Source organism: Pollachius pollachius (genome assembly GCF_949987615.1).
Source record: "Pollachius pollachius genome assembly, chromosome: 5".
Classification (NCBI taxonomy): domain Eukaryota; kingdom Metazoa; phylum Chordata; class Actinopteri; order Gadiformes; family Gadidae; genus Pollachius; species Pollachius pollachius.
The window spans coordinates 19,842,335-19,986,513 of record NC_136938.1 but is presented as its reverse complement, the minus strand read 5'-3'; the positions used below and the strand labels follow the sequence as shown (position 1 = coordinate 19,986,513).

Genomic DNA, 144,179 nt, shown 5'->3' with positions numbered 1-144,179 from the left:
GAGAGCTATGGCTACAGGGCAACCTAACTTTGTCTATTCAAAGACACGTTTTCTCTTGACTAGAAAGGTTTTCTAGTCTGATTAAAAATTTTTCTCAATTGCAATGGAGCTCGATTGAACTGATATCAAAGGTAAGCTACGAATGGAAGATTTCATGAAATGTTTTGGTGATGTGTTTGTGTGCCTGTACAGGTTCGGAAGTGGATCATTGACTGGAACCTCAACACAGAGAAGAAGCACACACTCCTCAGGCTGGTGTATGAGGCATTGGTGGACTGTAAAAAAGGGTAAGTGTCGAATGATATCCGCCTGGCCCTGTGGGTGCATGTGCTCAAGAGGAGCCATTGATTGGCCCAGTTTTACATGACTGGTCTGGTTTGTGTTGTGTAACAGTGAGTCGGCAGCTAAGGTGATGGTGGAGTTGCTGGGAAGTTACACAGAAGACAATGCTTCACAAGCTCGTGTTGATGCCCACAGGTAAGGAGAAGGGCATTGCTTTTTTCCCCTCAATGCTCATCGAGAATCCTATGAATTACATGTTCATAAACGCATATCTACTTCTGCTTTCTCTTTCTATGACTATCCTTTTAGATGTATTGTCCGTGCTCTGAAAGACCCCAACACTTTCCTGTTCGACCATCTGCTGGCCCTTAAACCAGTCCGCTTTCTGGAGGGCGAGCTTATCCACGATGTGAGTATCAACATGGTAGCACTAGTTCTGCAATATATATTGCTTTAGTAGCTGTAAAATAAAAGTATCTATGTTTATTATTGATTTCTGTTGTTAGCTCTATTGTTTTCTGGTCTTGTACTCGATTTATGCATGCAATTCATAATTTAAGTCAAACTATAATTTAGATTGTAGCCCTCTTTAAAAATGAATTTGTTGAATGGTGATTCATTTGTTATACATTTTTGAAAATCTCTCCCATCTTCTTTCCTAGCTTTTAACCATCTTTGTGAGTGCAAAGCTTGCGGCATACGTTAAGTTTTATCAGAGCAACAAAGACTTCATTGACTCCCTTGGTGAGTAGCCTTGGCATAAGATAACAGATGCATGAATTCCTCATTCAAAGCCCATGCCTTTTATGAGTCTTTAATGACAGATTGAGGCTACTTTGAAATAATGCATTGCCTGACCGTTTGATTAGTTGCTAGTTCTGTATTACTTTTGTCAATAACACAGGACAAATGTAACTTCACAAACACTATTTGTGAACAGGTGCATTTCCAATAAAAAAAAATTGACTGCGGGCCTGGTGGATATAGCTGTTTATATCAGATTAGTATAGGAAATCTACATTTAGTGTTATGTGCAGTCCGAAATGTACTTGTAACTGGGAAAGTTTATACTTCGAATGATTGAGATGGTTTATGAACTGCTGCTTGGTGCTTCTTTTTTTTTTAAAGATTAGTCAACAGAATATATATATATAATTTTATCAGGATACATGTTCCATCACTCCTATTGTTGACAACATTTCTTTTCGACCAATGGCACAACATAATGATATTATGTAGCTCCACATGATAATAACAACATACTGAGACCATGAGATCCAACATGCACTGTTTACAGAGTAGGAATGCGTCTTGTCAGCAGCACAGTCTTTGTGTCCCAACGCTGCAGGCTGAGGGGTAATTACTGAAGTGTGTAGGGTGCCCACTAAAAACAGACGATGTGATGTAGTGTTTGTATTAATGAGTAGATTCCCTGACTGCGTGCTCCTGAATGGAGATCCAATTAACACAGGGGAAACTCCCAGAGTAAAGTGTAATTGAGCGTATCTGTGTTGTGGTTAATGATCCTTGTGTGTTGCTCCGCAGGCCTGTCCCACGAGCAGAACATGGCCAAGATGCGTCTGCTGACGTTCATGGGCATGGCGGTGGAATTCAAGGAGATCTCCTTTGACACCCTGCAGCAGGAGCTCCAGACGGACGCTGAGGATGTCGAGGCCTTCGTTATCGATGGTATTGGTCAATGCTACTTGTACTTATTGTTCTTCTGTGGTTCAATGCAACCGTAGAGCACAGACAATGTCAAGAAAAATAATTGACTTTGACATCTTCCCTGCCTTCTTCACAATATGTTGTATACTTTTGGGGTGATACTTAATCGTTGGCTTGAATGCTTCCTTGAATTCTTTAACCAGCCCTTCTCTGTCCATTTTCTTCCGACTCTGCAGCTGTCCGGACCAAGATGGTGTACTGCAAAATTGATCAGACCCAGCGAAAAGTTGTTGTGAGGTAAACCGAAGTCCAAGATTTGTTGTTTAGCTTGATAGTTTGGCTCCAGATTCAAAGCAACTGTAGTTCATTCAAAAATGGGTGTACTATATTTCCTCATAAACGTGTGCCATGGTTCTCGTGGCTGCTTTGTTGTTCAGAGTTATTTTCATCTGTATTCCCTCTCTGGTTTCCACCTCATCAGCCACAGCACTCATCGTACCTTTGGCAAGCAGCAATGGCAGCAGCTTCACGACAACCTGACCTCCTGGAAGGCTAACCTAGCCACCGTAAAGACCAGCCTGCAGACTCTCTCACCATCCGCTTGATTCACATCCCTTCACACAACTGCCCAGGTTACCATCTCGGCCTGCTATTCCCATTTATTCCTGAACTCTCAGGCGAATCTGATCACCATTTGTTTTATATTGACCCAAAAAATAAAAAATGATGGAGATCCCCTTTGGTTGCATTTCAATCATTTTATCTTGAACATGGTTGCGTATAGTTATAAAATAGCTTTGTTTTTTTAAATAAGTTATTTAGGTTGCGTTAGGAATGATTTTATCCTATACAAGTTACTGGATTTCCTGAATTAGTATTAAAATGTATATTTGTAAAAATTTGAACTAGTTATAAAGTATATTCTCAAATATAACTGAGAATTATATTTATTTCTCAAAGTTAGGTATAACTTTTCTCACGTCCGGAGGTATCTTTATGAAGTGCTGTTAGAGATATTTCAGGAGAGGTGGTCAGGGTTATGGCAGCTCCAGGGACACGCCCTTACGATGACCCCCTGTGAACTGAAGTTGCGATTGACGTTACCGTTGGTGTCATCATCCCCGGCGGATTCAGTGTCTCTCGAATGAGGACACGCCAAGTGGGTTGCGGTTGAGCTTCTTTTACTGTGAATCACCATGACTCAATCTTGTGACCTCCTTTTCATGACTGGCTGTGGTTAATATCCTAAACTCGTTTTAACCAGGAAGTGAAGTGTTGCATATCCCTTTAAAGTTTCCCTTAAACCTGGCCCCTGTCCAGAGGGATATCTGGTGATATATATGAACAGCATTAAGTGCTAGAGGAGTGTGGGAGAGGCTCGCTGGGCCTGGAAGTAAATCAGCACGGACCGACATAGCACTCAAGCATCGTTTCAGCAGGCTCGTACAATAAAAAAGACCAAACATTTGTTAGGGAATATTACTAAAAAGTATTAGTTTCCCTTTATTCAGGAGTACCAATAGGCCATAAAGCCATACTTTAAAATTTCTGTGGGAGTCAGACCATGGAAATAGGACAAAACTAAAAGGAATACTTGCTGTTATAATCAAGGCATCGAATGTACATTATTTTTTGCTGTGTGCACCTCAGGAAGAGGGGCACGAGTTTATACTTAAATTAGACTTTCTGAACAGAAGGTTATACAAGTCGAATGATAATTACATAACTCGGCCCAACCGTATCTGCTTGATTTCAATTTAGACAACTAATCTCCCAATTTTACAGGCACGGAAAAAAAGGGTTTTCCCCCCCAACACCCCCAAACAACTCCACTAGGCCATCTCCAGCCAGCCGAGTTGTTTGGTGATGTCATTACTCCCCCCCCCCCCCCCCCCCCCCCCCCCTCCCACTGAGTCTGCAGAATCTCAATGCTCACTCTTGTGCAGTAGGTCCACGAGGGAGCAGCATCTTATCAGGAAGAATAAATCACACAACACGTTCACCGGAGCACCACCTCATCACCAGCACCCGCCAGGTGGTGGAGCACCCGAAGGAGAAAACCGCCACGTCAAACACAAAGCCTTGCATTGAGAGGGGTCTCAATGTGTTTGATTGTCTATTCTTCTTCCGAACTTTTTTTTTTTTGCTATTTTGTGTCTTCCTTTTTTTGGTCACAGCAGAAGCATACTTGATGTGAGATCTGCCAGATGTGGCTGGTTTTATCTCTTCCTTATCAAAGTTGGATACAACTGGTTCCAAGTTGTTCTGTTGTGTAAAATATAATGTAATTGCGATTAAAATTCCAGGGGTGAGGCTAGATTTTCAACTGACCACTTACGCACAAACAGCTCAGATGATCCCACATCGACTGATTATGTTCACAAATGAATACCCAATCTTAGTAGTTTGGGCATTTTACTGCTTCAAAAATAATTTCACACAACATATCTTGCAGTAGTTTTGTAAATTCAATTTACCCTGCTTCTTTCCACCAACATTCTTCATGTTAAATCTGAGACAGACAATATCCAGACACTCAGCCACTGAGACAAGAGAGGGACTTCAGTGCATTTTAATGAATGCCGTAGACGTGATGCTTGAATGCATCTTATCCCTCCTCTCCATAAACACTGGCCCCAAACCTTAAACACAGATAAGTGTTTCAACATAGCCATCCAGCATTTCCAGATTTGTTTACTTTCATTTGATGTTGCATTGATCACGTTGGGTTATGAATTTAGGTGTGGATGTATAATGGATCGTTGGTCCAACTATTAACAGTGACAAACATTCAGGAATATATAATATTGTCTGTTCACTTTATTCATATTATAGCCCAGGCTGAATTCATATTATAGTGGATGTCTTTAAATGTAACTTATAAGAGGCGACAAATGTCCTTTTTACTGTTTGATTATATATAAATAATGGGAAAAATAACCTAATCCCATGGATGAAAAGGATAATTATTCATGTACGTTTATGGACAAATGAAACATTTAAAAACACCCCACCTCACCCTTTCACGTCAACTCAGCTGTTTTAGTTTAGATGGTGTCAAGTGCCACCTAGTGTCCATTTGCTTGTCATACAAAATTATAATCAGCGAAGTGTTACCTCGAAGCTCGATTAGTTTGGTCTGCGCAGGTAGTTTTTGAGCAGGTGACGTCAGAGTAATTTGGAGTAAACAGAAAGTTGTAGTGCGAAGGATCAGCAAGTAGTAATGGTTTGCTTCTTTGGCACTGTATAGCTGAAGTACAGAAAATGTAAAGATATCCACTTTTAAATAGTTTTTTTTTCCAATAACAGCTGTTTTGGTCGCTCGCTGAAGGTAGATATATTTTCTCATTCAACAAGCGTCGAAGTCAGGAGACCACTCAAGATCGGAGTTGTGATAAATAACAATACGGCTCAGGCCTCGACTCAGTGGGAAACAAATATAATTTCAACGCTGCAATTTTTCCTTATAGGCTATATTGAAAAGTATAAAGTAGGGGAGTCTACGAGATAATAATTATCAGATTAAACCCCTCGCCTGGTCGGTACAGGTGGATACCTTTTTGGCAATGGCCGCTTTTCTCTTTCTGTGTACACTTTTTCAAATACTGGCATTTGGAGAGTTTGCTTGTACTAGACATTTGATGTCAATAGATGGAGGACCAGAGGACAAGTTGAAGGAAGGTAACTTATTTTCTCGATGGATGACACAATTTGAATCTAATTTGCCTACATGGTGACACCGTTTTTCTCTCTGGTTTATGTGACTGAAGTTTTCGTAGAAGAGGAGGAGGCAAATCGGTTCTTGGGGCGCCATCTACTGTTCAACAGGTTTGACTTTGAGATCTTCACTCCGGGAAATTTGGAAAGAGAGTGTTATGAGGAAGTGTGTAACTACGAGGAGGCACGGGAGGTCTTCGAGAATGACATAAATACAGTTAAGTGGTTAAAGCGCGAGTTCAATACGATTCAAATAGCAGCAGAAGCTTTTCATCACAGCACATGTAACTGATTATTGTACTTTATTTTTTAGGGTGTTTTTTGGCAAAAGTATAAAGAAGGTAAGACACAAGTCCTGATGAGAATTTTTGATTATTTCCTTCTTTCTTCCCTTGGAGTCAGACACCTTTGACAATGGTATTATGTTTATGCTTGTATACTTTATGTAAAAAAGTACAGAATTCAAATAGTTACCATGCTCTTAATTTTACAATTTCTGTGTGTGGCTGTCCAGATGAAGGGAAGCGACCAGGACAACGGCTAGATGTTACATCTCTCCTGGTGGGGTTGATTTCGGCTGGGGTGTCCGTGGTTGTCATAGGCCTTCTCTCCTGGTACTTATGTCATGGCAGGTGTAAAGAAGGCTCGTCGCGTACCAGGTAGCCCAGTTCTATTTGTATTTGTAGCTCAAAATCTGATGCCTCAATAAGCCATTGACTATTAAAGGGGAATGACTACATCTGTTGGTGTGCAATTAAAAGTAAAAATCAACTTTTTGTTATTAGCTCAGTCAGGGTGCGTCGCCGGCGCAGCAACGCATCTGTGATCATACGGCGGCTGGAGGAGGTCGCCCTACAGCCCATGCCAACATTAGACAATCCTCCGCTAGAGGGCATCCCCCTCCCAGACCTGCCCACCTATGAGCAGGCCATAGCAAAGGCTGGGCCTCACGATGCCCCACCACCTCCTTATCCTGGGTACTTGTATTTGCCTGCTTGTTGTTTATTCTTAAAGGCGCTGTAAGCGATGTTGTCTTTTTGGCTAACTTCCTGTCTGTTTTTTAAGTTAGCCCTCCCCTCCCTTCACCCCAGCTCTCGCATGAGTCCTGGCTCTTTTTCCTGGCAGCTTTCTTTTCTCCAGACTTTTTTTCTCGCTTCGCCTGTTTGGTTGTGTAAGAGACCTTGAATTGGTAACAGAAAAGGCACTGAATTTCTGCTGCCTGTATGTCAAGGCGCAGCGAGGAACGCCTCTTTGGGGGGTTCTCTCTCCTGATTTGATAAAAAAGGAATGGGATACCAATAAAATTAAATCTGTATACTGCGGAGCGAAGGCAATGGGAGGCCCATTTAACAGGCCAAACACTCACTATCCATCTAGCCATCACTCTCAGTGATGGCAATCGGATTATTAAGCTATTCAACACTTATTCTATCACTCGATTACAGCGCCTTTAATCAAATACTAACCCTAATACTAACACATGATCCACCAAGATGATAACAACTGTATTCTGTCAATGATAATCTTCTCTTTTCTTTTTTTTTTTTTTACAAATGTTGTATCCTGTCAGCTCAAGACCTGGGAGTATTCGGCGATAGTGTTTTGGAGGCAAAATACTTCACCTGACAACATTAAGCACAACTTACTACACTACAGTTTTCATTTATATTTATCTGTGCCCCTGACATGGAATTACCTTTTGTCAGACATTGTCATCGAGGCCAGTCGTGGTTTTGATTAGTTTTTTTTAATCATAAGATTTGCTGCTTATTACACTGGTCTGTTCAAGCACTGTTCATGTAGTTTAGTTATACAAATAGAAATTAAGTGAAGTAGATCTGAAGGCTGAGAAATGTAGAGCTGAACTGCAATCAAGATTATGATTGTTCTGTTTTACAATACAAGTATTAACGTAAATGAAGGGATGAATATTAGCTTGTGAGTGAACTCCAGAGAAGGAAAAGCAATGTATTAATATAATTACATTCCTTAATATACCTTTTTAAATTGAGATGAGATTTTCTTATCAAATTGTCTAAAGGATTTTTTTGCTGTGGGTTATACATGAAGCTGTTCTTGGGCACATTTTACCATTAGGTAACATTATTCCACTGCAAACAAAAACCGTGTGTAGGCCAAAGCTCACAAAACTACATACTTTGATTAATTGGATACTGATATTTTGGGGGGAAAGGCTCTGATAAGTTTGCTGTAATTTATAACAATGTCATTTTAAATCATACCCACCCATTACTTTGCAATATGAAAAATGTCTGATGTTAGTTCTGATGGTTTCCAAAGGTTGTTGGAACTTTTGCCTAATAAAAGTGAGGAATTGAAAATGTTATTTTGATATCCATCTAGTGTAAAGATGGAACATTGTTGAAGATTTTCTTGTTTCAAAGGTGGTCTCTGCAACTTTGGAAACCAAGGTTAACTGCATCACCCATGATCAGAGAAAGCTACATTTGTTATTCTCCACCCAGGTGATTGCAAGTTTTCAATACATTTTTAAGTTATATCGTTTTCTTAACAGAGACACAGGGAATGCATGTTGTGCAATAGTTGATATTGAGTCAGCGAGGAAACGCCTGTTGAACTCTTAAGAGGTGCTTATCAAATTCTTTGTGTATATTGCAGGGAAGATAAGATTGAAATTTGTCTGTAAGTGAAATGTTATGAAATGCCATTCAAACAAGGATGCTCAATCATTTGTGGGTATTCTCTTAATTGAACATGTCGACTGAATACACTTGACGTGAAAGCAATTTTGTACTGTATCTGCTAATAGTTCTTTATTAGTACCTTAATATTTGGCTTTAATCCTGTCTGCCCTTTCTTAACTAAACACAATATTATACCACTTTATTAAGGAATGGATACAATCCAGTTTTCATGAATAGAAATGTTGGGTTAAATATAAATTTGTATGTTAGTGTAGTCTTATGGGAGGTAAAGTTATATTTTAATATTTGACATACTTAATTGCATAATGTTCAGGTGAGAGCAGAAGTAACTTTCAACCTATGCTTGCAACCAGCTTTCGACTAGGGTTTGCGGTGCATCCTGGGAAAATAACCAACATGGGGTCTTGAAACCATGCAGTGCCTACACGGTTCTCGAAGGGACATGAACAATAACTAACAAATTAGCCGAGAACGACTGCTTTCCCTGGGATATCGTAATTCAACACGGAGGTGTATGGGCTGTGCATCCCTACAATGTGACTGTCTGGTTTGTCTGCTACAATGTGTGCCTGCTGCTCTAAAAAGCTCCATCGGGGAAGGGAAGCTTTCACCGGATGATGGACAGGAATTATCCGACGTCAAGCTTTGTGGACCCGCTGGTTCCACCAGCACAGACCGTGGCTTCTTGGGCCTATGAACGCAGCACATCGAGTATCAAGTCAAGGTAAAAGATGAAGGAGAGGGCGCGTCACCTTCTAAAGAAAATGTCGGTGTTAGGCGGCCTAGCAACGAGCGAAGAAAGGGTTTCATTATTAGGACAATATTCGGCTACGGTTATCAGGAATTTAAAGTTAAAATTAATAAACGAATGGATGTGTCTGTTCTTTATGAAAACTGGACACATCGGTAATCACCTTTCTATGGCTACCTTTCCCAGACGTTAGCTCATGTGGCTAGCGTACTGCTAATACGCGTAAAGTTAGTAAAGCTAAAATCAACGGAGACTAAACGTCCATTAACCACTTTGTAAACAAGTTGGGGCTATACTTGGCAGTTGCACGGGTACAATATCGCCCCGGTATGTTCGGTGCATCTTGTTAAATATGTTTCGCTCCCTGGTAGTTTGGCAGATTGATGCAGTTATTTTTATACATCTAATGGACATATAGGCGTTTTGGTCATCTATATTTAGACGCATTTTTATAGTGTAGTTTCTTTATTGCATACCAGTGGAGGCTGTCGGGTTACACTATTTTTACATTGAAACACACTTATAGTTTGCGAGTATTTGAAGCACACCAACTTTGTTTTACTGTGTGGTTCACCAGATCTATTTTGTGGCCTAATGTTATTTTGGTTTTATTCACGTAACCTGTTTCGTTCTGCAAAATTTTAATTATTTCTGTTAAGTCTACAATACGAGATTCCTTACATCACTAGCAAAACAACACATGTTAAATGGCAATATGGAGTTAAGCCCACATGTCAATTTGTGTGAGTGTGTTTGTGTTTGTGTTGATTTAGGGGACAAATTTAATGCAGATAACTCAAGCATTTCAGCGGATGCCTCCTGGCATGAAGGGCACACCGTTTTATTTATTTGTTGCCTTCTGAAGCCACATCTTGAGGAATGCAGTACACATATTAGGAGGAAAATAGGCCATCAAGTACATTTGTATACCTTTTAGCTTGTTTCAAACTTACATGGTCCGTTACATTGTAGTTGTAATCAGCAACATTGCACTATGACAGATGTTTACCGTCTTGGGTACTTTAACAGCATCCCATTCCTTTAATGCAACATTCTTAATATTAGGCTTCAATATTTATAGATATTTTCGACCTAATAAGATGTACATTTGTTCATAAAAGTAACTCAAATTGCGGCAGATTTATCTCAGCCTAGCCTATCTCAGCTGGGGCTGATTCATTATAACTTTTTTTTGGTGACGAACATAAAATGAAGATATTAATTTGTAGTAGTACAGTTTTGCTGATGCATCAAACATAGTCAAATGTTTTTTTCAAGCAGCATAGAATCAGCAACTCTCTTTCTATCATTGGAGAGAGATACCGAACTCTTACTTTATATTTGCAAGTCTATATTGATTGAGACATGGTTGATATTATTATCTTAACCTTTTTGATATTCTGTATTTTTCTATTTTTAGTTCCGGTTATGGGGCAGCACACCTTGACACAGATCTCCTCCAGCGACCAAGCTATGTCTCCTCCCACCAGCTCCCCACGTACACCACATCGCCCCACCCCACAGGTCCAACATCTCCTCCATCCTCTTCACAGTAGCAACAGTTCCTCCATCCTTTTCATAGTAGCGACAGCTCCCCCATCCTGTTCATAGTAGCAACATCCCCTCCATCCTGTTTATAGTAGCAATGTCTTCTCTATTGGGTTTATAGTAGTAACAGCTTTTTGCTTTAATGGTAATATTTATATCAATGAATGTTGTGCGCATCACAGTAATGACTTATTCGTTTATTTCTGTTTAGGTCTCCCTGGAGTATTTGACTCAAGTGGTCATACCTCTGAAACTTCTATCATGAGCTTCCTGTCCGCAATGGAGTCCAGAAGCCTTCAGGCTGGTCCTGTTAGTGCCTCACTGCTCCCCCCCTTCAGGACACCTTCATGGCCCGCCGGTGAACAAAGGAGACTGATGAATCAAATTAGTCTATGAATATCTGATAACATATCGCACAAGGAATTTTGTGTTGTTTGATCCCTATTTATAGCAATGACCATCGTTTAATTTGCACTTGGCTACTATTTGTGAGTCTGCAACGTAAATCCTTGCAGAATAAAACCATTATTTTCTATGGCTTACTTGAGCTTAGTTGCACTTTCCAGGCCTCATCCAGTCTTTGTTTCCTTTTCTTTCATACAGGCACCAACTCTTCGACAACAGAGCTGTACTTGACCGGTGCCCTGCCTTCAACAGCCACTTTCCCCTCGCCTGCCACCCTCTCTTATCAGCACACTGGTGCCTTCCCTTCGAGGAGCTATGCTTCCACCCCGTCTCTGGCCCTCCAGGATCCGGCCTCCTTCAGCACTTCCACCAACGGCCTCTTCTCTCACCACGATCCCCTCCTCCACCTTAAATCCAGCCAGACCGTCCTCCCCACGGCCCTGGCCTTCAACCATCTCTCTTCTCCCACGCTAGGCACTGCTCTGCCCATTCAGTCCTCCACCTATCGTTCTGCCCAGGAATCCGCCCCCCATCTTCTACAGCCCCAGTTTAGCCTACTGTCCTCTCCCCTGCCAGTGTCCCACACCACCTCTCAACCGTATGCGGCCCCAGTCTTCTCAGGCTCTATCGAGAGAGCACTTCAGCGAGAATGTAGTGTGATCAAACACCTCCAGAGGCCTTCCAGTAGCCACACGGTTGCAGACCAACTCACTAGCTCTCAGCACTCGTTAGAGGGGTATTTGGGCGCAGCCAGTGGAACGGAGATGTCCTACCAACAGGACCCCTCTCATCATACTACAGTCTCCTGCAGCCCCCCCACGGTAGAAGACTCTTCCCAGGGTGCCAACGGTGCCCAGCAGAGCAAAGCAGAGTCAGGAACACAAGCCTATTCAGCCTCTTTGGCAGCCAAGGCAAAAGACTGTTCTTCCAAGCATCCTCCTGCAGGCAGAGAGGGACATGGACACACCCAGAGCCTGCCAGGAAGATCTCCCGAGACCTATTCCTCCCCTGGGCACAAGCAGAACTCTGTCATAGCAAACCAACAGCCGGGGGATCTGCCCAGCCTCCTCTCCACCACTCTCCCTCAATCCTATGTTACATCCCGCAGCCAGCCCCAAACCGTTTCATCCAACTCAGACAAGCTGCCTTCCCTTTACACAACTCTTCCTACATTCTCCAGCCATTCTGCCTCTATAAATCAGACACTTCTCTACTCCTCCAGTCCTGGGCTCAGCCAGGAGCAAGTGGTTCAGTATGGAACCCACGTCCATGCCTTGTGTCAGGGCAATCTGTCGGAGAGCTACTCCTCCTCCCACGCCCAGGGGGCTCCTAGCGTAACATACTCGTCTCAGTCGCAGGGGCAAGTTTCCCTCCCTCAGTCGCAGAGTTATGTCCCGGGACAGTCTTTGAACTCCCCGTACCCGTCCACGGTTACCCACAGTCTGCCCACGTCTAATTCTACGCAGGGCTACACCCTGATGCAGTCACCAGCGGGAGGGAAAACTGATGACAATCAGCCTCAACCCCAAACCCAGTCCCAGAAATACCTGATGTCTGCTCCGTTGGCCAGTTACTCTGCAGCGGCTCATTCACAGTCCTTACAGAACAATATCAGGCCCTCAGTACAGGAACTAAAGGTCATCTATGGCAAGCACAAATTAGAAGAGCTTCCCATACAGGACTTGCAGGTTTCCATGGAGACCAATTCTCACAGCAATATGTCGGCCCACAACAATGTTGTTTATGTTGTGTCAAAAATGGAGGATCGCTACAAAACGCAGAGTGTCATCCGGAGCAATTCGCGTGAGGATCATCTCATGGGACTGGAGCCTACCAACATGGTCCAGGTGAAGGAAGAAAGGCTTGACTCTTACCACCAACAGCATATCCAGTTAGGCAGTAGCCAAGGATCGACTGACCCCAAAACGACACACTCGACTATTATCTCTTCACATTTGGGCCTAAACGCAGAGCAGCTCAAACAACATTCTGTCCTCCTCAAATCTCCAGAAACACATCAGCAAAACCACCAGAACCAGGGTCTGGACCAGGGCCAGAACCCTGAACCCCAGACCCAGTTCATCAGAGTTCCTAACTCTCAGGTTACCCTTGAACACAACCAGATGATTATGCTGCAGCAGCCCCTGGTCCACCACACTCAGAACCCCTCAAAGGTAGTTTCGCCACACATGCAATCCACCCAGGCATCAGGCCCCGTTCAAGTACAGTACCCCCACATGGACGGAGAAATGCTAAACCCCGGCATCACCGATGCCCAGAGTCGGCAGGGTGCCGTGCTGTCAGAACAGGGCCCGGGGGGCACAGACTCGTCTAAACTCATCCAGCCATCGAAAGATCACTACAGCCAGGCTGTGAATCACCAGTCGCACGATGCCAAAAACCAATTCACCCTGAACTCCATTTGCTTCCCTGACTCCATGCTGATGGTGGACGACCGGAACATTCTGTCCAATGTCGACGACATTTTGGCAGCCACAGTGGTGGCCTGTGGTGTCACACCGCAGGACTTTGTCAAAGCTACGTCCGCCATGGAAAGGGAAATGGCAGTGATGGCAAACCCAATAGACTCTAAGGGTCACTTCCAGACGCTGGATGTGAGGCATATGTCCCCGAGCTTCTCTACAGCACAGCAGCCTATCATGGCCAACACTAACTCCCAGACCATGGCCATGACACTAAACGGAGGTCACTCGACCACAGACTGCCAGGGGCATTCCGTTCACACCAACAGCGGTTGTGACCTGAACCCCAACGTCGACCGAGGTATATCGGAGAGCGATTACCATCTGGCAAGCCAGGTCTTTGACCCCTCCGGCCTCCAAAACAGTGGCCCGGGTAAAGGTATCAAAAGGGAGGACGGCCTGATCGAGTGTCATGGCCCGGACGGCTTGCCCAAAAAGAAGGCCCGCAGCAAGTCCACGGCCCCAGAGGAGGAGAGCGGGCCGTGCCGGTTGGTGAAGCGTGGCGGGCCCGCCAAGCGGCAGAACTCTCGCGGCAGCGACACCGGCTCGTCGTCCTCCTCCACGCCAAGCGTGCCGTACGACGGCTATCAGCAGCAGGAGCGCATCCGGCAGAAGATCCGGGAGGTGGAGGAGAAGCAGCCCGAGGTCAAAACGGGCTTCATCGGCTCCTTCCTGGACTTCCTGAAATCGGGCCCAAAGCAGCAGTACTCGCCCAGCCCCGCGCGGACAATCAGTCGCCCCAGGAAGCCCTCCAGCTCCTCCAAGCCGCCTGCCTGCCCCCTGCCCCCGCTGAGCAGCAGGCCCCAGCTTCCCCCGGGGGGGCCCCTGATGTCCCCCGAGGGCCTCGGCGGGAGCGGTCACCACAAACGCCTGGACGAGGACCTCCACCAGAACCTGGAGACCCTGCCGTCGTTCAGCTCGGACGAAGAGGACAGCACGGGGAAGAACCAAGCCCTGCGGAACAGCATCAGCTCGGCTCTGTCGGCCCTGGACGAGGTGTCCGAGCGGAGACCCAGGCCAGGTAGTAAACACTGTGGCTGAACACTGCCTTGAGAACAGAACGTTTGTTATTAAGTATTGTAACCTGTAGATCGGAACCCTGTTCAAAAAAAATGAGCAAAATGATTTTAAATTGAAGGGATTAAGTCATCGTTTGAAACGTTGAACTTATGTGCACAGGTTCGACTCTAACAGAACATTGGTTACAGAAGGGCATTTTTTAATCATTTTGCGTCAAATTAAGGCCTTCACGACATAAAGCATCCTCAAACAAACAGCTGTGGTGCATTTAGTCAAGGTGCAACTGCATTGCTGTGCTATAATGTGCGAATCCGCCCGGTCCTTTATTTGCCAGGAGACGGCAGAAACATTAACTAGTCCAAACTTGTCCTTCTTCAGACATCCGAGCCCCTTGTTCCATGATGAAACAAGACCAAGCTCACAGCATGCCGCAGGCCATCTCCGAGAGCCGCGTGGTGCGTCCGACTGCTCCTCCCAAAGCCGTCACGACCACCAACGCCTCGTCGGGGGGGAAGCGCTCTCCGGTGTCGGAGGGCTTGAAGGACTCCCTCCCGGGCCAGCTGGCCCTCCAGTTATCCGGCGTGGCCATCGAGGGGCTAACGGACGAGGAGCTCTCCGACAGCGGGGGAGAGGGGATGTATCGGGAGAGGGACGAGTTTGTGGTCCGCAACGAGGATATAGAGAACCTGAAGGTAAGACGAGGGAAATGTTGTTTTGTAGTTGCTTGCACACAAGGACACACGATGCGCAAATTTATTTTGCAATAGCATTCTTTGTAGTTATTTTTCTGACCAGAATGCAAACAATTAAAGGGTATGGTGCTCAATGCAAGCCTGAATCAATGGGAGGGCGAGGCGAACCAATAAAAATATCGGAAACTGAATTTTCGAAGCTCACTGAGGTGAATTGATCGATGAGACATGAGGCTATGTATATCCCGTAAATACAGGTTGGTGTGTGTGTGTGTGTGTGTGTGTGTGTGTGTGTGTGTGTGTGTGTGTGTGTGTGTGTGTGTGTGTGTGCCCTTGTGTATGCAGTTGACCATGAGAGCCGGCCGGGAGCCTCCGTCCATCTGGAAGGTTCAGAAGGCGTTGCTGCAGAAGTTTGTACCGGAGTTGAGAGACCGGAAGCGGGTGTTCTCCGCCACCAACAGTGTAGGTTCAAACCCACGCACACATCTCCCTCCGTGCCGAGGTGACCATTTCGCTCACAGTTGAGAGAAGGACTTTGTGGTTTGCGAGTATTTTGCACTTTAATATTTTGTGTATTTAGATTCATTCATTTAATCATATATTTTTAAGTTTTTTTGCATACATTTCTTATTGTTTCATAAAATGTATATTTAAAGCCAGGGTAGGCCTTCAGAGAGATCTTTTTGAAAGTATTCCACCACCCCTTCAGGCCTCCTTCTAAAGCCACTCCCCCAACACTTAACCTGCTCGCTAGCTTTAGTAATAGGTCTGCCTAGCCTGCAGGCAGGTAGGCCATCCATTTTATTCTGGCCGACCGAAATAACTGGAGAGGCTTGTTTCAAGCCTACGACAGCCACAGATACCAGCCTTGTTTGGGCAGAGGTTTTGATTTATTGACCGCCGTTTCGTATGAAAATAATTTCTACAAATATGACCTAAAAATAAATTGCCCACCACGGCTTTAAATGAAGATGGTTAAATTGAGTCGTTATCGACCTCCTCTCCAACGGTCTGTCGATCATTTCTTTGCTTGCAGTACCTTGGATATTTCGGTGACGCGAAGACCATGTACCAGCGGGTGTACGTGAAGTTCCTCGACACGGTCAACAAGCGGGAGTATGTGCGGGTGTGCAGCCGCAAGCCACGCTGCAAGCCCATGAGCTCCCTACGGTAACCTGCGCACAGAGAGCTACATCCCTGTGTTCTAGCGTCCGCCGTCGCCCAAGGTATAAGGCCCTAGAGCTGGTTTCATCCTCTTCTGTTCTGCCGCCCAGGGGTGCCCAGGTGAAGACCCTGCTGGGCCTGTCGATAGCGCCGTGCGCCGTGGCCCTGGGCCAGAAGCCGCGGGCCAAGCAGCCCAGGCCCAGGGCGGAGCCCCCGCCCAAGAAGAGGAGGAAGTGGAAGGAGTTTTCCTCCACCCTCTCTGGCTCCTCTGCTGAAGACGGCGGGGACGACGATGGTGGGGAAACGCTTCAACCTCTTGGTTTTATTTTAGAGTCGATGTAAACCTAGCGAGATTGATAGATGGTTCCCCTTTGGGGGATGCTTTTGTCCAAAGCCTCTTGGCATTGGGAATCAAACCCCTAACCTTGGCAGCGTTGACGTGAGACACACTGCTAACCCTTCCCTGGGTAACGACGAATGAGTTAATTTGTTATAAAACATTACTTTAATGTCGACTTTGTACATGATTTGGGCGTTGTGCCCTAGTAAAGACTAAGCACAAAAACATACATTAACCTTTACTTCATATTTAGTTTCCGTTCCACTTTGAGGCCACTTAAGATAGACCGGACTGCGATGACTACTGCTTGGCATTACGATGACCTATCTCCCCCCCCCACACACACACACACACACACACACACACACACACACACACACACACACACACACACACACACACACACACACACACACACACACACACACACACACACAGAGTTCACGCCCCCGCTGCCCTTCTCCTCGAGGATCCTCAACACGCGGACCATGAAGGAGACGTTCCGGAGCTTCGTGGAGCTGCTGGTCGGCGTGGCGATGGACGAAGACGTGCTGGCGGCGCTGGAGAGGGAGAACGGTCAGTCCACACGCAGTGTGTCCTAGCGGCGACCCCCTGTGTCTGTCGTGTGATTCGAAGGCAGTCGGTGAAGGGTGTGATGGTGACTGATGAATGCTTTCAGATGAGCTGCTGCTGCCCCACATGAAGCGGGTGGACGGGATGATCACGGACAACCGGAAGCACCTGCTCCACAAGCTGCACATCGGACAACTGCTCAAGGTGACCGCCTCTGCCTCCGTCTACTGGCTGTGCTCGCATGACTTTCAGCGCCTCAATTGTGCCGTCACTTTCCTGGACAGGTGCTTAATGCTGGAGGGGGGAAGGCAATAGGTGAAGAAATGCATTCCCACATTATTTTTGACTAAACCCTCACAAGGTTCTTAATCAAATTAGAAGTTGAGGTGGCAAAGTATAAGCAGTCCAATGAGTGTAAATGACTCGTCCGCATCTGTCCACCTTAACCCTTGTTGAGAATGTATGCAACTTGGCCCTCTTGTTGTGAACCTGCAAGGTGCTTTGCATAACAAATGCCTTGTGCACTGCATTATTGTACTAGGGATCTCATAAACGTGATCCTACGTTATCAACTTTGTTTGTATGGGGGGAAAAAAGAAAGGTTAACATGTGAAGAATCTTAATTCTATAATGTAGGCTTGGCTTCCATTGACCCAACTTGGCTATGACGGATCATCCCGGTTCCATAGCCTAGCACAGCAGCTAACTCCTGTGCTGCGTTTCCACAGACGGCCCTGGACAGCTTCCCTGAGATCTCAGTGGTTACTGAGCTAAAGAAGGACGGGGAAACGCCAGCGTTCAAGGTGCGCCTCAGCGGGAAGGCCTACAACAGGAAGACCATGAAACCCTATAAGATGCCCAACAAAGTTCCCCTGGTGAGCCACAAAGGACCACTATATATGTATATATATATATATATATATATATATATATATATATGGTTTTTGCATTGTTCAATGTTTAAAAGAATACAGGGCAGTGATGTACATTCAATGCGCGTCCACTAGGTGGCTCAACAGAGTGAATAGTGTGGCCGCTCAAAGCAGACTTGTAACGCCGTGCTCTTGTGTCTAGGAATACACGGTGGACCAGCAGAAGACCCAGTGGTTCTCCCTCTACCACTCGTTGCAGCATTACAAGTACCACACTTACCTCATGTGTAAAGATGAGGTAAGAGGTTCATGCACTCATCCACTCCATGCTAACCTATTCATTCGTCCATACTTAGTTCATTCTCTCAGCCATAGGCTTGATATTTCTGTTGTTGGTTGTACAAATGTGCATTTCTTAAGTGTTGTCGTAGCAAACAGTAGCAAGAAGTGACATGCAACCTGTTCTCCTTATTCATCTGGTGTGCCCCTGTGTTTTTGCGCCCCCCTGCAGATAGCAGCTCTGGGGGTGCAGGCAGGCCCGATGGGCCAGGATGAGACGGTGCAGAAGTGTCTCCAGAACGGAGCCTGGCTGGAGGGGCTGTTTGAGCGCTTCGGGGAACTGCTCAACCAAGTGCAGCAGGTCTGCCGATAGCCACAGAGAAACGGTGTCAAGAAACGGATAAGTTCACCTCGCCCCCTATTCTAGGATGGATTTCCCCCAACCTCCCCGGCCAGTGTGTAATGCATGAAGGGTGGCTTGGGGCTGTGATCTCGCCCTGCATTCAGGGAGGGACTGCGGGCCTGTGTTCTCACATGGATGGGACGTCATTACAGGTGTGCAAGCCTGTACGGCGGGGGAAACCAGGCAGTCGGCACCCCGGCCTGTGTCCTTTTAGGGAAAGCAACTGGACTCCTGGAGGACAGGAAGTGTTTTTTTGCGTCTGTGTTGTTTTTCTGTAGTAGCAAGCCAACAGAGAAATGGACATTTTGATAGATTTACATATGTTTAGTATTTTTAAACGGTCAGTTTTTTGTATAAAAACAAATATTAGAAAAATGTTGCTAGAATTTAACCAACAAGCATGCACTAGATGAATAGAGCAGTTACCCTAGGCCTAGGTAGGAGTGTTTTTTTTCTTTTGGTAAAAAAAATGTATGTATAATCATAGATTTATATATAAACTATGTAAAACAACCATTTTTGTAATGGTGTGCCAAACTCTATAAACTATATATTCTGTACATTTTGTAAAGAAAGAAAGGGGTGTGTTAGGAGTGGTTTGCATAGCAAATCTTTGAAGAAAGATTTGCTCAACTATAGTATAGAAAAAAACCTTTTTGTCTTTCAAAAAAAACCTTTACTTGTAACACGATTTTTGATTCTGATGGATTCAGTGCAATTCCAATTCTACTTTTTATGAACATTTTAGTAATGTTACTACCTTGTTTTATCTCTGGGCAAAAGGAAAACAAAACAAGATTATTCTTTATATAACTATCTTTACAGGTGTAGTCTACATTTTATCCAAAAAAAATAGAATTATTTTTCACAGAAGCACATATTGTTATACCAGTGGCTTGTTCATTACGTTTTGTAAGAGGCTTTTGCATTGTTATCCAGAGAGATCTTCCTACTTGGGCTCTTCATAGTTTACATGAGTTGCAACTATGATGCCGTATCTAAAGCGTTGTGTTCTAAAGATGCCGTTTGTAGGTTGCATGAAAGGTTTAGTCGACGCCAGGAAGGTTTCACCTCTCCTCCCTCACATTGTTTAACGTTTATCAATGCACACAATGTGTTTTTATGGTGTTTGTATTTCAATAGCATATCGTAAAGCTTCGGTCCGTCATGATATGGGCGAAACGATTCAGTTTCGACAAGGATGTCCATCATAAATGTAATTGTAAAGAACTTTTAGTGCCTACAAACTTACAAACTGCATCTTTACCACGTTAATCATGTAACTGCATTCAAAAAGTGATCTTCTTTTCAAGTGTAGGTACACTGCAGATATTTTCTGATGTGAAAATAAATTTCCTAATTAACATGAGTGGTAATATTTGTTTCGTATCAAGTGAATTATTACGTGTGCCGCTGACCGAATGTTTCTCCAGCAGGTATGTTATAATAGGTGTGTTTAACCACAAGTTCATTGGCTCTGTGCCATACCCTAATAACAGGACTTCATTCCTTGATCTTAATATTTTATAAGTATTCCTTCCTGTTTATCAGAACTTTCATTAGGGGAAAATTAGATGCCTTCCCTTATACCTTTACAGTGTATAATTTATTGTGGTTATCATAAAATTGCAGATTTTTCTCAGTCAACGCTTTCAGCCACTACATAGAATCGGATCATGCTATATTATTGATCTGGAAGCAGCGGAATACAGAAACTGGAACTTTGGAGGAAATTATTTATGGGGTTTGTCATCAAGTGGAAACCCAAAATTGATTTTCTAACGTTTAAGGGAAACAACTGCTAGCTATAAATCCACAGAAAAATGATGATCCAATTGTGTGATTTATCTAGTCCCTCCCCTTTGTCATTTTTTATCACAATGATGCACATTAGGATGAGCATGGTTTCACCATCACCTGCTCTTTGTTGATGTGTGAGTTTCTAGCATTGGATTTGGGGGGACGGGGCTGGAGAGTGTGGGGATTAAGTGGCGGGAAAAACCTATCCATGCGCTCATGACCAAACTATTCCCTGGAAAAACGGGTGGCCCGGCCGCCAGTGTGTATCGAGTCAAGGGGTCCCTGGGCCCTGTTCAACGAGTCAATGAATAAAATATGATTGTGCGGCCACTCTTTCACAATGCCGTATTATCATGCACCGCGCAAGACAAGTGCGGCAGTGTGCTCTGTCGGCTGCTCTGTGAAGAGGCGCCACTGTCCCCCCGTCATTTAGTGGCGTTAGTGGCCCAACGGCGGGGGTGGCTCAGCCCCACCAGACTCTGGGATTCCGACCCGGACCACTGCCAGGGAAAGTTTTTGAACGTCTGCTGTCTGGGGGGTTGGGGAGGACGGGAAGGGGGGTTATGAATTTTAATGTGTGCTGCATTGCTCTGCATGTGGGAGATAAACAGAGGGCAGTGTGAGAAGACAATCGGAACACAGTCCTTTCGATTGTTGTTGTTTTGGAGATTACAGACGGGACTACCGGACTCCGGCTGGGGAATTCTGCAAGGGCTCGTGGTTGGTTAACTCGGACATTGGGGCTCGAACCCCGATGTCTGCAGTGTACCTGTAGGCAACCCAGAGCAAGATGCCACTACCCCAACCTGCTCCGTTAATTTATGTAACTAAATTCACTGCAAGCCTCATTGGATGAAAGTATCTGGGACTTTTATCCAAAGCAACTTTTTCCTTATACTTTTCAGTTTAAACGGTGACATCATGCTCTTAGAAGACTGTGGCAACTTGTTTTTAACATCAGTCTTCTGGCGGATTGGAGACAAAGTGTTGATTGCATAAGTCCGGGAAGAGGGAAGAAGTTTAGGCGTACGGCTGTTTATGGAGACTGGGGAATCAGGGATGAACAGCATAACAGATGCTGCCAAAAGTTTTGGTCGAAGATCCAAAAACAGCAAATTCATGAAAAGTGATTATACTGCGCTGTTTCTGTAGTTGAATCTAGAGGGACAGTTTGAGTTCACTCAATGTTTTGGACGTAATCACCTGAAGAAAATGGCCCACAGTACTTTCAATATTTATGGTTATATATGAGACCATCTTCAATAAAACAGAATGTACCTTAATGTCTGAAAGTGAGAGTTTGATTTCAGTAAATAATTTGCAGGCTTTGTAAAGGCTTTAATAACTTTGCTTTGACCTTGTTGAATGTTGACAAGTTTACTGATTACATTCAGAAGGTTCCCTCACTCCTCCTCTAGCTCTCTCTCACTTGCTCTATATCCATTTCCCTCTCTATTCCCTCTCGCTCTCTCACACTCTCTCTCTTGCTCTTTATTCACCTTCATGTCCCTCTCTTTCACACACACACACACACACACACACACACACACACACACACACACACACACACAGCCACACACACACACACACACACACACACACACAGCTTCACACACAATATTCCCATGATCTTGCTTGGTCTCACTCAACCCTTGGCGACTTACCTTGTGTACTTCCCCCTTTCATATGTCATGTATGTTTCAGCAGTGGACAAAACACCATCACAAGCCTATTCCCCCAGAGCAGTGGAACCTGTTTCCTGCTGTAGCTACAACATTCCCTTGATGCCTGTCGTTCCCCTAAACCAAAACGTTTACAGCATGTCATTACATGACCTCTGCAAACTAACGTCTATGGTGAAAATGTGAAGTTCACGCTGTTATTAGTAAAGCCAAGGCTTCCTGGTGGGATACTGAATGATGCAACAACTATAAAGATTAACTTCTTATCATTAAAAAATGGTTAACAGTAGTAGCAAGAAACCTGCTACCCTCTTAATTTAAACCTAAATGATCCATTTAGAATAACTACTCAACTCAGACCAAGTCAGGCATAGAAACGTGTGAAAGAAATCCTCAGCAGATTTTCTAAGGCTAGTGATCCAACCAGTTTGCCAATGTGTGTGTGTGTGTGTGTGTGTGTGTGTGTGTGTGTGTGTGTGTGTGTGTGTGTGTGTGTGTGTGTGTGTGTGTGTGTGTGTGTGTGTGTGTGTGTGTGTGTGTGTCTGTGTGTGTCTGACACTGTTTCTGTTTCCTGGACCTTATTTCTGGCTCTCAGCATGTTCAGTGAGAGGCAGTGACACTGACACACGGAACACCTTGAGTTCAGAGTGTCATCTTACCCTCTTCCCTCGTCACATTACACCCATAGGACTCGAATACAACATCCATTGCCCAATCTCTTCAGTCATTTCTGACTATTTTTAAACAGCAGGAAATACCTCTGAGACATGTCAGTCAACAGAAAACACTGACATATTTTCACTCAGCAAATGCTTTGCTGTGTATGTGTGTGTTTTAAACTTGCTTCTAGTTCAACTTCCTTTTTGTCGCTTTTCTATTCTCACATTATTCATTTTTACTTTCTTGTCGGGCCCTTTGTAACAACTGTCATCGCTATTATCATTGTGATGTAGCTTTCCTTCGGTGGATATTTACTGTAAAAGGTGTGTCCCTGAAAGGACCGGTGGTATTCAGTGCTTTTTCTGTTCAGTGTTTTATTCCCATAAAGTTCATGAAGGGATGAGCATGTAGGCCTACTGCATGCTTAAAAGTTTTGCAGCTCAATGACAAATGTCAATACGATTTAAATGGAATACCTTTGTATACTCTTGGTAAATTTGAAGGGAAATATTCTGCACTTGTTTCCCATGTTAAGTAAGGAGAGAGAGAGAGAGAGAGAGAGAGAGAGAGAGAGAGAGAGAGAGAGAGAGAGAGAGAAAGAGAGAGAAAAGGGGGCGAGAGAGAGAGAGAAAAGGGGGCGAGAGAAAGAGAAAGACAGACCTCATTACCATATTAATGAGCATGTTCGAGGCGTTATTGGTATGAATGAATAATGAATTGCGATGGGAGGAGACGGTTTCGGTGTCGACACTGTAGTGAGTGTGCGTCACTGTTCAGAGGACTGGACAGTGTGGAGATATGAGGACCCTTGGCAGTAATTGAATGGCCACATTAAGGTGCTGGGAATCGAACCGGGAATGCACCGACCACCAGGTATTGTGACATTGAATTCGTTAAAAGTATGTGGTATTATAGATGAATAGACAGTCGCCTATTTACAGAGTTACTTTAGCCTTTATCTTCCTGTTTTTAAGTAGCCTATGGTTTTGTAGTCTCCCAATTAGAATAGTGCATTGTAGTGTAGTAATAAGCTATAATTCCGCCTATTCAATTGGGCTATCTTAAAATCATTACAAATAATTCAATCCAAATAGTCGACAAATAAAAAAAGAGCATCGTATGGCAATCTATATGACAGTTTAATAAACTTTAGTTCAGAGTGGTATAGTCGGCCTCGCGTGTTTCTGATCGAGGGAAATCCAACTCATTAGAAGTTATGTACTGGGTTTACTTTGTTGATCCTGTGGGTTTGCAAAAATGCTGCTGGTGGAGGTTATACACAATTGTATTAGGGTTTATAGCTCAGGCTATCAATTTTTGGTATGTGACTTTAATAACATCCCAGCGGCCTCAAATGTTCCCCTGCAGACTAACTGCAGCGTGTTGTCATATCTAAAATCGTATTGTTAAGACAATAATACCTTAGATACGGTTATTAGCCTACGCGTCGAGAGCTGCTCCCTCTGCGATTATTTACGCATGTTCTCTCTCTCTCTCTGTGTGTGTGTGTGTGTGTGTGTGTGTGTGTGTGTGTGTGTGTGTGTGTGTGTGTGTGTGTGTGTGTGTGTGTGTGCAAACATCGACTGTTGCCCTTGACTAAGTAGTAAGTAAATTCCCCCTTGAATATCGGCTCTGTCCGCCGGGATAAAACATGCACGGTACGGAGTTAAAGAGGGGGAGACGACTGGAAAGAACTATGCAAACAGTCCTCAAATCTCAGTCCACGCGGGAAACAGAGAGTGACAGAACATTCCGGTTCCCAGGAACCCCCGTCCCACCTAGAGCATGGGTGTAGTAGGCGCCTGCTATAGGCACAGAGCCCCCCTGCGACATGTGCGTTGTGCAACAATAGTTCCTGAATATGGATCAGACAAACAGTAGTTTTTGATCCCAGACCCCAGACTCGTCTTCCAGAGGGGACAGTGCGAAAAGCCCAAAGTTAGCTGGTTTATTCTGATAATGCAGTTCCTTTCTGTTAAATAGACAATAAGTATTTCTTTAATGTCATTTTCATGGCAGGTCTTCATAATATGTCTCGATATATATATTAACCTGTATATCTAGATATACCCTCCTATCTATGCCATACCTTCTAACTTTACAATGCCAACCTGATTAGATCTTGTGAATCTTAATAAGCTGGGTGGTGGGATGTGTTTGACAAATGTTTTCTGGGATGGTGAATGGGTCTTTGTGTAACTGGACCTTTGTGTGTGCGTGTGTGTGTGTACGTGTGTACGTATGTTGATATGGGGGCATTAATTATCCATGTGTTTTTTCTCTGAGTTTGCGTGTTATACCCAGCCTGTTTTTCACAGCATGATTAGAGAGACAATAGTTGTTGATATTGCTTTTGGGATCAGGATTGCTACAATATGATAAGATGAATTGTTTCATAGAGCAGCGGTTAGTGATGGCAGTCTGTGAGATGGTCTGTCTGGGGGAATAAGCTAAATGTAGGCTGGTCGTCACATCAGTGGGTTTTTCCTACTGTACCTACTACTGTTTTTACCTAACGCATACTGTTCAAGGGTAGGTTTTGTGGATCGTTCATTTTGCAGGGGAACTCAATTCAGGTGGACACTCTGTCTCAGCTGATCAGGGATGTATGAAAGGGTTAAGGACGAGTGTAAAGTAAATGTTTACAATTAGTTGTAGCCTAACGACCCTGAAAGAGGGTTAGGTTAGTTGGCCCACTCAATGTCACTGTAATCATAAAAAAGCCAAAGCCATTTGGTGGGCTCGCTTTTAGTGTCTTACAATACTGTGAGTGCATATATTCTTTGCATAAGTGGCCCTTGTTGGAATCCAACCTCTAACCCTGGATAATGTTAATCAATAATGGCTAGTTAAGGCCTTGCTCAACCAAAGGACTTACACTGTAGTCAACAAATCCTCAACGTTACGGCTCACTCAGTGATATTCTGCGAAATGTTGCTCATTGTTTGTTTGTTTGTCTGTTTCTCTACGCATGTTCCCTCCTTCAACATCTTCCTTTCTTCACACACTTGCCTGATCATCTTCATCATCATCATCATCATCATCATCATCAACCTAATTATCTTACCACCATCATCATCATCCTCATCGTCTTCATCACCGCCACCATCATCATCCTCCTCCTCTTCATCAGTGCCGGCAATGGCTGCCGGGAAGCCGTTCCGAGCGACCTTCATCTGGAGCAGCATCATCAACAACCTGCAGTCTCAGGTGGAGGTGAAGCGACGCCGCCACAACCTCAAGTCCTACCAGGACTGCTTCCTGGGCTCTGAGGCCGTGGACGTGGTGCTGGCGCACGTCATCCAGAACCGCTACTGCGGCGACCAGGATGTGCCCCGCTTCAAGGCCGTGCGGCTGTGCCAGGCGCTCATGGACTCACGCGTGTTCGAGGCGGTGGGCACCCGGGTGTTTGGCAAGGAGAAGCGGCGGGCCACCTTCGAGGACAGCAGCTTCAGCTTGTACCGCTTCCTCTACCCGGAGTCCAGTGAGGCGGTGCTGACCAGCACCACCTCCCTCTCCAGCAGCTCCGTGGAGGGCGGATACGGCGCCTCGTCCGGGACAGGCAAAAGCAAGGACGGCTACAGCCCGCCCGATGACCGGTAATCCCCCCCCCCCCCACCCCCGGATCATTTCTAGCACGTTAATGACTTTTGGATGGAATTGTTGAACCTAAATCCCACAAAGGCTTGGCTTTAGGGCTTAAAAGTTTAGGCTAATGCATGTCTGATTCTTCCGATTACCAAGTTAGCGCTTGATAAATGCTGACATCAATAGCAGCATTGCCTTACAAAGAATATTGGGATGTCTTTATTTTCAATTGATAAAGGCTGGTTTAGTACAGAAGCAGAGAAAGAATTTCAAAGTATCAGCACTGTGGAATTTGAGGCTCAAACGTTAAACATCTAAAACCATTCCCTTTTTTTTGTGATTAAATTAAAATGTACAAGAACACGCATCCAAGCAGGGCTGTTATATAAGAGCTTGAGCGGGTGTGGAGGACCTTGTGATGTTCCTCAGCTTCACTCTCTGCTCTTGCCCTGTCCTGAGAAGCAGGCCTGTCTGTTACCTCTGATCTCCGTATGGGAGATGAAAGATCAGGGGAGGGTAATTGATGTGAGGGCCAGAGATGTGTGGCAATTATCAATCTCCAGGTACATTAAACGTGTTAGTAACCATTCAGCCTTCAAGGAAGCCCAACCAAAATGTGGTAATGGGAAATAAGGCAACCTAAATATAGTTTCATGTCTGCCATAATATGAAATCCTGTTTGGTTGTAGACTGATGGTCTCCTTTAAGCCTCCATCCCCATTGTTGGGGATGGAGAAATGAATTAATCCAAAATGGTGCCATTATGATAACTCACAAGTCTACTTCATGAAGTACCATGTTTATTTATCGTTTCCAATTCTTGCTGTGATTATGTGATTCTTTAGGCAGAACCAGGCGCTCATCTACAACACACACCCAACCAAAACAGACAAATCTCTGGAGCAAATGCTGGGGAACCTCAACGTGAACTCCGCCCTCACCCCTCAAATGACCAATCTGGGTCTCTCCCAGGACCGTAAGTCTACTTACCCGACCAATCACACAATGTTTAACTTTGCAAAGGTTTTTTCAGTTTCCCAGTATCATATATTATCAATCTTTTCTTTCAATCTATCATTCTTTTCTTTGGGACACAAAAGCACATAGCACATAGTACAATAATACATCCTAGAAAGCATATTTATTTACATTTACATTTAGGGCATTTACCAGACGCTTTTATCCAAAGCGACTTACAATAAGTGCATTTGTTACAAATATTGTTGTCAAATTTGTTATTTATAAACTTATATATAGTTTATTCAAGTTAATCAGAGAGCAAGGTGTGTATGGAAGGTGTGAGAGGATGTGTAGTATTATGTTTGTGTGTCTGAGTGTGTATACTGTCTGCTTGCAGTGTGATGGGTGTATATATGTTTATGTGTGTCATCGAGTGTGTGTGAGTGCATGACACTTTAGTGTTCGTGTTTGTGGTCGCGCTGAGCTGTTGTCAGCGCTCCTCCGCTGACCACATGACACCATGATCCATAGCCACCGTGTCTCTGTGGCCCCCAGTGGTGGAGCAGGTGTGGCGCCAGCAGTCCGTGTTCAGGCTGCTGCAGCTGGTGGAGCTCCCCCTGCTTGAGAGTCTTCTGGAGGGCAAGGAGCTCCCCCGCCCCAACCTGCACAGCATGGACAGCGACCCGGACCTCCTGTATACCTCCAGCTACCTGGACCGAGAGGTCCTCAAGGCCTTCAGCGAAGCACAGTGAGTCTCGCACCTCCATTCACAGTTCATGTTTGATGGGGAACTTTGGGGTTTCTCAACTCGGAACGTTTTTCCCCATCATTTTGGGTGAAAGGTACTTTCGAGAGGACAATCCTTTAAATTGGTTCAGTATTGAGTGGTAAACTCTGGCGGTAACGAAACAAGTTGTATTTCGCTCTGGGGATCCTTTCCAATATGTGGTCAGACATTTATAATAACAATCGGATCTGTCAATGGCAACATAAGCACCTTGAGAGGACATACATTGACGGGGCCAATGCCACAAAGGATTACATTGCAACTTGTTTTCACGGATAACGGCATTAGTCCCTATGACCCGAAATGATCGGAAAAATATGTCAAGGCTGAAAAGTACTCCTTTAATGTCAACTGAACTGGCTCTCACAACCAAATACATCGGGAATGTTGAAATGTCGTTGTGGAGAATAGAGGGGGTTAGTGGTGGATAACATGTAGTAGTGGTGTTTTGCCCTTGTGACAGAATATGAGCGAAAAGACTCGACTGGACACGCCTTCCTTCCAGGAAAAGGTTCAGGGCACACGAACAGATAACAGAGAAAGGCAGTGTGTGCATGATTACACATACGTGCACAAAACCAAATGCAAGCTGGGTGTACAGTCTGACCACCACACTTACTATTTGTCCACCTCCAAACAGGGTCACACAATGGGAAGGGATTTGATACGTGTCTGGCCTATGGTGTTGGCAGGCTGGCTGGATAGATATGAAGTGGAGTAGAGCATTATGAGCAATAGGTAGTGCTTGCACAATGCTCCTTCTGAGAGAACCATAATACAAACGACTGTAATTTACCAAGTTGAATTGGCTTCCTGTGCGAATCATGAAGGCCTTTAAGACTAATGAAGGAAATGTTATTTCTGTTTTCTATTTGTCTATTTGCAACTGTTCATTCCTTACTGTCTATCCCTAACTGTTTATTACTAACTGTTTTAATTGTAACTTCCTGTCCCTGACCATCTATCCCTGGCTGTCTATCCCCATATGGATATATTTACATTACTTCTGAAGGTTACATCTAAAACCTCTATCCCCGTCTGGTATCACTCATCACCTCTTCCTCTTCCCCCCTGCAGGGCCGACGAGTGGCTGAGAGCAGCCATGGACTGTCTGGAGTTCCTGCCCGACAGCCTGGTTGTGGAGGTCAGCAGAGGGCTGGCCGCCTGCTCTGAAGACCAGCCCAAGTGCAAGAGGCTCTTCTACGGCCTGCTTGATAAACACTACGGCCAGTCGCAGCATCCGCCCCTGCTCAGCAACCACATCTTCGACATCCACTCCGGCATCTCGGAACTCCTGGGTAAGAAGGGAGGCAGCCCAAATGTCCACAGCTTCCCCTGTAGACGCTTTGGACGCAAAATATCAGTCTTCATAGTCTGTCTTTTAACTTTGTGTAGTGCTGTAGCCTTAGTTTTTAAGTTAGTAATCATTGACTTATATTTATGTTTTTTTCATATTGTTTTGTTTTTGTGAAAAGTGCGTATTAAGGGTGCTATATAATTAAAGTGTTGAGTTTATGTCTTGACTATCTAACTGCTGTCTTTTAATTGCTAATGTATTCATCCTAGTGAACTGTGTATGTGTGTGTGTGTGTGTGTGTGTGTCCGTCCGTTCAGTAAACGGAAAGAAGGAGCAGGCTGTGGAAGCGCTGCAGCTGTGTCTGAAGATGCAGGATTCGCGCAGCCGGGAGGAGCTACGCAGGCTACTGAGGTTTATGGCTGTCGCGTCCAAACCAGAGGAGGTCAAGCTCCATAAAGAGGTGAGCCCCTATCGCAGTGAGAGCAAGGGTCGGCTGTATTTGTGTGATGCATGCGTGCGTGTGTGTGTTTTGTTCAAATGGGCCCTCTGCTAAACCTTTGGTCTGCCCACAATAGGTTGAGAACAGAATGGCAGTGAAGAGGTCTTTCGCCGGGGCCATCATCTACAGCAGAAGACTGGCTAAAGGGAAAGTGGATCTGATGGTGCTGTTCATGGTGGAATACCACTGTGACCTCTTCAAGGTGAGTGCTTACTAATGTGGAAGGAACCAATCAATGAGTTTGGTAAAAGCCAGATTGTAAACAAAAAAACTGATCTGTCTGGGAAGTGAATTAGATAGATAGATAGATAGATAGATAGATAGATAGTTAGATATATTAGATAGACGGACGGACGGACGGACGGACAGACAGACAGACAGACAGACAGACAGACAGACAGACAGACAGACAGATACAACTTTATTTTTTTTTACAGCACAGCAGCAGTGAAAGACACAGGATATAATACAAAACAAAAAAAAATACAAAGTAGTGCTAAGGAAAACAAAAATAGATGCTGAAGTAAATTCTAAAGTAAGGACAAACTGAACAAACAGGAATTGGAATAATGCTTGTTTGATCGTGGTGGAACATGGGCCTTGAATCAGAGCAATATGTTAACTTTTTTGTGTTCTTTTGTCCACCAGATCCCTGTGTCGTTGCACAGGTTAGTTAGTGATCGCCTTTTGAATATCGTGAGGGGGAAAGATCCAGATGACGTCATTACAGGTTGGTGGATTGTTTTTTTGTGCCATCCATTTTTACATTCCGTCATACAATAACATTAGATTGTAAAAAAAAAAAATCCCGTGATAGCTTATCCAAATCTTTACATTCCATCAAACAATAACATTAGATTGTTAAAAAAAAAAAAAATCCCCTTGATAGCTTATCCAAATCTTTCATCTCTCTCTCAGGCCCCACATATTGCAGAAGAGTAACAGGGAAGGACTTTGTAGAGAGCGCCCAGAAGACAACTCACAATGAACTGCGCTCCTTACTGAAGAGCATCCACGAGAACACCAAGCTCTCGACCAAGGAGAAGAGGAGGCTTCTGGGACAGTTCTACAAGGGCCACCCCGAGATCTTCGTCCAGTACTTTGGCAGTAGGATGGCCGCTGCAGACCTATGATCGTCTCACGTCGGGGGGCATTTATTTATTGATTTTTGTATATTAATGTATAGATGAAAAAAAAACAGTGCTAGAACAAAACGTTTAATGTGAAGAGGATGTAAAGATCAGTTTTTTTTTATGTTTTTACAACCATATGTGAAGTGGATATATTTAAGAATAATTTCGACTTTAGTTGTGAGCATGAAAAATGAATTTCTGAAGGAATTTTAACAGGCATACAATGGAAGGTGTGCCTATCTTTTGTGAGTGAATGTCGAACGTATAGTTGTGAAACAGAAATTGTGTCAGAAATGTAGGTAGGGCCGTGCAACAACAATAGCATCAGGAATAAAAGAAAACTGATCGTATACTTTATGTATGTTACATACGGTTTAACCATGGTTGAGCAAGCCTCGGTTTCTCAATCTATTATTCAAAGGTCCAGTTCTCTGCTCCTGTTGTTTTCCACTCGTTAGCAACACATTCATGTCTGTTAAGCTATTTGTGGCAAACATTCTCATATTGGTTTACAGAAATTCCTGTTGAGAATTTAATTTATTTGCAAAGTGGGAATAACATTACCAATGCCTAGCCATTAAACAAATGTATTGAAGCAGAATAAAACCAAGATTTTCTATAACTCACACAATATGTCGATTGGTCCATTTCCCTGACTTCACATCTTTACTGTCTGGAGTATTGAGCGAACATTTGTTCAGTGTACAAAAGTATCTAGGATATGATTTTATTCAAAGAAATTTACAGTAAGTACAGGTCAGGAAATATAGGCATTCTAAAGGAACAGTTCAGTTGCCACTGAACTGTTCGACAAATGTATCTGAGAACGTTGTTCATTATCCCATTTCTGTTTTGTGGACCCACAGTTACACAGTGTTATGTCAACATAGTAACCAAGTGAATTCTTTCATTTAAAATCTAAGTATAAATGACAAAGAACCAATAGCAGGGCAAACAATGTGTTGGGTTGCTCAACAGTGATTGTACCAATCACCTGTGAATATCAACAGCTGGTTGGCACGCACGCACGCGCGCGCGCACACACACACACACACACACACACAGATCCAAAGTACTCACACTTATAAGAATTTATTTTGTGCATTATACATGTGTAAAACCCAGAAATCTATTGTTTGAATTGCATTTATTTAAAACTTGAAAGTGGTATCGATTGAAATCAGATTATTAAAGTTAACAGTACATTAAAATGTCCACCTTATGCTGGGTCAGATTCAGCATCCAGTTCCTATACTATACTTACCTCTTCATCCATCCCTAGCTCGGGTGTTTGCCGAAAAATAACCCCACAATCATGCACTCTACAACAAGGGCTTTACTTGTTAAATGGTACCAAAAGACCGATAACACCTTTGAGATTGGTGAACACAGGAACTATGTGGTGGCTAGGTCAGAATACATCTAGAACCCAGCATGATTGGAAGGTTATACTTCCGCCTGAAATAAACAATGTTTTAGAGCAGGGGTCTCAAATTCGTGGCCCGCAGGCCAAATGCAGACCGCTACCTAATTTTATGTGGCCCGCGAGCACTTCAAATGTATTCGATTATTATTATTATTTTTAAAATTTTCAAATTCATTGAATAAGAAAAATAAATCATTGAACAGTTTCTACCAATTCTACTGTTTCCGTGTAATCATAATAAAATATGAACATATTAGATTGACTTAACAAGGGTTGTAGTAGGACACCTGTTCCAAACAAGTGGTCTGAGGCCTCGGTCCTACAGGTTATGTTATTATAACACAGAGCAATGTGCTTACATATATTTTAAATGTATGTAAATGTATGTACCAGAATGTAATGTATATTTGTACACTTGAATAAAAAATCAAATGGAGACAGTTATTTAACAATATCTTACAAAATAAGAGATTGATTGAAATAAATGATATAGTCTTTCAACCGGCCCTTTGAGGGCAAACATAGCCCGGGGGGGGAGGAATTTGTTTGAGACACCTGTTTTAGAGTATCATCTTGTGTCCCTACAACATGGGATCATAACCCAAAACGTTATGAGGACTGTCGTAAAGTTTGGATGCCAATAATGAGAAGTGGAGTTAAGGTAAAGAGGTTTTACTAGAGGTATACAAATGTGATGAGACAGACCTCAGGCGATGAGATAGGTGAATATCTCGAGAACCCATCGTCAGATTTTTCTGTTGGACAAGCCAAACCATCTAAATTGCACCATAATGTAGCGATAAAGACTGTTTTCTAATTAAAGGCTATTACTTCAAATGGGAACCCCTCTTGGTCAGTTAAACCAATGTAAACAAGGACGGATGGGCTCAAAATGCCGCATACACTGGATTGTCCACTTATGGTGGTGTTTCGCAATCAAATACCTTTATGACAAAAACAACTAAGGTAAGATCTTTCTTTTGGTTGCAATCTGAAAAACCTTAAATTTGAAATTGATGTTCTCTGGTGGAGCCTCGTTTTGAAAGAATACATTTGTGTAGTGGGACTATCCGTATTGGTTCCTGATGTCCAGATCGTAACGGTATATTAAATGGAGTGAAAAAGTGTGCCATTTACATTTTTGGTATACTTTCGTGCCCTGTTCAATCAGCCAATGTTATTGTCAGTAGTCCAGTCATTAAGCTTGATAACTGCCAACATGTGAAAGTTGATAAGCCTTCAAATAAACACCCAATGAACATTAGAGCAGTATTCCTATCAAAAAGTTGAGATTCCTACACTGTCCAACACGAAAAAGGTTGACTTAAATTAGACTACGGGTTGCTTTACTTGACAAAGCGAAACATGTCACATTTGTCTGTACCAATACTGCAACCTAGTGGTAACTCATAAATAACACATTTATATTGACCGTCAATCATGATATTGTGCTGGAAGTGAAAATAAATGAAGAACCTGGCTTAATTTTTCCCCTTTTTATTTGGAGAAAGTTTACCTTAAAAAAAAAAAGATTCCACTTAGTCTTCACTTGAACATCACGAGTCAGAAAACAGCAGTGTGCGAGAAACAAAAACCAAATAAACCCCATGGAATTAAAAGCTTTGTACAGTATATGGTCATGTTTTCAAAAATAAAAACTGTTAAAAAACAACAAAGCAACAAAAATGCACAAGTCTGAGTGAGTGAGTGAGTGAGGGAGAGTGAGTTTTCATGGCTGTACAACAACAGATGCAACAGACTGTAAAGTATACCGTCACACGTATACAAAACATGTAGGACGTGGAAGATTGCCCTCTGGGAACACGAGTTGAGTGAAGGGCTGTTTTATTTTAACATTCGTGCCAGCGTTCACCGTCTGTAAAGTGTGGTGTTGTCGGCTTCCTCAGTTTAGCGTTTTGTTTCGTTTATCGAATCCTCTTCTGCTGGCGCGAGCGGTAGATGTCGTGCACGGGCGGGGCCACGGCTCCCTTGTCGTCCTCTTCATCCGAGTCCACGTTGGGTCTCTTCAGAGACTTGCCGCTGCCCGCGTGGTTCTCCATGGCTCCGTTGCCCTCGCCTCCTGCCGCGTCCGGCAGCCGGCCCGTGATCAGCTCCACCGCCGCGTCCACCGCTGCAGGGGTAGAGGGATAGAGGTGAGCCACCATGATTTAACAGGTGACGTATTATACCACCAGCTGTGAGTGTGATTAGCCTTAACAAGCCGTTTTGAAAATCGGCCTCTTCTGACATCATAGGTGGGTGTACACCTAGATGTATGACGGACAGATTTGCTACAGTCCACTGGGTAGGCTGGTAGACTGATCTATCCAGCACACATCTAGGTGGGCACGGCCACTTGTGACGTCACAAGAGGCCAATTTCCAAAAGAGCTTGTAACGGCCAATCACACTCACACCTGGTGTTATAATAGGTTACATTTAAAACAGCAATCAAGTGAGCAGGGGGAAAAAAAAGACAGAGGATAACTTACTCTCAGGAAGTGTGCATCTCCTGAAGGTCTCCATGACTTCATCCACTTGGACGAAGGGACCCTGCGGCGAAACAAGTAGACTCATCAACGATACAATACAACTTATGTTGACCCACTTCCTTATCTCGTTGAGCAACCACCCTTAGAGGGAGTCATTGGGTGGTTTTTCAACCTGGAATCCTATTTTCGCCCATCATTTTGGGTCCAAGTGAATTATGTGGACAACAATCTTTGCACTTGGTCCAGTATTGAACTGCAGCCGTAATGTGCAGTAAAGGGCTGTAACGTAATCCTTTGGGGGCAATAGCACCCTGTCAATGTAGGACCTCTAAAAGTGCTTGTTTTTGCCAATGACTGAATCACATTATATTCTATAAATTTGGAAAAAAAACCTTTTGCTTGATTCGGTTTCGTTTGTTTATGTTTCTAATCACTCAACGAGAATTTTCGCTATGTTCCTATGCCATTACACTCTCAACCCACCTTCAGCCAAATCTTTAAGGTAAACCCAAGGTACACATTCTGTCGTCCGACCCAACAAACATTTGCCTGCACGGGTCTCTCACTAGTGTTTCATCATGAAAACCCGACTCAAACGAGCGAGATCAAGCGAAAGTCAAAGAAAGAAGTTGAATCACTCTCTAAGGATCCTTTCCATAATGTCAGACAGTTATAACAAATGCAGCCAGTTGTCACGGATTACGGCTGCAGCCTTTTCGTTGCAATACTGGACCAGTTTCCAAACTGCTTGTCCGCATTAGTCTTTTGGACCGAGACGATGGGGGGGGGAAAAAGGGTCTAGATTGAATAATCCCCAGGTCGTCCTTTAAGAAAGCGCTGGCTTTACGAAAGCCCTGGCTGGCAAAGTGTCGTACTCACAGAGAAGCAGCTAGGTGGGGGCAGGAGCTTCATGAGGAGCACAGCCGCCGGAGGAACGGGGAACACTCCTCCTGGGACAGGGTGCAGCCCCGGAGCTACGGAGAACAAAATCAGAGGAGCTTACAAAAAAATCTCCCTTTTCAATGGAATGGGAATCAAGGTGGACTTTGTGGAGTGACATGATCAGAAGACAATTTTAACATGCTCCGTAGTGTTGTGATTGAGCGTCGGGCACTATGCTAATGACATACTTACTGCCGACGAGCTGCTGATGAGCTAACCGGGCAACAAGAACTGCAATAGGATTTTTCCATGACATGCAGAAAGGACTTTCACTGTGAGAATTTATTTCCCCTTTTCAACAACTTTAGGGTGGTGAATATAAGCCCAAAGGCTAAAGGGGTTACGTACGAGTGAGGTGCCGGGGCTGGAAGGGGATCATCTGGTTGGTGTCGGGCTTGGGGTACTCAGGTTTGCGATCTGCCTCGTCCTTCTGGGCGGGCGTTGAGGGGGTCACCACCGCCTCCTGGAGCAGCGCTGCGTATTTCGCACGGGACACGTCCTTGGGAGGAAGCAAGCATTATTAACACAAGGTCATCGAAAAAGCCGACACCTACAGTCGAAGACGCAGGAGAACTTCTCTTTGATATGTCGTCCGCAGGCTGGCTCTTTTGCACACCTTGTATCCCAGGGCTTTGAGTTCACTGCCGGAGCATGGATAGAGGTCCATAAACTTGTAGCGGTCGACCAGCAAGGCCGTCTCTTTGCCCTCGTACTCATCCTTGAAGGCTGTGAAACGCCTGCGCTCCACCTTCAGAATACTGGCCAGGTCTCCGATGTTGCTCTCGAAGGCCAGGAAGCGAGCCCAGATCTCTCTGGAAGGGGAGCGCCGGACAACGAAGAGCGGGGACGTCAAGATCATCACATGGTTTTCACACTGGATCGTGAATTTACATTTCTTAGGAAATTGTTGTGGAAAAGTCGTACCCTGATTTCTCGGGTGACATGCTTCCCGAGGTGAGCACTCTTTCAAACAGAACCCGAGTGTTGTTGTCCTCTAGAAGGGAAGGTCACACAGAATAACAAGTCAAACACAAACAACAGGGACAAAATGCTGAGCCCTCTGTCTACAACAGGGTCATTGGGGGAAAGTGCTGCAATGCAAACAGAACCTACCGTTGAGATGGGAGAGATAATCGATATAGGCAAGAATGTACTCCGGGATGTCACCATATTTCTTCAGACCAAGTTCAAATATCTTGAAGGCCACCGATTTATCCTTTAATGGAAGACACAAGGTAAAACACAGATTAACACAGAATCACAGAGAATAACTTAAAACGCAACGATTGAACCACTGCAAGGCCGCATACGAGCGGGGACTTTTTGATTGCTTTGCGGCAGGATGTTGTCCCTTTGGACTTTCCGGTCGCTTCTTCACCTTGCTACAGTAGTACTCCATGAGGGCCGCCGTCACGTAGACGTGGTGCCTCGTGCGGAGGTCCTCCCGGGCCTTCTTGAAGATGGTCCGGCCCATCTTGATGCCCTCCGCCCTCCTGGCGAACTTCATGTACTGGATGTACACCAGCGTGGGGTCGATGTCCTCGATGCCCAGCAGGCGGTTGTAGATGCTGTGGACCTTCTCGTGTTTCATGCGACTCTGGTGGGCGAGAACACGTCAACGTGAGCGACTTGAGAGGACGGTCTGTGTTTGCGCGCGCTCTGCCATCCGGGGGGCTGCCGACACCCACCTCCTCGTAGTCGGCGAAGGAGAAGTACAGCAGCATATTCTTCTTGAGCAGGGTGCCGATGGCTCGCTCGTAGATGTTGGCCGCCTCGTCGCTGAACAGCTTGGCGTTGTTCATGTCCTACGGAGTCAATCGCAGAGAGTCAAATCGTGAATGGCATAAAACGGGCAATTCTTTTCGTTAAAACCACCCCATATTAGATAAAGGGTTGGCGATTGGCCCGACCTGGGCTAGGTCTGCTGGAAATCTGTCAGAACAAGAGGAAGGGGGTCAGACCCTCTACTGGAGCAGATAAAAGCTTTGGTTGTGGTCTCTCACCCCTTTCTCGGCGAGCAGTTTGCTGGACTGCTCCAGGTACTGTGCGGCCTCGTACCAGACGTCAGGATGGTGGCCCAACACCAGAAGGCACTGCTCATAGGCAAACATCACTGTACGGGCGAAGCAGGAGAACAATCAGCGGACCACATCTATCGAGACTGACCGTTGCAATACCCTCATATGGGATAAGATCCTGGTGGCTTTTTTTATAGAATAAAATGACAATATCTATCATTATCTTTTCAGATGTACCTACTGTTCCAAACTATTATTTGTATTTATGTACACACAATTATCAACCATTTAGCAGACAATGTTAAACAACGCAACCTCCCCTTTATAGACGCGACATTTGGGTTTGAAACCCAGAGCCTTTCGGTGGTCATTACGCTACCCTGCCCTATGTCACATCAACCAGAGGCTTGACCGCAGATGGGGCTGGCAGCGGGCCAATCACCTCTCTTTGTGATGAGGGTCTGGTCTTCTGTGCGCAGAGGGTTGCTCTTCTCCCACTGGATGTACTTCTTCCACATCTCCACCTGCTGCGCTTCCTGTGGGGAGTTCTGAGGGGGCACAGAGGGAGCGTTCCGATCCAGCCCCTTCATCACAGTCTCGTATTCCTGGAGGATACACAGCCGTTGTTACAACAATGAACGACGGCGGAGACGGTGCAGCTACACTAGATTGGTCATGTGACTGCATTCCGGTTGCGCTGGAGGTCCAACTGCTACACCTCACCTTTGCCACCCTCCTGGCGTTCATGTAGTCTCTGCTGCGATCCTCAATCATCTTCTTGGCCAGGTGTATATTGATGCCCTGGTTATAAAGCACAAAAGGTCAGAGGTCATTTTGATTCAGGCCACTGCCCATAATCCATCTGAGGCTCTGGTAATATGTTTGGATATCGGTTCGGGCCGAGCTGCGGCTCCAGAAAGCCTGAATGCGTGCGTGCGTGTGTCCCTCACCTCCTCATATTTGCTGTAATCCCTCCAGAGCTGCTCGATGTTTATCATGGGATTGACGCAGCCCCTCTGGTACACGCGCCGCACCGCTGTGATCCTCTGGTTTTCCGCATATGAACCCACCGCCTCACTGTAAACACAAACAGCATTAACCATGGCTGGAATTCGAAAACGTATGATGGGGCCGACTGAGGAATTAAAAACGCCAAGTGAACATTCGAGAGATGACACAGAAAATATGTTTTTTCTAAATGTACTTACACTCCTTTGAGAAAGTTGATATAGTCCACCCATATCTGTAAGAGAAGGTCATTGTTTACCAGTTGGTCAATTATTTTCACTTGCCAGGATTTTTTTACGATACATGCACGCCATTAATGAGCAGGTAGGGTTCATCATCATGCTCAAGGATGCCTAATTAGTGTGGACATTGGGGTTTAAAGCGAGAACTTTTAGGCCGGGATTCAAACACCCTACTAACTAAACCGAGAACAACGTGCACCATTAGGTCATAGTTATAGCAAAAGATTCTTACCTGGTAGGACATGATTTCCATGCCAATTTTATCAAGGGCAAAGTCATATGCTTGGGCCATCTTCTCCCTAGAGCAAACCAAACAAAGTACCATGTTATAAATATTATTGAATATCGGTTGAAGGGCCCTTCCTTCCTTCCCCATGAAACGGAGCAGCGGCTGGGACGCTCACTTGTAGCTGGGCAGCTTTCCTTTGGTCTCCCGTACATAGGCCAGATAGCACTTCCAAAGATCGATGTGCAGGACTTTCATCAGACATCTCTGAAACAGCTGGAGAGCGGAGAAACAGAACACGTACAAGAGACTTACACCATGAGAAGGGATCGGTGTTCATGATTGATGACTTCATGTGACAGAATGTATAATTCATCAACAGCATTATAATTTCTCCTTTGTCCATGCTTTAACTACAGGAACTGATACCCTTAAGGAAAACACACCCCTTGATTAATCGGTTTTCCCCTATCCATTAATATAGGTTATATTGCAATTGAGAAAATGTCATTTGTATGTTATGCTATGTGGGCTTTGATATATTTCAGTCATTACAAAACTGAAATTAATAATATCTATAGCCACAATCCTTAAATTAATTGTAATGTTCATATTAGTCATACTCTTAACACACACACATACTCTTAACACACACTTAATTACAGCTAGTAATTAATAATAATTTTTATCTTCCGTTTTCAATGTAAAATGATAAACAATTAGAGCTAAGGCTACATTATGTTCATAATGTGGATACATTTGTGACCAAACGTGCACCTTAGTATGTTTGAATGGTCATATTTGTGTGTGTATAGAAGAAGGCCCACTTGTATATAAATAAATATGAATAATTATCAATTAAAACATTTCATACAGGTTTTGCCATTAGTGCCAGATAATGCAAATGATCCAACAGATGTAAACCTTGATGACAAGTAAGCGATCGACCCTTAAGTTTCTGCACTAGTCAAAATACACGACGTTTATTCTCAATGATTCCAACACATGGAAAGAAATAACAATCGACTCCAAACATAATAGTGCAATTAAAACACAGGTTATTTATACAGCTACTATTGAAATCAAAACAAACTTGAGTTTGGTTTAATAATTTTTGTACATGGTTGATTTACATTGGAAAATTTGATTAGATGGATGCAGTGATTGAAGAAAAGGAGAAAGAAAAGCAATCATTGTGACCTAGGCGTCATGGGATTTAAAATGACGGTTGATTGACTTACCTTTTCTACCTTGTCATAGTTTTTTGCCTTGATCTGCAAATAAGAGTGTAGATGTAATGTTAATTCAGCCAGCCTCTCCAGAAATCATGTATCATAATGTACACATGCAAGTCACCACTCATAACACAAACAAACCCTCTAAGATCAACAAAGTGAAATTCACACAAGAATGACAAGCTACAATTTCAAGTTCAGGGTTTATTATATTTGGTAGTTATTGCCACAATGCCCACAAACATACCCGTAAACCCTAGCTCCTAAAACAAAAATTAAATAAAAACAGGGAACGAGGAAAGAAAATAAATGTTATGCCTCCTTATAATAAAGCATGTACAAAACGCTATTCCAGCTCTTTGCTGGCTAGTTTAGAGATAACTGCTAAAATGAGGTTGAACTCAGAACAACATGGTGGCCTTGAACTAGGATAATAAAATCTGGCCAGCTCCGGAACATAAATATAGTACATGTCTTCTGCACAGTCGACGAAAAAATGGGGTAGCCAGAACCATCAACTTGTACCACAATGTGCCAAAATCTGCCAACAAGCCACTAAACACCTAGTCAAACCAAATGGGCTGAAAATAAAACATTGTAATGACTGGTTAATTCACAAAAAAAAGTTAGACGTAAAGGCAAATCAATATTACAGGATGTCAAGTTGTGAACCCAAGATTGTTGCCTTATGGTGGAGAGACCATAACAGCCAGCAGGAACAGCCAATCCACATCACTGTCTGATTCCTTTTACAAAATTAAATGGAAATATATCAGAACTGGAGCATTAATAATATGCCAGTTACATCTGAGTATGTCTGGAAAAGGCATTTGACAGATCATCTGCAACAGTTCTGTGAATAGTTGCAGTCATTCTAATGCTGACACCCTCTACAGTGATCAGGATGAACACTCAAAAAGGCCACATTTAAAATCATAGCTGGAAAGCAAGGTTTCCAGAATGCTGCGTGTATAACATTCACAGGTAAGGACAAAGCCCTCCATATCACGGTAAAAGCATTTTGATAAGCAAATCTCAATCACCAAATAAATCTATCAAAAAATATTAAAATGCATTGTAGCTGCTCTTGATTTGGTTGGGGATGCTAGCTTCAACTTCAAAATGACTAAATGTGACCCAGTTTGTCATGTGCCTGCACAAGGCCAGTCTATTTCACAGCAGCGCATCTAGGTGAAAGAACAGCAGCCAAGCAGAAGGGATAGGCCAGGAGAGAAAACGTTGTATGTCAAATGGATGTGTGTCAAATCAATGAAACAGCCAATGTAGTATAACTTAATTAAAAAAAAGACAAAGATGCAATAATTCACAATGCACGTTTTCTATTGTCATTTTTCTTTTTGTATTTTATTACATAGTATGTTCTTAAAATCATCCTCTTGACATGGTAGCACTAAACCGCCTTGCAGAAACAAGAGCCATAAGATGTGGCACTGAAAAACAAACTGGGTTAGAATAAAACCCCAAACCACAACAGAAGGAAAACAGCAGAATGTAGTCACTACCCACACAAACCGAGAACGCAATTGCTTGGGGGAAAAATCTATCCATTAATAGTTTTTTAAAATCAACTGTTTGTCTGTTCTGCAATACTCTAAATGACCCTGAAAAAAATGGCTGCTTGAAAATAGATTATCCCTCTCTCGCACTCATACGGCAGTGAATGGATGCAAAATACTGTAGTAAACTTTGGATGTCTCTACCAAGATGAGAAATTGTTGGACTTCCCTATAAGTAATGTCAAGTTCAACAACTCTTCCTTGCGGTATGGAAGAAGGCATAACAAACTTGGATCATCACCATTAGGGGTTGAGAAAGGATAGCGGAAGAAAGTAGTCAGAAAATATATATCCCATGGGCCATTTAGAATACCTCATTAAGCATCAATGAGTTCACCTCACCAGGCATCTTAAGCAGAATTGTTGAGAATTACTTTGCATGTTGACACACCCAATTCCTCCTGGGGTGTAGGTCCAATTACTTGCCCAATGCATGTTGTATTAACCCAAAGTAACCAAACAAAGTAATAGAAACAGCCCACAAAGAAATGTGATAGACAGGGCTCTAGAGGGGCAAACTATAGGAAAAAAAATCCTCTTTGGATTATCCTACCTTTAAAATCATCCAGCCTTTTAAAAACTAACCTCAAACATGTTATAAAGACAATTGAAATTACCAAAAAAAAAAAAAAAAGAGTGGGTTATATGCCTTGCTCTGTGTAGGAGTTGGATTATTTTAACAATTATGTGGAGCCTAACTCAATGCGTTAGTTTCTCATAATTTAAGTTCAAAGGGGCATGACCCTAACGTAGCCAAACATACTTACCAAAATGCAATTACCCTATTTAGTCACATATATTTGGTCACAATATTGGAACGTACACAGGTTAACAATTCCTTCTTTTTTTTTTTTAATATATGGTGATTTGGTTTGGGTAACAATTTGCATAGCCTGGACCAGGGTGTGGCTACCACTAAATAGTAATTTAAATGAACCCATCCTACTCGTCAGTTGTTCTGGTCTCTAGAGCAAACTATTTGAAAACTGTGTTGTACCATTTAAAAGAAAAAACCTGAAGGACTTCATGATGGGACTTAAAATGTTTGTATTGAATCCAGCAAACTGTAAAAACTATGATGTCTTAAAGCTGCTGCTACATGAAATCAGAAAATATTGTAGCTTAGAGAAAGATGTAGGGTGGTAAATGGTTAATTCTTCAAAGGGGGATTACTCAAGGGGTGGGATAAACATGTTGGTCACACAACACCTGCCATTTTATAATGTATTTGTTTAAAACAAAAATGACTCCAAAGAAATGACACAGGAGGCAATAAATTGACACGACAAGTGAATAAAAGGCTAATGCACTCCAATACCATTAAAATTATTTTAATACCGTTGCAGATCAAACATGCAACAAATGCATTTTACCCCATTTGAAAACGGCGCATAATGTATTACTATATTTGAATTCTGGAAACATAAGCAGTATTTTCTGAAAAAGAAAATGTTGGAGCCACCCATTTTTATAGCCACAATCCTTAAATTAATTGTAATGCTCATATTAGTCATACTCTTAAAACATCACAGCTAGTAAGTTTACCAGTTAATAAGCAAAATAAATTACCTTATTCTATTAGTAAATCAAAAATGCATATCAATTTAAGAATTGTGGCTTTAAATACCTTCTTATTTACGTGTGAAAGTCACATTGTTGATCATGTCAGAATACCAAGCCATTCACACAAAGTTGTAAAAATAAAAGTGTATTAACCTCTGCTTCAATGAATAGCTTCCAGAATCTGCCAGAACTGGGGAACTGGGTGACAAGTCGCTCATATGTCTTCCTGGCTTTATCTATGGGCTGGTTCTACAGGAGGAAAGTGTATTGACATTGGAACTAGGTTAAACTTACCCAATCACTCGGAGGTGGAATAGATGCAATGTTAAAACACTTCATCACCATGACAATTTATAACACCCCTTTTTTCCCTCCCACCCGACCACCCCAAAACCAAATGAATTAAACCCGGGAGTGCAACCCTGTGTCACTAAACCTGTGCTTCTCGAATCAGAATGCTCCATGCGTCAAGGTCATATGGGTTTTCTTCCAACTTCTTCTCTGCCTTCTTCACCTTCTCCGGAACATAGTCTCCTGCTCCCTGCAAGAGAAAATGGAAAGAGAGATTATGTTTTTTGTTGGTACCAAACTAGGGCCTAGCACGCTCTGATTGGAGTGTTTGGTCGTTGCAGCCATTTCGTCTGTGGCCCAACTAGTCTTTAAACAAGGCTGCAAAACTAATCCTATAGTTAGGCCAAGTACTACGATTACAAGGGACGGCCTAATGACCGGACCCTGTGGATTTCAGCGTGACAGCCATGCAAATCTCAACATGCTTCTTTGAGACAATAGGCTTCATCAAGGGACTGCAATCTGGTCAATCTTTAAATTAGTGTTACAACGTAGATGGTACGATGAGTCTGACTTAACAGGTCTTCCAAGGCCCACATTTCACTTGCAGCCATGTCCATGAAAGAGTGAAAATGACCCGACATACAGATCAATGGTTAAATACGAAACGGACATGGGAACAAGACGCCGAGTGGCTGTTAAATATGCTCACGTTACTTTACTTGCTATACATCCAGCCTTGCCGAATCATCATTAGTTACATCGAAGGTGTTGAGGGACAGTCCAGTTATTGGTTTACATTTCGACGGAAGGGTTCGACATATACAACCATGGTTAGACCCCGTGAATAATTGCCATATCGCAAACATTGCGTTGCATAGAAAGTTACATTAACTATTCATCGATGAGAAAAACAATTGAGATTGACATTTCGACTTTGAATGAAGGGTACAAATGTTCCATCAAGTGTTTACTACCACCAGCACATATGAACAATGTGTGTTGTTTGCTTGTACGCTAGCAATACGGAGGCCTCGTTGACTGCAGTGCAAGCGAGGCACTAGCAGGGCTAAGCTAAGTCATGCTAGCCTTAGAGTTGATCAAGAGTAAGGAACTGAACGTTTGTATACGACATACCTGATCAGCTGCTCCTTCGGCGGACATGGCTGAGTCTATGATCTAATATAATGGCAACTTGATTCAAACACAATATACAAGGCTTTACGAAATGTTTAAAACTGTAGCATAGCTCACAACGGGCACAAGTCAGTTGCCCGCAGAGCGCGCCTGGTCGTCCTCTCAAAATGGCGTGATCTGGATTCTACTTCCTTTAACAATGGATGTGTCCAAGTGATATATTATAAGAAGGTTATTATAACAACCACATAGTCACAGCATGTTGCCTGAAACCCATTAAAATAAAAACAATAAATGAAGAAATTTGTTATTTAATTATTATCAATTATTGATAATATGTGATAATAATATTTGATAAATGTGTAGGCGTAAATAGCCGGACATCGTTAGTAAAATGATACAAAAGTGCCATTCTTCGCAATTGTTATAAACATTGAGTTAATTTGCTGTGTATGATTTAGCAATGTAGACTTTAAAACTGCGGAAATAGAAAAAGCATGTTTATCTAGAATGATGAACTTAAAAAGTAAATTTATTAATTATTGAAATGCGATTATTATCATATTATCCTAGTCGTCAAATACAAATTAACAGATGTTTGGAATTTGCATTTAATTCTCATTACAGTTTAGATAAATACTCATTTACTCTTATCTGTCAACAGAGGGAGACAAATGATACCGTCATCCGCCGTGATTTGCGTTTGCGCTTGTGTTGTTAAGACTAAAGCAACAGACCATGAAGTTGAGAGTTTATATTACGCCTAATATTGCTGTTAATACAAATAGCAATACTAATAAAAAACGAAAACTATTATTTATTCTAATAATGATGAGAAAATGTTGCTTGGCTGTTGTTTTGCTGTATGAAATTAATGCAATTAGGATGATCCTGAAAGGTGCCAACAACTGGACTTCGGTGGACACCACAGGTGACAATTAGCCAATATATCATTAAAATATTTAAAGACGACTTACTCAATTTCGAAATCTAGTTTGTTGCAGATATTGTGAAACATGGTGAATGGTGAGGCTTCGGGGTGTCTTTGGATGCAAGGATCATAACCATGTCAGTAGGTCTATAAGTAACGCATGTGTGAAGTGGATCTTTGCCTTTTCTCAGACCCTAAATGCTGGCCAAGGTAACGTGATGTGCATAGGTTTGGTATTCCTAGCATTGATAATGCTATAAATGGGTGGGTTCACGTGAATACAGCAGTTGCCTATGCAAGCTGACCAAAGCAAGTGGAACTCTGGCGGTTGGCTCAGCAAATGTCAACAAACAGTTGTCTGCAGAAAGATTAGGTTACTGCTGACCACTGTTGGTCTTCTCAGACACTGGGGGATTATGGGTGTCTTTTTGTGAGCTGGGTGACAACAGACTTTCAGGCCCAGTCAAACATTTTATTTCCTACAGGCTACCATCTCTGGTGATAAAAATAACATAAATCGCACTTCGTCATTTGTTTGAAGTGTCAATATTTCCCTTTTTTGTTCCTAAATATATATTTATGAACGGGTCAGTGTTTAATGCGTTATTGTATTTCTGTGATGTTTAGGTTACAAATGCTAAGCCACAAAAGCAATTCAAACACCCATAGCCTACACTGCATTGCATGTATTTCATTATTATATTATTATAATATCCATTTTTCCTTTAGAACGCTTTAACTTAACCCTCGTCACTCATTATGTAGCCTCGATTTACAATCTCTCTGTAAATTAGGATATATTGTTTTTACTTTCAATAAAACCAAACCTCTGAATTATGTATTTTTATATTCCTAGACAAACTGTTGTAATCAAAATGTAATCTGTATTTTCTACTATTTTATATAGAAATTTAGGCTTTGAAAGCACGATTACTCCTCCATTCGATTGCTCTGGTCTGCCCTATGCCGTCAAAGAATCACAAACACTTCGCACGCAGTCGCGAGAGAAAAGGGACATGTTGGAAACTGACAGACCCGCGTAACCGTTCGTTTGGGGGGTGCCGCACACCCTTTCAGAGATGGGCTACTTTGCCCTAAGACGCATGAAAATGAACTGAAGAGTGAAGCTACAATCTGGGCAATGTGTGGTTTGAATGGACATTCATATGTATGAGTTATTTGAAGTTTAAAATGTGGGCGATGGTGGTGTTATCGAGAGCCAGCTCTCCCTTCCCTTCGTCTAGGACAAGATGGCAGCAATGCAGGCACACTGTGCATGGTATGGCTTCATAAGTCCATAACATGTTCAGAAAAGACCTGGATTATACCCATTGTGACTCTATGTGAAGGTGAGTTTGAAACAAATGTTTTTAAGGATAAGGCTAATCATCAAGGTTTAATGGAAGCTCTACTGTAAAGTTGTGACTAAGTTGGCTGCTGCACAACGTTAGCTTGATAAGATTACAACTGGACATTGCATTTCGTTATGTGAGTTGAGATAACTTTGTTTCAAAGCGCCACTTCCTCTTCTTTCTGTCTGGAAGGTATTTCTAAAAGAAAAAACGAATAAAAAAACGTTTAAAGTCGTGAACGGTTGTATTCTGAACTGGTAGTTAGTTGTCTATCACCTGACTGAGTTATGTTATAAGAACAATAACAGCAGCACATTGTTATTCAGCTATTATATCAGGACAATTTTTACAACATTAACGATATAAACGATTATAATATACTTTATTAATTCATTTTGATCCATGCATCCCATTAGATCACATGAAAACGCTGGAATTTTAATCAAACATCCTAGCACATGTTATAAAGATACGATACAGTTTTGCGTTGTTGTACTTCTTGTACATTGACATATGCGTCATGTTACAAATGGGAAGATCTAAAGTCGTTGTTATGGAGAGGCGAATATAATCCTTGACTCTCTGTATGAATAATAAGTGAGCTGGGGCTCATCTTCTACTTGACAATAACAGTAATTTACGTCTGCTATCGTCACAGCTATTCCGTGAATTGATCCGCTTAACTTCCAAATGTCTAATGTTCAACCAAAGAGGCATTCTCTAAAACGATGCTTTTCACGATAGTTCAAGTGGTCCTAGCTGTATCGTTTTAATGTTAAACGCGACTCCCACGTATCTAACACTGTTGCTTAAAAAAAGTAACACAAACTCCACAGTTAAGCCTTGCATTAATTACTCGTTGTAAGGACTGTACCATTTCATCAAAGTACGAAAGTAAAAGTTGATGTAATGTGTTTGGGCTTTTGTTTCTTTTTGTCCTATCCAAATTAATACCTTGAGGATAGCGTTTGTTGTGTTTGTTTTCACATGAGAGATGTAATGGAACAGTGTGTCTATTTCGGAGGATTGTTTGAGTGAGGCCCTCTCCCATCTGTTCAACACGTGTTATATGATAAACCTCAACATCGCCACAAAAACGTCTTTATTTCTATGCTTGACAGATCAACCGAAGCCGAAGCCAGAATAGGTATAACAAGTTTAGTAGAGCGACGTTCATTTGTTTTTTTATTTAGAATGCATGAAGTATATTTCAAATGTACACTATACCAGTGTTAAGGTGATTTTTGATTGTTTATTTTACGATTTGATTGTTGATTATTCATCAGTAAGGCAATTCAATACTGATGCATGCCTTGCCGTGAGTGAAGCCCCTCGAAATCAGAGATGTGTCATAAGTTCACTGTGAATACATGTAGTCACATGTATGAAATCCCCTATGCAATTATAGACACTGAAACAATGCAACTATTGCATGTTAGAGCTAATGGCCGTGGCTAAAAGTTAATGGAGAACAAATGTAATTCCGCATTGCTTCACTTACAGACTGTCCGGGCCAACTGCGCAGCATTATATTGTTATAACATTAGACACGCATTTAAGTGCTTAAGGGTAAGGGAAGGAGACAATGTTGGATATAAGAACCTTAGAATTATTTATTTGAGTGAACTAACTAACTAACTAACTAACTAACTACTGAGTAACTAAGTTAGTGTGCATTTATTGGGAGTACACGAAACACAAAACTCTCCCTGCATCACAACGAACTAATGATTCACTAAATTGGAGGCAAATTCATTTTACATAACTGTGGAAGGACTGGAAGTTCTGTAATTGGACTAGCCAACTATTGTATTGCTTCTCCCTGACATTTTCTAAAGGGAACAGAATGTCAAAAAAGATAACCCAAGCCCACTTTCATTTTTGTTTTGGCTTTTTATAGGAAGAGACCACACATGTACCATTTCCCATCATTTTGTTTGAAGAGAGTCTGCTGTTTGGGGTATCCTCAAGCATACTGAGCAGTTCATTTTGTTCCTGTTATTCAATGATCCCATCATTCAGTGGTGATGAAATGGTGTGCCCTTAATCCCACTGCCGACACAGTTGAGAGAAGCATAGTTTTCTTTTCTTCTTTTTAACGACATAGCATTTGTTCATTGTCAACAGGTGTCCCTTTTGTTTATTTTTCTCTCAGTTTAGTCGTGAGGTGCTCAGGGTGAAAGGGCAACCACGTGCAATTACTTAGCAGCTCAAGGCTGTTGGGTAAAAAAAAAGGCCTTCAGCTTAGAAGGACGAAACATAATACCACAGGAGGAGCCTGAGCCACCCCCCCCCTCCCCCCAGAGGAGTATCAAGCATCAGGTAGTAATAATGTCATGGTCTGACTGATAACAGCTGCCATTTGTTAGCCTTTTCATTAAGTAACAGGTTGTACACTCTGTGAATATATTGAATCTCCAAACCGCCTTCTAAACAATGAAATAAATATGTCTGCACCTTTTAGGCAGTCTCCTAATCCCCAAATCATGCTCAGCACATGCTGTGCTGTTTGTTAGTCAACATTAACATTATCACTTGAGCTAGTGGGAATAACAATGAAAGAAACTAGGACATCTAGATGGGTGCTTATTTATGGTTTAAATAAACAAAATGGTTATCCTACTAGCCATTAACCAGCATAAAGAGTTATTGTATAAGAATGATTTAATCGGTTTAACAATTTGTATACATCCTTCAGGTTTATTTAACAATAAAGTGCAAAATTCCAACCGTAAGACATATTGTCTTTGTTTGACATTTGAACTTCTTGACAATGTTTGAGCCAAGGCTGCAACTGTGGGTTGTGTTGATGACATCACTGATTGGTTGTACCAAGCAGAGGTTTAGATGCAGTACTGTGAATCTACTTGTCTGCTGCATTAAGTGTTCATAATTAAAGTGAGACCCGGTAAATTCTCCTCTTGTAATGCATGAGGCTAACATGCAGAGAAAGGCCAGTGCTTGTGTGAAGACCATTAATTCCATGCTTTACTGACGAGTGGGTTTAACTAGTGGAAGACCTACCCTTATCAACATCAGTGAAGTCAAATGGTGCTACTTATTGTTCATGGGCCCCGAGGGATATCGAAGATTCTGAGTTGACTGTTAAATCAAGGAATTATAATAATAAAGTCTGTACAATGGTATGCATTGTTTGGAGCAACTCTCAAAGGTACACGTATTTTCTGGCATTACCTGAACTGTATGGCATAACTGGACTACTTTATGCTACTACAAGCACATTTTCTTTCTATGCAACATGAATATATATGGGTACAGTTTGCAGCAGGCCAGTCAAGTAGCTCATAGCCTGTGCTGTTTACTGTCCTGTAAGAAAAAGCTGCCTTTTCTTACTGAACACACTATATGCAACAGCATAACATCATACAATTAGTTCGCTTTTTATTCTTTGACCAAGCTCAGTGTTCGACAAACTCAAAGGTATTCAATAGCTTGCATAGTATGTATTTTGTGCCAGATCCTTATTCGAGGCCAAAGTGCATAGCTTTTTGTCCTTTTAATCTATTTGCCTCCCTTTATATTTTGCAATGAAATTAGTGGTAGATATACAGTACTACGGATTTGCACAAACCATCAATCATAGTCTTAAGTGTTCAAAATTTGAGATCCCTAGGAGTCTCTCTGTGTTCTAGTTTGAGGCTTGCTTTGTTTCTAAATATAGTTATCTGGATGTAGTGTTGATTAAAGTGGTAAAGACCTTTGGGAGGAGCTGCTTTAATGTCATTGAATGCTCCCCAAATTAAGAAGTAGTAGGTATTGGGTGCCAGGCTTCAGCAGGGTTGCTGACTACAGCCTGAAGCTTTCAAATCCAAAACCAAATGGCATTCCTATCCTTTCATTTTGTCTTTTTTTTCCCTGTAAGTGAATAGGCAGGTAATCATGATACAAAATGTTTTGATACAGAGGGAACCCGGCTAGTCAGGGTAACCAGGTTGCGGTCGTAATTGCACAGTTGAGGAATTAGCATAGGCCTACTCTATTATCGCATTTCGCATGGCTACAGGTGACCGGGTTACGGTAGCAGGTTGGAGAAGGGACAGGCGGACTATGTTTTGGACAGATATTCAGGCTCTGTAATAAAGCATGAATCTGTTCCCATTGTAGAACACATTTAACTTTTTATTTTTCTAACTTAACCTCAGCTTGATGAGATTGATACAATGGATAAATAGCTGTTGACTAATTTAGTTGGGCTGATAAACAAACACAAACAATTGCATACAAAACAAGACATGTTATTCTCTTCATCATGCTTTTTTCTCTTTCTTTTTTTTTTGTCTAGAGCTCTGGAGTGGGATGCATTGGAACATTGGAGGAAATAAACATAAAAGGTCAATTTTTTGATTGTTTCAAAGTTTGTAGGAGTTGTTAAAAAAATAAACTTATAGCACGAAACCTGAGCAGGGCCATTTGAAATCCTAAAGTGATTAAAACGTGCGGTTAACATTTGTGAGGCACTCAAAGATAAATCTACCATGTAGGTATTATCTTGAGATTTTACTAACGGTGTTGTTATATTCTCTTCCCTTCACAGGTATGGCCTCACAAGTTTTGGTCTACCCACCACACATTTATCAAACCCAGACAAGTGCCTTTTGCAGTGTGAAGAAACTCAAAGTCGAGCCGAGCAGCTGTGTTTACCATGAGAGGGCCCACCCGTGGACTTATCTGAACGGCAGATCCATCGGCATCGCACAAGCAACCAAACAAGCCCGCTCACTCGTGAGCCGAGAGTCGGCGGTGAGCGCCAGAGTGCGTGGTGGACCACAGCACCCGGTGCAGACAGTGGTGGTACGCGGAGTAAAGAGGGAGCCGGCCGGTGAGAAAGGGGGGAAAGGCCCAGCCGAGGCTGAATTGCCCCAGGACGCAGACTTTGTCCCGTCGCAGGGTCAGCGGACACAACAGACAGAAACAGGAAGGGTGGGCAGCAGTGGAGCAGCAGGGGCAGGAGGAGGGGGAAGGGGAGAGGGCTGCCGAGAAGGCGGAGGCGGGGGCGACGTGGAGGAGGAAGGTGACGGGGAAGACGAGGACGGTGGAGGTTTGAACACAGCGGATAGCTTCCAGCGATGTGGGTTGAAACGTAAAAGTGAGGAGCTAGGAAACCAAGGGAGCGCCATGCAGATAGTGGAGGAACTGTCTATGTTACCTGCCATGTTGCAAACAACGAATGTCGGGAATGCAGCCGGGCCTACCGCTGCAGCAGTTGGGGCAGGAGCGGGGGTGCCCACAAAGCAGGTTGGCGGGGCAGGCGCAAGTGGAGGGGATGGGGACTACCAGTTGGTAAAGCATGAAGTCCTGTGCTCCATGAAGAATACCTACGAGGTGCTGGATTTCCTGGGCCGGGGCACATTTGGTCAGGTGGTTAAGTGCTGGAAGAGGGGCACGGGTGAGGTGGTAGCGGTGAAAATCCTCAAGAACCACCCGTCGTACGCGCGGCAGGGCCAAATCGAGGTGGGAATTCTAGCCCGTCTCAGTGGGGAGAACGCAGACGAGCACAACCTGGTGCGAGCCTTTGAATGCTTCCAACACCGCAGCCACACCTGCCTGGTGTTTGAGATGCTGGAGCAGAACCTGTATGATTTCCTGAAGCAAAATAAGTTCAGCCCTCTGCCCCTGAAAGTGATCCGGCCCGTGCTACAGCAGGTTGCAACCGCCCTGAGAAAACTGAAGAGTATGGGCCTGATCCACGCGGACCTCAAGCCCGAGAACATAATGTTGGTGGACCCTGTGAGGCAGCCTTACAGGGTGAAGGTGATCGACTTCGGCTCGGCCAGCCATGTGTCCAAAGCGGTGTGCTCCACGTACCTCCAGTCCCGCTACTATAGGTGAGTTGGGGAAACTTTGGATACGAGGGGTTAAGGGTGAAGTCCAGTTTAGGTTTTACTCAATGTGTTGTGACTAATGAGTAAAGCAGAGTTGTATATGTCCTACCAAGGCAGAGCAAGGAAGTCCAATACCGCACAACATCCTGCCCCCTGTAGGAGCCCAATACCATCTGTGGCTCCTAAAATATTGACCCCTGCAGTGTTTGCTGACAGGGAATACACTGTTTGTGTTCCTGCTGCTTGGGAACGGAAACCAATGGTCAAAAACATACTTTGACACAATGACTGAAGTCCATGACTGCTGGTTATGAATCAAGCAAAGCACAGCCTTGAGAAATGCCCATGGTTTTGTCATTTAGCCATCCTAATTTGCAGTTGAATTACATTATTCCATTACCAATGTACTAGATGTAATGCAGGACCAAGGAATCTTATTTTTACTTGGCCGAATGTCTTGGATGAGCGTATGGAAAATTGTGATTTATGATATGGAAAAACTGATCTAGTTTATAACAAAATAGGCCTGCAGAACTCTAAACTGTTATGCAAGAGGAAGAAGCGACCCAGTTCAGGCTCTGGTTTGTCTCTGCAGAGCAGGGCTGAATGTGAGGTGAGCAGGATGTGAAGCAGTCTTTACAGTCTAGTGCTCAAATGGTCTCCATAGATGACTTACCGCCTTGCTGTTGTTCTGTAGCCATCCTCATTAAGAAGTAAATGACTTCAAGACATTCTATCATTGGGAGGAATACATACTCCCCCTCTCTTAAGCAAAGAGGGGTCATGTATATTTTTGTTGCACAGTATACAAGATGAAAACGTGAAATTCTAATGTGATTCATGTATCGGTTACTGGCTACAGTCAACAGCACCATTGTAAAAGTTTAGTAAAGACCCCCTTGTCGGGGGTTGGATCAAAGTCATTTAAACAATTCTTAATCGTAACACAATTCATTCACAAATGTCCAGGCTCCAATTGTACACCTGCCACCAGCCAATGAGATATACATTTCACCAATTTGCAGGAAAATGTGAAAATTACCAGTCATTATTGCTTGACTGATTTTCCACTCTGCCAGGTAAAACACTAAATTTGACATAAACTGATTTTGGACCATTAAAAAATGTCCATCATAATGAAAAAAACCCTGAATCTTGTTGTTTAATATTGTGTTAGATGCAGGCTCTTGTTGGCTATAGTACAAAATAATTTGTACCAGAATGTACTATATACACAGCACTGCTTGCCTGTTCTCAGGTCTCCAGGCCTCATCCTGCAGTTTCAAAGGTTAGCTTTGGTCATGCTGAAGGCTTAATTTAATGTGCGTCATCCAATTCCAATCCTGTGCCCTATGTCATCAGTAGCGGATGGAGAAAACACAGTCACTCACTCACACACTCACTCGCTCACTCACTCCCTCAAACAAACACACAGAGCGCCCTTTCTTTGATTACATTTTTAGTAACCTATTTTGGATATTAGGATTTGAATATATATATTTTTCATCTTTAGATGTACAGTTCAGTCTGTTGTGTCAGGTCATTTGCCTACATTTGAATTAGTCCTCATAGTGGACTAGTGAAGCCCTGTGTGGTGACGGAAACACAAATAGGCAGGTTGGATGCCGATCTCTGTTATTTCAGAGACACTTCCTGTTTTGACAGGTGAGGTTAGCGTTCTAAAAAAATCACACAAAACAATCCTGTTTTCCATGCGTTTAACTTCAGGTACACTTTGGCTGCTATCTTTGGCTGCTTAGATATTTACTAAAACGTGAGGTCAGACTCGAAGAGCAATGTATAACAGACCGTCTCTCTTCTGAATAACACGCACACATTCAGGACAAGCTAAACACCGTGGTCTGCATTCCTCTCTCTTCTGGTAAATGTACTATATTTCAGGAAGTGGCTCAAAATAGCTCTGTAGTCCTCTGCTGTACAGGAAGTCAGCTGTGCAGCTGCCTTGACTCTCAGCTCTGTCTACTACTGCTGTGGAAAGGTGTTCATTCTCAAAGGCTTGAAATCGAATTTCTTTGAATCATTTACAACACTTTGTGTCTTTCCCCCTTAAGCGTAGGACCTGCCAAATGATAACACGGTCTGGCTACAATTCATTCAGATCCTGCACTGGATTTGATTTTAATGTGGCCATCATTGAACTCCACGTTTCTTTTGACCCATATAACCACAATGAATGAAACACTATGTAACAAAGTGTTAAATCGGTTAATCCTATACAAAGTTGTAAATGTAGTATTATGTATGTAGTAGTATGTATGTATGTATGTATGTAGCCTATACAGAGAAGGGCATTTATGAAGCCTAAAAATGTGGTTATGTTTGGAGCGCCCCAGTGGCTTACCGGGTAAAGCCTGTACCCGTAAGGCTCACTTAGTCGCTGGGTCGCTTACGGAAGCGACCCGGGTTTGATTCCTGGCCATGGTGATTTACTGCATGTCCTCCCTGCTCTCTCCCCTTCCTGTCTAACTCTCACTGTATCTTGCATGAATAAAGCATTTAAATGCTAAAATGAATCTTAAAACAAAAGAATTGCATACATGGAAACTTGTTTTTTTGTTTTGTTTTCATTGTTGTCCTTTCAGAAGGGGCATTTCTATCAAATACATTTGCAGAGGATCTTGTTGCTTTCGTTCTTTTGTCTTTTGTCAACTTCTAGCAATAATATAGATGCCAGTTTGCCGAGAATCACCCAAACAAACTGCGAGGGTGCAGGCACAGTGGGTGATGGGGTGCTTAAAATAGCTAATGGGAAGAGAGCCAATGTGGTTTGACTTCTATAGATGGTGAAACGAACGGGCGTCCAGAATGAAATGAGTGAAATGCTAGAGAGCTCTCACTTACTGATTCAAGGTCAACCGGTTCCAGCGTCAGCTGTTTTGCTTGTTTTATTTTGTGTGGGGTGGACACTGTGTTCTGTGTACCCACCACATCAACTTAGACCTACTCTCCCTGTAGTTCCTCTGATGTCCACTGATGTCCAGGAACTGTCTGGAGGCAGACATGTATTGTTGTATGCTTGACCGTCTTTGATGAAAATAATGTCTTTGATCAATTCAGATGAGCTTGTTTTGAGGTTAAATCTGGAGTATTTGTATTTGACATGTGGCTTAAAACAGAGGGATTGTGTCATTCCTATCCAATAATGAGTAGGAATGATAAAACTGTTAAGGTTCCCACTTTAACTTTACCATTTAGTCATTTAACAGACACTTTTACTTGACATAAACCCAGGGTTGTCAAAATATTAAAAAAAAGCATGCCAGAACCTAGTCAAAAATTGTGTTAACCGACCACCCTTTTTGATTCAAAATGGTTAAATAATTGAATGTATTACATGCATTCTTTGTTTGTGTGCTGCATATTCTGACACTATTATTGCCCAAAGTAATGGAATATAAACTGGACCCTTTACATCCTTTTACAATTAATTTGTGCAACCACCTTGTGTGTTTTACACATAGTGGTATGATTTAGAGTGACAGACTGTACACAGGTGGGCCTGGAATTTGTTGCTTCCTTTTTGCGTCGTCAGAATGTGGATTCCTCTGAAGGACTATAGGCTCGAACTGGTGTGGATTCCAACAGCGCAGATATTTGCGTTACATTTAGAAGTAGAAACGCAATGAAATTTTTTGCCCATGTTTTTTTTCCATGTGTATCATTCCACTGAAGTGCCCATAAATCCAGAGCTAGGGCGTCACTGTTGTGTTGAACCTTCTCTGTGCTCCAATGAATAATTCAGAATTTAATGAGGGTGCATAGAATTACAGTCCCTCAAAGACTTCCAGAAAGGCTCCATTCTTCCATTATGGAGCCAGCGGTTTTGTAATTTCTTCTGTCATCAACATAACTTTTGCACACTTTCTAGACTTAGATCCCAGCATTGAATGTTAAATGTAGAGATAATTTCTTTGCTTGTTGTATTCTTCATCTGTTTTAGCCATAGTGAAAATGATTCCTGGCTACCCTGATGTCAAACCAGTTAATATCACATTTTACCTGCATTTGACTGTGCAACTTTATATGCTTATCTCAGCAGTGCCAGTGGTTGGGACACAATTGAGATTTATGATATGTGATGTCACATTATTTAAGCTTTGGTGTTCCCATGGGTAACCTTAACTCTGTTCATGCTGACTTGTATTTGTATAACATAGAATTGATCCATGAAAGGCAATCGGCCATGAATACAAAGTAGTTTTTCATCAATACCATAACGTATAAAAATGCACAGGGCCCTATGGTATACTAGCATACCGTGATGTAGACTTTGATGTTTATTAGGATGAAGAAAAGTCACTTTTCGTCTTAACTAGTAACCAAAGGCAAACCTATAATTGAGTTGTTGATGGGATTTTCCAATTAAATCTGCTTTTGCCTTTTTTACATTGAAACTAAAGACCGAATGTGCATTTTATGGAGTCCCTCTGTTATTGTACAATTGCCTTACATAAATCGAGATGGCCTGGAGCTCCAATGAATTCATGTCTTCAATAGCTGAGAAGTGCAATCATAAACATGCACATCATTTTTTTATGTTTGGTTAAGTCATCACTGTCAGGCCCAAATTAATGGTTAGTTAAAAAAGAAAATTCCCTATCGCAAAGAAAACACATTTTATCTTGTCCGAGATGGGGGATATCCCTGACCCTGCCTCCTGTGTGATGTCAGCACGGTGACAGACAGTTATTTTCCTTTAAGTTTGAAGGTTTCTTTAGTGGCCTCTACTTCCCCTGCCTGTTTTGGTATCCAGCCATGCATTATGTTTGTGTTTGTTCTGTGGACATTTAGCAGCCTTCCTTCTTGGCCTATGTCGGGATGAGAGACCGATGAACAGAGCAGGGAGGAAGGGAACCAGCTGTTGTGGAGTGAAGAAACAGGCGGTTGAACTCTGTGACTGGGGAAAGTCTTGATGCTATTGGGTAACGACAATCCACAAGGGAGTCGCAAAAATGTGCTAGAGGCTCTTAGGCCAAAACAATGATGCTTCCTCTTGGAAATTCAGGGGAACGGCAGATCCATCTAGTGTTGCCGCTTAGTCTAGGCTTCATTTGTCATTCAATTACATTTTCAGTGCTGGGTTGGCCCTGGCCGCTATACCTGTTGCAATGCAATGGTCCCACACTGGACCTGTTCCAGTTGTGTACTTTGGTTTGGTTCATCACCAATGTTGTGATTCCCCAAAAGTAAGGCTCAAGATTGAAGCGTAATGCTTGAATGCATTAATATTTACTAAATGTAGTGCAAAATAGGTTATTCATAACTTGTGTTCATATTTTAGGTAACAATCTGCTTGAGTTTGAAACATATGATTTGAATGTACAGGCAGCATGTTCAGCATAAGGATATCGCCAGACCACTGTGATGTGATTTATCGATATAGCCCTACACCTAAACCTGACCACCTATTGCTAATCTAGATACCTTAGCCTCTGAGCCATGAAAGGTAGTTATTTTTTTCTCTTTCATATTAGCTGACAGTGTTTTCTTGATAGCCTTGGTGATATGGAATTTTCTGGAGTATGTAATTTCAATTCAACCATGGTTGGACTTCCCCTGTCAAGATGTGGCCAGTTCTCATTTTGTACACGTACACATTTATTCCTAACTGTTGAACTGCATAAAGGTATGACATTACAGACGAAATACCCCTAATGCTCGACTGGTGACTAATACTACATCATGTCCTTATCTCTCTCGATTTCTGACTTTGTCAACAGGTTTTTAATTTGAATACTGGTAAAGGTTGGACAGCCGTGGATGTTTTGGTTTTGCTATTGTTTTGGACTGTGTATTGTTGGAGTGCTTATTGTGTTATCTGCATCCGTTTCTCGTCATTATGTAAAACCCTTCATAGTCTTATATCGCTGACTGTACCCCCCCCCATCCCCATCATACAAAATACTTAATTTCCACCAATTAGGGAAATTAGGGCTGAACGATTTGGGGAAATAATCTAATTGCGATTATTTTGACCAATATTGCGATTGCGATTTAATGTGCAATTTTTATAATTTATTAAGTTCCTTATGTTGTGTATTATTCACTAAAAAATAAATAAATCATTCTTTAGTATGACAAACACAACATTGAAAGCAGTCAACATAAAAACTGCTCTTTCCTTTAGGCCAGGCCGATGTGTTGAGATTCATTTATATTATAAACTTCTTTATTTAACTATTGAATGGTAAACTAAAAATAAAAATAAATGAATCATACGGATTTCCAGTCAGTAACGGTAACAAATCACTTTATCTTGTAATTTTTTAATGTATTTTTTATCGCAACCTTTGCGATTTGCACACGTGTTAATATTACATCGCGATTTCAATTTGAACTCGATTAATCGTTCAGCCCTAATGGAAATATCGAATTACTGATGGTCTTTGTTTTCTAGGTGTGTGTGTGTGTGTGTGTGTGTTTGTGTGTGTGTGTGTGTGTGTGTGAAGACCAAAACACATGAGACTGAAGCATCACAAGGCATCTTGCTGCCCCTTTCACTGTTCTTGAACCTCCCTCTGGTCTGCACTGCATATCCTAAGAATATAAATTAAATTTTGTTTCCAGAAATACCAGTGAGGACATATGAGCTGGATTGATTATGGCGTAACATGAGTGTTTTCAAGTTGGTATAGATGGACTCCTACAAATGTCTCCTTCTGCCACATACATTTTGATGTCTCCTTCTGCCACATACATTTTGGTAAATTAATAGTAGTTTATCTTTTAACAGCGCCGTTCGTTTTGGAAGTGGTAGCTTTCCTAGTAATTAAAACGCCATTTCACAAGCGCACTTGCCTCATGTCACAACAAGTAGCTTTGGGTTACTTGGATTGTGCCTGTTTGTTTTTGGAGAGCAAACATTAGTCGGTATTGGTCGTTGGTCGGTTGCGCAGAAAAGCACAACGCTATGTAGTTGTAGTTATGCAATTCTGCTGTGTATACATTATTACATGGGCTCCTGATCTGCCATTTTTATCAGTAGGAGTAACAATTACGATATCTGGCCTTTAATATGCATTTAGATTCCTTGGATTTGGCATATGTAAATGTCTCCTTCCTCTTGGAGAAAAAAGCATAATCTTTTGATATCAGTGGATGCATAAGCTGTTTTGGTGCAAGGTTGCCAAGTGTACCTCCATGGCATATTTATGTAAACATCCGGATATGATTTGTGTGAAAGTCCAAGGTAAACATAATTATAAATCGAGTGCTTTGAGAGATTTAACGCTGCCTTGCGACAGCCACCGCTTCATTCTGAGTTGTGAACCGTCAGCACCACCCAAAGTCTGATCCCCAACTATGTTAAGAGATTGTTTTCTTTCTGATGTCAATGCCTAGTTCAGGTTTATCCACTGTAGTGGATCTTTTTTCCAAAATGTGCATACTCACCATTGATAATCAAGCGCAGAACATAAGGCATTGTAACCAGTGGTTGAATTTGATTATAACCCCACAATCTCCTAATTGCTTATACGTAGTAAGTAGCTTCTAAGTAGTTCAAAGTTTGCATTCTTTGCATTGAGCTGGCCAACCGGTTGTAATCCCATACTTAAGTGTTTCTGTGGCCCTTGCTTAGGCAACCAATTGCCTTGTCTACCTGGAAAACCGACATGGTTAATGGAGGTTATTGGTTCAATAAATTGAGGAAGGCATTTTCTACACTGTAGTATATAATCATGTACACATGTTGTCATTTTCTCTTTAATAAGGTGTACATAATTGTTGCATGTCATGCACATGTATGTTAGGTCTGTGTTATTGACTGTCCTTCCTTAGGCATGACTCAAAGACTTGTATTGCACCGAATAAGACAATAAGACTCTTCACATCTTGGCTGCAGATTTAATAAGCTATGCAAATAAGATAAGCATCGCGTAAGTAGGTGTGCATGCTCTGAATTTATTTTATACAATTCAGGCCTGCAATTAACTATAGGATCACTTCCTTGTGCTGACTGCACAGTGGTTATTTATGTCAATGTAAAACATAAATTGTGACAGCTTGAGGGTATGGAGGTGAAACCTCAGGCTCAGTGAATATTGAATGTGTCTTTTTTTTAAGCATTGTGATCATAAAAGGTAAAGGGATGAGTGTAAGAATAACCAGGCAGTGTTGCATAGAATCAAGTGATGAGCCGAGCCCCAGTCGGAAATGGATGTACTTTTTAAATATGCCATAGTCTTTGAAGCTGAAATGGTTGACATGCCTGCCTGGTGGGTTTTTGCAGCTATGCTACATACTGTGCCAGCTGCGCCATGCATTTGCTTTTACCATGAGATTGAATGTCTGGAGCTTATTTTGGTGGTGCCTAGTTTGGCTGTTGCCAGCCTTACGCATGTTCCATCGCTCACCATAGTGACCTAAGACCAAAGGATTTCACAGCCAGGCTGTCTACCTCTCTCTCTAGATAGACTCAGTATTAAAGCACCTGTCCTGCTTTGTATTTCTAACTTAGTCAGTCAAAAAGCCCATAGGGGCTACAAGAGTTTTGGTGGTGTGTTTTATTTGTGGTTTTTTGTTTTGTAATTTTATTGCAGTGAAGGAACATGGTCATACGCTTCTATATGTACTGCAGTAACTTGGAATAGATTTAAAGACCCATCATTTACTAGAATCCAACCACAATAACATCCCGGTTAAGCACGCATGTCTGTCTTAAATTGGTGCCTAGGGAAAGGCACTTGGCTACCATGCTGAAGAGGATACGTGACACATTTTGGCACTCATTTAAACAGAAATGGGTGTTAACAAAGAAACAAAGCTTTCTCCATGGTTGGGTTTATGTGTTAAACAAATACCTCAATACACAAAAAATATACTTCTTTCCGTTGCCTCTGTGTTCTAGTAATAAGTTAACATGAATTAGTTGATTACTGCATCGTCATGATATTGAGCCGTATGGAGACATGTACCGGGACTTGTAGGAAACGGGTTGTGTGTGGCCTAAACATTGGCCCAGGGACAATTGCCAGGCGGTCTTACCCATATGGGTGCTGACAGGGCTGCGTCAGCAGCACCTACCCGGTGGACACCCTATCACAGTGCTATTACGTGTTACTTGCGGTTACAGTAAGTAGCACTTAGCTTCAGGGCAGAGTAGTGACTGCGCTCCTAATTCTCCCAGCGCTTAGTAGCAGACGACTCAGCCTCTCTTAAGTTCTAACCCCCCGGCCACGCTGACCTGCTAACCCACTATCTTATCCCCTTGACTTCCGGCTGGAGTGGACCCACAGAGATAGCTGGCTCACAACTGTTGCTGTCGCATTGTCAAGCAGCACACCTGCACACACCTGAGCTCCAATCAGCAGAAGCGCCACAGCAACTGCTTTAAGCATCTGTGTGGCTAATGGCATTGTTTAATGGAGAATACAATGACAATAGCAAGCGTGTGTAGACGATGACTTGAATATGACCTTTTTTGTGGAAGTTATTTCAAGTGAACTCAACTTTTTTGTTTTTGCCTAGGAGATTTATAAGTATTCCATTATCTGATCATCATTATTAATTATCATCATTGTTCTGCTTACATTTCCACACTTCTCTGTGGAGAAAAAGTAACAGGGTTTTCAAGTTATCATCTCTTTCGAAGTCTGCGCTACTTCCTTGCTTTCCAAAAAGGATACTTTTTAGGTCAATATTTTGTCCTAATGTCTCTCTGTGCTCCTGTTACAGGTTCAAGTAAAATTCTGAATTGGGTATACATTTGATAATGGTCGTCTAGGTCAGTGAGTCGCGTCAGCTTGTTTTGCTGCTGCAGGTGCCATTGCCATATTTGGGCAGTCACTTACAAGGTCTATAATGCTATGCATCAACTTTTGTTTTGACAGCTCCTTGACAGTTGTGTATTTTGCTTCCCCTTTGCAGGGCTCCAGAGATTATCCTGGGACTGCAGTTTTGTGAAGCCATAGATATGTGGTCGCTGGGCTGTGTGATAGCAGAGCTCTTCCTGGGATGGCCTCTGTACCCGGGCTCCCTGGAGTATGACCAGGTAAACAGCCTCTAATTCCTCACTTATTAACTGTAAGCCACTCTTATGTTATTGTGGTTTCCCTCCTCCCGTCTTATGTATGTGTCATTTTCCTCTATTCCCCCACCCACTTCCTGTCTCTGTGATCATAAACGGAAGCTTTTTACCCCTACTCATGACTGGTTTCTTTCTCTGACGCGAAATCATTATCTCTTTATGCGTCTATTTTCAGTTTAGAAGGTCCCTTGATTTGCTTGTGTATAACAGTGTTGACGATAAAGGGAGTTAATTTGCTAGAACATGTTGTCCTCATTCCTTCACCTAACTCCTCTTATCACTTTTGTGATACCCCCCTAGGATTGTCCAAATAGCTGATCCTCCAGTCACACATCTCCAGTAACACAATGCTTGCCCTCTGTTATCTTAACTACATTATTCATATACTAGTCTTATCCTTCCCTCTTGTCCTCTGCTGGACCTGTCAGTCGGGAAGATGGATGGAAATAAGCAGCCACAAGAGAGAATGGTTTGGTCTCATGATGGTCAGGCTGTGGCTGAGTATGTGAGGACACTCAAGCCAGTTGTCTTAAAGAAAGGGTCAGAAAAAGGGATGGTCACCACCAGTCTGCAGAGTGAAGCCCATGTGGCTAAAATCTAGGATATGGGATTCTCTCCCTAAAGCACTAAAGAGGTTTTTGCTGTGTACCCAATAAGATAGAAAACACATTCGGGGAGAACACTAGGCTTGTGAGAAGTTGCAGGGAAGAAACAAAGGCTAGAAGAAGCATGGATTATGTGAGACAAGAGAGGGACCCCAGACTCCGGTGGAAGGCTGTAACAGGCCCAGAGAGTGGTGTTGTTTTCCATAGTTAGTAGAAATGAGGCCTCTTTGTGGTAGACTGAACCGTCTGGCGGGGGTGGGTGTTTGGGGGGTGCCCTACTCAGACTTCTTGGGATGAGACAGATCAAGGCTTATGCAGAGCCGCTTCCACCCCAGGAGTCCATCTAGCCTGATGCTGTCCAACAGAGAGCTTCAGGCTAGGCTTGAAGCATGTCTGCTGATCCAGGGACTGCCCCATGCCTTATGCTGCATTACAGCAGTCAGGGCCCCACTGCAGACCATGGCCCTGCCAACCTATTTTTATACATGGCATAATTTTTCACACTCTCCCCAGGCCTATAACAGAAGGGCGAACCCAACACCTCCTAAAAGAGACCCGACCAACTCCTTGGTGGAGTTAGGCTAAATATATGAATCTGTTTGTGTACGGGCAGATCAGAGTTTCACCAAAGCTTCTTCAAGCAGGCGAGGTTCTTCAGAAGGATCCCCACTGGGAGGGGTGGGAAAGCCTCAGACCGACAGACGGATAGGGAAGCCTGAGGGTGGGGCGGGAGGAGAGACCACATACTGGAAAGAAAAAAATGAGTTTAGATCCAGATGAAGAGTCAAAACCTCATGAAAACGAGGTGGAAAAAGCGAAAAGGGGGTAGAATCCGGCAGACTTCTCTCTTTTGGCAGATGGCGTTAAGGCACTGACCTTTTGAATAAACAGAAACCCAGAGAACGCCAACGTGTAACTTTTAAGAATAAACAATAAACCGATTTGGTTGTGTCTGGATCAGCCATGCCTTGCAGCAGCCCAATTAAATATCTTAAAATCTTACTGAATCTTTGATATTTAAAGTTTGGGCTTGTGCTATTGCTGGCACTAAAGGGGACCACTGACTGTTACGTTGCTGATGGTAATTTGTGAGGAATTCCTGGGAGCTTAAGCCCAAGAGAAGTTTTGGTTGACTAGACTCAAACGTGATCTTATGAAAAGTTTTACTATCAATCGATCCTAAAGCGCAACTAACCGTTCAACTCACAGTTAAACTCACAGTCCTGTAGTAATGACCCGTTTAGCTTTGACTCTTTTGGTGCTCCCAATTTGCACCCCGGAAGACTCTCTCACTACGCCGATGGTGTCATTGGGGCCTGCTTTGGCCATTTCCAATACTAATAGCCACTAAATGTTCAAATCATCACATGTCGTTCCGCACATAGGGCCGTGGCCAGAGGCTAATTGTGTCACAGGCTCTCTCCTGTTTCCCAGCATGCCTCTGGTGTGGGATGACACAGAGTCGTCCCGCAAGGCTCGGCTGCCGGAGCACCCCGGGGAGCTGCTGCTGCTGTCCCCCCTCCTCCTCAAGCCCCCCCCTCTTATCTTTCTGCACGGGGTCTGGTTCCATCCCACGCAGCACAATGTATTTTTAACTCCCAACTCTTTACCCTGGCTCCCCCCATCCTCTCAGCCCCCCCCCCCCCCCCCCCCCCCCCTCCCCCCTTCGTCTTGTACCCACCCCCATCGCCTCACTTACCTCCCCAGTATTACCATTTCAGTAGTAGCGTGTGCCTAAGGAGGGCTGCAGCTTCCCAGCCCCACAGCGACCCCCTCCCCCCGTCGTCTTGTACCCACCCCCATCGCCTCACTTACCTCCCCAGTATTACCATTTCAGTAGTAGCGTGTACCGAAGGAGGGCTGCCTCCCGGCTCTTCCTGTGTCGCGTGACAGCCCTGCTCAATACTAGGACGGCCTTTCAGGCCCCCCCCCCCCCCCCAGCTATAGTTAGCCCTGCCACTCTTGATACCTGGGAATTCCTCAGCCCCCTATCTCGCTCTCCCTGTGTGCTTCTCATCTTGTCTGGCTCTTCAATTGTGTTTATCTGGATCTCTGTCTCTCACCCTTGTATTGTGTTGCAGGCAGGAGACAGATTATGCTGTCGTAAGTGTTTGCTTTCATTAGGCTGGTGGGCTGGGGGGAGGTGTGTGTGTGTGTGTGTGATAAAATGCAACATTTCATGTTTTTTCATTCATTTCTTTAAATGTTCGTTATTATGCTAATTCAACCCTGGTGTCGCTTTGGTCCTCGATGCCCCCAGAAAATATGAAAGCTAATCGAGAAGACTATAAACAGCTAGTGCATGTGCTGTCTTAGGATGGCATAAGTATTATTTGCCTGGCGGACATCCCGATTTATACATCCTAAAATTATGTCCTCTTCTACTGACAACTCCTTTCAAGAGGAACACTGTGCTTTGTTTAAGCCAGGCAATGATTCATGAATTCCAACATTACCAGGCCTCAGGAGCAGCACAAGGAATGCATGGTGGCCAGCTCTCTAAACTCAGGGCCCCAGCTCCATGGAGGAGGTGTATGAGGGACATTGTCGTTTCAATTAGGAGGGCGGTGGAGTTTTGACACTAAGGTGTTATCGATTAGGAGTCCTGCATGGTTGGTAGTCGAAGTAAACAACTTCTGTTTGCAATGTCATTATGAATGCCTCTTTGAACAGAAGCGCGTTCTGTTTTGCCTGCTCCCTGAGCCACAGCCTCCTATCTGCGGCTACAGGCCTGAGCTTGTTGCTAAGCTCTCTTTAAACCCGTAGGTTTACGTCAGTGGGTTTGTCAGAAGAGCTGCTGTGGCACGCCTTTCACCAAAAGCAAGGGTTTTTTGCACTAGGAATTTCCCTGTTCTTGTTTCGGTTCGCAATTGCATATCCTGTAATGTGCCATCGCAGCGGCATTTCAAAGCGGCTTTAAACGCGACACAAAAGCATGTGAATGTAAACATAAGTTAACCAGCGCCTCTCCTGTTGTAGCCCTGATGTAGTCTGAGGGACAGAATGGGACTAAACTGCGAGACATTTTGAGTGACGATGCACCTTGCCATACATGTCTAAATCAAATATGGTAGCGAGAGCAGTGACGGATGAATAAAGTGTCCCGCGTGCGCACACAGACCGTAACTAAGGAGCACACCCACGTTGTTTTATAAAGCTAGGTGATTTAGGTGTGCCTTTGGTGGGGCGCTCCATCATTGTGTCAAGCCCTAATAACAAACAGTAGAGGAGGTGTGACATGACCACCGTACAGGCCATCACAATCCAAGGGGATGGAGTCTCATGGGGCAGGGTACAATATAGTGATGGCATTGGCGTGTTCCATTAATCAGTCACATGCAGTTACCTGTATCACATGCAGGCGGTAAAATATTGACCAGCATCGCCCATAAACTCTTCTAAACATGTGGAAGTTTAGGTAGGTCTATTGGGATTGCACTATCCTTGTTTCAGAAACCTTTCCCCTGAAAATCTGAAGTGTAAAGTTTCCATTTTAGCTTTTGAAAATCTACTCATACAGATGGCGCTATGCAGGGGCTATCGGACCCAAACCCTTATACGGTTCGCGAAAAGGAACTTTGTTAGGGTCTTTGTTAGGATTTCAAGCAATACAATGCTCTGTGTTTGCCTAGATATGGACGTTTGTGTTTTTAACAGAGGGTGCGTGTGTGGCGAGAGGCTTCGACACACAGTCGTTTCCGCAATACGCAAACAACATTGCTACTATGCTACATTTGGCCACGCCTGACTCAATCTCCCTGGTCATCGGCCCTCTACCTGGCCGGTCTCCGTCCCCGCCTCGCCCCTAAGCAACACTTCATATCTAATGGAGCTGTTCACCTCGCACCTACGTGCAATTGACGTCAGCCGCACCTCCCATTGGCCCTCTGAGTCAGAAGCTGGCGTGTGAACACCCTCGCTTCTGAAGGACACCGGCGGGCCCCTCGTCAGCCAGGCACCCGACCGTGCAAGACGGGTGCCCTGACCGCCGGAACTTGGCCGTCGGATTTAAAAGGCGGTAGTGGGGGTGATGTTGGGGGGGGGGGGTGACCCTGAAGTTGCACACACGTCACACGCATCACGTCAGTGCACGGGATGGGTGTGACCTGGCATTTCTCTGCAACGTACTAACCTCAAGGTCTCTGCGCCATGGTACACAATCCCCAATCCCCACACGCAGACCACCCCTAGCCTAGAGCATCTCTGATGGCTTGTTGTCGATGCCTCTGAGTGATGTGAAGGTAAAGGGCCTTGCACTCTAACCTGGATGTCCTTGTAGCGTATTACCACGGTGCAGAAGGCTGCTGTCAGTTTCCATTAAGGCAGGGGCCCCGGTTCGGGTTGTGATGTTGTACGGCACACGCAGGCAATGACGGCTGTCGGGTGAAGGAAAAAAAATGAATTACTGGCAACCATAACTCCCTTGCTGGTTGCAGTGGGAGGAGGGGGGGGGGGGGGGTGGTGAATCCTCATAAACCACCAGATCAATAAGTACACATAGATTGCCTTTTACCTTATTTTTTCTTCCAACCCTTATCATGCTGACCCGGAGTTGTGCCCTTCTGTCTGTCCTAGATCCGCTACATCTCTCAGACACAAGGGTCCCCAGGAGAGCTTCTGCTGAACGCGGGCACCAAGACGGGCAGGTTCTTCTGCAGAGAGTCAGACTCGCCCTACGCACCATGGAGACTGAAGGTGGGGGACCCAAGATTCAGCGAGCGCATGATGCGCTCAGAGGACAATTTTTGTGTTGCTTCAGTGGTTTTAAGGACCGTGATAAGAATTGAAAAGCGATAAAAGTGGCCTCCTTTCGAATTATGACCTCCTTAAGCATTTAGGAGAAAAAGGGCTTATCAGAAATCCACGCGCCATTCAACTGACAAGCAGGGTAGGTCACTGCCTTTTGGGAGTTTTCGAATGAGTGCACATGTTTCAACGTTGCAAAAAGAACTGGCACATGAAAGGTATTTAAGGAGCGCACACTTGATAAATGCTCAAATGCCCAAACCTGTTTTTGTTTATCCAAAATGATTTGTGTTGCCTGTTAAATGTAAATGGCTTGGCATTAGAAGAACATAAATTACATGGGCATTGAGTCAAACTAAATGTTGCCATTTTTTGTATTTGTTTGTTTCCTATTTCTTTCTCCCTACAGTCGACGGATGAGCATGAGAAAGAGACAGGAATGAAGTCAAAGGAAGCCCGGAAGTACATTTTCAGCAGTTTGGATGACATAGTGCACGTACGTTGACACCACAGGAAGTCGAACTCTTACAGACAGGAAACTTCTAAAATTATCTAGAACTGGGGCAGGTCAGCTCAAAACCTCACACTCGATTTTCTGATCTTATGACTGTTCTGAAATTCCAGCTGCGCTATTCACACGAAATGAGTGTGTACATGTTCACTGTTCAGAATAGCCTAGTGCTTCATTCCTTTTTGACATTCTGCAAATCAAATCATTTCCCAGGGTTCAATTTAAAATGCACACTTTCTTATATCTAATGATATTAGTATCGCGTGTATTCTGCAATTTATATCACAGAATGTTATCTTGCCTACAAATAAACGGTGCAAACACAGGCTCCTCAACCACCATCTTTGCGGCAGGTGAACTTGGTAATGAATCTGGAGGGGAGCGACCTGTTAGCCGAGAAGGCTGACCGCCGGGAGTTTGTGAGCCTGTTGAAGAAGATGTTGTGGATCGACGCGGAGAAGAGGATAGCCCCCGCTGAGGCCCTCAACCACCCCTTTGTCACCATGCAACACCTGCCCGACTTCCCCCATAGCAACCAGTGAGTCCAGACCCTACCCCGCTTCCAAGCCCTGCATTACCTATACCGCCTCTCATCATTAACTGTTTATTAACCCACCTCCCTGCTGATCTCTCTCCCCCTGTCTCTCTGTCCCTCTCATTGTCTGTCTGTCACTCTTTTCTCTCTCTCCCTCTCTCACGCGACACTTTAGTGTCAAGTCATGTTTCCACATCATGGACGTGTGCCGGACACGGCCCGGACCGTACGACGCCATGAACAGAAACAAGGGTCAGTTTGTCCGACCCATGCCCTCCTCCAACGGCCCAGTCAACCACCCGTTCAGTAAAATGGCCGCTGTCCATACACAAGTAAGTGGCTCCGGTCGGAATACGTTATCTGCATGCCTGACCCCTCGAAGCCACACACCTTTAATCATTCCCGCAGTATCCAAATGATCCCTTGTGTGCCTCCTGCAAGACAGAAACGTTGATGTTCGTTCACCCCGTGGAAAAGGATTTGCTCTCTTGACGGCAGGGCCAGGAAATGTTATATGCAGTTTATCCGATTTCTTCCTCATTCAGGCAAAGGCAATTACCTTGCCTGTATGCTGGTAGACGTGCTGTCGTGGCAACCGGGCAACGTCACGGTGGTGAGGTCATGGTAACCATGCAAATCGATCTTGTTGCTGAGGGAAGGAATGGGTATCTGATGTCATCCTGAAGCAGCTACATCCTCAATGTTTTTTTTTTTTTTCCATTGTCATGTAATTTAATTGAATGACCTCATGAATGTACTGAGAGCAAGTGTAAGGAAGGGTTTCATATTTCAGAGGGAGTGTTGTACACACCAAATATACTTCTGTGTGTTACTTTAGTATATAGACTTGTCTTTTTGATGAGACTCATCACCAAATTCATAGTCACAAGGCTAAGATTTCCAGCTGGCCTGCTCTTAGAGGAAGTTTGAACTGTCTCTGTCAGTCTCCGGGCTCTGAATGAAGGCTTTGTTCTACTTCCTATCGTGAGAGTGCGGGAAGTATGATGGGGTGCGGAGCAGGCTCTAACCATATATATCTGGCTGCCCTTTATTCAGTAAATGTGATTATAACCACACACGAAAGCAGTGGGACCAGTTAACCATGATCCGCAGGGAAAGGCACTCTGCTTCTCTGTTCTTTGTGTGGCTCTGGGCTTTGTTAGGAACCATGGTTTTTTTACCCAAAAGGACGCCCTCTGCTGGCTATCTGAAGGTATACCCCCTCCACGCTTTTCTCTTCTGACTTGAACCATGGGTCTCTCTCTTGCAGGGGTTAGCCCCGTCAGCCCCCTCAGTGATGCATCCTGGGATACCGATGCAGTCAGGAAGTGTGCAGTTTGGCTGCAGCGATTCATTTCAGCAGGCACTCATTCTGTGCCCCCCGACCATCCAAGGTAAACATGCCCCGCTTTCCCATGTGTACTCTCACCCCTCGCCTGCTCCATGTTGGGTCATTACCAGATGTATTTTGTATGTTGTGAGGTCTCATGCCATGCCCCCTCCACCCCCCCCCCCCCCCACACCCGTGTCCCCAGGAATCCCCACCAATGGAGCCAAGCCGTCAGGCTACTCTGTTAGAATGGACACTGCTGTCCCTCTGGTCACTCAGGCACCCCCCATCCAACCCCTCCAGATCCGACCCGGAGTCTTGACCCAGGTAAGCAGCACGGTAGTTATTGACACAAGGACTACGACAGAAACATTTCATAGAATTTGCAGTTCTGCATGCATCACGCAGAGTGACATGCATTTTTCGGTCTCACTTCAGCCGAGATATGAGTCGAATATCAAGTCACAGTGTCTCTGTGCTTGCACTCTTCTTCTTCCTCCTCCTCCTCCTCCTCCTCCTCCTCCTCCTCCTCCACACCACAGCAGACCTGGTCTAACCGCGCTCAGCAGATCCTGGTCCCCGCCTGGAACCATATGACCTCGGTGGCCCCTCCACCAACCACACTGGCGTCTGACACTGTGGCGGGCCCACAGAGGCTGGCAGAGTGGGGGTGAGGCTTCGCCGTCGCCGTGGCAACAGCGTGACAGCGTGGCATCTGTTGCCCTTGCATATCGACCGTGTTCGATTCATTATTCAACACGTGTCCTAGACGCAGTTGAATCTTTTGTGTACCGTTGTTAAGGCCACGTCAATCGTCGATCTGCATCATGGTTATTAGCGGGGAAATTTGAGTCTCTGTAGTTTGCGTTGTTTTTTTGTTGGTGTTGCTAAGCACTCCACTGGGAATGGCTGAACCCGATACAGTGTGCTGAATATTAATGATGGATGAGTCATACTTGCCCTTCCGGCCTAACGCGTTCACACCATCCTATTGCTAATGGCTCTAATTCACCTGCTCAATTCACACCGTCTCCTCGTTGCAGGAAAGTGCGTTCCCATGGCAACCATTACAGCACCATGATTGCCCACCCTCAGACCCTCCTGTCCAACCAAATGACCCTCTCTGCCCAGCAGCCAATCAGCATAGGCATTGCCCATGTGGTATGGCCACAGCCTGCTGCCAACAAGAGGAACAAGCCCTGTGTCAACAGGTATGGTGAAAGGTTCTAGAACGCACACACGCATGCATTCATACGCGTGCGCACGCACTCAGACACACACACACTCACGCTCACGCTCACTCTAACACACATGACTCACAAACCCCAATGCCCCCTGCTCTGTGTTATCCTACAGGGGTACGAACTTCTCCCACCACATTGACATCCAAAACTCAGCATGCCAGTCCCCAAAGATGGCCGACACAGCCAAGAATGTAGACGAGGCCAGATGCCCCGAGGAGGTGCGGACTGCCGCCGCCGCGCCGGAAGCGGGCCGCGAAGAGGAGGTGGAGGAGGGCTGCTGCAGGCAGGAGCCGGCGTGTGAGGAGCCGTCGTCCCAGGGGCAGCGTCAGGCCATGGGGGTCTCCGACCTGGCCAGCCCCGCCAGCGTCATCACCATCAGCAGTGACGAAGAGGAGGGCGCACAACCGCACGCGCACGGAGAGTGAGTTCCCTCCCGGCTCCTCCTCACACACACACGGACACGCACACGCACACGAACAGACGACGCACAGATGACCCGAACACACACACACGCAATTAAAGGTGGCTCGTTTAGACCGTGGACCTCCAGTGGCTGATGGGGGCGGGGGGGTTGTGTCTGTGTCTGTCCTTCGTGCGTGTGGCTCAGGTGTAAAGGCGGGGCGGCGTGCGAGGCGTGCGAGAGCACCGTGAGCATGGAGCGGGTGTGTTCCCTCAGCAGTCCAGACAGCACGCTCAGCACCACCTCCTCCTCCTCATCGGCCCAGTCCAGTGCCTCGCCACGCAAACACTCCAACAGGTGCTCCTTCGTACGCCCCCCCGGTCCCCGTCCTCGTGGCGATGCCCCTCCCACCTTTGTCCACCGCACGCATGCAGGCACACTAGGGCTAGGGCGGCGGCGAACGTTCAACGTCAGCGATGACTTCAATAAGGAAAAAGCAAAAAAAGAAATGGTTCAAAAATGAAAATGGTTTAATTAAATTTGTTATGATGAAAGTGTTCATCACAACTTCAACATCTCTGCGCAATTGCTGCGATAAAGTCAGCCACTTTTGTCTCCTGTCAACACCTACACCTTTAAAAAATTAAATAAAAGCATTACGGTGGCAGCCGAGTGGGCTACCAAAGAGGTTGTCTGTGTAGGTATTCTCAAATCAAAAGCTTAAAAGATTGGGCATATTTGAATGAGCAGACAAACTGCTGTTCGCTGTGCATTTTGCATCAAAGTCCATTACATTTCACAGCAGCACTGCCAAACAAATAGCCTGGCATCGTCAGACGAATTGCACACTGCAATTAGTCTGGAACCTCTCATTTTAGATACCCAATGGCGTCACCGACGGCCACAGACCAAAATGCCTCTGGACGCAATTAGATAAGCCTACGCTAAGCTAATCATAGCAAAGAAACGGGTGATGCTGCGACAATAACATTGCATCTTTCATCTCAACAATAGCTTTAAATGCCTGTCGTCTGTTCTTCTTTGAATGACAATATACCGTCCAATTCGTTTACTACTGTCCCTTTACCGGAACCATCAAACCGTTCTACATCAGCGGCAACCATCTCTGTTGTTGAATTGCCTCTAGGGTGCACCTGCACCGTTGTCATATTTATCCCGCCTCACGTTAGCTAAACGGTTGTGATTGGTCGGCCTATTTTGTATTTTAAAAACTTCGTGTGGGACCAGACTAGACTTCTCTGTATATCAAAAGAAACATGAGCCTGGGAGATTTGTCTAGTTCCCAGGCTACAAAACAACACCTGAAATCATGCTATCGCTTTCGGGAATGTGGAATGGGAAAAAAATCAACAAGTAGTATAATAAGTAGTAAGTAGCAGCCATTATCTATACTATTTTTAGACCAAAAACTATCCACACTCGTAATGTTCACTATCCATGTCAGGGGATCGCAGGCATTGGAGATGAACATGGGTGGTGGTGACACCATGGTGTTTCTCTTGCCTCAGGCACTGTTTGAATATTCAAGATGATAATGGTGTTTTACTTGCAGTGTGCCTGTCATGGTTATTGCCTTGCAGTAGGTCTGATCACGGTGTCTTGCAGTGTGTCTGATTACGGTGTCGTGGTGTTTCTCTTGCAGTGTCTTTGATCATGGTGTCTTGCAGTGTGTCTGATCATGGTGTCCTGATGTCATGGCTTTTCTCTTGCAGTGTGTCTGATCACGGTGTGGTGGTGTTTCTCTTGCAGTGTGTCTGATCACGGTGTGGTGGTGTTTCTTTTGCAGTGTGTCTGATCACGGTGTGGTGGTGTTTCTCTTGCAGTGTGTCTGATCACGGTGTCGTGGTGTTTCTCTTGCAGTGTGTCTGATCACGGTGTGGTGGTGTTTCTCTTGCAGTGTGTCTGATCACGGTGTCGTGGTGTTTCTCTTGCAGTGTGTCTGATCACGGTGTGGTGGTGTTTCTCTTGCAGTGTGTCTGATCACGGTGTGGTGGTGTTTCTCTTGCAGTGTGTCTGATCATGGTGTCGAGGTGTTTCTCTTGCAGTGTGTCTGATCATGGTGTCGTTGTGTTTCTCTTGCAGTGTGTCTGATCATGGTGTTGTGGTGTTTCTCTTGCAGTGTGTCTGATCATGGTGTCGTGGTGTTTCTCTTGCAGTGTGTCTGATCATGGTGTCGTGGTGTTTCTCTTGCAGTGTGTCTGATCATGGTGTCGTGGTGTTTCTCTTGCAGTGTGTCTGATCATGGTGTGGTGGTGTTTTTCTTGCAGTGTGTCTGATCACGGTGTGGTGGTGTTTCTCTTGCAGTGTGTCTGATCATGGTGTCGAGGTGTTTCTCTTGCAGTGTGTCTGATCACGGTGTGGTGGTGTTTCTCTTGCAGTGTGTCTGATCACGGTGTGGTGGTGTTTCTCTTGCAGTGTGTCTGATCACGGTGTGGTGGTGTTTCTCTTGCAGTGTGTCTGATCACGGTGTGGTGGTGTTTCTCTTGCAGTGTGTCTGATCATGGTGTTGTGGTGTTTCTTTTGGAGTGTGTCTGATCATGGTGTTGTGGTGTTTCTCTTGCAGTTTGTCTGATCACGGTGTCGTGGTGTTTCTCTTGCAGTGTGTCTGATCACGGTGTGGTGGTGTTTCTCTTGCAGTGTGTCTGATCACGGTGTCAAGGTGTTTCTCTTGCAGTGTGTCTGATCATGGTGTTGTGGTGTTTCTCTTGCAGTATGTCAGATGACGAACCGGAGAGCGGCTGTGACACGGTGGACGGATCGCCGGCCTCTGACTGCTCCGCCCACAGCAGCAGCCCGTTCCAAGAGAGGCCCCCGTACATCGCCGGCGGCAACCAGAACTGCCAGCCCCGCGTCGCGTGTGTCGCCCCGGAGACGGAGCCGGGGAAGCCCACCGTGCGCACCATGGTGGTGCCCCCGATGGTGCTGTACAACAACAACAACAACCCTGGCATGGCCGACCCCAGCCACACAGGTGCACACTGGTTTCATACTGGCCGCACTGGGGCGCACTTGGCACACTAGGTTCATACTGGGCACACTGGGTACACACTTGGCACGCTGGGCAAACTAGGTTCATACTGGTTAAACTGGGAGCACATTAGGTACACACTAGGTCCATACTGGGAGCCCACTGGGTACACACTCGGCCCACTAGGTTCATACTGGGCACACTGGGAGCACACTGGGTATACATTTGGCAGACTCTGCAAACTAGGTTCATACTGGTGCACACTGGTACATACTAGGCTCCCTTGGTATACACTGGGTACACAAGGCACACCAACAAAAATACATATGTACGTATACTGTATACAAACTCAGCAATTAAAATGTGACTGCAGGAAGTATCGTGCACTACCTGCAAAAAAGATGGATCAGCTACCCATATATTTGATCCAGTCCGGCATAGGGTGTGATGTAATGCTTGGGGAAGGGGGGGGGGGGGGGTTGCAGTGCTCGTCAACATCTTAAGTGCACTGAGGAAGTCATGTGATCCCGCCAGAGACACACGGTCACCAGCCCTGCCGTCTGCTCCACAGGTCTCATAGTCTGGGATTACGTGACCCTAGTAAGGTTCCCTGGTCCCCACAGGTGACTATGAGCAACCTGCCCTCACCTATCCACTTGAATGACGTTTGGAGTGGATCTTTTTGTTTGCTATCGACTGCCCCACCGTTCCTCCTCACGCCTCTGGATCTGTGTGGATGTGAATCTTTTTAACGCTACATAGGGCATGCATAAAAACCCTGTTACTAGTGTTTAGCCACAAACACACCACGTTGCACAGGTGGAGAGGTGGAGATAAATTCAAATGCGCTTAATGTACTTCACTCTTAGCCATTTTTAATCAGGGTTTATGCATGCGATATGCTTTATACCTTTAACAGCTGCGGCCAGCCGGAACTCTGGGCTTTTTGTTTTCGCAGAGGTTCCTTTTGATTCTTTGAAGTTGATAGCTGAAAAATTATCACGGAAAATCTCACTATGCAGTTAGCTGTAAACGATGACAGAGAATCCCACTATTCGGTTTCACCTTTCATATCCACAGCCCATCCGCTTTATCTGACCAGCTTTTAAGCCATCTCAACGAATGAAAGGCCACTGCTGTTCTATTCTGGTTCTGATGTTGGTATTTATAGCCAATGGTCTCACCCCACTATGAACCCTGTGAACATGGCCTCGCCTCCGGCTCACCCCCCAATGCCCCAACATGTCTATTTATAAACCAGTAGATCATGTTCACAGGACAGATGCCAGTGTGTTTAGCACGCCGTATTTGATCAGACACAGTTTAGCGCAGAGATATACATGCTGAAGACAGAAGGATTTCAATCAGTCTTAATATAAAGAGAAAATCAATATATATATATCTGAAACATATAAGGCTAATCTGCAATTGGGATACAGTCGAAGGCCCCAGCTGTTCATTGTCTTCTCCCTCTGCTCTAAATAAGAGATGCACCTGCTCCAACCTATCCCGTGCATCAAGGATCACACTGCCTGTCTGTTCTCTTTCCTTCAACGTTACTTTGGTAGTCTTGGACCCATCGTGTCAGTCCAGAGGGCGGGGCTTTACTGGCCGACACCCCCACCACTCCGTGCCCCACCTCAACAGGCCCCAAAAGATGCCTCCCGCATTCCAGCCCCAGCAACAGCCAGCCATGGGCTTTGGGCAGGTCAGTGTACACGCACACACACACACACATGCATACGCACCAGCGCAACAGCTGGTGGCAACACACATACCAACCGAGGACTCTCCACGGTGCACAGGTTTCGCCGTGAATGTGGTTTGCAAAGCAGCAGGGTTTGGTGGAGCATGGAGAGTTGTATAAGGTTTCCATAGAGATGAGGCTGTGAGCAACAGCCCCATCCTTGTTCTAAATGTACACAGGGTAGGAGTGTGAGAGCATGGAGGCCACGTCTACTCCTTCGTAACGCCCAGGAGTGTGGATCTTTCGGAATCCCACGATCCAATCTCTTGATTCTTCGGTTGACCGTCCGCTGGTGATGCTGATTCAGTACATAGGGCTGCTACTTCAGTAGCGTCCCGATTCAAGCAATCTGCTCTGCGCTGAGATAGGCGCTTTGGCTGATTATGGCATAAAAGCAGGGTAAAGAGTTTGTAGTATAACATTTTTAGTATTTGAAAGAATTTCTATTGACTGACCAATAATGTTTACACGCAAAGGCAACGGCAATCTAGAAAACGAGCTGTGAGCGGATTCAGAAGCAGCGAAGTTAATTCCATGAGTTGGTTTATCTCTTGCAGCCCTAATATGAACGAGGCCCCCTCTTGGCCCCTGGCCCCACGTCAGCCGCGGCCTGACCCCTCTCCTCCCTGTTCCCCAGGTGCAGCATTACGGACCCTGCCACCAGGAATGGAACGGAAACTATTCCCGCCGCCGGCCACAGGCCTACATCCCCCCTACCATGCATGGCCACGCCTTCACCCTATCCCACAGCAGCCCCAACCACAACACCGGCCCCCACGGCCACCCCCACATGGGGGGCCACCCCCAGCCCACCCTGCTCTCCTACCCGCCGTCTGGCCCGTCGCTGGTCACGGCCGCGCCCGTGGCCCACCTCCTGGCCTCTCCCGGGGGCGGGCCCCGCCCGGTGCTGCAGCCCACCTACAGCATCACGCACCCGGGGGGCCTGGTGCACCAGGTCACCGTGGGCATCAACCCCCGCCTGCTGCCCTCGCCCACCCTGCACCACCCCGGCCCCTTCAAGCCCCTCTTCCCGCCGCACTCTTACATCGCCTCGCCCGCCTACGCCGGTTTCCCCCTCAGCCCCACCAAAATCAACCAGTACCCCTACATCTGAGGGTCCGCCGGCCTCCCCCCCGCGTCACCTCCCCCCCGCATCACCTCCGCCCGGGGGCCGGGTGGGCGGGGTCGGTGCTCTCCAGGAACACACACAACGCGGCGCTGGTGCCCAGGGCTGTGTTGGCACAACCACAGAGACAGCAAGTTATTTTTTGAATCATGTGTACTTGGGTGTATTTGAACTTTGAAGCTTTAAAAGAGAGGGTTCTGGTCATTTGGGGGGGGTAGGTTTGCGAGGTGCGGGGGAATAGAATAAGAAAGTAAAAGGAATTGGTGTATGAGTGACTGACTGACTGAATGAATGACTGAACAAATACGTAGGTAAGAAACTCACACTCAATGTGTTTTGCACATTTGATATACCTTTGCATTGGATCTTCTATGAATACTCCTCAAAACAGGTAAATAATTGGGGTGGTGTTGAATAGTAAAACTTTGCACCCCTTGATCCCAGCTATTTTTATATATTGCCTTCTTACATGTGCAAGACACATTCATCTTTGTAAAGCCATCCCAGTCTCCAGCTCTCGGTTGACAGATGCACATGTCGTCCACAGTGCGTGTGTGTGTGTGTGTGTGTGTGTGTGTGTGTGTGTGTGTGTGTGTGTGTGTTGTAATGCGTTTCAAGTATTTGTACTTTTCGGTGTCTTTTGGTGTTTGCAATGTCGAGTCAAGTAACTGATTTTAGATGAGTTTGTCCCCCACACTGCATGTGGTCTTGCATGAGCAGAAAAATGTAAAAGGAAAGATATGTAGACGTCGCTCTTAATGTTTGTGTCACAAGACCCGCTGCATCGTATAAATGTCCCTCCCCGCCATAGTGCCTTACATATTTGAGGTTGTTAATGTTACTACTTATATATGACTATATACATGGATATTAATGTACTGGACTGCAGCACTTGAAATTCCAATCAGTCGATGCATCCTATGTGTGAGTATATATATATGCACATGTGTGTATATGTCCATGCATAGCATGCATGGATGTGATGTATCGCGGAAAGCCGTGCTTTATTATAATTTGGGGTTCAATGTGTACTTCAGTGTGTCGTGAGTTAACTTTCTGTTCTCTATAGAACAGCATGCTTTGCTGTTGCGAATGCCTGCCGTTATGATTTCAAGGTTTGTTTTTTCGTTTTCTCTCCCCGAATGAATTGGTGTATAATGTGCAAGTATTGAGTTATGGCATAATATTTGATAATCACTTTCTATTTAGTGAAACTCTTACTACTACTACTACTACTACTACTACTAACAGTATTTGTACTGTTTGAAACTGCAATACAATCTTATTAATCATAGGTCTTTTGTTTTGTCTCTGTAATTTGATTTGTTTTATTTTTTCACTTAGTTTTCTAGATGTGTGTGGGCATGGCTTTGGTTAGGTGAGGGCGAAAATGCTAAATTAATTCAGTATGAAATGTTGTACGCCCGTGCAAACCATGCAGTATTTGATATAAACACATATATATAGATATAGATATATATATGGACATATATTATAGCGCTAGGTTACTTAGTGCAGACGCTTAATAAGGTGTGAGTTAATTGTGTGCAATTCTCATTTATGCATGTGTGACAAAGTTAAATTTGACCCTTTTACATTGTACCATTTGTGTTTTGAGGCTTTTTGGTGTGTTGACTGCGTATTTTATACATTCCGTCAGGGAGAATATATATATATATATTATATATTACATTATATAATATGTATAATATATATTAAAATAATGTGTGCGTTTTCGGTTTATTTTACTAGTAAATTTTCATATTTTCTGTTATGAAATTGCTTATGCCGCACCAAAGACTGTAATTGGTTTTATTTCTGAGCAAGGTAGCTATTCTGTTTGCATAGACCTCGAATATACTGTAGTCGTAGAAAATGGGGTTGTATATGACACACACAAAAAAAAGGTATTTAAAAATGGCTGAGGTTTTGCCTCGCTTTTGGGCAATTAATAAGTCGTCTCATTTTGCGTTTTGTGTTTTTTCTTTCTTGAATGTATCATAGATAAGCTGCTACATGATGATCGCCACTTCAATAGCTGTGAAATTAGGTGATATCTGAGTGTAAATCTAGCGTTCCTGTTTTCATATAGGTCCCTAATTATCTGAACTAGAAGTGGTTTTAATTTGAGTGTTTGTTTTGTTTTTGCTTTCCTGTTTGGAGTGTCATTGTAGTAACTACTGTACTGCTGATGGTAGACATGCGTTGCATTTGTTGTTTTGGGGGTTTATGGGGCCTTGGGGTTGGGGGGGTGGGCTGTTTTCTTTTGCATCAGTATTTTATCCCTATTAACCTTTTCAGGCTCATCACTGCATAAGAATGATGTATTGATGTAACTTAATTTTTTGTACGTTTTCATATTGCTGTTTTGTAGACATTTAAAGCTGTAGCTTGCAGGATTGTTTTAACTCTCACCTGGGTATTTATAGTTAGTGTAGGAGGGGAAGTGCTGTCGGGTGATTGGGGTGTGTGTGCCGGTGTTAAAAAGATGACAAACACGCCACCTGGTATAGAGGATTAGACTATGCATCCAAAAATCACATTTACCCAAGATATTTGTTCCAAAAATTTCTTTCTTTGATTTGATTTTTTTGCGCAAAATCTGAACCAATATTTATTGCTTCCCTTTTGTCTGGTCAATGTTATATCTGAAGACGGTATCCGTTCCACGTTTTTGTAATTGCCCTCTGTTCGAATCGCTCTCCCCTTTACAAGTGTCATGTCAAAATGGGTGTCGTCCATCCTGAAACTGTGGCTGCCGTTCTTTGTTACATATTAATTTGAAGACAGTGTGAGCAGCACTGCGCTGGTGCCTTGAGATCCAGGAAGAGAGAGATCTTAGATCCATTTGAATTGCCACGGCCACAACAGTTTCAAATCCATTCTGTTACGGAGAGTCACGTTAAGTCCTGTAAACGCGTCCTCAAACGAGGGTTAGTTAATAAACACGTTAATGACTTCCCAAGAAGCTACGGTGGTATAATTTCTCCTGATATCGACAAAGAAGGAACTGCGCCCGCTGGTTTCAACAAAACCTTTCTTGACGACACACAACTGCACACTCACGCACTCACTTTAGATGTGGACACTTTGATAGTCACACTGTTAAAAAATATTTAAATAGGCAAACGCAATACTTAACATTGTCTGGTCATTGCACCACCAAGTGTTCTTAGATAGTTCCATGCATTTCATTCACTTGCATGTCCACCCAAGTTTCTACACTCGACTGCTGAGAAGTCTGGCAGAATATATTTCTGGCCTGGCTTAAGTAGGACTTTGGCCTGGATTTGTTTTACTTGGGTCATCCCAATCTCTTCAAATCGACCAGTCTTACATTTTACTACCATGGCACATACACCAAATGGTTCCACAATTACAACGGGTCAGCAGCTAAAATCAGTCCCATGCAAATATCACAAACGTTGTAACCAATTGAAAACTGGTCTGTATCAGAGATGGCATGGTTAAATTCTGACCCCCAGTGGACTTGGTGGATGTTGAACATGCATTATGGAAGGATATGGCTCTCTCAACAAGGGTATAGTGACGTCAATCCAGAAGCAGTCGTAGGTGATTGAAACGCTTCATCACTGACGCGTGTTTAGGTAGCTTTTTTGCCTATATGCTTTCATTATGTCATACATTTTTTCATTTGGAAAGTAAGCATATAACAGGGCATGAACTTTGCAGTGCTTGACGTCGTTTTCCACAAATAAGCATGTGTAATGTAAAAATGTATGATTCCTGCAAAGGTGTTCACCAGCAATTTGCCTGCACAAACTCTCCCACACCTACAGAGGTCAAAAAGATGGATGCAAGACGAGAGAAATCTTAAAACTGTTCATTTGTTTCCGACAATATCAACAGCTGGTAAAACACAGTGGTTTTTCAAAACGACACAAAAGTAATGACTTTTACTATACATCCTCTGCTGTGGTATTATACTTTCGAGACAATTCAGGGTTTGTATTCGTCCAACATTCTACTGTGTTTTACTATTCTGAAATGTTCCTGGTCATTGTATCCATTTCAAAGTTAATTCACACTGCAAGTTATGGAATTTATCTGTTTGGCTTGCTCATCCATTAGGCTCGATTGTGAAATCTGAACTGTTACTCTTTAAATTCTTGTCGATTTCTGTGGCTTGTTTTCCTTTTTAAATTCATTGAGCTTTTTTTCATTTTGTGCTACAATAGTTTGCCATGTAGCAATTGCACTGTGCAATATTTACATTATGAGGACTGGGAAAACTAACTCTGGATGTGATGTCTATTTACCGTTTGCGATAGTGTTTCCTCTAGTTCTCAGTGATTTAGGTGTGACCAAGCCTTCTCTACTTTGTCACATTAAGCGGGTTTTCCAGGTTACTCTTGGTGAGTGTCAAAATAAGACTTTATGGTGTATTATTGTTAAGATTCACTTTGAATTAAAAAAAATCTATTGCTGCAGTCACTTTTTCAATTTGTCTTTTTAAAGTTGTAATTATTGGTAAGTTACTACAAAGACCCTTTTGAAGCACATTTTCAGTAAACATCTTTAAATGTGGAGTACATTTTCCCTATATAGGCCTATTGCATAAACAATCAGATCTCGTGAAATTGGTAACGATAGCACATGTCACTGCCGCACATATTCGACACATATTTCGAGCTTTGAGCGACATCTTGTGGCGCGCCATTCAGTGACATTCTGCGGGGCGCAGTCATTTACAGTCGATGTTAACTTTAAGCCACCAGAGGTCGCCAGGGTCCACAAAGCTTCGTTCCACGGGTTTTTTCATGAATAATGAACAGAACACTTGAACAAGACTGACAGTTCAATAGCTTGCGAAGAGCGTTTAAAGTGTTTGCACGCTAGCCCGCGCTTCAGAGTATGGGGTGACTGACCGGACTGCTTGAATATTGTAATCTAGCTAGTGACTGACTTTTTTTTTTTCTACAGAACCGAAAAGCAAAAGCTTGCTAAACTCATCTACTCAGCTGTAGTGCATGCAGCCCTGCGCCACGTAGAGATGGGTGGACCGAACTCACTAGAGCGATAGGGCACATTTCTTAATTTCCAACCATGTCGCTCTGCGAGTAGCCTTGGACAGCCATGACACGCCACCGCTCTGCTTCCCGCCTATGCCAGGACTGATCGGATGTATTCTCCACGATCAAAACTTGCACAACTTATCCAATGGATACACGGATGGCTCTCGGTTTGAGGAGTGCGTGCACATGCACAGGTCATCCCAGCAGATTAGACCGTGCGGATGGGCGCTCACTGCTAAGGACAGATGGTGCTGCTGCTGCTGCTGATGATGCTGAGGTGTGTTGTCTGAAGACCAAGTGGCAACCGGGAGCAGTGGGCATGTTTGCAAATTGTATGCTGTTTATGGGAATATTTTTTCTTCTAGTACAATGCGTCTTGGCAAATGAGGGTAAGCATAACAGATACATACCTTTCTAACCATCATGCCCTAATGGGCTGCAACGATGCACTGAAGTCATGCGTATCTTAATTTGCCATCCCTCTATGTGTTGCCGTTACAATTTGTCCATGCCAACCAACCTTATAGGCTATGTTCTTAGGCTATGTTTCACCTATAGGCTATGTTTCACCTATGCACCATATGCCTTACCGTTGGTGTGTCACATGCTTCCTATGCGATGCGACGGGGAACGCTTGCCCGAGGTTGCTCGGTTCTCAAGACAAAGTTAACTATCTATGGTCCGCTACATGCACAGCGTGTTGTGTCATTCTGCGTTAGATTTTCGTTTATATAGAATGGGTCTCTTGAATGCAACACGCCACATTGTTATGTCAAACCGGATTGCAGGAATAGGGCTAACCCTATGCAAGTGCTCATCTCTAGTGCTGACCGCATCTCGTAAAGCGATGAACATGGGTCGTGTGGGGATTAGGAGGGGGAGACTGCGCAGGTCCTCTTTGTCCGTGTGCATGATGTGATATAACGAACTCAAAGCCCCTGCTTTTTCTACCTGAACCAATGGGGGGGGGGGGATATGTTCATTTGTGTGTTCGTTGTCTCTTCTTCCTTTTTTATTATTTTTTATGGTTTACCCACTGCACAGCATTGTTTGCATCTGTCACTGCTGTTGGCTTTACAACACACACTCATATGGGTATTTACGCAATCTAAGCATTGGACTGGGTTATTCTCTTGAGCCAACCTAGCCTTTAGCCTATGTTGTTATTTTGTGTGTGTGTGTGTGTGTGTGTGTGTGTGTGTGTGTGTGTGTGTGTGTGTGTGTGTGTGTGTGTGTGTGTCTGACCACATGACAGCTGCACCCCCTCCAGCAGTGATGACTAACTGGCCATGTACTACTGTACTTTGTCCCCTTTCCATTTGGGCAGGTACCCTACTTGAGAGCCGATGAAGACAGTTGGTCAGGTCCAAATCTCTGAAGAAACAATACTATTTTAAAGACATATCAAAGCATTGTCGGCTATTGCATATAAGCAAACATCTAGCTATATAGTTCTGAACAACGAGGCTATAAACTACACCATTGCAATACCACCACAACCACAATAGCCCATGAGTAAGCCTGGAAAGCAAATAAAAACATGTCCTTATCTTCCATATGTTTCATGCCGTGTAACTAATATGTACATTGTATGGATGACTTCTTAATAGTATGCAATGGGGGTCCCTGCTGAATCTGTTCCTTTGTATTCATATTGCCTGCTCCATAGTAAGAATTTCCATTCTTAAATGTGAGATCTACTGTACACTACGGCTGCACTCGAGCAGTGTGCTGTCATTGGGTTAAGGCAGCGTTAATGGATTAATCGACGTACATATGCTTTAATTGGTTACGGTTTACTAAATGGATCCACGATGAGGATCAGTGTCCTCAATTCTGCCTTTAGAGATAGCAGAGATTCACAACCAGTAACATTGATGAGGGGAGCGCTTTTTCCTCTGCACCCTTGTCAGAACGTAGGTGTGATGGACCAGGTTTACCTTTCAATGACACATTATCAATGCTGTGCTTTTTGCCTTTCTGGATTCACCACACAGCCTCAGGAATGGGGTAGAGTAGAGCTGCAATCGTGGCATACAACACAACAGTACATGTCTCCATTTGCAAGCCTCCCACAAATGTAATGAAGATCGTTTCACATCAGCTGTTAATTTCCCCTCATACTGCAACCTTTTCCATGTGCCCATGGGTGCTGACTACAGGGCTTTGATCAAGGTTGGCTCACACACACCCATGGTCTTTGAAATGATATCCCCTCAGCCGTTTTATTAGGTTTTTGATTATTATCGAGGAATGAATATAGAAGGCATTAACATCCTGTTCTTGAGAGGATTCTACGCCTGTAGCAGAATGCCCCATGTTAGCAATTAGGCTAACATTGTAAGAAACAGCACCACTTTATAATTGTTGTATTTATCTTTGTTGATGTTTGTTTGTTCTGCTGCGCCACTTCGATTGTCGACGGAGGGATCCCACAGCTTATTGGTGTCAAAACACAAGAATGTCACTAAACAGGCGTGTTCGATCATGGTTTAATACTCCTGCCGCTTCTACCTGGGCACTAGAGCTAGAGTTAGTCTCTGGGCATGAGAGAGAGAGAGAGAGAGAGAGAGAGAGGGTTAAAAGCAAAGGAGAGATCCCCCCCTAAAGGGATATAAAAAATACAATCTGATCTTATCAGTTGCTTAGGGATTTGCAGTTATTGTGTTCTGCCCGACCATATAACCACATTCATGAATTATATAGAAAGCAAATCACTGGCTTTGGAACACTTTAGAGCACTTATGTCCTGGGGTCGATCTTGTTAGATCTTAAACACACACTTGAAGTAATCACTTTACGCAAGAATCAACAGCTTACACCCATTAATTATGCTGCGGACTAAGATGATGGCTGTGTTTGTGGCTGGGTCCCTGTGTGTGTATTCGTGAGTATGCATTCTTTTTTAGGAAATATTTATGTATGTGCATCTGAGTACCTAATAGCTTTGATCATCTTGACTGGTCGGCCCCTTCCACTCAACCTGATTACATTACAATGTGATTAATCCAATTTCAAAATGTAATGATTGCACTACAACTTGCATCAAAAGTGTTTGTCACGATGAAAATACCAACACACGATGAAGGCCTGTGAAATTTAGACAGAAATTATTATGTTATGTTGTGAAAAACACAGATCCTTTATCCGTGTTTTTCACTAATGCTCCGTTACTATGCAGAGTGGGATGTGGCATGAATCCTGATCTCACCTGTGCTTTGACTGAGAGTATACGTAGGTCAAAGGCAGACCGCCATTGCTCTAGTGAATAGTGTTATGCAATCGTTCCGAATAAAAAAACGGCTCTAAAATATGCACCTGCTTCATCTCCTGGTCGATATTCTTTGCTTGAGGAGGGATATATTATTGTTTTCCTTTAGAACTGTCATAGGTACTGCTGTCGTCTTGATGTAACTTTAAGGAAAGGGAATTGATGGATGTTTGGACAGCGAGAAGCAAACAGGGCGTCTAATTAGCATCATGTACCATCTGCCCAGTATTATGGCTTCCTTAACCATTCTGGGACTTGAGCTCTCTCTCTTCCTCTCTCTCCCTCTCTCTCTCTCTCTCTCTGTCTCTCTGTCTCTATCTCTCTCTCTCTCTCTCTCTCTCTCTCTCTGTCTCTCTCTCTCTCTCTCTCTCTGTGCTTTCGGCATATGAAACATGTGCTCCATTCCCTACCAATGTATTCCAGCCGCCTACTTTCCATCACTCCCTCTCTTTAGTATCCCTATGAGTGGTTTAAATGAGGGCTGGGTGCAGGCAGAGAAGCTGGGCTGCCAGAGTGCCTATGGGAAGCAGGGGAGCTTACCTAACCTACTGGGACAGAGTGCACAGCCGCGCTGATTCAAGGCGTACTATCCAACAGGTTCTGCAGCACAGTCCACTGCAGCAAGCGGCCACACCAGCACATGCTACGTACGGAGGCATACAGACTATAGCAATGACACCTTGTCCCTGTCACCGTGAAGCTAATTGGAGGTCTCTTCTTAATAGAGTATTTTTATTGTCATTGGCGAGACATGGTTTCAATTCCCCTGTCTGGTTATTTATTAGGTTGGACATTTATAGACACCAAGAGGTAAACATATGAATCTTTGCAAATGTGTGCTATAAAGCTGTTTTATTATCTGCTAATCAAGTATAGCGTTTAAAGAAACGTGAGTCAACCATTAGAAGGCATGTACATGTACACACACACACACACGCAAACACACACATCTTCTCTGTGCGCACACACACACTACACACATCCTGCCAGTAGGAATAGACTCTTTCATATGAAGACCTAATAACACAGAACAAACATAGATGTCTAACACTTGTTGTGGTAATATGTTTTGACCAGTTGCGCCCTGCCTCTATTCTGACTGTATAATTCACCTGACTAAATCAATAAGCTCATCACCATTGCTGGTTTCCACACATAATTCATTCATAGCTCAACTTTAATATTCAGATATAAAGGCTGACTTTGGTGCATTTGTGCGTGTGTTTGCTTTTTTGTGTGTGTGTGTGTGTGTGTGTGTGTTTCTGTGTGTGTGCATGCATGCTTGAATAAAGACATGTTACCTGTTTAGGTAAATTCACATTTGTAGATATAGAATCATGCTTTGATAATGTATAATTGTAATAACAGATTACTTTTTTTATTTTCCCATTGTCTGGTATATGCTGAAAATCTGGTTTAACCCAGACACATTTTAGATACAGCTAGACAAAAATGATGTGGTCCACTGGCACGTCATGTTAAAATTAATCACACTTTTGCTGAAGAGCCACCAAGTTCAGTCTCCTGGTGTGCTGGGATGGCTGCTTGTGACTTGTATTATTATTAATATTTGTGTAGCACCCCAACCATTAATGAACCTCTGGGCCTAAGCTAAAGATAGGGGGCCCTTGCTTACTCTGTAGATAATACAGTGTTTGTCACCGTATTTTCCCTTTTTTCAGTAATTCTATAATGAACTAAATTGTAATAGCCAATATTTGTAAATGGGTTGTTTTTCTTTATTTCAACTACGTTAAAGGTCCCATAGCATGAAAATCTCCCTTTATGAGGTTTTCTACCATTAATATGAGTTCCCCTAGCCTGCCTATGGTCCCCCAGAGGATAATACTTGCGTTCGGTATAAAACAAGCACTAGGTACCCTGCTCGCCTTTGAAGAAATGGAAGCTCAGGCGCGCTGATTTGGAATGTGGCCCCATATGTTGTCATAAGGGGCCAAGTTACCTCCACTTTCTATGCCTTGCCCTTCCAGAGAATTTGGCCCGCAAATGAGAAAATGAGCTACGACTGTGCTAGCGCCACATGTGTATGTGTGTGTGAGATTGCACACACTGTATTATTAATTATTATTATGGTTGAGAAGGAATTGGGGGGAAAGGAACTTTGGCTTTGACTCCCTGAAGTACATGAATCGCGATATGGAGGAGGAAGGGATTGTTGCCCGTGATTGTCTCCTGCCAGAGCCTCGCTGCCCGCTGCCGAGGCGGTGGTCCCTCGGCAGCGGGCAGCGAGGCTCCGGCAGGAGACAATCGCGGTCAACAATTGCGGGCAACAATCCCTTTCTCCTCCATGTCGCGTCTACTTCAGATTGTTGAGGAAGTGGAAGAACCAGAGATGCCGGAGAAACCGTTGCAGTCGTTTGAGATTCATAATATCGTCTTGAGGCGCACACAGCTTTTGGCCGTGATGATATTTTTTATATAATATAGATATCTATGTATAATATGATATTATTTAGATATAGAGCTCCAGGACTGTAAGGCAAGTGTTGTACACTCCTTGGTTATTTGGATTACCTTTCTGCTGTTGTCGTTATGCCGCATAACACGTCGGACTCTCTGACGTCTCTGGTATTTCCACAGCGAGACTCGTAGTGGGGGTTATCTCAGCCATGGTTGAGAAGGAATTAGGGGAAAGGAACTTTGGCTTTGACTCCCTGAAGTACATGAACCATGACATGGAGGAGAAAGGGATTGTTGCCCGCGATTGTCTCCCGCTGGAGCCCTGCTGCCCGCTGCCCGGTGGTGCCTTGTTGCTGCCCGCTGCCGAGGCGGTGGTCCCTCGGCAGTGGGCAGCGAGGCTCCGGCGGGAGACAATCGCGGTCAACATTCCCTTCCTCCTCCATGTCATGGTTCAGTCTACTCCCGATTGATGTGGAAGTGGAAGAACCAGAGAGGTCGGAGACCCCGACGCAGTGTCGTTTGAGATTCATAATATCGTCTGGAGTCGCACACAGCTTTTGGCCGTGATAATGTATATTATATGATATAGATATCTGTGTATAATATGATATTATTTAGATATAGAGCTCCAGGACTCCCGCCGGATAACCCGGAGTGTTCTAGAATATTTACAGAACATGGCCAAAGGCTGTATGCGCCTCGCCATTGCGATACATCCACTGTAAACAGAGCGCATGGTACCGTGGCTGCAAGCTGCTCAGGGCAACACCCCCACCCTCCTACTTGACCCGCCTCTCTCCTCCTCATTTGCATTAAAGCTACAGACACCGAAATAGCGAGTTTGGGGAAAGCTTAATGTGCGACTGGCTCGTAGTGGCTGTAATTCTGCACCACAGCTGAATTTTGGGAACGTCTTCAAATACTGTGTTAGGGGCCCACTAATTTCTATATTAAAGCATCCATAAAGTAGCATGCAATGGGACCTTTAAACATTGTATTATCTTCAAACTCTTATGAAACAATCTTATAAATCGCCATTCCTTTTTAAATCAAATGAATTATCACTGACCCAAACTTACATCAAATGAGGGTTATTTATTCTTTCACAGTTTTATTGATTAGATATGAGTTATTAAACAAAAATATTGATTATTAAAAGGTTAAATACAACGCAGTTTAATCTAGCATATACTACAAAACCCTCTAGTATACACTAGAGGGTATATAAAAAAATCCCAATTTAGGTTGTGTCCTTATAACACTATTTCGGGGCTGTATCTTTTAAACTAATAAGTATCTAATAAAGAGGTAATATAACTGTGGGCCCACAAACAGAAACCCACACACACCATCAGGTTGAACAACCAATACAAGTCGCAGGCCGAAACGTGGCTCAGCACGGCCTGCCAACAAATGCCCTTCACTCAACAGAGCAGTGGGTTTTAACCTGAGACCTACTCATAGTTTCTATGGGGTCACTCCAATGCAGAAAAGGGAGGCAGAAATCTACAGGAATCCTTAACGTTCTCTTAATCAGAGGAACAAAGCGACTTTTCCGATCACCAAGGATTCTGTCTGACACCACGATCCATCCAGTGTTCAGGAAACACTTGGCTTTTCTTCATCAGAGAAACCCTAAGGCTCTTCCCTTAAGAATATTCAATTGAATTGAATATTCATAAGTATATTTTAATTAGTGAGGGGAGGGAACATTCATTCATCGCCTGTACCTTTAACATACTGAAACACTTAACTAAATCATTCACTTCACTTACATAAATACTCTGGAGTTAAAAGAATTATGCAGGTTAAAATACTTGACATTGTTGTAAAACGTCTAACATTGATTTCCAATTCATTCTTTATCCGATATGTGTTATTTATAGTTATTTTAATCAATGTCTGTTGGTCAGGCTTCCTGGGTTCTGCTCCAGGTTGATATTTTCCTACGTTACCCAGAATTACTTTCCATAGCCCCTCTCAACATCAGCAGGCAACCTTCTGTCATTGTTATTTTATAAATTGAATTTATTAATAAAATGTATCATAACGATATACATAACAGGCTTCACTAAGCTTGTAAAAAAGCCAGTAGGTCATTTGGCAGTATGCTGTGCCTGTGATACAATATGAGACCATTGACCACATGCCCCAAGCCCACAAACCATAAGTGCATTCTTGATTAACAAGGGCGCTTGCCTGGCAAAAATGTGTGTCCTCTTGCTAAATTACTGAGTTCTCGCCATAGGAACATTGCAACAATGTAATATGCAGTCTTTCTGAGACAGAACCGCTGAGTTGTTTTTGTTGTTCTCATACTGGAATTAAACTAGTATCTGATACTTATGGTTGGTGCTACACCAATTTAAAGACACTCTCCTCTAGAACCCCAATACTACGTTAAATACTACACAAAAAGGTTAGGACCTGGGGTGCATTGTACATCACCAATAGACATATCTTAACAATGTCAACATGTTGTAGGCCGTTGTTTTATTTTAACTTATTATTTTGCTAGCATGAGCGTTGATCATTTATAACATGGCACATAAAACGGCCTGACAGAGCAAAAATACTTATGTATACCTAATACGGGCAAACTTTCTGCCGAGATGGCAAATCAAAACTGCTTTCAAGGATATCAATTGGATATCCTAATCAAAGTTTCCCATTACACAATAGCTACTGCTACCTAGTCTTTCTCACTCATAACTGCTCTGTTCTTCATGGACCCATCCTACCACCAATCCTATCGTCTTATTAGTGTGGTTGCAATGCAAGCTACACTATTGTCATTTTGTCTATAGGCAAGTTCCGACTGAGGGACTTCTTGGAAAGTGGCTCAGTGTTTTGGCTACGCCCACTCACTTAGTTCCCCTCTGCGTCCGTTCCCATCCAAGAGCCTTTGTAGTGGCTACCCAACAGAGTTCAAATGTGACGTAATTAGTTCTGGAACACTTTTCCTCTAACATGATTAGTTAGCTTGTGATAATTAATTCTCGTTCTCGTTCGTCTGATTGTCTCTATCTGCTCTGCTTGTTTTTTCTGTTACAAATGGCGCTGTTTATATGTTGTGGCTGTGTTGAGTTCTACTCGCGTCATAATCCCGCCTTAATCATATGTCGTACTCACATCATATCCCTCCTCAACCGTATCCAATCAGCGTCGACTAGTTAGGAGCATCTCAGTTGAGGCTCAGAAAGCTCCTACCCCGAGGCAGGTACTAACTGAGCCGCTAAACGGTGAAGTTGGGCGGATCCTCTCTCCCAAGCCACAACCATAGCGGCTCACTTGAGGAAAAGTATAAAGTTTATTTGACTGACAGACTTTTTTTCTTTAGAGATATATTATTTAAAGGGATATCCATAGGTATTTAGACTACGATCTTCATCAGGGCTACATTTGCCTACTTTTGAGCCATATAAACTCAAATCAGGGTTCACTTAGGTCAGGAAGGTACAGCGGGTTGATTTGTATCCGGAAGGTTGCTAGTTCGATCCCTGGCTTTTCCCTTATCTGAGTGTCAAGATGTCCCTGAGCAAGACCCATAACTGCTGCCGACGAGCCGGCTGTCGCCTTGCATGGTTAACTCCTCCGTCGGTGTGTCAATGTGTGTACGAACCGTTGTAGGTCGCGTTGGATAAAAGCGTCTGCTAAATGACCTAAATGTAAATCAACGCAACAATTACAGGAAGTCCAGAGATATTCAACCCCAGAAAAAGCAGATGGTAAGTAATCACATACGGCAGGTTTTGCAATGCTATGTATTTTCCACTGTTGGCACGACGTAGCGATCGATGGGTGTAAAATGTGTGACTGGCTGTGTTTTCAGCACTGTGGGGCATAGAGCCGTCCAGTGGAAGACATGCAGCCCCTGACATGCACCCACAACTCCTTCACTTGTCCTCTGCTTGTCCTCATAGGCACCGTCCCAGGAGATAAGAGTGAGAGTGCTCCAGTTTCATTCGGTGCTTCACTCTGTCTCTGTCACTGTACAACCCCCCACCCCTCCCCTCAATTTCACTTCTCCCTTTCTGATTCTCTCTGTCTGTCTCTCACTCTCACCTCAGTCTCTGTCTCTCAGTCTCTGTCTCTCTCTGTCTCTGTCTCTCTACTCAGTCTCTGTCTCTCTGTCTGTCTATTTCTCTCATTCTCTGTCTCTCTCTGTCTGTCTCTCACTCTCTCCTCAGTCTCTGTCTCTTTCTGTCTGTCTCTCACTCTCACCTCAGTCTCCGTCTCTATGTCTGTCTCTGTCTCTGTCTCTGTCTCTCACTCTCACCTCAGTCGCCGTTGCTGTCAGTCTGTCTCTGTCTCTCTCCCCTCAGTCTCGGTCTCCCCTGTCTGTCTCTGTCTCTCTCTCCTCAGTCTCATACTGTATCACTATGGGTTTTTTTTCTATTAGCAAAGCAGTGTATATTACATCTGTAATTTCATCGTCTGTCTGTAATTGTATTTATTCTGTATATATGTGTAATATAATTAATATAACTTCCTTCTATCATAAGAATTAATAGGCTTTCATAGTCATAAAAGCTTATTCACTCTTTTCCGCCAAACTGCATTGAGTCATTTCTTTTTTTCGCTGCAAAGTTTAAGATAACTTGGCACAAATTGAATTGAAATTGGTTGCTTTGGAAAATGCGCTGCACTCTTTTTTGGCAGAGCAAAGCACATTTTAAAGTTTTGACTATTTTTTTTGGACAACGCTGAATTGTGGGCTGCCAGTCGGCATTAAAAGACGGAATAATGTTTTGAAGTAGGCCACAGGGTGAAGTGAGAAGTGTAGGAGGAGAATTTAAAGTGTGACACTCATTTTTTTTTGTGTTTTTTTAAATATTCCTAAGAAGCCGCTCCATAATAAGATCTAGCACCATTCTCCACAGGCTTTTTAAATCTCCTCATTTCCCAGTTTCACAAATCAAACCTTTTGAATGCAGCCTTAGTCCGATTGGATGGCATGGCCGCTCTTTATTTCAGTGTTGGACCAATCACGTTGCTTTGATGGGGAGGGAGGGCGGGCGATCTGTAAGCACATCGAGTTCACGGAGAGTCCCCACTGTAAACCAACCTGACCTGTGAGTCAGTCACATGACAATCTCAAAGAGGTATTCCACAAACGTGTCATGGCTGATAATCCACTGGCATGAAAGAAAATACAGTGTGGGTATATATGTTGTGAAAGGCATCTCCTGTGCTTCACATTGCAAACAAGCCAGGCTTGCAATCTAAACAGAACCTGATGCAATCTCTAAGATCAGCTTTACCTTCCGATGGGTTTACAAACCAACAAACAAACATGTAGCTGAATCAGCTGAAAAATAGTATGTTTGACAATTGTTTAATGACACCAAATTATATAGTCGTAGCGTCTTCCAATATCATAGACCTCATAATATATATAGGGATTTAAAGCATTTATGAGGGCTATTAGATTAAAAATTTCATGTATGAGGTATACAATTTTATTTGTATACCTCAGGACTCCGTCAATGGGCAGTGAGTGCGTGTACATATTAAAGTCAAAGCCCCTAAACCAGGGGTTCTCAAAGTTTTGACAGCTGAGGGCCAATTTAGGAACCAAGAATTTGACTGAGGGCCGCCAAAGGAAAAACAATTAGGCAGGAAACGCCGTCAGCATCCCAGTGATGAAAAAAAACATTGCACCGTTGGGAGTGATGTCAAGTGAGGTCTAAATCATGAAACTGAGGTTCATCCTTTCAAAGTAATGTACAGTCGGATCAAAACTAACAAATGTAACAGGATTTAATTGAAAGCTAGGGAGAGTCGACTTTTCTCTTTATATTTATTTATTTTTGTTTAAATGAATATTTATATAATAATTGAAAAGATTTTTTTTTTTTTTACTTACATCTGTATGTCATTGCGGGCTACCAGGAATGTTTCTGCGGGCCGCATTGGCCCGCGGGCCGCACTTTGAGAGCCAATGCCCTAAACACTAGACAGTCCTGGCACATTTAAAGGAGGGGCTGTTGCATTCCTAGTGTACGACCGCTATGGTACTCTCATACCCTAGATTATCCACCAGCTACTCTTTGCTAAATGGGTTACAACTTGGCCCATATAGCTGTGTGTCTTATTCATTAAGACATTTGGACTATATAAGCATATTAGACATGTTCAAACCAATGGGTTGTTTGCTCTTGATCTTGAAGTCTTACTGGGGGTGGTCAAATATGTGGTAATGCTAATAATAGTAAGGATAGCTTTTAAGTATACTCACTAGTTGAAGGTGCTTTCCCACAACTTCTCCAATTTATAGTAAGATGACTGAAAGTTGCTGTGAGTCTACTATATCATAAACCACTTCAATATAGCCTATTTAAGGATTTGATCATGCATTTATTTTCATTTATGTGTCAATGTTTCATTTGTCATATCTAAAGTATATTTTATTAAATAGGTGTAATATCTATATTCAGTGGTTCAAACTTTTTGCTTGTTCTACTTTGAGCTTGTTATAGTTTAAGTAAGGTACTAGGCAATGTGTCACAAATAAGTACTTCAGGAAAGCGCTTTATGACCTTATTTAGCTGTTCTGGCAATGAGTAGAGAAACCTACTTTAAGTCGTCTCAAAGAGAGCATTTAAAAGGGATTGCTAAGGCCTTTACAGCCAATGCAGAGACATTGGTATCTTAAATAACCACTGCCTAATTTGGCATAGAAAGCTGTAGGGAATTTCAATTTGTTGGCACTTGTTCATTCGGTCTGTCATCTTTCTTAGGATTGTGAAAAAAGTAGTAATATCATTTCATGGTTATTTAATTATGTTGGTTGTCCTGCTTTCTTCTTATATATTGTTAAATAGGTGAGACTAAAATACATGGTACAATTCTCTTTGAAATATAGCGCAATTTGACTTCAAATCTAAATGAAATGAAAGGAAGAACTTTGAGTCTCAGACAGAAAAAAAGTTGAAAAGATCAGTATTAGTTAATAAATTAGAAGTTAGGCCTAGATTTTAATATTTGCTTCCATTGTCACCTTTACAAAATATAAGCCTGTTATCAATACATTTGGGCTGCTGTTCCCCTCTTTCTCCAGTCATTCAGCGACATGTCTGAGAGTGTTTCATTTGTGTGCGATGCTGTATAATCAAATGCCCTCCGCCGTGGGCAGTTCTGTGAAGTCCCACTTGGCCTGGATCCTTTGGTTGAGGATGGAGGACATCGCGTCTCCCATCGCTTCCCACTGCGCTCCTCAAAGTGTTGTCTCCTCAGTGTGGGCACGGATACCGCAGAAACCAACAGTAAACTCTGATCACTTTCTAATGTATAATGAAAGACCCAACCAGCACCCTGGGCTGTTCCTCTACAAAGAAACAACACAAATAAATATAAATAAATATAAATATAAATATACTATAAATATATAATTATAAATATAAACACCTGGGACCCCTGCCCCCCTCCCCTCCTCTGATTCAGATTGAATTTGAACACTGATTTTTAAGAAATACGTATTGGAGAGTTTTAGGAAATAGTGGGGGGGTGTTATCCCCATGGCTGTGACCCACGCCACGATACCTTTTTTTGTAGTTTACTATGTTGGCGATTATATAAGATTAATCGCCAATTTACCACGTTTAAAACTCCCAAAAAGCGGTCCTGGGTTCCCTGGCTCTTTAAGGGGAGTTCACTGCGTCTTCTGCACACCGCGGTTTTCCCATTTGCGCTGTTGATTCAGATCACAGCCGTCGGCCATAGGAACCCACTGAGCTGACTTTGCACCTCCAGCCCGACAGGAAGCTGGGGGTGTGTGACATCCTATCGGCCCAGCAGCCCTTGTCACACCTCTCCAGGCCGACCTGGAAGTCCAACCTTCCTATTCTGACCTCCATGAACACTCAAAGCTATTGTGTTATCTGAATCGGTGTCCACCAGTCTCTTCACATGCTTCACACTGTTTCAATTCATTGGTAAGATATATCCAATTGTACAAAAAACAACTCAAACAGTAAAGAAAACAACAATATTGAAAAATACAAAAATCCACAACAACAACAGATACATTTAGATCCAAATGTCTTCCACTTCACAATGTCTGCTACCCTTCCATCCCCCCTCCATTCTCTACTATTTTACACTTGCCTTCCATACCGTCTACACACTTTCTATATACACGTCCCACAACAACAGCAGCAGTTACAAAAACAGCTCCGAGCAATAGAGAGACAGAGTGCAGGGAATAATAGGATAGCAGCATCTGGAGAGACTTGTGGTAGTGGTGGCGGTGGTGAATGTGCCCTGCTGGCTCAGAGATAGTAGCGTGGCTACAAAGGACGACACAGCGAAGGGGAAACAAGCTCTGTGATTTGTGCAAGGCCGGCTATAGAAGCTGTTTGAAAGACCGTGGCTGTTACGGCTTCTGTCTCTGTACCCCGTGCTGAAGACAGGACATTTTAACACATCTCGCAGGCTCGCCCGGTCACATTGTTCGGAGAGGAAGTGATGAGGCCATTGTTGCTTTTGAAAGCATTTATTTTCTTGCTTTCCTTCCGACTCTTCTTCATAATCTCTCCGGTCTGCGGTCGTCTACTTCCTTCATTTTTTTTTTTAGAATCGTCACCTGCATGTGCAGCTTTGTTCAAACTCGTGTATGTCACGCTGTATTGGAGCAGATGGTAAACCGCAGGTGTACTGCACACCTTTTAGTTGGAATTACCACCTGCGTGTTTCCTGTCTAAGTGACTTTGTGGAGCCAGCAACATTTTCACAGTAGTCCTTGCCACACATGCATTTATACAGACATACATCTTTCAGGGCTGATTAGTTTTGTTATTGGTGGAATTCAGAATAACAAATGGGTGTTCTTTATCTTTGTCGAGAAATTCATTCAACTGAAAAATAAGTTTCATAAATAATTCCTGCAAAATCCTTACAGTGAATATGGTCTTAATATGGTTTTAATGTGAAATTCATTTCATACTATAATTTGAGTATGTAGCCAACCTTAAAACTTCAGTTCAACACAATGAATTATATTATTCAATGAGTAAAATGAGTTATTCTTCCATATATTATTCTATTATTCATCTATTCTATGCTACATCTCGTCAATGAGTATACTCAGAGGAAAAAAATGAATTCATCGAAGGAATGTTGAACCTCAAGTTCTTCAAATGCATCAAACTGACTAAACATGGATCACTGTTTCATGTGATCATAGTTCCATTAAGTGGTTGGCAAATAACTGTAGACCGAACACTTTTTTAGATTGCTTTTCCGTGCCAACCGTGGTTACGACTGCATGACATCAGCTCAATTCTGAAACTGTCAGACTGTAAAATGTGTACGGGGAGTTTACACACTGTGTACGCACTGCATGCATTTGCATGTGCAAGTAGGTCACGTCATTTAAAAACGTGTATGTTGAAGGGGGGGGGGGGTTGTGCCTGAACAACACAGCAAGCGTGTCATACGACAACATATCCATTTGCCGGCCGGGTACGCCGCTGCCGTGAACAACACCATTTCATTCGATTCCCTTCATCTCTCCACACCCCCTATTGTTTGGCTGTCACAGAGCCGTGTGTAAAAGCAGGACGTACCACTTCATGGGAAGGCATAGCGGTGTCGGTGGGAGCGATGTGCCAGGGTTGCAGATGCTAATCAATGAATAAAAGAACCCCCCACCCCCACCCCCTGGATGGATACCGCGTGGATGGGCAGGTGATGGCACGTGCTGAGAATAGAGACTGAAGTCAAAGGAAGTTCAAACGATGTGCTGTCCTGTCCCCGAGACGGCCAACTTGTTACTAGTGGCTTCCTTGCAAAGTGTTAAACCCTTCTTTGACTTCCCAAGTCTCTTGTTTTGTGTTTTCTCTTTCATCTCCCACTGCTCTTGCATCTCTCTGTTTTCAGCATGGAAGCTCGTCTTGGCTCTAACGGAGTTGGGGTTGGTGCCTCGGGCAATATTAGTCTTTGTGTATCCATACTGCTATCTGTAGGTGCTGCTATCTGCACTGTTGTCACGCATCACAGATATAATGTTTGTGCCACTTGTGAAGACTTTCTATTTTCCCCTCCTGTCCCCTCCTGTAGTACACAGTACACTGAGTACACATTTATGGAGAGGTACTGGAGAGACTTTGTATACTGCCATGTTTTGTCGCATTGTGGCGTTTAATGAGAAGGATTCTAGTTCAGTTTCTGGGTTCACATTAAAAAGCCACTAACAACCAAAACCAAAGCTGACTTACTTATCCAGAGAGACATACAACCATTAATACATATAAATGGCGATGTCAACCATGCAAGTATTACACACACGTATAGAAACGCATATTGCTGCGTCAGGCATACCCCGACAATCGGCTAGGAGGAGCTAAGCCGACCTGAATAGTGACTGCAGAACCTCATACTATCTTCAAAAGTATTCTCAAGGCTCATCTCTGCTGGGAACAACTCATCTTCAGAGTTTTGTACTTCTTTATCGCAGTAATAACACCATAACTTACTTTGATAGTTAGATACTTTGTTACCCTGTTTTGTTGCATATTGGCGTCTAATAAGAAGAATTCAAGTTTAGTTTTGGAATGCTTCTTGACATACAATAATGATTTGATTGAGTTTACGGTGCCTGAATGTTGAGACTATCATTAAGAAGAACCCATTATGTTATATTGACGACTTACCAGACAGTATTTACTTACCAGACACTCCGATAAGCACCATAATATATAGTTGTGTACAGTCTTCTGAGTAGGAGTCTGTATTTATTAACCCTTGATGTTGTAGACTTCCATTGTTGTCCAGAAACTTAATCAAGCTAGATCCGCCACAGCCATCCCTGTTGCTTTGGAGAGCAAAATCCATCTGGCAGCAGCATCCATTCAACCAAACATCATAGCTTTCTCTAAAACACCTTTGTTGCTGTTTCTTAAAACATTTATGTGTGAAACTCATTTAACTTTTTCTGTATGAAGTCATACAGACTTCTGGTGCAAAATATTGATGGATGCTGCGACCAAAGAAATATGAAAGGTTTTTGTTTGTTTCACTGTGTAAAAGTGTGAGTTACCTGGATGGTGGAATGACCTACCTAGCTCCATAGTGTTTGTGAATTGTTCTGCCCGCCTTATTTCTAGGCCCTTTATTACATTTAGCGCTTTTAACAGATGCTTAATGCCCTTAAGCGCCTGACAACCAAAAACAATGCCGACTTACTTAACCAAAGTGACTTTATATACAGCACAGTCAACCATGCAAGTATTACATACACATATATAGTCACACATATACAGCTGAGTCAATCATGCAATTAATATACACACATGTACGGCAGAGTCAACCATTACACACAGACATGCATATATATAAAAGACGGAGTCAACCATGCAAGACAACAGCCATCGGGAGCAGTAAGGGTAAGGTGTCTTGCTCAGGGACACCCCGACAATCAGCTAGGAGGAGGCGGGAATCGACCTAGCAACCTGCCGGTTGTATGTAAACCCGCTCTACCTCCTCAGCTTACCTGACATGAATTTGTGTCTGCAGAACCTCTAACTATCTATCTATGTATTTCAAACTATCAGTAGTAATCTCAAGGCTCATCTGTGCTTGGAACATCTCATCTTCAGACTTTTGTACTTTGTTATAGAACTGTTATAGAACAACATAAGTTACTTTGTTAAGTACACCAACACCTACTATGCTCTAATAAAACACACAGTAAACTTTATTTCTCATTTCTATTTTCCTCTGTACTCGTTCAGCCTCTGTACGTCACTATGGATAAAAGCATCTGCTAATGATTAAACGCCAACATAATGAAAATGTTGTGCCTCTGTTGTTAACTGTCCTGTATACACACTCATCAGTCCTCCCTTCTGCTCTCTTCTAGAAGAAACCACATATGATGCCTCTGGCTCCTCCTCATTACCCAGCAGCCCCAGGGTCCCGGGTGGTCCTGCTCCCCCATTGGCCGACATCCCTTCCTCAATCAGCCACTCGGATGCGGAGGCCACGTCTCAAGGGGGAGGGCTGAGAGGGCATCCTGCGTACTCCTCCTTTATAACGTTTCTTGCGGAAACGGCCAAACATCCGCTGAACCTGGTCCAGAGCAGAACCTCGCCGACCATCACCCGGGACAGGAACCTCACCAGCCAGCGGCCTTCGGAGGACCCCGACCAGGCCTCGGGCACCTCTTCCTCGTCCTTCTTCGGCTCAGGTCTGGCTCCCAGCATTCCCCACAAGCAGCACGCAGCGCCTCACACTGTGCCACCGCTGACACCCGTGTCCTTCATGTTGCAATCGTCATCCTCATCACCATTATCATCCTCTTTATCATTCTTGGCATCTTCATCATCAACGACGTCATCATCATCATCATCATCATCATCATCATCATCATCATCAGCAGCATCACCACGTAAAAAGAACACAGAATCTCATGCTGTTTTATTGACACCAGCATCCGTCATTTCTTTAATTGCTCGAGGAAAAAGTGTTACTTCTTTGTCCACATCACTGTTCACATCATCATCATCATCATCATCATCATCATCATCATCATCATCATCAAAATCCTCATCAGCATACCCATCATCGTCGTCTTCATCATCATCATCATCATCAACAGCATCATCACTAAAGCAAAACACAGCCTTATTGACAACGACATCCTTCGTATCCTCGTCGGATGGAGCCAAAAGTAATATATCCTCGTCCCCATCACTGTTCACATCTTCATCATCATCTCCATCATCATTTTCAGCATCATCATCATTGTCATTCTTGGCATCTTCAACACCAACATTACCATTATCAACATCATCATCACCAACGTCCTCATCATCATCATCCTCATCATCATTCTTGGCATCTTCATCACCAACATTACCATTATCAACATCATCATCACCATCTTCATCATCAACATCCTCATTAAAAACCTCCTCAATGACATCAGCATCCTCCTCTTCATCAGCTGCATTCAGTGTGTCTAGCATGATGTCATCCTCTGGCCCTTCATCGTCCAGCTCCCCATCGTCCCTCCAACAGAGCGCCGTGTCCCACATGTTGCCGGGGGCGACCCCCACATCCCTGGTGTCCTCCAGGCAGGGAGCCGAGAGGGTCGCACCTGTGACCACGTCGCTGTTCAAACTGTTATCATCATCATCATCATCATCATCATCATCATCATCATCACCACCATCCTCATCATCATCATCACCACCATCCTCATTTTTGTTCTCATCAGCTTCATCAACATCAGCGTCGACATTGTTATCAGCATCATCTTCATCATCATCATCATCATCATCAACAGCATCATCACTAAAGCAAAACACAGCTTTATTGACAACGACATCCTTCGTATCCTCGTCGGATGGAGCCAAAAGTAATATTTCCTCGACCCCATCACTGTTCACATCTTCATCATCATTTCCATCATCATTTTCTGTATCATCATCATTGTCATTCTTGGCCTCTTCATCACCAACATTACCATTATCAACATCATCTTTACCATTGTCATCATCAACATCCTCATTAAAAACCTCCTCAATGACATCAGCATCCTCCTCTTCATCAGCTGCGTTCAGCGTGTCTAGCATGATGTCATCCTCTGGCCCTTCATCGTCCAGCTCCCCATTGTCCCTCCAACAGAGCGCCGTGTCCCACACGTTGCCGGGGGCGACCCCCACATCCCTGGTGTCCTCCAGGCAGGGAGCTGAGAGGGTCGCACCTGTGACCACGTCGCTGTTCAAACTGTTATCATCATCATCATCATCATCCTCATCATCCTCATCATCATCATCATCATCATCCTCATCATCATCATCACCACCATCCTCATTTTTGTTCTCATCAGCTTCATCAACATCAGCGTCGACATTGTTACCATCATCATCATCTTCTTCACCATCGTCATCACCGCCATCATCATTTTTCTCATCAGCTTTATCAACATTATCGACACAATCATCGACATTGTTATCATCATCATCCTCTTCGTCATCTTCAGCATCATCATCATCATCATCTTCATCATCATTAAAGCGAAACACAGCCTTAGTGACACCGACGTCCTTCATATCCATATCCTCATTATTGCTCTCATCATCTTCATCATCATCATCATCCTCATCAACAGCATCACCACCAAAAAAGAACGCAGAATCTCACACTGTTTTAGGGACACCGACATCCGTCATCTCTTTAATTGTTCAAAGAAAATGTGTCACTTCTTTGTCCAAATCACTGTTCACATCATCTTCATCACCTCCATCCTCATCTTCACCGACAGTATCACCAGCATTATCATCATCATCATCATCATCATCATCATCATCTTCATTATCCTTCTTGGCATCTTCATCATCAACATTATCATTATCGACATCATCATTACCGACGTCATCTTCATCAGCATCACCAATATCATCATCATCATCACCGCCATCATTATTTTTCTCATCAGCCCTATCAACATCGTCGACACAATCATCAACATTGTTACCATCATCATCCTCTTCGTCATCTTCAGCATCATCTTCATCAGCATCGTCATCATCATCATCACCAACAACAGCATCAACAACAGCATCATCATCATTATCATCAACAATAGCATCAACAACAGCATCATCATCATCATCAACAACAGCATCATCATCATCATCATCACTATCCTTCTTGGCATCTTCATCATCAACATCCTCATTAAAAACCTCCTCAATGACATCAGCATCCTCCTCTTCATCAGCTGCGTTCAGTGTGTCTAGCATGATGTCATCCTCTGGCCCTTCATCGTCCAGCCCCCCATCGTCCCTCCAACAGAGCGCCGTGTCCCACACGTTGCCGGGGGCGACCCCCACATCCCTGGTGTCCTCCAGGCAGGGAGCCGAGAGGGTCGCACCTGTGACCACGTCGCTGTTCAAACTGTTATTGTCATCATTATCATCATCATCATCATCATCATCATCATTATCCTCATCTGCATCATCTTCATCACCACCATCATCATTTTTCTCCTCAGCTACATCAACACCAGCGTCGACATTGTTATCATCATCATCATCATCATCTTCATCGTCACTGCCATTATCATCATCATCATCATCATCATCATCTTTCTCAATATCATCATCAACAGCTTCATCATCATCATCATCATCAGCAACAGCACAAAATAAGAACAAAGAATTTCATGCTGTTTTAGGCACACAGACATCCGTCATCTCTTTAATTACTCAAGGAACAAGTGTCCCTTCTTTGTCCTCATCACTGTTCACATTTTTATCATCATCATCATCATCATTATCATCATCAACAACAAAATCAGCATCATCACTACAGCAAAACACAGCCTTAGTGACACCGACATCCTTCATATCCTCGTCCCCATCACTGTTCACATCATCATCATCACCAATGTCATCTTCATCATCAACATTACCATTATCAACATCATCATCAATGAGGTCATCATCATCCTCATCGTCATCATCATCATCATTGACACAAAAAAATGACACAGAATCTCACACTGTTTTAGTGACACCGACATCCATCATCTCTTTAATTGCTCAAGGAAAACGTGTCACTTCTTTGTCCATGTCACTGTTCACCTTTTTATCATTATCATCAAAATCCCCATCAGCATCAGCATCACCATCATCATCATCATCATCATCATCATCATCATCGTCATCATCACCATCATCAACAACAGCATCATCATTAAGGCAAAACACAGACTTAGTGACTCCGACATCCTTCATATCCTCGTCAACATTACTGTTCACATCATCATCTTCATCTTCACCAACACCATCACCATTATCATCATCATTATCACAGTCATCATCATCATCATCATCACAGTCAGCATCATTATCATCAGACTCAGCATCATCACCGTCACCATCATCACCACCACCACCACCATCACCATCACCATCATCATCATCATCATCATCATCATCACCACAATCACTATCATCATCATTATCAAAGTCACCAACATCACCAACACCGTCACCATCATTATCATCAGCCTCATCATCATCATCATCATCATCATCATCATCATCATCATCATCATCATCATCATCACCAACACCATCACTATCATCATCATTATCATCAGCATCAACTGTGTTCAACTTGTCGAACATGATGTCGTCCTCAAGCCCTTCAAGCTATTTGTCATCACAACCGTCACCAAAACTCTCAATTATTTCCACATTATCATCCTCTGAAATCTCCCCAGCCTCCTCTTCAAGCCAATGGATTCTGTCATATCCTGTCCCACAGTCAGAGCCGGCATCATTAGCAACAGCAGGGTCCACTCACGTGAAAGCAATCCCAATATCCTCCCAATCCAACACAAGTTTCCTTTTTGATTTTCAAACTCGTTCTGAGAGATTGTTCAGTGCAGTATCTCCATTATCGACCCTGATTCATCAAACCGTGTTCAATCCAGCTTCTTCCAGAACTCAAAACCACAAAGAAGAGGCAACACATACAGTATACTTACCATCCGATACGTCTCAGCGCTTGACCAGCTCACACATCATTTCGACTCTAAGCCGTAACCTTAGTTATAGTGCTGAACCCGAACTCAAAAATACACCGGCGCATACCTCAGATCCAATGTATTTTCCATCAAGTCAAGGACAACTTCCTGGAGTATTTTCCACAGAACTCACAGAAATGCTGAAAGGTATGATCAGGGTCTTGCCTGTTAATAAGGGAAGAAGCACGACCGCAGTTTCCACTTATGATCAAAAACCTCTAGCAGATCAAAAGCCGCACAGAGCTTTCCCAAAGCTCCCTGCAACGCAGTCTGAGAGCCATTGGGTTTCAAGACACATCCCCATGCAAAGGCTAACAGGAACACCATATAAAGTTGAGAAAGATAAGAAATTGTCTGGGAGCCACGTTAAGAATCCTACCATTACACCACCAATATCATCAGGAATCTCGGAAACGTTCTTAGCATTTCCACATGGGACCCCTTGGACCGAGGCAGATAACTTGCCTGTCTCTGACACAGCAATCACTAAGCAAACCTCTCCACACCTTGGCAACTGGTCTTCAGAGCATGCATCTCCCCCTGGTGATTTAGCGACAGGTCCCGACACCAGCAGAGCTCCTGTCTTTGTTATGAATAGTGGCCGGCCAAGCACTGCAGAAGCTGAGCTCATCGCTGTTTCCTCCCTCGCTAGTTTGCATCCGTTGCAACAGACGTGGACTGAGGCCAAAGCCATGCGTTCTATGGCTGTTCCAGTAAAATCCTTCTCCGTGTCAGCATCGCGTAACTCACTACACTTGACACCTGTATACAATTTAGTCACACCGTCAGGATCTCACAGGGATAAAACCAAAGGGAAGAGATTGATGTCACTCAGTGTGGTCTTTGCAAAAGGAACTTATTCTAAAGCAGAATCATTTGGTTCACAAATACAAAGCCATAACAGCATATCAGCCCGTGATCAAAGCCAAAATTTGTATCAATCACGGATGATCACAATGGACACACTGTTTCAAACAAGGTCACCTTTTAGTCCCACCAGCAGGCCTTTCACAAGTTCTCTGTCAACTTTGCCACATCTTCAAAGTAAAACGGCGGAAATTTCAGTACGGGCCAAACACACACAAGAAGCAGACCAGCATTTATTTCAGCTGTCACAGGGCAATGTTCAATTCATTTCAGGTAACACCCCAGCATCACCGGACACCTTTTCTCATATTCGGACTGTAGATACCCACCCGGTGAGCAAAAGCCAGATAAGAACTTATTTATCCAATGTACACAAAGCTTCTGATAAAGTCACACAGGCCGACAGCAGATTTTCATCACTGGATTTAACACATTTGACCTCATTCAGTAACTGGAAAGCCTCGAGAATAGTTTCTAGTAGCTCTGCCAGCCAATCCCCCGCCAATAAAGCAGCTTCACAGACAGCCCCCTCCGAGGCTATCTCAGGGCATCTCTCTAATAAAAATGAAGTCACACTCATGAATCGGCGTGAAAGGTCCCCGGGGTCAGAAATCATCGGAACACTGCGGTCTGATCATCAGTCACCGGCTCCCCCTCGCTATGCTGGGAGTGATACATCACTTTTTTATTTAGACAGAGAAAACTCGACCTCATCCCCCAAAGATAGACAACCTCGAGCAGATGGCACGATTTTCAGTCCCGGCGCCAGAATAACAAAACCACAGCCGGAATGGAAAAGCACCTCTCTTCGATTGCATCCAAGCAGTTCTTCAGGACTCGACAATCTTGTATCTAATGCCTTAGGTTCTCATGTGTCACCAGACGGATTAGCGTCTGTTCCAAATCCACAACGCGGCCTGTTGAAAGTTCCGTCTTTAAATTCGACTGATGCAACTGTAGGCACAAGGAATCGTTCCCCCGCTCTCCTAAACGCAAGTGGACAAGGCGTTGAGGGTAATACATCAGAAACAAATCTAGATTATATACCAGGCCTCCCACCTTGGGGTGGGCTGAATTTATTTCCAACGAATCACAGATCTTCAGCCCTATCTACTCAGGGAACATCAATAGCTCATATGACTCCCACTCCTCAAATTGACAACAAAGAGGAAAGTTCAGGAATCTACCACATGCAATTGTATCATAACAGCGATAACTTGCCGACAGAGCTTCCCCACTCTGAATTCCCCACTAGAATAAAACATACTCATCCCCTGCCTTTAGTCACTAATACTAGCACTGCTGATAACTTGTTGGATTCATTAACATCCAAACCAGTTGCTGGAGAATCAGTACATTCATCATCTTCCTCATCATCATCCTCATCATCATCGTCATCACCATCATCCTCATCATCACTATCATCACCGTCATCATCGTCGCACCTGCCACATCTTCCTCCTCCATCTTCCCTGTCCTCAGAGAGCGCTGAACTGACCTTAAGTAAAACGACTACATCTCCGCAAATTTCCACCACGTACATGACTCACAGTGGTTTGTTTTCCGCAGCATCACCGCTACCATCGTCTCTGACTGCATTGCCATCAGGTCTCATCAAGTCAGCCACCATGACGCCCACGCCGCCTGTCATTCCCGCCCGGTTCTCCACGGCGCCTCCGTCCTCACCAATCCCTCCCACTTTCGTCACTGCAGAAACGTACGGGACGAGGCAGCTTACCACGGGAACATCCAGAAAGCCGGGTCTCACCTCCCCTAAGGACAACCAGCCTGGTGGGACACCGGCCGGCGCCGTGGCTCCATCCGCGGAGTCTGTCGAGACAGCATCTCAGGTATCACCGCTGACCGCCCTGCAGGATGTCGCCACGACGACCGCCCCCCAACGGCCCGGCACCACAACAAGAACAGCCAGCACCGCTACGTCTTCCCCCGTGCGACCTACCGTTACCCCTCATCCACCCACCACCACCACCACCACCACCACCACCACCACCACCTCCACCACCAGCACTACTACTGCTTCTACCACTACTGCCTCTGTACCACCCTTCTCAGCCGCCACGAGAAGAACTGTGGCCACCATGACACCAAGGACTCCGTTCACCAGGAGGAACTTCACCCCCCACATCCCTAGGAGCGCTCCGCCCAGGGCGCCCAGCACCTACTCCCCCTTCACCACCCTGAGCTCCACCAGCTCCACCGCCGCAACCACCACCACAGAGGCCCCGCCCCAGCAGTGCAATATCACAGAGAAGATGTGGGTGAAAACAGGTAAGTCCCTTTGTCTCTGTGTCTTCGTTCTCGCTTTTGTAACTCCTGCGCCATTGCCCAGCATCATTTTTAGACATTCATTCGGGATACAGCGGTCTTTGCATAACTCGGTTATCAGCTCTTTGTGTCTCTATGTCTTCTCTCTGCTTCTCTCTCTCTCTCTCTCTCTCTCTCTCTCTCTCTCTCTCTCTCTCATTCACAGTTGTGTCCATCTATGTGAGAAGGAACCGTCTTGACAGCATCCAGCGACAGAACCTTCGCCGCGGGCTGAGCCAGGGCCTGCGAAAAGCTCTGAACGATAGCATGGCCCAAGCTCAGGTCTCACCCTTACTTCCCTTACCCATGAACTCTGCTTAAGTGCGGGGCAGAACAATTAAGCAATGGTGGAAATTGTATGTTTTGTCAATCAAACCACTAATCAAGGTCTTTTTTTATTCTTTCTTCACCAATGCCGGGATTTTTTTACTTTCGTAATAACTATAATCATAGCTCCATTATTATTAGCAAGCCAACTGAGGGCTTCCAACGTCCCCAGAGATAGGAACAATGAATAGCATTAAATTGCTTTTTTCATCAGAACCGACATTACAGGCGGATTATGGTTGACGAATGATATTCAAGCCACATCGTTTCACACAATGTATTGAAATTATCACACACTTTGGCCGAGGACTTTCATGTCGGTTATGCCAGGCAGGGGGCGAGGACTGATATAGAAATGAGGTTGACTTCCTGGGTCCCAGATGACAGGTGGGGAGATGTTACATATTTGCAGAGCGCATCAGGGTGTAGACCATGTCAAACCAAACTTTATCACCATCGATGGTCACATGTATATTAAAGGCGACAGTTACTTTAAAAATGTGACACAATCAATTCCGTCCGTCTCCATCACGCAGAGACACTGCACACAGAGCGTATTCATCAGAGATGTCATAACAATGCTCACACACACACACACACCGGCTTCGTTCTAATAAAATACGTTGGGGAAAAAAGCTTTCTCAGCGTTCTCCTATAGCCACGCTACTGCGGGAAAACACAAGCATGGCTAACACAATTACAATGCTCTGTGTGTGGATTAACTATTCATAAGAGCAACCATGGTTCCCCGCTGTGCCAAAATCATTCTCTGTCCAATAAGCTTCTAATGCACCCGTCCACAGCGAACCTTTGGATCAGAAACACCTCTTGGCTGGCGAATCCGTGATGAAATGGAGTCAATGAGAGGCGGAAATATGTGCTAGTGTGTGTGTGTGTGTGTATGTGTGTGCTTGTGTTAGGTGATTGATATGTGTACATGCGTGCATGTGTGTAGGGCTACTTTTTAGGTGAGGGAAGTGATGTGTTATGTGTGATGCTCGTGTGTGTTTGTGTGTGCGTGCGCTTGTGTGTATTCTATGTATAGGGGTTTATGTTAGGGTAGTGAAGTGATGTGCTATGTGTGATGTGTGGTGTTTGTGTGTGCGTGCCTTTGTGTGTGTGTGTCTGTGTGTGTTCTGTGACTGATAGAAGGACGGGAACATGGGGACGTTATATTAACTGGTACTTACTCAGATGTACTGGCCATGCCCTTCTTAATAGCTTGAATTTAATTTAGATGCAAAAACAAGCGCTAGATCTCAGTTGAAGGGCACAGGGATATGATTACTGGGCACATAAAACAGATTCTCTCACAGTCTCCTCGCAATGCTACTTGTCTTGGTATGCGAACATTTTAATTTCGAGAGAGGACATTTATATTTAATTTGTGTGTGTGTGTGTGTGTGTGTGTGTGTGTGTATGTGTACGTGTATGTGTTTGTGTGACTGTGTTTTTGCCTGTGTGTGTTTGTGTATGTATGGGTTTGTGTCGTTATGCGTGTGTGGGTGTGGGTGTCTTTATGTATGTGTTTGTGTGTTTGTTTTTTTATGAGGGGTGTATCAGATTGTTGTTTGGGAACTTCATTAGATTATCCTATGGCGGGAGAGAGAGAGAGAGAGAGAGAGAGAGAGTGAGAGAGAGAGAAAGAGGGAGAGAGAGAGAGAGAGAGAGAGAGAGCGAGAGAGAGATGAAGAGAGAGAAAGAGCCAGAGAGAGAGAGCAGAGGAGGAGAGGGAGACACAGAGAGTGAAAGCGGAAGAGAGATAAGAAAGAGAGAAGAGAGAGGGATCGAGGAAGAGAGACGCGAGAGGAAGAGAGACGATCGAGGAAGAGAGACATGAAATAAGAACCGAACACTGAAAGGAGTGAATCTCACTGTGACCTGTACGGTATGCGGTGGATGGCGAGAGGAGCGACTGAGCCGTGTTGAATGAATCCCAAGGCGATCTCTTCACACTACTGAGACACAACAGAGAGTGGGCATGCTTCCAGGTTGGGACTTCAGTGAAAGACAATCCATTGATGAAGGCTTCTCACAGGCCCAGGCTTGTGAGGAAGTAGCGATACCCTCCTCTCAGTAGCTCATAACAAGGTGGGATTGTGTGTGTGAGCGTGCTGCTGACGTTCCGATGCCAGCACCTCTCCCTACGAAGACTGAGGCCTCTCAATGTTGACAGGCTCCCTCACCATCTGTATCTCATGAGGACAGGCTCTTGGAGTTTCACTGTGCACACATGGAAACATGCCCACACAGACAAACAAACACACACATGCCTGTGGACAAACACACACACACACACACACACACACACACACACACACACACACATGCCGGAGGACAACCACACACACACACACACACACACACACACACACACACACACACACACACATACACATACCTGTGGACACACACAAACAAGCCTGTGGACAAACACACACACACAAACACACACAAACACATGCCGGCGGAAAACCACACACACACACACACACACACATGCACACACACACACACACACACACACACTCATGCTCACACACACACACACACACACACAAACCCGCCTGTGGACAAACACACACGCCTGTGGACAAACACACACAGACCCCCCTACAAACACACACGCCCGTATCCCTATTGCACAAATACCATAGTTTAAGTGGTTGGTTTTGCATTCAAATTATATCCAAGCTATTAACACTAAATACCAGCTTTTATAGCATCATCATACCACACTCCATCTATCAGTCACATAATAGATACACACACACACACACAAAGAAAAACACTCACACGTACGTATGCATGCACACACATACACACACTATTTCAAATGTGTACAAAATGCTTACAATTATGTGTCTGTGGAGTAAAACAAACTAAAACACACAAACACACTCAAATCCAAGCACACATAAATCCAGTGCTTGTTTCATGTTATCCAAGCTATGAACGCAAACAATCTGTTAATATAGCATCCATATACTACAGCCCCTCTGTCAGTCGCCAAACAAGCACACACACACACACGCACGTACGTGTGCATGCACGTACGCACGCACGCACATTCGTACCCACGTTCGTACGCACGCATGCACACATACACACACACCCTAATCCCTATGCAAACATAATCACACATACATTGCAACTCTGCGGCAGTATGCCTCTCACTACGGTGCTGTCACAGTTTGGGAAAGCATTTAGAGAGGAGCTCTCCATTCTGTAGCGTTCTCTCTCTCTCTCTCTCTCTCTCTCTCTCTCTCTCTCTCTCACACATATGCGCACACAGACACACATACACACACACTTAAACAATTGGCAGAGGTCATTTGTAAAATACATTATGGAAAGTACAAGATTGTCTTTGAGAATGAGAATGCAGTCTCTGGGAATCAATAAATTACAATTGGTCCAAACCTGTCCAGCTCCTAACCATTCATCTCTCTCTCTCTCTCTCTCTCTCTCTCTCTCTCTCTCTCTCTATCTCTATTGCTCTCTTGCTGTCTCTGTGTGTGTGTGTGTCTCTCTCTCTCTCTCTCTCTCTCTCTCTCTCTCTCTCGCTCTCTCTCTCTCTCGCTGTCTTTCTGTGGCTATCGCTCTCTCTTGGTCTCCAACCCCCTCCCTCTTCATCTAACATCATTTGCAGATAGTGCAGTGTTATGTTTGTGGTCTGACTGTATTAATAGGTTTCCACAGTAGCAAGCAGTAATGGTGTTCATTATTTTCATTCACGAGGCAACTCATTCACAAAGCAAACAAATATTTTAGCTACATGAGAGTCTGAATTAAATACAAGGCTGTGTTGACTGACCCAGAACTGTCCGTGATGTAGAGCTAGGTGTGTGCCTTGTACAATTTGTCCATACCATATGCACTACTAGCCAACCATCCTCCATTTTTATCTGCCCTATGCACCCAGTCCTGGTGTCATTGTGTAGACAGGCAGATCATTACCATATATGATTGATGGCCTATGCCTATTGATCCAACTAGAATAGTCTCTCACTCTTGCTCGCTCTGTCTCTCTCTCTCCCTTGCTCTCTCTCTCTCTCTCTCTCTCTCTCTCTCTCTCTCTCTCTGTCTCTATAACTCCCTCACTCCCTCTCACTATCTCACCCTCTCTCTCACTCCCTCTATATCTCTCTCTCTCCCTCTCTCTCTTAATCCCCCTCTCTCCCTTTCTCTCTCCCTCCCTCTCTTTCTCCTTCGCTCTCTTTATCTCCTCTCTCTCTCTCTCTCTCTCTCTCCTTCGCTTGCTCTCTCTCTTTCGCCTCCCTCTCTCACTCTTTCCTTACCTCTCTCTCTCCTCACTCTCTCCATCCTTCGCTCTCTCCTTCGCGCCCTCTCTCTCTCTCACTCCCTTCCCCCCTCTCTCTCTCTCTCTCTCTCCCCTTCGCTCCCTCTCTCTCTCTCTCTCTCACTCCCTTCCCCTCTGTCTCTCTCTCTCTCTCCCCTTCGCTCCTCTCTCTCTCTCTCTCTCACTCCCTTTCCCCCTCTCTCTCTCTCTCTCTCTCTCACTCCCTGTCCCCCTCTCTCTCTCTCTCTTTCTCTGTCTGTCTCTATAACTCCCTCACTCCCTCTCACTAGAATAGTCTCTCACCTCTTGCTCGTCTCTGTCTCTCTCTCTCCTTGCTCTCTCTCTCTCTCTCTCTCTCTCTCTCTCTCTCTCTCTCTCTCTGTCTCTATAACTCCCTCACTCCCTCTCACTATCTCACCCTCTCTCTCACTCCCTCTATATCTCTTCTCTCTCTCCCTCTCTCTCTTAATCCCCTCTCTCTCCCTTTCTCTCTCTCTCCCTCCCTCTGTCTCTTTCTCCCTTTGCTCCTCTTTATCTCCTCTTTCTCTCTCTCTCCTTCGCTTGCTCTCTTCTCTTTCGCTCCCTCTCTCACTCTCTCCTTACCTCTCTCTCTCCCTCTCTCTCTCCATCTTCACTCTCTCCTTCGCGCCCTCTCTCTCTCTCTCACCCCCTTCCCCCCCCTCTCTCTCTCTCTCTCTCTCTCCTCTCTCTCTCTCTCTCACTCCCTTTCCCCCCTCTCTCTCTCTCTCTCTCTCTCTCTCTCTCTCTCTCTCTCTTTCTCTCTCTCTCTCTCTCTCCCTCTCTCTCTCTCCCACTCCCTCTCTGACTGTGTCTCTCTACCAATCAGGTGGAGACTGTGTTCGGCTCTCCAAACATGACGGTGGCCTATCACGTCACCGGGGAGGGCGCGGTGTACACACCGGCCGCCGTGCTGGAAGGCCTGGGCTCCTACGGCCGTGATAGGCTGATTGCGGACCTTCGTCAGTACCTCCCCATGGTGACGGCCCTGCCCATCCCCACCGCTTTGTGGAGGCCCACTTCAGCCAGTGGCTTCCAGCTCCAGACGGGTCAGTGAAGACAGGAGACCGGATGAGATGAATGGGAAGGGGCAATACCAGGGACCTGCACGTTAGCTGTGTTAAGGCCATTTATTGTTACTTACATGTCAAACTTTTTCAATATTTTGGTCTCCTTTGTATTCACATCGAGCCTGATTTAAAATTCACTTCCACTCTTTTTGTGATCCGGTACAGCATTTTGTGATTGAAATGTATAATGTTTATTGTGCTGGCACGCCTTCCACTGAGAGCGGTATAATGAAGACACAATCTGTGCAATCTCACATTTTTCAGGACGTTTTTCTTTGTCACATGTTTGCTATAAACTTTCACCTGGGTCTAATGTTATGTTTGCAGATTCCAGAGAAATGTCATACATTAAGAAAATGATAAAAAAAATTACTTAACCCGTATTTGAAGTGAAGTGTGCATAGTCGAGTCTACACCATACTATGAAGCAAGAATGACAATGTGTGGGTATGCTCACAGTGAGAGAGAAAGAAAAAAAACCTTTGCACAATACACACGCAAACAAAACATAAAAAACGTATTCTACCTGGCTGGCTGGAAGCTATGTGTGTCTATCCTCTAAGAAGCGTCGAAGGGAACATATGCCGTTTGCTTCCCAGCCAGCAACAAAGCAATAACAAACCCCACAGCAGAAATCAACAACAGCACCCCACCGTCACAGGCCGGCGGTTGAACAGTGATATGGTTTGCCTTTCCAGTGCTGCGGTTCGTGGGCGCTGGGGATAATCCTCGGTCCTGCCGCTTCTCTCAGATGATGGAACAGAGGCTGGAGAACGCCTTCTCTGAAGCCCAGGCCAAGCACCTGGGGAGCCACAGCAAGCTCTCTGTTCAGGTACCTTAACCCCCCCCCCCACCCAAACACCTTGTAGGGTTTACATGAGTCAACTGTTGCCCATTTATTCTCCGTTCAACCCCTTCTTGGGAGTTGAGTGTGAAATGTGCGTTTTGGCGGTCTGCCAGGTAAAAGCTAAAACACGCTCCATAATTACCCGCATCACCCCCCTCCTTTTACAGTACTTGTTATTTTTTTATTATTTATCCGCTCCCCCTTTTTTAATGATCTCCCACTTGCATCCTTGGGTCTAATTGGACTGTTTGACATTAAAAGTAATTTGTATCAAACGGTCAAAGCAAGTGAACCATTAAAACACAAATGATGTTCAATCATTTTGTGTCTTAGTGAGTTGGATTCAGGTCGATATTCATGACCCTGGTTGCTCTTTATTGTAGGGTTTCTTGATTTATTTCAAATTGAGTAATCTCGTTATTCGTTGATACAGCTTCAAAGACCTTTGATTGCCTTTCATGGTGGCCTCTTGTCTTTGGTGTTCAGTCATTTAAACAAAATGTTAATTTCCGTCTGAATTATGCCTGTCCGCCTTCACCAACTCCAACACTTTTGTGCACATCCAGGAATTCCACTTCCTTTGGTAGCTTCTCCTTGCAAATTGTAGGCCTTCAGCTTCGGGGACAGCATGCAATTGAACTGAACTTGGTGCCCACAAATTCCCTTTGCTATAGTGATTAGAAGCTCATGCTAATAAGTGTGCCAGTGCTTTCCCAACTTTAGGTTTTACATTCATTTAATACAGCGTATTCTTTTTCTGGATTCCCCTGCCGCAATTGTCATCTTAATTGTTATCTTATCCCTTTCTTTCCTACAATTTCTTATATAAAGCCAGTTTATTTTTGTCAAATGATCACTACCTTAGTAAATCAAAGGTACTTCCAGACACCTAAGATGGCAATAGATATGTATTATTTTCGTTCCTTTTAGTTCATTTTAGTTTCTCGTCTATATACTTATTCATTTGGTTCCACCATGGTTCCTTCTAGATTCATATTCCTTTGTTTCCACCCTGGTTCCTTCTAGATATGTATTATTCTGATTCCTCCCTGGTTCTTTCTAGATTCATACTCCATTGGTTCTGCCTGGTTCCTTCTAGATTCATACTCCTTTGGTTCCACCCTGGTTCTTTCTAAATATGTATTCCTTTGGTTCCCCCCTTCTTCTATCTACACATCCATGTTATCCAATGGAGATGTGTGTTCCTGGTAAATGCGTATCCACGTGGTTCCTCAACCCCTCTGTCTCCGTCCAGATGCTGAGGGTCTCCCCGGTGTCCCGGACCCCTGCCGTGTCCCTGGTCTACAGCGTGAGGAATGGCTCCGTCTTCCTCAACGGCACCACCGCCTCCAGCCTGCTGGGTCGTCTCACGGCCGAGCTGGTGGGCTACTACCTGTTCTACCCCCCACTCGTCATCGCAGAGCGTGAGTCTTTCATCTATATATATATATATATTTATATATTGTATATACAGTGTATATATATGTATACATATTTATTAGTGCTGTCAAGCGATTAAAATATTTAGTCGCGGTTAATCGCATTAATGTCATAGTTAACTCGCGATTAATCGCACATTTTTTTCTATTCTAAATGTCCCTTGATTTCGGGCTGCTAGCCTTTTAGTGAGATCAGAGAGTGTTGAGAAGGACAGTAAGAAGAGAGACCCGCAGTGAATCCAAACCGGTCCACTTGACATCGGGTAGGTGCATGACAGCGGTAGGCCTACCATAAAACTTCAATAGCCCGGGCTTCTATTTGTTTCAATCACTGAACTTTTGAACAAAACTCTTGCTCAGCAAAGATGAGAAATACTATAACATTTATTATTTAAACCAGTATGAATATTCCTACCGTACGTAGGCCAAAACACATTACCAGGCTATCGAATAACGCCTGCACACACACACACACACACACACACACACACACACACACACACACACACACACACACACGGTGGCAGAGTGGTAATCGGGAGAGTCGGTGGGCCGTTAACGTTTCGGGGCCGTCTGGCTGATTACTGCGGGATAACAATATTCTATTTATAAAAGTTCCTTGCAGCGCCGTCCGGCAGCCTGAGCTGTGCGCCCGCAACCTCTCACTCAGACGCAACAAACTGTCAACGTCACAACCAAGTCGATTTTGTCTAGAGGGGAGTTACTGAGCGGCCCCTCCCTAAGTGGTACAGCCCAGGTGGGCCTTGAACTGCGATTGGTCAGAAAGACGTAACAGCATTGAACTCTCGTGCAGGCTCGAACAGAGTGACACCCAAACACAAACACACACTTTTAAGGAGGTTTTCATCCGCTCCGTATCCTTGCTTGCCCCAACAAGTTTGTGCGGCGTGCTTGTTGTTTTGTTTCCGGTGTAGCTAGAGCCGGTATGGTGTTGTAGTTTTTCTAACATGACTAGTTGTTGCTAGACAGCAGGTGAAAAAAATACAACGTTTGCCAAGCCAAAAGAGCGTTAATCACACGATAAAAAAAATGAATGCCGTTAAAATTGGTTTGCGTTAACGCCGTTAATAACGTTAAACTGACAGCACTAATATTTATATACATACATATACATTTTATTTAAACCTGTATTGACCATTGGAGAGCACAAGAGTGTTCTAGAGGATGGTTTATAGACAGTCTAGATATAATACAGCCAACGATGAAGAATACCCAGTGAGTCCATAATTGTTTTAATAGAATGATGAGTTCATCATTCATCATTGAGTGAGCAATTGAATTGTGAAAATTTGGTTTGATTTCCGAGGAATAGGCAAATAAGGATGACTATATAATATTATAACTCAAACTCTAGTTCTTATTCCAAAAGCGCCTAATATACATACAAAATAAACTATGAAATGTCTCCAATAATACCTAGGCTTCGACAATGACATATAATGTAATAAATATTATAGACATTTATACAACAGTTGGTTCCGACCAAGTAATTTGATAGGACAAGAGGCATTCCATGAGCGCTGATAGAGTAACAGCACTGGGACATTTAACTATATGTTCTATGTAATGGAAAAAGTACAGTGAACCGGTCATTATCACAAAAGTATCCCCGACAGGGTAATACAGAACACAGACCCAGGCAGAGAGGTCTTGAATCACACTGAAGGGTTTTATTGCATTTGCAAAAAAGAAAATCCATTCTGCTAGATTGTAAGGTTGGAGATAGCCTTCATAGCAATAGGCTCGTATAGCAGTGGTCTGCTGTTCAGAAATAACAGACTGCTAAACGCCCGAATTGACCGCTCAGAATCGAGTATTCAACAAAGCAGTGGAATAAAAAATCGTTATCCATTCTAATCTACGATTTAAACCATTACATTCGATCGTTATTTTAGATTGTAACCAAACCACTGCAAAGGTATGCATATTTTCACAAATACATCATTTGAGTTGAATAATGAAATGAATGATGGTCAGGAGTGGGAAAAGGTTAGGAAAGAAGCCCAAAACAACGGCGCTGTAGACCCATCGGAATCACACCAGAGAGAGGAACTGTGAGGAACTGTGAACAGACTCTTACTTTACTGGTTGCACAATAAATGAAAAACATACAAATCAATTTACATGATAAGGAGATGTTGCCCCGCGGCAACGTGTAGAACCACACAAAGTAGTAAGCTAGCGTACAGGAAAATGTTTACATGTTGCTTGGCAATAGTCAAGTCCCAGTCCGGGTGTGGAACTATTTGTTTTGGCGGAACCGAATAAATGATTCAATAAACAAGCAAATCATAATCTGTCGTTGCTTATTACTGTTAACAAATAAATGATCGCTTGTAGGACTATTGTAAAAAAAATCTTTGGCGAGAGAGAGGGAGGGAAAAATGAACGAGCCTATGAACGAAGTTTAGCCATGCAGATTTTCAGTATAAGAGCACTCCCTCATGGGCGATATTGGTTAAATAATTCAAGTATTCTAATATACTACTTATGCAAGGAAAAGTCTTAGAAAAGTATCAGTTTAACTGTGTACCGGGCCACATGATACATTTTGGCATTGCGCCTGTGTAGACACATACACATCCACAGATGTGCATGTGTGTCACACATTACAGGCTTACGGTGGCGTAGGGGGAATCTGTGATCTGGAGAGACATCTCCAGTACTTCTTAATGGCTTTCTGAGGCAGTGGCCCCACAACCAAAATTCTTTGGGAGTCTCTGAAATGCAGATGATTTAGAGCAGTCCACAATTCTTAGGCTTCTCCTGTCAAAGAGAGGATGTGGAGTAATTGTTGGGCTCAAGCATCCTGCTAAAAGCAATAGGTAGAAGTAGTAGTAGTAGTAGTGGTAGCCGTAGTAGTCACATTATTCCAATATGCTGTCTATTTTCTTCTCCAAACCAGGGAGTAACAAACGTAAACAAATCTCACAGAACCCCCAAACCCAGAACACACACAGGTCCTCCTAAATAATTTGACCTATTCTGACCTTCTTCTTCTGCCGTGAACATGATCTTGTTCTAGGGGAGTGGCATAGCTAAGCAGCTACGTACCTACGTTCCAGCTGGTTGCAACCCAAGGACACATTAGCATGGGGGGATGCTCCATGTCACCCTGGGCCCTCATAATGAGGGATGGCTCTGCTACTCACTAGGCCCCTAACTCCACCCCCCACTGCTTCCCACCCCCCCCCATCCCCGAGTGGATGTGTAGTGATTATCTGGGTTCTACTGCATGCAGGCGGGATGGTGAAGCGACATGACTCCCAGATGAAAGGTCCTCGATGTCTCAAGGTCCCAAGTCGACCTGAAGGCGTGATGGAGCTATGGCGACTCACCCCTTAAATACTCCTTTCAGCACCAGAAAAGGATTGAGATTAACAAAAAGGGCAGTAGTAGTGAGCGAGACTACTGTTAAACATCTTCCTTGTATATGTGAAGCCGAGAGATAGAAAGACTGTTTGTCATTCCACATTAAATGTAAGTCAAGTGAAGGCAAATGTATTTGGGTGCCCCATCATCAGTTATGGTCGCGAGGGGATTAAGGTCGTAGCTCATGACAAGGTCACAGAGATCGTTCCGGAGAATAGTGTCAGGAAGCAAGGAGAGCGTTGCTCTTAAAGATAATACGTTGGGTCGTGTTGATCTTTCCATGCCGCTAGGAATATTTTGCACTTTTCTGACAACAATGTTCCCAGGGGCCCTGCCATATGTTGGCTGTTTTCCTGCTTCACAGCCTTTTATCATAGTAAAACATAATGTGTGTGTGCATCTGTGTGCGTGTGTGAGTGTGTGTGCCTGTTTGCATGTGTGTGTTGGAGTAGGGTACTCGTATCACCCCAGGCCTTGTTTTAGTGGCGCTAAATTCCATTATCCCATACTTGTTCAATTGCTTGTGATGTGCACTTTACAAAGCTGTTCACCTTTTTCCCATTCTTTCTCAAAATAAAGGGTCTGATTAGTTATGTGAGAATGGTGTGTGTGTATGTGTGTGTGTGTGTGTGTGTGTGTGTGTGTGTGTGTGTGTGTGTGTGTGTGTGTGAGTGTGTGTGTGTGTGTGTGTGTGTGTGTGTGTGTGTGTGTGTGTGTGCGCGCGTACATACGTCTGTTTGCTTACGTGCTTGTGTGTGCATGTTGATGTATTCTGGTTGTCAGACAATACTGACAATTTCAATACATATTGTAATTGTACTATCTCGACAAGGTCCTGATGAATAGTTTGTATCTTTTTCATATCAATTTATTCTGGAAAATATCAAGGCTGATGTGCAGCATTGTGTTCTTTGTGCTTGCAGACACTCGTTTTCAATCTTAGTGGATGTTGAGCTGTTACCCGAGCCCTCATTAAAACAACTAGTGCTCGTGTCAAATCACACAACTGATTAGCATTCCACAAGATTATATCTATGGGGTCATATTAAAGCAGTTCTCCAGTGTCACTGTTAACATGCTGAAGATCCCTGTCCTCTATGTGTGAATGTCTTTATGTATGGGGGACAACATATGTATCTGCTGTATGCATGTCTGTTTTTATTCATGTACAACAAAAAATGACAATACAAAAAAAATACATTACCCATTTATTTTTTATGTTTTTATTTATATTTCTTATTTATCTGTTACTATATCTTTTATCCATATTGTTGCACTTAAAGATTATTACATTAATTGTGTTTACTCAAATGATTCTTTAACCTTTTGGGTTATATCGTCATTGTTGAATGCACTTATTGTAAGTCGCTTTGGACAAAAGCTCCAGCTAAATAAATGTGTTGCGATGTAATGCATCCATGAATGTCAATTTGGCTGCCTGTCTGTATGTCTACCTGTCTTTCTTTGTCTCCTCCTTTGGCCTGCCCGGTCTGTTTTACGCAAGCATGGTTACATGAAGCGGTGAAGAGTTCAGGCATCAGGGCAGCTCATCACACATCCCTTTTGCTTTCCAACAGACTGCTTGAATACCTCTGTCAACCCATTTTTTCACCTCTGTTCTCAAGGTCCATGAGAAACGTCTAAATGGAAGTCTTGAAAATAAAAAAGAAAGCTTGCAAAGTCTCAATGTCAAAAGCCACCAGATATTACAAAACGGAGAACTTAGGAGCAACAAATTTGATTCTCAAATAATTGGCTTTATATTCAATAAATGATGTGATAAAGCAACACCCGATTCAAAATGATAAAACGTTTGGTTCATCTGAATGATACTACTAAGCATTGGAATGCTTATTATTGAGACTAAAACTCTGGATGTCTGGAGGATTCTAATTCATCCGTCTGTTGTTTTTGTACTGTCTTACAGCACTTGAATACCACAATCTAAACTCCTCCATCGCCACAAGAGACTTCTGGGTAATCACAGGTGAGATTGGATTAATATTTTAAAATGAACAGCAATTGAATTAAAGTGATAAAAGTCTATTGCATTTATTTTTATTTTGCAACATTATTTACATACACATCACCAACCCACAAGAGATGTATTTAACATCTATGTAAATTGTCTTTACGACGAGTTCTGATCGAATGACTCATTCGCCTCGATCAATAGTGATCGACTCATTTTTGTAATTGGATTGAACCCAGCAGCAGCCTGAATGAGAATACTATCATTGGACTTGCTATCGACTGAATCTGTAAGATGTTAATCTTCCTTCCAAACAATTAGACAGAGCCAGTTAATGGGTATTGAAACTCATTGTTGCTTTAACAGTTTGTCTTACTTGTCACTCTCGCATTTATTGAAGCAGCTGTCCAAGATACACATCATTAAGATCTACGCTAGTCATTCTTATAAACGGAACATAGGCCAAAACAATAACACAAATTGTATTTTTCATAAATTATAAGTATAAGAGTAAGCCTTGCACTATCTTCTACAATAGTGCACTATAGTGCCACTATAGTGGAGTGATGTCTTTGTGGGGAGAGGGAAGGGGGACTTTGCATGTCCCTGTTTCTTCCAATAGGAGTGGATGCCCCAACTTCCTGGTAATGAAGTGCTTCACCCGATTTAGTGAAGGACTGATTCAACAGTTGGCCAAATCGTACACGTTTGCACCTTAACCCCTCCCTTATCTTTTACTGATAAAATACAAAAATCCCATCTCTCTCTAAATTACTTTGAATTAAATCGTAAGTAATGAACAAATACAAAAAGTATTTAATTGTCAGCTTCTTTGTCTTTGCCTTATTTTTGACATACATGTTAAAGACCCCACAGCAATATAACCATATGTGTGGACGCGGGTCACCCAGTCTTCTGTCTAATGCAGGCTGGGGGGGGACTCCCACATCATCAGTTCCTGCAGCTCTTAACCCTGCACTTACTCACAGGAGTGGCCCTATCTAGTCAAGGTCATGTCCTGGGTAATGGGATCTGCTCGCTCCATGAACATGATATACACACAACATAGAGTTGTGTTGTTTCTAAACCTGGAGAACCTCAACCTCACACTTTTGGAGTTGTTGAGAGAGAGGCGAGAGACAAGATAGAGAGAGCGAGAGACTATTACTGGGTAGCATCTTTAAATAAACACACACTCACACATACCGACACGGACATGCACCCGAGCAGCAGCCAGGCATTTGCATCAGCCTGAGGACATATGCTGGGTTATGTCAGAAGCAGAAAGCCTTAGCTCTTCCTTGATGTGCAGTGCTGCTCAGCCGGACCGCCACTAATCCTGACTTTTACCTTCTCTTCCCCTTGGGCCAGATCTGTACTTTCTCTGTATTCGGTGTGTAGCCTTCTAGACCAGTCTGTTGGAATGCATGTAGTGTTTCACTGACCACCGCCCAGACAACTGTTCACATTGGGCTATGTTTGTGAAGAAATAAGTCTAATATACAGTATCTCACAAAAGTGAGTTATTTTGAGGGGACAATACATTTACACTGTTATACAAGCTGTACAGTGACTACTTTACATTGTATCGAAGTGTAAATTCTTCAGTGTTGTGCCATGAATAGATTTAATAAAATATTTACAAAAATGTGAGTGGTGTACTCACTTTTGTGAGATACTGTAACTATGTTCTAGTTTGACATACTAGTATTGTCTGTGTCAGATTGCCTGATAGCTATTCTTTGTCTATATACTCATGCTTGTCGACCTTATTAAGCGCAATGCTATACCGAGATATTCTACCAAAGAAAGAAGAACCTTTATTATTTTGTTTTTATGACGTACAATGTTTCAATTGTTTCATCAACATGTTTGAAAGGAGCAGGCAGCGGTGAGACCTATGGCTCAAGGTGGACTCCACTCTACAGGGTAGACTGCAGACATTCAGGCTCCAACCCACTAGACAATCCTCCCACCTCTTAAGTCCTCGACTCTCTTTCCCACCTCCCTTAAGGCTTAGATATGGTTCCACGTCGACGCAACGCAATGGGGTTTATGGACCCATTACGTCCTTGCGGACCCTCCTTGGTTCCACCGCAAGGGCCCGACGTGTGCCCCCCAAAAATGTTAACCTCGTGTCGAGGTCGACGCAGCGAGCAGCAAGCGCTGTGATCCGTCCGCTAACGTAAAGCCGACGCAGAACCAGAACAGGTTCAAGACTGCGTCGATGCGTCCGCCTCACCCCGGTGCGTGTGTTTGGCTCCCTCTCTCTGCACAGTGATCCACGACGTGGACGACGTGAGTCTGGACGGACATTACCGCAGCTTTGCCAGCCTGATGGAGCGGCGCCTGGCCGAGCTGTTCGTGGCCGCCGGCCAGCAGGGGCCCCGCTTCCGGAGGGCCACCACCGTGGGCAGCTACACCATTCAGGTGGATATATCAATATATATAGGGATATGTGTAGCTTGCGTAAAAAATGAGAAGTGCATTTTTCAATGCAGGCTCTTAACATAAACGTAATGGACAGTTTACAGTGTACTATAAACTGTTTATTAGGACTCATGGTCGAAAGCAACCCTACAGTTTTACTTGTTGGTTGTGTTTTTTCATTCAGTGTGCAGCCAGACCAGGATAATTGCAGCGATTTGCACTTCATCGTCTGCTAATTGCTAAGCGAAACAAAACGAAATGCCTCAAACAACGCAGTAGCCGGTGCTCCTCGAAGCGCTGTCTGTGCGTTTTCGCTAATGAAATGGCAAAGCCGGCTGTCTTTTCATTTGAAAACCGTCAAACCTAAGACGTTAAGCACTTGCATCGAAGGAAGCTAAGTACTACCCCGGCTAGTGGAGTACTCCATTTAGTTTGAGTGTGTGAAGTGTTTAATTCGAAATAAATGAAAAAACATGCTTTTTTCGGTGAAGGCTTCAATTTCGGTGGACGCTTTGATTTCTGTAAGCGCCCTCAGAATACAGTGAGTGCACGGGCGGCCCCTGATGGGAATCCAACCCCAAACCCGGGAAGTAAACATTGCTAATATGCAAGTCAAACATAAGTCACGTTTTAAAATAAATAAAAAACATGTTTATATACGTCTCATCAGATGGTGAGCATCCGCAGGCTGGCGGGGTCGAGGAGCCCGGCCGAGATGACCTACTACGCCCAGCACAACGGCGTTCCGCTGCCGGGGGCGTCGGCGGCCAAGGTGCTGAACACGGTGGACTCCCAGACCGTGGCTCTCACCCTGGGCTACTTCGTCCAGCTGCAGGCTGAACGTAAGCACTAAAGCACAGCTAAGCCCTACAGCCCCCCCCCCAGTGTTTCCACCACTGGAACCAACCTGACAGAGAGCAGACAGTAGGTGTGACGGAAGGGCGGAGAGGTAAAGACCAACGGGACGGAAGGGAGAAGGGAATCGGAGACTAACGCTTCGGACTGTCACCCATCGTGGGGAGAGAGAGAGAGAGAGAGAGAGAGAGAGGGAGAGTACAGATGGTGCACAGTGGGTGGGAGGATAAAGATGAAAAGGTGCGGCAGATTGTCTTCCTTTTTTTCCTAATCTCTGTGCGATGCTCCGGGCACAGCGTTTGTTTGTTTGTTTGTTTGAGCTTCAATTCTTTTTAGTGCCCAGAAAAGAGAGCGAGGGAGTGAGAAACTGGGAGCAAGAGAGTGGATGAGAGAATCCGAGAGAGGGACACAGAGTAAAGCTGGTCAAGCAAGAGGAAAGGGAAGTGGGTGCTGCAGTATGCTATGGAGTATGTATATTTACCTTCACCTACAGCAGCGGCATCAGGCTCGCTGTTTGTATGATTATTTTGCCGGAGTGGGAAGAGTTTGAAGTGCTCTTGGTGGTTTGCGAAAGCTATTTAAGGTTTCCATTGTACTCATAAATAATGTTTTGAAACTGTCCAACAGTTTGATTCTGCTGCAATGTTTACTTATAGATGCATGGAAAATCGACATGAGAACACTCGATAAATAAAGTATTTATGATCTTGACTTTTTTTTCAGCGGTGGTCAAGAATCCACCGAACAACCTTTGGATCCTTGCGGCGGTGCTGGCCCCCATTGCTGTGGTAACGCTCATCATCATCATCATCACAGCTGTGCTGTGCAGGAAGAACAAAAATGACTTTAAAGCCGATTCCATTGGCAACCTCAACCCTCGAGCCAAGGTATGCATGCATTTATGTGTGTGTGTATGTGTGTCTGCACGTGTCTGCGTGTCTTTGCGTGTGTGCACCTGACTGTAGGAAGATTTATGGATTGGTTGAATGTCCAAACTATTATTTCAGCTTGTTATGCTTTGTCTGCAAGATATTGAATAACAATATATAACAATCTTATCATCTGACTCAATGGAATAGGGAGATGATTCTTACTCAGATGTTGTGTTTCCAGATGGCATATCGAAGGGATGCGGGCTACTTCCACCAGGTAGCTACATTTTTCTATCTACCATTTACTTTAAATTTCTTTAATAATTGATTTATTTTGTATTAAGTGTTTTTTTTACTTTTCTTAATATTAAAAATGTTTTTGTTACTATGATTTAGTTTCAATTTCTCTGATAATAACAACTATTTGTGATGATTTATGAACCCCACTGCTTCTATTATTGACTGTAAGTCGACTTGGCCTTCTATCATTATAGATAGCTCTGAGTCATAAGGTCACACTAATCCGTCCATACCCCCATACAGGCTGTAAAACCCTTCACCGCACTGACACAAACCCAAGCTATGGCACTTGATGGAATACTTCTGCTGGTGTTCCCAGGTGCTGCAATGCAAATCTATAATGTGTTCCTCACGCTAAGCTCTCCCCTCAGTTCAATAGACCAGGCATCGACCATACACACACACACACACGCCGGTATCTGAGGCTGTGTGAGTATGCCCTACCCACGGCCACCGGCTTTAACTGTTTCCTGCGAATAAGATGACAAGAGAAGGATTCTATTTACCTTGTTATCTCCCGTCAAACGTGTGCGTGGGCAATGTGATCGCACCTGTGTTTTGTATATGCGCGTGCAAAGCCCTGTGCTAGTTGTTAAGTGGATAGTAACAAGGCGATGAGGGGGATAAACTAGGCAGGCTGGATGAATCTTTGGAAAGTCCATCTGGCATGGTGTCCTTAGAACCCTGCAGCACAGATACATGGATCACCGTACGCTAAGATGGCAATAAGATGCCTGGAGGTTTGTAAATTTGCAAAGCCCATTGCTTTATGCAATAGAGTTTTACCAATAGATGGCTGGTGGTTGCACTTCTTCCTTCTAAAATGGCACATTTTAATAAGCGATGCTTTACCGAGGGTTGATTTGCTGCCAAGGGAACGGAAACGGGTGCAGTCTCGGCTCTCCAAGTCAAGTTGATTTCATTTATACAGCCGGTCTCAAAGGGCTTCCCAGGCCTCGTTTTATGGCACAAGGGGGATCTGGATCAGCTTTTATTTGGTTGAATTGAACATGAAAGCCATATCTGATGTCACTATTCAGCATGTTAATACAGAGCATAATTACCACCACATAATTAATTGCCACCTCCAAAAATATGAACATTTTCATGCTTCATTTTGCGGCTTTGCAAATGTAATGCTCCTGACAATATCACCGCCTGGGCCTACTCCGAATGCTATTCGTTATCAACCAAAAATCTGTTTTATTTGTGAACCATAATATTAAACCTCAAAAAAGATGTATTTCTTTTCAGTGCTGTACAATATACATCTATGTCTTTTTCCATGGACCTAACTGCAAAATCAAAGATGTAATGTCCTGGCCTGCTCGCAGCCTGCTTTTAGACCATCTCTGGAGGATATCAACTGTGTAAACCAGCCGGGACCTTTAGAACTTGAAGAATATATCACTGAGCGCACCTTGCTAGCATGCCTGTGTGTGGCTCTGTGTGTGGTTGTGTGTTTGTGTGTGTGTGTGTGTGTGTGTATGTGTGTGTGCGTGTGTGTCGGTGTGTTTTAAAAAGAGACAGAGGGGTAGGGAGTGTAGGCACTTGTGGGTAGTACGACATATTGATTTTACTGGTGCTTGGGTACAGTAAGGCAATGGTGTGTGACTGACAATTTATGACAGCACTACTGAATCTTTTACAAGTGTGTGGCAGAGATGTGGCGGTGGGTTTGTGTGCTTGTGTGTGTGTGTGTGTGTGTGTGTGCTTGCGTGCGCATATCCGTCCGTGTACCTATTTGAAATCTGTATGGCCCTTTTTTATTTGCACAGACAATTCAGAGTGAAGTAAGACAAGGGAATCCCACTGCGAGTCGTGACCCAGCTCCCCTCCCCCCAACCCTAACCCCCCCCCCCCCCCTTCCCCCCATCCTTTGTAATGTCTAACTTCATCACGGCGCCTCTCTGAATCTGGTCACGTCACTGCCCACAGTGACTCATTTATTCGACATGAATTGGGAGGGAGGATGAAAAGAGCTTCGATTAAAGCCATGCTTATCTCTCTCAAGGCCCCTTCCCTCGTCTCCTAGCCTTGCGCCCTACATCCTGCTGCAGTCCTTCCCTTTCAAATTCTTCATGTTTATAAAGAAGCCATTCCACATTCCAAGTCCGGATGCATCTTCGCATGTCGGGGTTTGTGTATGAGTGTTGTCTTCAGAATCTGACTTTAATTAATATCCAAAGGTCTGGAAATTAATCTAAAGTCTGATGGCAGATTACCTCAAATCTGGGTGAAACGGGGCGTTTCACTTCTTTCGACTCATACTTGTTCTGACCAGTCATTTGGCTGGAGTGGTGGATCTGTTATATTACTAAACATCAACCCCTTAAAGCCGAAACGTGTCCGATTGAGTCGCTCCCATTGGTAGGCGGGAGTCTTTAAAGAATTCAGAAATCTCAACAACATTGTTCTCTCCAACCTAACTGGCAACTGTGCAACTGTTGGACATGAACAAAGCGTAGCTCCGCTGGCTGGGTGCCATGAGTGGGTGGGGTGTCGATTGTAGGATTATTGTTCACAAAGAGAGAGGTACGTGCTGGCCGGCAATGAAACCAGCATCGATCAGATTTGCGATAAGATACATCCGGCTCATTTGATGCTATAGCTAGTTAATACCACCTCCCCCATCTTTCTCCCCTACCCCACCCCCTCTACCGACGTCCCAACCCGCCCAGCCGGTGCAGGGATTCGACTACGCCAAGCAGCACCTGGGGCGACAGGGCGGGGACGAGGAGATCCAGCCTGTGACCCAGGACACCCTGATGATGGCTCTGCCCCACCGGGACGGACCCCTGTCCCTGGAGAAGCCCCCGCGGCAGGACAGCATGGCCAGCAGCAAGAAGAACCACCACCACGCTGGCACGGACACGGGCAAACGGTGAGCACACGTACCCCGGTCACCTGCTACGGCTCTGGCTGGCCCAGCGCCTGGCCTGGAGAGGTTTGGTGTTATAATTGCCGTGTTTGTATCCTGGCCAATATTTTGTTTCAGTTTTGTTCCATGCTACACATTACACATTACACGTTTTTGTTTGTTGTCATTGGGCCATCATTTATTCCATAGTGAAACAAGACATTGTGCAGAGGTCAACCCGCAGCTTATATATGTATAGAATGCGACACCATGCGCGTGTGTGTGTTTGGGCCTGTGCATGTGTGTGTGTGTGTGTGTTTGTGTGTGTGTCCGTGTGTTTGTGTGCATTTTTCTCCAATGACCTTTTGAATCTGTCTCTTGTCACAGTGAAGCTATCACCAGCCTCCTGATTAAAAGAAAGTCGTTAGCGGGTGTCCATGCAGGTTTGGGGGGCAGATCACGCCGTCCCTCTTATGAGCGAGAGCTGTAGACCTGCCTCATGTATTAATGGCAGTGTAAGCATGGCTTAGCTAAAGCAGTTTACAGCACACAATTAGTCTTCACAGACATTGATGTTGCCATCTTATTATACGATGAAGATCAATGTGGTGTGAAAGCAAATCCCTACGATTCCAGGAATGTGAAAGCCCTTTTTTCTAGAGCTCTGTATTATGGTGTGATATGATTTTTATTGTTCTTTTTTATGATAATAATTATCATTAATACAATTATCCTCGTTGGTGTTATCGTCATTGCGGAGCAGGTGTGTGTGGTGCTGCTTGTGGAGACGTCGTGTAATGACATAACCGGAGTCTGTGGGCGCCAAAGCTTGTTTTCTCCTCCCAGCTCACAGCCTCCTCTGTTGCTATGGTTACTTGCGCTAGGATGCCGACGGAGGACGGTTCCGTCATTGGCAACGAATCAGAGAAGCGGAATTCGAGCAGGGGCTTGACGGTGCAGAAAGTCTCGGCGCAGCACAAAGTGACAAAGGAGGAGCGGCGCAGAAAGGACGGTGAGAGGCACCGGGACGCCGGCACACACATAATGCCTACCCACAATCCCCTCTGGCTCCGTGGACACCCTCACGTACGCTCGGAGTTCAGAAAGCATGTTTTTTTAAACATGTCTCTGGTCAACTACGTTGAACACACACACACACACACACACACACACAGACACACACACAAACACACACACACACACACCGTTGAAATCACGTCCAATGCAACCTTCTTAATACTTAATAAAATGGTATCCATCGGCAGTGAGCAGAGTTGGACCTAATGATGCATGAGGTAGACATTGTATGCCGATAGCACACTTCAATGCAGTGAATGGCAGAAATTGATCCATAAATTGACCCCCAGTCAGTTCATTGTACACAGTATTTAGAAGTCATCGCCTAGGGGGAGAAAGTCTCGGAACAAAGGACTAACAGATGTTAACCAATCACAGACCGGCGCGACGAGAACCCTGATTAATCCTCTGCTCTATTATTCCCTCTGTTATTTATGAGCCACATCCTTTCATTTATAACGGCGCTGTCCTTAATAAAACGATTTAATATAAATTCCATTAGTTAAATCCATACATGATTCAGCCCGACTCTAAAACGGTATTGATTGTGTGTATTTTAGTGACTTTAATAATGCATGGGGGGATGAGCCGAGGCAGGCTGGCTGCGGCTCGTGTCGTAACGCGTCGCTGAGGTAATGGAGGTGAGAAGACAGATGGGCTCATCGCTGGCAGACATGAGTGGCCCGAGCATCTGGGGTCAGGGATGTGTGTGTGATTTATCACCCGCGGTGCGCCTCCTCTTCCAGTGACAGAAGAACACCGCCGTCTGTGGGGATCTCGCGTCAACGCCGTGCCGGAATCCGTTTACCTTCGAACAGTGGTGCATGAAATGCAGAACGACGAGATAGATGTATGATACGGAAACGGTTTCTGAAGATGATTCTATTACCTTGTTTATTCGTTTATTTAACAGGGACTGTGCACAACACAGTAGTGTGGGCCAGAGCTTGCAAGATAGCTAACTTGTATCTGTGGTTTCCTCAGCAGGAAAATACTTGTGCACTGTACACCTGAACAGGGTAGGGTGTACAGTGTATGATGAGAGTATATGAACGGCTGTCACTGGCTTGAGAGAGCAGAGGTTCTCCCCCAACCGTTTGTATACTACAGAACGATCCATTAAAACAAATAAAAGACAGAACCAATGGCTGAGGAGTCCATGATGGTTATGATAAGACGCGTGCTTAGGCGTACAGCGCATTAACTACAGTATGTGTGTGTGTGTGTGTGTGTGTGTTTAGATCCATATGACAGCTCATCAGGCTCCCTGCAGCTCATCTCCATTAAGCCTACAGCTGCCCTGGCTTCCTACTCACAGCCAGCCTCCTCCGACCGCAGCCAGGAGTCAGCCATTGTCAACGGAGAGGTGACCCACGCACACGCATGCGCACATACATGCAAACACAGACACAGACTCGGCACAAACATGCACACAGACACAGACAAACACACACACAGACACAGACACAGGCACATACATGCGCACAGACACAGACACAGGCACAGGCACAAACATGCACACACATACACCCACACAAACAAACACACATAGCCACAAACATGCACACACAGAAACAGACACACACACACACACACACACAGGCACAAAAACATGCAAACACATACACCCACCCACACAAACACACACAGACACATAGGCGCAAAGATGCACACTCAGACACAAACACACAAACACAACACAAACATGCACAACACTGCAGACCTACTGACATATAGAAGAGCACACCCACACGTGTTCACATGCACATGCACATGTGCGTTGACCCAGCTACACACACACACATACGCACACACACGCACACATTGATATAAAGGCCCTTACACCTGCACACCTGAAAATGTGCTGACGTATAGGAAAACACGGATCTACACACACACACACACACACACACACACACACACACACACACACACACACTATTAATGCATGTTTACCATGTATAGGTAGCCTCGCTGTTTCCCTGAAGCAAACTCGATACTATAAGAAGAAATGGATTCAAAGTAATTTGTTCTGCAGCATTCGGCTAGCCCCTCCCCCTATCTCATCCATCCAGTGTACTGGATTTACTGCTCCCCCTGGCAAGGATTTGAACCTGGATGCACTTGGATGGTATTTTTAATGAATAACAACAGGATCACACGCCTCCATTTTATCACCGCCATGTTAAGAGAGGATGGGAAATGAAAGAAGACCATGTTAAGGTTTTGCTCCACATTAATTTGAGGAAGATGAGAATCACGATCATTTAAATCCTCTGATGGTATTTGGCAAGGCTTGCAGCACAGCAGAGAGAGGGGGCGTGGTCTGATTAGGCTATGATGTAATGAAGGCATGCTAACTTGATGTGAACTGTCTGCCTCTTAGTCCCTTCAGTGATCCCAATGGATGAATGCATTGAAGCGATTGAAATAATTATCAGAGAAGTCTTTCACTTCTAATAAAATCATCAGCTTTACAATGGATTTGATTGAAAACACCATTTTAAATCGGTTTGAATCAAATCAAGGAATTCTAAGTAAAACATTCTTCCTTTAGCGATATCCGTCGTTATTTTATTGATATTCCACCTCAACATGTCACTCCCAACGAACGATGTACTGTATGTCCTCACCTCCTTCTCTCCTCGCCTCCTCGTCTCCTCGCCTCCTCCTCCCCCCCGCTAGGTGAATCTGGCGCTGAAGCAGAAGTCGGACATCGAGCACTACCGTAACAAGCTGCGGCTGAAGGCCAAGAGGAAGGGCTACTACGACTTTGCCTCGGCCGACGCCGGCAGCGGCAGCAACGTCAGCCGCAAGGCCCCGGACCAGCGGCCCCGGGGTGGGGACACGGGACACGAGCGGACCCCCGGAGAACCGGGAAGACCGCCGGAGCCCGACGATGAGCGGGGAGACTCCACCTTCGTCAAGTCTCGCCGGAGGTGGGGGGGCATGGGGGTGACGGTGTGAGAGGGGGACCAAAGGGGAGGGAGCAATCTAATGCAGGTGGTGGCCGGCCCTGAAAATGTTTCCGACCCCAAACTTTAACTTGAGTGCATCTAATTTTACTCAGTTTGTTTTTAACCCGATCAATGTCTGTCTTTTGTGTCGATGTCCCCGTGATCGTAATCGCATCGCTCTACTCTAAGGGATTAGTAGTTGTTCGCTTGTGGCTATGAATCAATAGGGAGTCAGTTTGTATGTGGCAGAATGTCTATGAGACCTTATTCTTTTCAATGGTTTTCCAAAATGGATCATCATATATCTGTAGTTTATGTCATCGATCTCCTGCGACCCCATATGCAAATCACTTCACCCCAAATGGGCTCTTGACCCCAAGGTTGGGAACCAGTGTGCTAATGCTTGGACACTTTTGCCTTTTACGTTTTAAATTAAGTAAATTCATCTGTCTTTTAGCAGATTATGTTTTAATCCAAAGCGAAGGCTGATTTAGGACCCTCAAAACATACAGTCACTGTATGTTTGTAGCTGACCTTGTTTGAAAATAGGCAACAAATTGCAAGTGTGTAGAGGAATAAGATGGGAACTTTTTTTATGATATGGGATGTAAGTCGTGCAAGAGGTAGATATTATACTTCACATTTCACATCTTGCCAAGATGGAGAGAGTAATCAATTGGCTATGACTTGCAGCCGCTCCGCCATAGCATGGCTTGTTAAGTTGACTGCGTGTTTAATCATACATGCGGCTTCAGCACTGCTGGCGGCTGTCTGTGTGTGTGCCTGTGTGTGTGTGTTTGCATCTGTGCGTGTGTGAGAGAGTTTGTGTGTGGGAGCGTGTGTGTGTGCGTGTTTGAGAGTGTGGGCGCGTGTGTGTGTGTGGGAGTTTGGGAGCGTGTGTGTGTGTGTGTGTGAGTTGGTGTGTGCTTGTATGTGTGTGTTTGTGTGAGAGTGCAAGTGCGTGTGTGTGTTTGTGTGTGTGTATTATCGCTGTTTATAAAGTCAGTGTACTGATATTTTTCTTCCTACATAATCATTTTATCAGTGCTGTATGATGTGCTGTCCATCTTCTTTCACGATAATAATGAGACATAAGCTATATTAGGCTCAGGAGTACACTGGACCCAGCTCTGTTTTAGGCTGCAGAGGCAGCAATACATGGAGATTAAATAATTTATTCAGACCAAGGGGGTTACTACCCCTCTGATACACCGTGGCCTGTCTTTAAAGTCTAAAGCGATATCCTGCGATAAGCCTGTGTACAGAAAGGTTGGATGCGTTATTTCTGTTACCAAACCTGTATACAATCATGAACGTTTGAAATCTGAAGTGTAAGCAGCCCTTGAGAAGGGTTAAAGATACCCATCTTCTCCAGTTGATTGTAATGCAGCAGGTAATTATTTTTGCTACCTCAGCTGTTTCATGAATATTACATTCTCTTCAGGATGAACTTGAGGGGGGAACATTAATCTTGCGATGTTAATACTATGTTTGTCTTGGAGCACTTGGCAAAGCACTTAAAACAGATGATGTAAGATGTTCTCGCAAATATGGGAGTCGAACTTTACGTTTATAATCACACAGTCGTAAAATAAATAGATTTATGCAGGATGATAATTAACACAAACAACATTGATGATCACCAGATCTATTATTTGCTCTCAATCTTCTTGTTTGTACGCTCTCGTAAGCAGCACTGTATACCATTTGCTCGAACTCAAATGTTAATTATAGGAAATAAATGTTACATTAATTAAACAATTAATACAATAATCATAACGTTAATCAACCTTTTAAGTTCACACGTTATGTGTCCTCAAAGGACCACCACCCCGCCATCGTCTTAGAGAAGGCTGACGGCTCCAACCTGATTGCTACGAACGTTTTCAGTCATTACCCTCGCCCACACTACTTCAATACTAACTCCAAACGCTTGTGTTAACGGTCAGGCACTCCCAGGTGGGGCAGCCGGCCTACCGCAGCAGGCAGAGCATCAACAGCCCCAGCCCAGGGGGGACGGAGATAGACCTGCTGGTGATGAGGGAGAGACCCAGGAGAGGCATCCGCAACAGCGGCTATGATGTGAGTCCTTTCTTCCTGCTTCGTCTTCTTCTTCTTCTTCTTCTTCTTCTTCTTCTTCTTCTTCTTCTTCTTCTTCTTCTTCTTCTTCTTCTTCTTCTTCTTCTTCTTCTTCTTCTTCTTCTTCTTCTTCTTCTAGTTATTTTTCTTCTTCTTTTTTCATCATCTTCTTCTTTCTTCTTCTAGTCTTTCTTATGTTTCTTCTTATTCCTCTTCTTCTTCTTCTTCTTCTTCTTCTTCTTCTTCTTCTTCTTCTACTTCTTCTTCTTCATCTTCTTCTAGTTATTTTTCTTCTTCTTTTTTCATCATCTTATTCTTTCTTCTTCTTCTTCTTCTTCTTCTTCTTCTTCTTCTTCTTCCTCTTCTTCATCTTCTTCTTCTTCTTCTTCCTCTTCTTTGTCTTCTACTTCATTTTTAACTGGAACTCAATACTGGGAGGACTACGATAAGTGTCCCTATTGAGGCTCCCTCACTGTTATCCCCTTACCAGAAGAACTAAAGGGATGTTTCTCTGAAAATCCCGATTTTGTGCTTGTTGTGTAGTCTCACATGTAAAGACCGTGTCAGACTGTGGTAATAATTTTAGATGATGATGCTGATGATGAGGAGGAGGAGGATGATGATGATGATGATGATGATGAGGAGGAGGAGGAGGATGATGATGATGAGGCTGATGATGATGATGAAAATAAAGACAATGATACAGGTCTTCTCTGGCGTCTCGGGCAGTGCCCTGGGCAGCCATGCGTAGACGCCAAACCTGACTTCCCAGGTGTGACTTTAACAACCTCACTGCGTTCTTATGCACTCTGGCTCATTCATATTTAACAGTTTCGTTTTATAGGGTTATCGGGTATGATTTCAGGAAGCCAGACTGACGTGCTCTGCACTTTTCTCTCTCCATTATGATACAGTTGTGTGTGCGTGCGTGTGTGTGTGTGCGTTTGTGTGTGTGTGTGTGTGTGCGTGTTGCTGTGGTGGTGGTGGTTTCAAGGAAACGTTTGTTGCTAGACTTCTTGGTATAGCAAATGAACTCCCAGGAAGTCTTTTTCTTGGAAAGAGTCCAGGGATACCAATGCAAACCATTGGAACAGCAGCCACAGCACGCTCTCTGGTTCAAAATGGTTGACGTCTTGGGTTAATGATATCAATGTTCCTGTGTGCCCGGGTGTATGCAGTGTATTGGCTAGTGCACTTACCAAGAATCCATCCATGTAGTTCATTTTAGGAAAACATAGAAATTGTAGACAGAGACCATATATATCCCTTTGATTTATATAATCAAAATACTGAATCAATGGCAAACAAATACATTTACTTAAATTAATGTATTCCCCAAGTCATAGACAGACACTGATGTGATTGATCAGAGCTTCATTCTGCGTTCTTTGGATGATCACAGAGACAGATATGCCACCTGCTATACTAACCAACTGAAGCGCCTCATTTGACAGTAGTAGAAATGGATAGGTAAGTTATGCTTTATTAGTCACTCTAGTCCCGTCACCATACTCCAACTCTAGTGTTTCCCTTTTCTACCTACTCCACTGTAGATGCTGTCCTAATCTAAATATATAATGTTCCACTGCCACCTTACTCACAGTGTGTAGTGTAGGGTAGAACAACGGCTGCTGGGGGTGGGGCAGAACACCCCATGTGGTGGCGTCGGTAAGGGTAGGGAGATGTCCTCCATCTAAGATCGTCTGTGCTGCCAGGCTAATGTGGCGTCCCGGGACCGTGGTACAATGCAGTCAGCAGCCGCTCCGTGTCGATTCAAACCCATGTTTTCCCTCCGCCTCACGCCTGGCGTCGGGTGCAGCCGCCCCTCCATCTGTCGGCTCCACCCACCCCTTCTCGCGTTCTTACCCCGAGAACGCCGGGGCCCAGGCTGCACGTTGAAGTGAGGAGGTGGCTCCTCTTGTGCCGGTGACGTCTGCTCTGCAGGTCGTAGATCTGGGTCATCTTGTCATCACACGTGGCACCGTACGTACAGTAGAGTGAGCCGTGTCACAACGTCACAAAGTCAAAGTGACCTAGATTGGTAAACACACATCTGCTGAGATGTACAACACCTCTGGAACCATTTGGAACCACAGTTGGAACCATGATGCACTTGGTTCTCCCCCCGACTACCCCTTACCACGCTACTGCAACAATAATCTACCAGGCTGGTGCTCTGATTCCTGAAGATACTCTGCAGTCTGTGAAGACGCTTTTTAGGAAACTTTTTTTGTGTAGCGATAGCCTTTTTTTTTGTTGCAGTTAATCTAATATTGATGGTATGCTTTGATTCTTCTCATCCGCACGCGTACGTCGCTTGGTGTGTACGCGAAATGACTAAAGGTAAAATGTAAAACGCCCCATCCGTGATGATGGCTTCCACTTATCCAGGCTATTTTGTGCATTTTGTTATGCCATACGGCAAGTCTGACCACAAGTGTAGGTAAGATAGATAAGATGAGGGGGGGGGGGGGGGAAATAAACGTCTGTAGACCGATGGCAATCTGCTGCAGTGCTTAATTACTTGTCAGTAATTTGCAGGGTTGTTTATCGCTGCAGTTAATGCAGGAGAAAGGGCTGGGGTGGAGAAGGGGGGAGACAGGGGAGAGTGAGCCAATGAATAAAGCACACCCTACTGTCCCACAGTTGTGCTGCAGCGCCCAGGGGGGGGGGGGGGGGTGGTGAAACACGGGCATAACAGAACCACCAATGGATCTGCAGTAGCAGTTGAGCTGACATATCTAAAGCACGGCAGCAGAAGCAGCAGCAGGAACGTAGCATAAGAACAGTAGCATAAAATACACTGTTTCTGGCTCTCTCAGCACTTGTGTCAACCTGCGCGAGGAAGAGTTGTGGCTCTGTTAGTGCCTGTGTGTGTGTGTGTGTGCGTGTGTGTGTGTGCATGTGCATGTAGGTGCATGTATGTGTGTATGCGTCTGTGTATGTGTTGTGTGTGTGCATGTATGTGTGCATGCATGCGCATGTGTGTGCGTGTATACGTGTGTGTGTGTGCGTCTGTGTGTGCATATATGTGTGCATGCATGAGTGTGTGTGCGTGCGTGTGTATGTGTCTCTATTAGTATGTGTGTGTGCTGTGTGCTTTGTGTGTCTGCGTGTGCATGCATGCGTGCGTGCGTGTGTGTGTGCGTGTGTGTGTATGTGTCTGTGTCTGTGTGTGTGTGTCTGTGTGTCTATGTGTGTGTGTGTGTGTGTGTATATGTGTGTGTGTGTGTGTGTGTGTGTGTGTGTCTATGTGTGTGTGTGTGTGTCTGTGTGTCTATGTGTGTGTGTGTTTGTGTGTGTGTGTGTATGTGTTCCTTAAGAAAGAGTGGTGGGGTGGTCAGGCCAGGAGCCAGGAGGAGTAAGGGGACAGTGATTTTACTCTCTGTCCCCTTGGACCCGGCTGAATCTGTGATATCATACCCCCTCCCCCCCGGTGTATTAGTACTCTCTCGCTGTGTATTGCTACCGGATCTCGCCATGTATGACGATCTTCACTGGGAGTCTTGAGCGCATTCTGGCTCGGTGCCAACTTTATTTGGAAAGCAGATTCAGAAAGACATTTTCATGGTGTTTTGCCAGCGATCAGCGACTTTCACTTTGAAGATGCCTGTTACCGTGTCAAATGATCAAAGTGTGAAAAGATTTTTGCACAGTTATTTAAAGGCTTGTGTGTGTGTGTTTTTGTGTTTGTGTGGGTGTATGATTTCTGATTGTGTGCATATGTGTGTGTCTATGTGCGTATGTCTATGTGCAAACATTCATGTGTGTGCATGAATGTATGTCTGTGTATGTGTGGGTGAATGCATGTGTGTGTGTGTGCATGTGAATGCGTGCATGTGTGTGTGTTTGCACGTGAATGCATGCGTGTGTGCATTTATATGTGTGTGCATGAATACATGTGTGTGTGTTTGTGTCTGCATGTCTGTGTGTGTGTTTGTGAATGTTTTTGCATTTCTTTATGAATGTGTGTGTGTGTGTGTGTGCATGTGAATGCATGTGTGTGTGTGCGTCCATGTGAATGCTTGTGTATTTGTGTGTGTGTGTGTGTGTGTGTGTGTGTGTGTGTGTGTGTCTGCGTGTGTGTGTGTGTGTGTGTCTGCGTGTGCAGACCGAGCCGGAGCTGATCGAGGAGACCAACGTGGACCGGCTGATCGGCCAGCGGGGCTACCTGTACGGCCGCGGGGTCAAAGGTCACTCGGAGACCTCCACCCTCAGCTCGCAGCCCTCCATCGACGAGGTGCGCCAGCAGATGCACCTGCTGCTGGAGGAGGCCTTCAGCCTGGCCTCCGGCGGCGGCGGCGGCGGCCACTCCACGTCGGGGCGCCCCTCCCACCACCGCCACCCCAACCCCGGGCACTACGGGCCCGCCCCCCCCGGCGCTGCCCTACTCCGACGTCATCACCAGCGCCCCGGGCACGGTGGGCTACGGGCGGGGGGGCCTGCAGTGGGCGCCGTCATACGGAGCCGACCCGTACCAGTGCAGCATCCCCAAACCAGTGAGTCGCCCGGGAGAGGGAGCTCGTTATAAAACAGACGCCAGCTTGGATTAGCAGGAAGGACGCTCGTTCACCAGCCACCAGACTTCCCCCCCCCCCCCCCCCCCCCCCCCCCCCCACTGCCTGCAGTAGACTCCCGTCGTCTCCTTTGTTCTGTTTTGTGCTTTATTTATTTATTTATTTACTTTACTGGAGATCCGTCCCAATGAAAGGCCCGTTATGCGTTTGATTTATTATTAAATACTTTTTCGCGGGCTTCTTTTGTGCCTTTTATGGGACAGAAAAGCAGGGTCAGGGGAAGAGAGGTAATGAAGTGTAGCAGCTACTGCGCCTCAATGTCCGCAGTCTAGCAGGAGGCATCCCTGAGCGAGAATCCTAACCCCCTTACCTGCATTTTGTGCTCATGACCTGAATGTAAACTCTGACGATGAAAGTGTCGGCCAAATGAGTGCATAGGCTGACCTTTATCTTCTTCTGTTGAAAAGGCCTTTCGCTTCACCCAGCTCCCTGACATGGCCCTGGACTCTCCTCCTCCGTCACAACTGCCCCCCCGCCCTGGGACCCCTCCCTGGACGTCCCTAAGGCGGTATGGCCTGCGCAACACTCACACGTGCGTACAGACTCATACATACATAGATGCGCGCACACACACACACGTACACACATACACACACGCATCCAAATTGACATCAAGGGGCTGTGGAGCCATGAGAAAACACATTGTGGCTAGCATCTCTTAAGCTCCTGTTTAAATTAGGATGTTGAGCCTGCATATTGAAAAGCACTAAGAACATGGATGAGACGCATTCCTTGTTCTAGCGTGGAATGTCTGCGCCCCCTACTGGCCAAGAGCTGTTGTTGCGTCGTCTCCTCACACGAGCGTCTCTCTTGCATCTCTACCTGCCTCAGCTCTTCCTCGGATTTGAGACCTAAGGGCCGGAGCCCAGTGGCCTCAGCAGCTGATATGCGGCTGGACACCCAACCGTATCATCCACCAGTGACCACCAACACCACCACCACCCCCACCCCTGCTCTACCATCCTCCAACCCTCCAGAGCGCCCCAACTACTCAGGTACGCCTGGCTGTGTGTGTGTGTGTGTGTGTCAGGGTTTGTGTGTGTGTGTGTGTGTGCGATGTGCGATAATCACAATGTGAATCATAGTGTAACAGTGATGTTCTCTCGAAACAGGAAATCCAATAACAGCCGTCTATGCCATCCCAGCCAGCAGGACCGGATATTCAGAATACATGGCCTCCACACCCCCAACCTCCTACCACAGTCCCTCCTGGATGTCCTACCCCCCGGAGCCTGAGGACGTCCCCCCACAGTGGGGAGAGTCTGTAAGGCAGCCCTACCACCCTGGAGCCACTCTCTGTAGGAGACCCCCAGAACCTGTTTCTGGGCATAGGCACCCACAGATGCTTGTTTCTATTCCACAGATAACTTTGTGATTTTCTTTAGATACGTGTTGCTGTACATTAAAGCTAGGGTAGGCAGTTTCATTAAGAAGCGTTTTTTTGTCATATATGTCCATATACTCTTTGCATCCTGATTCCTTATAGCAATCAACAAATCCAATGTAAATGCCTGTATCTGGGGCTTTCGCAAGCCTGTAATAAGCCTGGCCAATCATTTCATACGGGCCGAATGAAATTATTGAATGCCCTTAGTGTCTGTCTGCCTAACAATACAGTGACCTGCGTGCACTCTGTCCCGGAGCCCTCCACAAAGCTAGGCCGACCTATCGCTAAAGCTAGCTATAAAGTCATGTGTTTTGGGGGATTGGCTTTGGAGGGAGTCCTGAATGGAGAGTGGGATTTTTTTGTCGTACCGCAGCTTTAAAGCCGTGGTATGTTGGGTTTTGCCAGTGCCAGAAGCACAGTTTATTTTAAATTCAGAAAAGGCCTTTCCCATTTGTTTCTCCGTAATCCCTTCATTCGTTAATGGTACTAAATCCACAATTGCAGTGATTAGCTTGCTTTTAGTTTAGATTAGATAACCTTATTGATTCCCCAGGCGGAAATTAAATTTCCTACCACACAACAGAGAAACAAACAGACAGATGTGCATGTCTGCATGTGCATGAATGTATGTGTGTGTGTGTGTGACCACATGTGTGTGTGTTTGTGTGTGTGTGCGTGTGAATGCATGTGTGTGTTTGTATGTGTGTGTGTGTGTGTGTGTGAATGCATGTGCGTGTTTGTATGTGTGTGTGTGTGTGTGTGTGCGTGTGAATGCATGTGCGTGTGTGTATGTGTTTGTGTGTGCTTGTGCTTGAATGCATGTGTGTGTGTGTGGGTGTGTGTGTGAATGCATTGGCCAGTGTGTGTGTGCGTGTGAAGGCATGTGCGTGTTTGTATGTTTGTGTGTGTGTGTGAATGCATGTGTGCGTGTTTGTGTGTGTGCGTGTGAATGCATGTGTGTATTTGTATGTGTGTGTGTGTGTGCGTGTGAATGCATGTGTGTGTGTGTGTGTGTGTGTGCGTGTGAATGCATGTGCGTGTGTGTATGTGTTTGTGTGTAGCCACATAACAACACATTGAAACAGTACAGTGGGTTACAGCAAATCATTAAACACCTGGATAGCAGCGAGTACTAAAGACATCCGCAACCTCCACAGCCTCCGCAGTGTCCTTTGTTTGTGCGTTAACTATATATATATATATATATATATATATATATACACTCAGTTTAAAGCAGATGTTCCCATTACCAATGCCTTGGCTGTTCTGTTGCAGGTGCCCTTGCCGGGGTATGTGGAGTCGTTCCCCCTCCCCCGCTACCCGCAGTCCAGTCCCCCACTGCTCCCGCTGCCCTACATCCAGGCCCTGGAGCTGCTCCCCGATACCCCCAGCCCGGCAGCCAAGCAGAGCTCTCCCCTCGCGGTGAAGAACATGGACAGCCTGCCCCTCACCAGCCTCTCCACTTCAGCACTGGTGCAGGCCATTCGCCTCGAAGTGGCAAAGCTGGCGAAAAAGCAGAGCGATATGTTCGAGTTCCAGGTGTAATACCGCCCCCTATTGACCGGGAGGTGGGTTGCAATGGAAAGGCTCTCACAGTAGCAGACGAAAGGTGGATCTCCACTCAACAAACTGTTTTTTTTTTATATTTGTATTATAAACTTACCAACGTTCTTCTTTCCCAAACTTCAGCTTTATTTTAAAGGCATAGTAGAATGATGATTTACTGAATTCATTGTCAATGATCTTCTGACAATGATGTCGACCCTCTTTGTTTGGATATGTCAATATATTTCCAATTGATAAAAATTATATTATATAATATATATAGCAAGGATAATATATATATAATAATATATAAAATAACAAAGATGTTTTTATCAATGATTATTCCTGTCCTTAAATGCACATGTATGAGATAGCAATGGTTTTATTATCTGTACTACTGAGAGGACCAAATTGTTCTTAACACAATGTGACACAAAATCCAATGGGAGTGCTATATTACTTTTATAAGCCCCTGTTTTTGAGTGGCACAACTATTTCTTAACTCATCCATGACATAAGACCAACTGCTAAACGTGGATGACATGACTCAAT

The 144,179-nt window shown here is 44.3% G+C and overlaps 7 protein-coding genes across 10 annotated transcripts in view; 6 read left to right on the top strand and 1 right to left on the bottom strand.

Moving 5' to 3' along the window:
- The window catches only part of eif3m (eukaryotic translation initiation factor 3, subunit M), a 3,858-nt gene extending 1,171 nt beyond the window's left edge, over nt 1-2,687 (top strand). The window contains exons 5-11 of the mRNA XM_079737283.1: nt 193-287; nt 394-477; nt 592-691; nt 945-1,026; nt 1,828-1,971; nt 2,187-2,247; nt 2,432-2,687. Coding sequence (XP_079593409.1) covers nt 193-287; nt 394-477; nt 592-691; nt 945-1,026; nt 1,828-1,971; nt 2,187-2,247; nt 2,432-2,555 — 690 coding nt within the window. The 3' untranslated portion in view covers nt 2,556-2,687. The remainder of the gene's footprint in view (nt 1-192; nt 288-393; nt 478-591; nt 692-944; nt 1,027-1,827; nt 1,972-2,186; nt 2,248-2,431) is intronic.
- Nucleotides 2,688-5,129: 2,442 nt separating this feature from the next.
- prrg4 (proline rich Gla (G-carboxyglutamic acid) 4 (transmembrane)) lies at nt 5,130-8,435 on the top strand. The gene is made up of 6 exons (XM_079737284.1): nt 5,130-5,631; nt 5,721-5,884; nt 5,981-6,008; nt 6,182-6,326; nt 6,453-6,644; nt 7,238-8,435. The coding sequence occupies exons 1-6, from the start codon at nt 5,517-5,519 to the stop codon at nt 7,263-7,265; spliced, it is 672 nt and encodes a 223-aa protein (XP_079593410.1). The 5' UTR covers nt 5,130-5,516; the 3' UTR covers nt 7,266-8,435.
- On the top strand, nt 8,123-20,231 carry qser1 (glutamine and serine rich 1). The gene is made up of 14 exons (XM_079737275.1): nt 8,123-8,153; nt 8,940-9,078; nt 10,526-10,629; nt 10,865-11,011; nt 11,257-14,562; nt 14,940-15,253; nt 15,599-15,715; nt 16,290-16,423; nt 16,528-16,712; nt 17,196-17,333; nt 17,437-17,534; nt 18,059-18,205; nt 18,405-18,500; nt 18,714-20,231. The coding sequence occupies exons 2-14, from the start codon at nt 8,969-8,971 to the stop codon at nt 18,852-18,854; spliced, it is 5,037 nt and encodes a 1,678-aa protein (XP_079593401.1). The 5' UTR covers nt 8,123-8,153; nt 8,940-8,968; the 3' UTR covers nt 18,855-20,231.
- Nucleotides 20,232-23,804: 3,573 nt separating this feature from the next.
- On the top strand, nt 23,805-31,921 carry depdc7a (DEP domain containing 7, paralog a). 2 transcript variants are annotated; one of them, XM_079737281.1, is made up of 9 exons: nt 23,805-23,899; nt 26,160-26,625; nt 27,460-27,590; nt 28,130-28,322; nt 29,439-29,659; nt 29,976-30,118; nt 30,234-30,359; nt 30,806-30,887; nt 31,076-31,921. In XM_079737281.1, the coding sequence occupies exons 1-9, from the start codon at nt 23,884-23,886 to the stop codon at nt 31,288-31,290; spliced, it is 1,593 nt and encodes a 530-aa protein (XP_079593407.1). In that variant the 5' UTR covers nt 23,805-23,883; the 3' UTR covers nt 31,291-31,921. The 2 variants fall into 2 exon arrangements, with proteins under 2 accessions (XP_079593407.1, XP_079593406.1); XM_079737280.1 differs by having other exon boundaries at nt 28,106-28,322.
- A 2,306-nt stretch (nt 31,922-34,227) lies between these two features.
- On the bottom strand, nt 34,228-45,597 carry cstf3 (cleavage stimulation factor, 3' pre-RNA, subunit 3). The gene is made up of 20 exons (XM_079737279.1): nt 45,447-45,597; nt 44,455-44,559; nt 44,172-44,267; nt 40,885-40,917; nt 39,822-39,919; nt 39,650-39,716; nt 39,376-39,410; nt 39,118-39,244; nt 38,891-38,968; nt 38,610-38,772; nt 38,153-38,262; nt 37,838-37,954; nt 37,528-37,746; nt 37,263-37,365; nt 37,074-37,143; nt 36,766-36,961; nt 36,498-36,648; nt 36,087-36,181; nt 35,208-35,268; nt 34,228-34,847 (listed from the first exon to the last, which is right to left on the bottom strand). The coding sequence occupies exons 1-20, from the start codon at nt 45,471-45,473 to the stop codon at nt 34,642-34,644; spliced, it is 2,157 nt and encodes a 718-aa protein (XP_079593405.1). The 5' UTR covers nt 45,474-45,597; the 3' UTR covers nt 34,228-34,641.
- Nucleotides 45,598-47,637: 2,040 nt separating this feature from the next.
- hipk3b (homeodomain interacting protein kinase 3b) lies at nt 47,638-83,297 on the top strand. 3 transcript variants are annotated; one of them, XM_079737277.1, is made up of 17 exons: nt 47,638-47,726; nt 52,033-52,081; nt 52,285-53,575; nt 63,461-63,584; nt 68,801-68,920; nt 69,381-69,467; nt 69,836-70,020; nt 70,193-70,349; nt 71,288-71,411; nt 71,553-71,674; nt 71,893-72,017; nt 72,391-72,558; nt 72,704-73,012; nt 73,199-73,348; nt 75,724-75,983; nt 77,549-77,688; nt 78,365-83,297. In XM_079737277.1, the coding sequence occupies exons 3-17, from the start codon at nt 52,287-52,289 to the stop codon at nt 78,839-78,841; spliced, it is 3,837 nt and encodes a 1,278-aa protein (XP_079593403.1). In that variant the 5' UTR covers nt 47,638-47,726; nt 52,033-52,081; nt 52,285-52,286; the 3' UTR covers nt 78,842-83,297. The 3 variants fall into 3 exon arrangements, with proteins under 3 accessions (XP_079593403.1, XP_079593402.1, XP_079593404.1); XM_079737276.1 differs by having other exon boundaries at nt 71,890-72,017; XM_079737278.1 differs by lacking the exon at nt 73,199-73,348 and having other exon boundaries at nt 71,890-72,017.
- Nucleotides 83,298-84,034: 737 nt separating this feature from the next.
- LOC307075830 (UPF0606 protein KIAA1549L-like) lies at nt 84,035-143,627 on the top strand (the record flags this gene model as incomplete). The annotated part of the gene is given in 23 exon segments (XM_079736540.1): nt 84,035-84,278; nt 101,445-101,771; nt 108,708-109,283; nt 109,486-109,601; nt 114,797-115,016; nt 115,736-115,869; nt 117,140-117,308; nt 122,644-122,703; nt 124,967-125,118; nt 125,789-125,960; nt 126,697-126,860; nt 127,087-127,122; nt 129,827-130,029; nt 130,890-131,017; nt 132,324-132,448; nt 133,768-134,021; nt 135,989-136,121; nt 140,230-140,490; nt 140,492-140,617; nt 141,103-141,203; nt 141,527-141,690; nt 141,808-141,959; nt 143,358-143,627. Coding segments are annotated over 23 exon segments (4,287 nt in total).
- Between the last annotated feature and the right edge of the window lie 552 nt (nt 143,628-144,179).

Bases quoted from the DNA above. Each gene is read 5' to 3' on its own strand.
- depdc7a (XM_079737280.1), top strand. The intron at 26,626-27,459 runs GTAATCCCCCCC...GTGATTCTTTAG, and splicing joins TACAGCCCGCCCGATGACCG to GCAGAACCAGGCGCTCATCT. The intron at 28,323-29,438 runs GTGAGTCTCGCA...TCCCCCCTGCAG, and splicing joins AAGGCCTTCAGCGAAGCACA to GGCCGACGAGTGGCTGAGAG.
- prrg4 (XM_079737284.1), top strand. From the start codon at position 5,517: ATGGCCGCTTTTCTCTTTCTGTGTACACTTTTTCAAATACTGGCATTT. The intron at 5,632-5,720 runs GTAACTTATTTT...ATGTGACTGAAG, and splicing joins AGAGGACAAGTTGAAGGAAG to TTTTCGTAGAAGAGGAGGAG. The intron at 6,645-7,237 runs GTACTTGTATTT...GTATCCTGTCAG, and splicing joins CCACCACCTCCTTATCCTGG to CTCAAGACCTGGGAGTATTC.
- qser1 (XM_079737275.1), top strand. From the start codon at position 8,969: ATGATGGACAGGAATTATCCGACGTCAAGCTTTGTGGACCCGCTGGTT. The intron at 15,716-16,289 runs GTAGGTTCAAAC...CTTTGCTTGCAG, and splicing joins TGTTCTCCGCCACCAACAGT to TACCTTGGATATTTCGGTGA. The intron at 17,334-17,436 runs GTCAGTCCACAC...GAATGCTTTCAG, and splicing joins GGCGCTGGAGAGGGAGAACG to ATGAGCTGCTGCTGCCCCAC.
- cstf3 (XM_079737279.1), bottom strand. From the start codon at position 45,473: ATGTCCGCCGAAGGAGCAGCTGATCAG. The intron at 40,918-44,171 runs GTTAATACACTT...TCTTATTTGCAG, and splicing joins AGCTATTCATTGAAGCAGAG to ATCAAGGCAAAAAACTATGA. The intron at 39,411-39,649 runs GTAAGAATCTTT...CTTCTCTTACAG, and splicing joins TGGAAATCATGTCCTACCAG to ATATGGGTGGACTATATCAA.
- hipk3b (XM_079737276.1), top strand. From the start codon at position 52,287: ATGGCCTCACAAGTTTTGGTCTACCCACCACACATTTATCAAACCCAG. The intron at 68,921-69,380 runs GTGGGGGACCCA...TTCTCCCTACAG, and splicing joins ACGCACCATGGAGACTGAAG to TCGACGGATGAGCATGAGAA. The intron at 71,412-71,552 runs GTAAACATGCCC...CCGTGTCCCCAG, and splicing joins GTGCCCCCCGACCATCCAAG to GAATCCCCACCAATGGAGCC.